The sequence below is a fragment of the Haemaphysalis longicornis genome, unplaced genomic scaffold, assembly GCF_048455015.1.
Source record: "Haemaphysalis longicornis isolate Haplotype H1 unplaced genomic scaffold, Haemaphysalis longicornis Haplotype H1 scaffold_15, whole genome shotgun sequence".
In the NCBI taxonomy this organism is placed as follows: domain Eukaryota; kingdom Metazoa; phylum Arthropoda; class Arachnida; order Ixodida; family Ixodidae; genus Haemaphysalis; species Haemaphysalis longicornis.
Window position 1 is genome coordinate 4,592,764 of NW_027526257.1, and position 144,179 is coordinate 4,736,942.

The following is a 144,179-nucleotide window of genomic DNA, read 5'->3' on the forward strand; positions in this document are numbered from 1 at the left end:
GGAAAATGTCGTTGCTAACGCAAACGCATCTTATTGTTCTAGATTTGCCTGAAGGACTCGTTTTAATGACTCACAAGACAATAAGTTCGACTGTGCTTGATTACAACAAAACTTGGTTAAATAAGACCGTCCCCTAACATACCGTATTCTCGATAAAGAAACCTGTCTCAAAGACACCGGCCAACTTTACCGAACCTCGTAAAAAGCGCAACGCGAAGCGCTGAAGTGCAGTAACAATTTTTATATATACTGTATGACAAGAATAGCTACATCTAGAAACAAAAAATAGTGAAGAACAGGAACGCCGATGACGACACCAATCTCTTCCAAACCCCGGTTCCGGAGTCTATCACGTGTTCCCCGCAGAACTTCCTCGTCTATAGGTAGCACTGCGTCCTGTGACCTCAGAAATTCCGCACATGGGGCAATCTCTGCGGTTCCGCATCCGCTTCCCTCTTCAGAACGTAGCGATAAGCTCTGCGTTCCGGTTCCTCTGTCGCATGCACAGTAGAAGCTGTATCGACCGCTATTTTCTTTTAAGTTTTTCTATACCTATTCTGTATAGGGAAACAAGAGGGTTATTTCACCCTGAATGAGCAATACTCGCGCATTTTAATCCATGGCGAGGTTTATTTTGACGCACTGAATAACACAAGAAGTAAGGGCAGAAGTATTGTGAGTTTAGTATCCATTGTAGTGTTTTAAATTAGGTTCCAGTTGCCACATCGCAGATTTTTTTTTTTCATTTCGGAACGTTGTTTCCTTCCGAAAAGTTTACAGAAAAAAGTGAATACTGGGGCAATGTTCTACTTTGTGTCGCAACAAGGCAGCGATGGCCGCAGTCGAGGTGATCATACCCAACCGGAGCCACCGCTTCCGCTAGCTGAGTAACGAAAGTCACTGTTAATTATTGATAGCGACGCTGGCTAGTCAGTGAACTGAAGCAGTTTGTCCGGTTGGGTAAAATCAAGCCAGACTGATCAGTTGCAGTTTCGAAACGACGCCAGCGAGGACTGGTGTACTGGATAGGAGCAGTCCGTCTTGATTTTCCCCTATTGGCCAGACCACACACGCTCACTAACTAGCCAGAGTCATTGTTAATATTTAATAGTGACTCTGGCTAGTAAGTAAGTGAGCGGAAACGGTTTGGCCGGTTGGGTAAAATCACTACTGACTGCTCCCATCGACGCAATGATGTGACACTATTTGGACCCTTCCTCACTGAATCGGGCATTTACAACAATACACCTATGCGTTTAACACAATAAAATGCTTTCCTGTGTATCTGTTCACTATTAAGCGAAGTTAGATACTACCTAAATATATTGAGAATTGGGTTTATTTTTATTTGTATTCACAAGCAGCATCGTACCATAGCAATATCATCACAGAGCAATAAGATCAGGTCCCCTTGCTGCATTTCCTGCTGTGCCAGACCAATTTGTGTTTTACATTTTCAGGAAATACCAGCCCACATAATTTCACGTGTTTCCATGTCCGGCTGCACACATAGCCCTACCGCCGGTGTTGCAGCTTGTTCAATATGTTTTTAATTATTATGGATTACACCGTCGTGGCTGGTGCAGGGCTACGCGCCCACATCCAGCCACGACGACCAAGTAGTGGAAGGCTTCTATGAAGATGTGGAATCGGCAATGACTAAAGTAAAAACACAGTATACCGTAGTTATGGGGGACTTCAATGCTAAAGTAGGCAAGAATCAGGCTGGAGACAAGGCAGTTGGGAACTATGGTCTGGGCTGTAGAAATAGCAGGGGTGACCTACTAGTTGAGTTTGCAGAAAGGAATAACCTACGGATAATGAATACCTTCTTCTGTAAACGGGAGAGTCGGAAGTGGACCTGGAGGAGCCCGAATGGGGAGCACAAAAATGAAATAGACTTCATATTATGCGATCACCCTGGCGTTGTGCAGGATGTGGAAGTGCTCTGAAGGGTAAGGTGTAGTGACCACCGTATGGTAAGATCTCGAGTTAGGCTAGATTTGAGGAGGGACCGCAACAAGCTAGTACGAAAGAAGCCAATAAATGAGCTAACAGTAAGACATAAAGTAGAAGAATTCAGGATCGCGCTGCAGAACCGATATTCCGCCCTTAACATGAAAGCCGAGCTTACGACACAGGAAGCCAGCGACAACCTTACACGCATTATCACGGAATGTGCAGTAGAAGTCGGGGGCACTATGGCTAGACAGGATACTGGTAAACTTTCACAGGAGACGAAAGATCTAATCAGGAAACGGCAAACCATGAGAATCTCTACCGCAGCTGACAGAATAGAACTAGCCGAGCTCTCGAAGTTAATCAATAAGCGGAAGACAGCTGACATACGGAAGTATAATATGGAGAGGATCGAATACGTTGTAAAAAACGGAGGTAGCCTGAAAGCAGCGAAGAGACGTCTTGGCGTGGGGAAAAATCAGCTGTATGCACTTAAGGATAAGCAAGGCAATGTCATCACAAATAGGGATAAAATAGTCACAGTGGCCGATGAGTTCTATAGAGATCTGTACAGTAGCCGGGACATACATGATTATGCCGAACGAGACAGTAGTTCAGAGGAGATAGACATCCCACCAGTAACGACCGAAGAAGTAAAGAATGCTTTGAAAGAAATGAAAAGGGGCAAAGCACCTGGTGAGGATCAGATAACAGCAGACCTCTTGAAGGATGGCGGAGAAATTGTATTTGAAAAAGTGGCAAACCTGTATACGCAATGCCTAAAGACCGCAATGGTACCGGAATCTTGGAAGAACGCGAACATCATCCTAATCCATAAGAAAGGCGACATGATGGACTTGAAAAATTACAGGCCGATCAGCTTACTGTCAGTCGTCTACAAGGTATTTACCAAGGTAATCGCTAACCGAATCTCTGCAACCTTAGATTTCAGTCAACCTAAAGAACAAGCAGGGTTCCGTAAAGGTTATTCAACAATGGATCATATTCACACGATCAATCAGGTGATAGAGAAGTGCGCTGAGTATAATGAACCCCTATATTTAGCCTTCATAGATTATGAGAAAGCATTTGACTCAGTCGAAACCCTAGCAGTCATTCAGGCATTACGGAACCAGGGGGTAGATGAGCAATACGTAAGAATACTAGAGGATATCTACAATAGGTCTACAGCTACCATCATCCTCCATAGGGAGAGCAGTAAAATACCTATAAGGAAGGGTGTCAGACAAGGAGACACAATCTCTCCAATGTTATTCACAGCATGCTTACAAGAAGTATTCAGAACGTTGTATTGGGAACAGGTGGGAGTAAGGGTTAATGGAGAATACCTCAGTAACCTCAGATTCGCTGATGACGTTGCCTTGCTAAGTAACTCGGGGGATGAATTGCAAAGCATGCTTTCCGCACTGGGCGAACAGAGTAGAACCGTGGGCCTGAAAATTAATATGCCTAAAACTAAAGTAATGATCAATAACCTCGGGACAGCACAGCAGTTTGAGATAGATGGCGAGGCAGTGGAAGTGGTAAGCGAATATATATACTTAGGCCAACTTGTGACCCCAGATCCCAACCATGAGGCAGAGATAATGAGAAGGATCAGAATGGGGTGGGGTGCATATGGCAGACATTCTCAGATAATGAATAGCAGCCTACCATTGTCGTTGAAGAAGAAAGTGTATGACAGCTGCATATTACCGGTACTCACCTACGGGGCAGAAACTTGGAGGCTGACTAAGAGGGTTCAACTTAAATTGAGAACGACTCAGCGGGCAATGGAGCGGAAAATGCTAGGTGTAACATTAAGGGACAAGAAGAGAGCGGAGTGGGTCAGGGAGCAAACTGGTGTTAAAGTCATATTGGTAGAAATTAAGAAGAGGAAATGGACGTGGGCAGGGCATGTAATGCGAAGGCAAGATAACCGCTGGTCGTTAAGGGTAACAGAGTGGATCCCTAGAGAAGGCAGGCGCTGCAGGGGGCGGCAGAAAATTAGATGGGCAGATGAGATCAAGAAGTTTGCGGGGATAAATTGGTCACGGTTGGCACAGGACCGAGGTAATTGGAGAAGACTGGGAGAGGCCTTTGCCCTGCAGTGGGCGTAGACAGGCTGGTGATGATGATGACACCACCAGCTGCACATCAAACACATTCTTTTGACTGTAAACTGCGCTCCCGCATATCTGTTCGACAATATAGAAGCAGTTTCCAATCGCGAAGCCGACGCCGTGGCTCAGTTGCTATGTGGCTGTGCTGCTGATCCCAAGGACGCGGGTTCGAGCACGGCCGCGGTGGCTGCTCGTTATACTAAAGCGAAAAGTGAAAACGCCCGTTTTTGGCAATTTCGGTGAAGTATAAAAATCCTGACGTGAGAGAAATTAAAGAAGAGCCATCTACTACGGTCTGCCTCTTAGCCGACGTTCAGCGTCGGCGCATTAAACGTTACCATCATCATCAGTTGCACGGGTACATAGTTCCTACGCAAGCAAGCGCCATTATGAAACCACGTTCCTGAAATGCAATAAGGTCTCATTGCTAGCGATTCTTTGCTGATGAACAATAGCTACAAAGTACAGACTGCTCTTGTTTGAGATGTGTAACTTCCAAATAGCGCGACTCATTTATACACTACAAAAAGCCGACAGATTTCTAGTTGAGAGATACAGGCATCCAACAACGTACGTTCGCTGCAAGGCATACGCAAGATGTAGGTTTGTGTCTTTTGTATGCATCACCTGCTTCATAACCAAGATAGAATATACGTGCTCGTAATATCTCAGGACGAGAAATGACGCACAAATTTTCTATGACACAGGGGCCTTGTAATGGACCTCGAGGTCCTCCGGCTGCCAAGCCGTCGAGAGAGGGCGGAGAGCGCACGTCAGATGATAATAAGGGCTTTAATCGAACTGGGTCTCCTGGAGCGCGAGTGCGTGCAACCGCTCGGTCCGTGCTGGTGAAGATGATGATGATCAGCGTCGTCCGTTATGGCGCAGAAGAGGAAGAAGTTCCAACACTCTCCCCCGCCGAGAGATGACGCAGGTGCGCTACATTTGAATGGTCTTTGCAGAGCGGGTGTAATCCTTGCTTGAGCGAATATGGCTTGACTGAAAACTTCGGCGTACGAAGCATCGCCAATGTCGTCTCTATTTTAGTCGGCGACTGGTACCCAGCACCTCTTGCGCACTTGTGTCAGAATGTCTCGTACTCCCCCATGGAGGACCTGTGGGTGGGTGTGCTGGATCACGAGAGATGTTCAGTTCTTTCTTGGTTCCTTTTTTCAGGTGATCTCGAGTCGTTGCGTCATACCTTCTCACAAGCTTGACACCTTTTTCTAGCTTTTCCGTTGAGCTGGGGATCCGCATCGTCGCAATAGCAAGGCTATTTCCTAGGTCGAAGCTTGGTTTCCACGGGGAAACAACCTCTTGTCGCTCATTCGTGGCTTCGAATGCTTTTTCAAACTTTGTCATCAGCAGTTCAGTGTCTGAGTTTTGTGAGTCCTTGCCTTTTACGACGATGTTTCCAAAGGCCGAGTAATGGTTCAGAGACGTCAACTCCTTGTCTTCCACGCCCGCTCGGAGCACGATAGCGTTGGCACAGTGTGTAACGCTTTCTCCTAATGGCAAAGGTCCCTGAACAGTCCAGCCTAGCAACGTTTCCACTGCTTTGAGCGTAGTGGTCAGTGGTTTTACATTGCCGGTCACTGGATCCCAGCAGTGGTCCGCACCAATAAGGATCGATATTTTGATTTCACCGAATCGCTGTGCTCTGAGTGCCCTTGTGTCCAAGTGCATTTCTTTCATCTTCGTGATGACTTCGTCGTCCGGAACGGGAATGTGCTCGTTGCATATTGTGTCGATTTCGAGCACTTCAATCTGTACGGGCCTCTCTGTCTTTCCGCTATCTATGGACAGACGTACTTTACGGAAGGTTTTGTCTCCTTTGGACCTCCAAAGACACCAACAGTCAAGGTCTCCTCGTCTAACAACTCGCATCCTAGTCTCTTGGACACATCTGCAGTGATAAAACTGCGTTGGCTTCCGCCGTCGAAAAGAATTCGGTGGCGTCCCGAGGATGCGGAGCCTGCTACTGTTGCGGTCAAAGTTTGGAGGAGGACCATGAGTCCAGTAGAGGCCACGTTGCTGTTGCCCGGGGTGTCTGCCGTGCACATGGTGGTTGCATGCTTTCGAGCACACTTGCGGCAGCGCAGTCGACCTCGGCAGTCCTTGGACAAGTGGCCTTTCTTCAGACATCGGAAGCATCGACCTTCCCTCGTGAGCAGCTGCTTTTTTCGCGTGATGTCCCATTCATCGAGGTCGCAGACCTCTGAACGATGCTTTGTGTACTGGCAGAACAGGCACCGCTGAGTGTTGTCCGCTGAAAGGTGTAGAGCCGACATGCTATGTATGTCACAGTGTTGCTGCTTTCTAGGCAGCTCTTCTGGGGTCACAGCGACGTCTGAGGTCCTTACTCCTGTATGTTGCTCCATGGCTTCTCGACACTCAACTTGATGGTCGATGAACTGGAGAAGCTGTGATGCTCTTGTTCCGGCTGTACCGTCTGGTTCTGTCGGTCCCTTATGGCTTGAGTTGAGGTGAATGTCGTTGTTGACGGCGTCGGTGGGCTGAAGCGCTCGTGAAACTTCAGAACCATGTCGCATGGCAGTACTCTGAAGAGGATCTCCCGTAGCATTAGGCTGTAATTACCAGTACTAATGCCAAGTGCCTTCAAACTTCGTACGTGTACTTGAACCTCGTCGTATAGCCGTCGTAGTTGATGCACGTTCGAAGACGACGAAACTGATTTCAAGTCCAGAAGGCCTCTGAGGTGATCTTGAATGATGAGCCTTTCGTCACCGAAGCGCTTCCTTAAAATATCGATGGCGTCTTTGTAGCACTCCTTGCTCGACTAGAGTCCAGAGATGGCCGATGCGGCAGCTCCAGTGACGAGGGTGTTCAAATAGTTGAATTTGTCTGCAGTGCTCAGATCGTCGTTATTATGCACGGCCGACGCGAACTGCATCCAAAAGCGCTGCCAGTTCTTCCGGTTCCCATTGAACTTTAGAAGGTCAAGCTGAGGCAACTTAGCCTTGCTGGCGGTCGGAGTCTGGGAACTCGGCAGTCGTGTAGGTCTGGATGCGAGAGCGTCTTGCAACCTGAAGCGCAGGGCCGTTGCCGAGTTCATAACCTTGTCCCCATATTTGCCCGCATTCGACGTCTCGCTTTCGAGTAGGCTGTCTGGTGTCTCGTCAAATATGAGGTCGTCCTGTTTCTTAATCTGCTGGTGGAGCGCTTCGATTCGTTCAAGCAGAACGCTCACCTCGGACGCTGAAAGTCCACGTTGCCCTCGCAGTGCCTCTTCTGCTTCGGTTATTATGCCGTCCAGTTGTGAGCGGAGGCTCTGGCGACGTCGGAGTAGCCGTTCCATGGCGGTCAGCTGGCGGCCGGGGATTCTGAGGCCAAGGTCGCAAGGTGTCGCGTCGGTTCACCGGCTTGCGCGGCTCCCTGCGTCGATGAGGTTGGCCTTGTCTTGAGATCCCGGGTTTCCGGCACCATGTAATGGACCTCGAGGTCCTCCGGCTGCCAAGCCGTCGAGAGAGGGCGGAGAGCGCACGTCAGATGATAATAAGGGCTTTAATCGAACTGGGTCTCCTGGAGCGCGAGCGCGTGCAACCGCTCGGTCCGTGCTGGTGAAGATGATGATGATCAGCGTCGTTCGTTATGGCGCAGAAGAGGAAGAACTTCCAACAGGCCTACCTAAACGCCTCCACTGACATTGTATTCCCGAAGAGTGTGAAAAGGTCTAACGTTCAAGTATGGGGCCGGCGCGTGCTCAATGCTTCACAGATACTTTTATTATATTTTTGTTCAGCAACATGTGCGATCAACCATGCAGTTTTTGCATCACAGAAGACTGAAACCCTCTGTTTGAGCAGTATGTCCGAGCGGGGAATTAAAAATAACTTTAGAGAAATTTGCGTTGGTTTTTTTTTTCATGGTTCGTATGGACAAATTGATCACCGTTCGAAAGGTGCCAAGCATAGTGTCCTATATTAAAGGTCAGAAACGGTGTTTTGTGAGCGAAAGTATATAAGATTTACGTGTTTTTTTTTGTTTGTTTTACTTGTGGTAGGGCCACTGCGACCCATCGCAAGCGAAAAATCTGTATTTAATTTATGTCATTGGTGCAGTTTTTATTTGAACGGTGTACATTCTTTCCACAAGCCGCTGAGACTCAAGTGCAATCTCCTGACGATACTCTGACCCTCTGCAATTCCAGAGCCGTACGTATCTATTTCACACGAAGCAAAGACGACGTACTCATATTGCGTGCCTGTTGAGTGAAGTTCACGACATAATATAAAGCAACCTTTTTACTGAGAGAACGTCCACAAAAAGCATCAACAATACATACAACCAAGTTTGCAACATGGTACAAACCAAAAGTTACTGATACAAGGGTACCCCATACCTACGCCAACAGTACCAGCATAAAGGGATACTGAGGTGATATGTAAACATCATCATCATCATCATCATCACCAGCCTATCTACGCCCACTGCAGGGCAAAGGCCTCTCCCATTATTCTCCAATTACCTCGGTCCTGTGCCAACTGTGACCAATTTATCCCCGCAAACTTCTTGATCTCATCTGCCCATCTAAGTTTCTGCCGCCCCCTGCAACGCTTGCCTTCTCTAGGGATCCACTCTGTTACCCTTAATGACCAGCTGTTATCTTGCCTTCGCATTACATGCCCTGCCCACGTCCATTTCTTCTTCTGAATTTCTACTAATATGTCTTTACACCAGTTTGCTCCCTGACCCACTCCGCTCTCTTCTTGTCCCTTAATGTTACACCTATCATTTTCCGCTCCATTGCCCGCTGAGTCGTTCTAAATTTAAGTTGAACCCTCTTAGTGAGCCTCCAAGTTTCTGCCCCGTAGGTGAGTACCGGTAAGATGCAGCTGTCATACACTTTCTTCTTCAGCGACAATGGTAGGCTGCTATTCATTATCTGAGAATGTCTGCCATATGCACCCCACCCCATTCTGATCCTTCTAATTATCTCTGCCTCATGGTTGGGATCTGGGGTCACAACTCGGCCTAGGTATATATTCGTTTACCACTTCCACTGGCTCGCCATCTATCACAAACTGCTGTGCTGTCCCGAGGTTATTGATCATTACTTTAGTGTTCTGTATATTAATTTTCAGGCCCACGGTTCTACTCTGTTCGCCCAGTGCGGAAAGCATGCTTTGCCATTCGTTCCCCGAGTTACTTAGCAAGGCAACGTCATCAGCAAATCTGAGGTTACTGAGGTATTCTCCATTAACCCTTACTCCCACCTGTTCCCAATCCAACGTTCTGAATACATCTTGTAAGCATGCTGTGAATAACATTGGAGAGATTGTGTCTCCTTGTCTGACACCCTTCCTTATAGGTATTTTACTGCTCTCCCTATGGAGGATGATGGTAGCTGTAGACCCATTGTAGATATCCTCTAGTATTCTTACATAATGATCATCTACCACCTGGTTCCGTAATGCCTGAATGACTGCTAGGGTTTCCACCGAGTCAAATGCTTTCTCATAATCTATGAGGGCTATATATAGGGGCTCAGAATACTCAGCGCACTTTTCTATCACCTGATTGATCGTGTGAATATGATCCATTGTTGAATAACCTTTACGGAACCCTGCTTGTTCTTTAGGTTGACTGAAATCTAAGGTTGCAGAGATTCAGTTAGCGATTACCTTGGTATATACCTTGTAGACGACTGACAGTAAGCTGATCGGTCTGTAATTTTTCAAGTTCTTCATGTCGCCTTTCTTATGGATTAGGATGATGTTCGCGTTCTTCCAAGATTCCGGTACCATTGCGGTCATTAGGCATTGCGTATACAGGTTTGCCAGTTTTTCAGGTACAATTTCTCCGCCATCCTTCAAGAGCTCTGCAGTTACCTGATCCTCACCAGGTGCTTTGCCCCCTTTCGTTTCTTTCAAAGCCTTCCTTATTTCTTCGGTGGTTACTGGTGGGATGTCTATCTCCTCTGAACTACTGTCTCGTTCGGCATTATCGTGTATGTCCCGGCTACTGTGCAGATCCCTACAGAACTCCTCATCCACTGTGACTATTTCATTCCTATTTGTGATGACATTGCCTTAATTATGCTTAAGTGCATACATCTGATTTCTCCCCACGCCAAGACGTCTCTTCACTGCTTTCAGGCTACCTCCGTTCTTTACAGCGTATTCGATCATCTCCATATTATACTTCCGTATGTCAGCTGTCTTACGCTTATTGATTAGCTTCGAGGGGTCGGCTAGTTCTACTCTTTCCATGAGTGAAACTTAAGCGCAAAGTTTCACTCATGGAAATTGCGAACCAACTAGCTCATCCCTCCATTTTGCTTTAGTTCTACTCTGTCAGCTGCGGTAGAGATTCTCATGGTTTGCCGTTTCCTGATAAGAGCTTTCGTCTCCTGTGAAAGTTTACCAGTATCCTGTCTAGCCATAGTACCCCCGACTTCTACTGCACAGTCCGTGAGAATGCGTGGAAGGTTGTCGCTGGCTTACCCCGAAATATGCACCCGGTTTTCAACAAACAGCGGCGCACTGCACGAGCTCGCTTGATTCATAAGGACAATCACCATTTACCATGCACTCGGTACACAGATGCATCGCCGTACCCTCATCAGAAAGCACATGCAGCCTGTGTCGTTAGCATGCAAGGCACAGAACTGGCAGCAGCGACCGTTTTCACCACTTCCATCGAGACTGCTGAGGAGTGTGCCATCGCCGTTGCCGCTACAACAGGCGAGGAATTTCTTACAGTTATAACCGATTCACAGACCGCCTGCAGAAACTTTCTCATTGGCCGCATCTCTCAACCAGCACTGCACCTTCTACGCAACTAAAAAGACTACCAGAAATTAACATTATCTGGTCACCCGGCCACCAGTCCCTCGAGGGGAACGAGGCGGCACACGCCGCTGCCCGTGCTCATACACACCGGGCCGTTACCTCAGAGGGAGAAAACAACGACCGAAGCGCCTCAAAGCCAGCACCAATTCATACATACACCTAAATCTTATCCCACTACAAAAACGACCGCCGTCGCTTCCCGCAACCTCATGCACAACGAACACGCGACGAAGAAACCACTTTCCGGCGCCTCCTAACCAATTTGTATCCCCATAACACCCTACTGAACGCTATGTACCCCACCCAATACCCTGCCACCTGTAACTTTTGCCCTATTGCTGGCACCCTATACCACGTGGTATGGGAGTGCCAACGGACGCCTACTCTAACCCCAAATCCCAACCCTACCTATGAGCAGTGGGTGGAGCAGCTGACCAGCTCCGAGCTCTCGGACCAGCGCCGACTGGTGGAACGGGCCCGGACGGCCAGCCAGCTCCAAGGCAACTTGGAATAAGGATGCCTCTCACTGGGTGGAGGCCCTAATAACATCCTCCTGCTCATTACTAAAATAAATGTTTGTCTCTCTCTCTCTCCTGTGTCGTAAGCTCGGCTTCCTCGTTAAGGGCGGAATATCGGTTCTGCAGCGCGATCCTGAATTCTTCTACGTTACGTCTTACTGTCAGCTCATTTATCGGCTTCTTTCGTACTAGCTTGTTGCGGTCCCTCCTCAAAGCTAGCCTAATTCGAGATCTTACCTTACGGTGGTCACTACACCTTACCCTTCCGAGCACTTCCACATGCTGCACGACGCCAGGGTTATCGCATCATAATATGAGGTCTATTTCATCTTTGTGCTCCGCATTCGGGCTTCTCCAGGTCCACTTCCGACTCTCCCGTTTTCAGAAGAAGGTATTCATTATGCGTAGGTTATTTCGTTCTGCAAGCTCAACTAGTAGTTCCCCCCTGCCATTTCTACAGCCCAGACCATAGTTCCCAACTGCCTTGTCTCCTGCCTGATTCTTGCCTACTTTAGCATTGAGGTCCCCAATAACTACGGTATACTGCGTTTTTACTTTAGCCATTGCCGATTCCACATCTTCATAGAAGCGTTCCACTACTTGGTCGTCGTGGCTGGATGTGGGCGCGTAGCCCTGCACCACCTTAAGCTTGTACCTCTTACTGAGCCTAATTACAAGACCTGCTGCCCTTCCGTTAATGCTATAGTGTTCGTCTATGTTGCCAGCTATGCTTTTATTGACTAGAAATCCCACTCCCAGTTCTCTTCTGTCCTCTAGACCGCGGTAACATATGACGTGTCCATTTTTCAGCACCGTTAGGGCTTCGCCTGCCCTCCTAGCCTCGCTTAGCCCTATTACATCCCATTTAATGCCCTCTAATTCCTCAAACACCTCGAGACTTGCAGCGCTAGATAAGGTTCACACGTTAAACGTTGTCAGATTCAGATTACATTGGCGGCCTGTCTGGATCCAGGGATTCTTTGCATCCTCTGCTGCGTCACAGCTCTGACCGCCGCCGTGGTCAGTTGCTTCGCAGCCGCTGGGGACTGAGGGCCGATGGTTAATTGGCGTATTCATGGGAGGATGTGGCCGTTACTACACCAGGGTGGCAAATCCTGCTCTAATGAGGGAGTGCATTACCGGCAATGGTCGCCGGGGTCAGGCCGCAACCCCAAGCCCCTTCGTGCAATTCCATCAATACACGGATTTTTTTAAAAATCCGGTGAGAATTGTCCGGCACCGGGATTCGAGCCAGGGTCCTTCTGCACGCGAGGCGGGTGTCCTACCTCTACGCCATCGCTGCCATTGCGCGATGTAAACATTGCTAGCGCACATTGTAGTCCGGAGTCCCCAGGCCATGTTTCGACCACTCTGGGCACATTTACGCGATTTTATTTAGTAGAAAAATTATTTCAAAAATGCTGTCCTCCTCTCTTTACCCTCGCACATTTTCTGTGGCGTTTTAGTGTGACGTCGGGAGGATCCGAGCTCGCAATTGGCTGCGCTAATGCACGGCTCCCCGGCCTTTAGACAGAGTTAGTCGGCCCAGCGTTTCGCCCGCCAGTCGCCGACGGGTCGTCGCAATTCGTTCGCTCAGTTGAAACGAAGCCAGGACACGTTTGTGAATGGATGAATGTGGCTTTCTTTACTTGGTTAGTTGTACACTGTATCTAGCTCTAAGTCAACGTCGCTACACACAAGCGCTGCACAAGCACACATGCGACGCTTCGCTGTCTGGTACGCCAGTAGGAAAATATAAGGCCTCTTGAAGGCGGGAGAAGAGTCAGCGAAGTCAATATAGGTACTAAGGAAATAAATTCAACTGATACTTTTGCCGTACAGTGTAAAACTAGGATACAGGAAGCACTTTTTTGCGCTGGGCGAACAAGCACAGCGGCCAGCAGCACGACTACACATCTGCGAACGCTTTTCCGTCTAAGAAATGCAATTGCTAGACGTGAGATATTGTGTAAACTTGGAGGATGCTTACTGCACGAGCGCAAAACAACAAATAGTCACCTAAGCTGCTTGGAATGTAAAAACTAAATGAAAGTGTAAACTGGGTATACATTATATACCTTATATTTCCAAGGTTGGCGGCAGTTGCCCGTGGCCGTGTTGTCTGGAGCGCTAGGTATGTCATCGTAAGTGTTTTGCAAGTCACAATTTCGAACCCCCGCGGGTTCGTGCTTTTTTTTTATAAGTTAACTTTTTCGTTTTCCGTCGATGTTTTGTATACTGAGTTCAACTTTTTTGGGGCCTCAACGTTCATTGCTCCCCAACTAGTTCATAGAACGCGCGCAGGCTGGCACTGGCGCGCAAGCGAGTTCTTGTTGGCGTGCTGTTGCCATAAGCACCTTATGCTTGCGGGCAGTGGGCACAGGCCAGAATCAACAGACTCTTGGCCTGGTGCGAACACGCTTTTTACGATACAGGCATGAGTGAGGCAAGCTCCAAATATGGGGGAAAAGCGCATGGCCTTTGAGCGTCTGCGGGGACGCGGAGGGCGTTCGTGCACTGCGTAGGCCTCGGCTTGTAAATGCTACGATTCCAAGCCGTCCTGGGAGGCTTATCCTATGCATTTTGCAGCCGACAACATGGCAGAACCGCGGTACGATGATTACTGAGATATTGAGAATGCCCATCCAACAACGCCATCGGTTGTGTTTTACAGAACCGAAACCGCAACCGAAACTTGTTTTATTGCTAACCTTGGGCATCGTCCAATCACGGTGCCCCCTCCTCCCAACGTCACAGCCTTAGTTGTTGCGGCCGCCGCAAACCGCGCATGGTAGTTTTTCTTCTTTCGCGCTTTGTAAAATAATTACCGATTTGTCAACCGGATAAATGATGAAAAGTGTGCTAATTTGAGCGAGCTACGCAGTGCAAGCAAAAACGGGAGATTGACAAATTCACTTCAGTGTCCCTTTAAAGCACAGCAAAACACCATAGAAATCTATACCACATTAGCGCTACGCACGGCAAAAAAATTTACAAGAATATAGAAAAATTCGAAATCTCAGCTAGATTTTTTAAACAAAAATTATGAGCAGCTTAAATTGGTGTAGTGTGATTCTACTGATGCCAATAATTTTTTTGTCTTGCTTAAAAGCACTTATTAAAAGCGAGAAGTCTATCTAACCATTTTACATATTACAGGCCAACTGCACTAATTTCTACCTCCTGAAAACGCTCCTATTTGCGGAGCAAATGACCATCAAAAACGAGAGATTTTGAATGCGAAATTGAGGAGAGGGCGGCCATTATGCCCAGGCCAGAGGGACGTTCCAACCGTCCCAGCCGATGAGCGAGCGGCGGCATGCGGTCGGATGGACGGAGCAAACCTGAGTGCATTGCTTCGCCGTCGCCATAGTCCTAGCAGAAGTACGCCCAGTGTAGGTTGACCGGTTCATGGCTGTTCGCGTGGTCTGTCGGCACGTGACCGTTGCCCGCGATGGAGCTATTTCGAACGTTTATAAGGACTAACAACGCATTTCACGAGGCTTGTTCCAGTTGCTTTAGTGGTGCACACTCTCCGTTGAAAATAAATTTGGTCAAGATGAAATTTGAGTGCAGCTGGCCTTTAAGTATGAAAAGTGTCTGCTGTGCAGTCGCGTAGTCCCCATAATTGGCACTTCTTTTCACCTAGCTTTTCTTTTGCCGCATTTATTTAGAGTAATCATCAACGCCACCCAGCGTGTACAGCGTACATGAACAGGGAAGCCACTTTATTCGGCGCCATTTCGCTGATATTCCTCGCTGTAGCCGACGACTTTTCTTCGTATTTTAGAAATCTCGTCTCCACCAATTCATCTTTTACAACTTCGGCTATAGGCTTAAAACAGCGTTAGCGGGGTTACCAGCCGTAGCACTACTAACTCGCTACGGGACGGACGCTTTTCATACCATCGGATAAAGGAAGAAGCAATGAGGACCAGCGGCACGCGCAGAGACACGAATGTGCTCAAAAACAACAGGTAGCCGCTGCCAATGAACCTGTATGCCACCGCCTTGGCAACCTCTAGTTCCACCTCGTCCAGTAGCTGGGAACCCCTCCCGGATGAAGAATAAATGCCGTTGTGAAACACCGTCGTGAGGCAATATCCTTTTTCTTAGAGAAAAAGAGCGCTAAATAAACGATAAAGCGAAGACTAGAAACTCGCAGCGCCATGTGTCTAGTCCTCCCTTTGTCCTGTCTTTAGCGCTGTTATTCTCTTTACGCATTACGTACAACGGGCCTGCGCTGCTCCCTTATATAATTCAATATATTATGTTTAGCTCGAAATTCTTCCGGAGCAATATTCGCGTCGGTGTCGCTCGCTTCTAACAAATCACCAGTATCCGGTTTATGATTGCAAGGTAGGGAGGTGAATGGGGTCGTGAGGGCGCAGCTAGGCTTCCTGTAATCATAAATACGTTGTACTTGTGGGAGAATCGAACGTGGGTGTCTTAAACACTTGTGCTGTCCTCCGTGGTCGAGCGGATTAAAAAATTAACTTGGTCGGCTACACACGCAGAAGTTGTGTACACCGGTGGAGGGAAAAGGATAGCCACATATTTTTCCGCTAGAATAAAGTTGAAGCCCTTCCAAGTTTCATTCGTTTATTGGCTAGAAAATCCGCTCAGACGCCAATTACAAACAAATGGCGTTTGCTTCAGGCACTACACGAAATGCGCCTAGCTTAGCTTGTCATCCTCCATACAGAGTGAAAAGGCAAAATATTTTATTCCGCAGATATACCTCCTACTCGTCTTTTTGTACGCAAACTGGGCTACGCGTTGCACTCATCTTGCGGATGCTCGAGAAGTGCGCGCCAGCGCCAACATAGCCAAGAAATTCCTGGTGTTGTAGATGAAATTAACTTAGTTGTGAATAAATGAAGAGCAAAGGGAGCAGCTTCGGCTGAGGTTGGCTTGAAAATTGTAGCTGTGGGACGGCATCCTAACTCCTCCTACATTCTAGAGCGCCATTTATCTGTCTAGGTACTACTTTCAGCTAGTTGGATTGAACCGCAGAGTTTCTTGTACAATTAAGATTAATCTAGCTCTAGCGTCTGTGCGGGTCACATCAAGGTCGTCTGCGTCGTCATGGGCCTTAATTATTGCACACACCGGCGTCATTTCTGTCATTAGCTAGGCATAAATTGATTCATTTATTTTGTTTGTTTGATTATTTATTTATTTATTTATTTATTTATTTATTTATTTATTTATTTATTTATTTGTCTATTTTTCAAGTACCCCTTAAAGACCTCCGTAGGAGGGTATAACATAGGGGGGAGCATGCGCTTACATCGAACATAACATGCATGGCTGCTGCAGTATGACAAATTACAAACGAAGAAAAGAAATAAAAGCAATAAGAACTTTTTAAACACATAACTCCAAAACATATGACTACAAGGCAAGCACATCACAACAAAAAATGAAAAATAATAATAATAGGAAGGTCAATATACCCAAGCAAGAACAGAATTAGGTCACTACATTTTTTTAAAAAGTTTTGAAATTTTCTTATGTTTGCTTCTGTGGCAATGTGCTGTGGTAGGTTATTCCAGCCCATTATTGTGCGTGTAATGAATGAGTGTGCGAACGCACACGAATGGCAAGTGATGCGCTTAACTTTACAAGAATGATCGCGCCGTGGAAATGTAACAGTGGGTGAGTGACAAAAGTCGTCACGAAGGCGCTCACGATAATACAATTCCTAAAAAAGTGTTAGGCGAGCATGTCGGCAGCGCAGTGATAATGAAACCAACTCGGTTCGATTTCTGAGCGCTGTGACGCCTGGGTATGGTGAATATTCAGTAAAAATAGAACGGACAGCACGGTTTTTCAGGGATTCAATATCACGTATAATGTATTCTCGACGTGGATCCCAGATGGCAGAGGAGTATTAAATTTTAGTGCGAATGAGAGTGAAGTATGCAAGTTTTGTAATGTGTGATGGTGCCTGCTTTAGGTTATATTTTATTGCACCTTGTGTACGATTGACAGATGCGAGCGTTTGAATTATATGGTTATGCCATGTTAATTTGATTGAAAATGCACTCCAAGGTATTTGTAAGTAGCTACCAGTTCAAGTGTATTACTTTTTAGGAAACATTTCGTTTAAATTCTAGTTGAGAAACGGGTGAATGACATGCACTTTGTTTTAGAAAGGTTAAGAGTCATTAGCCAATCAAAACATCATGCGTTTATTGTGTCAAGATCAGCCTGAAGAGCGTGGTGGTCAGTGTCATTTGAAATGTTACGATATGTTACACAGTCATCGGCAAAGAATATTATTCTAGATGTTAGGCAGTTAGGCAAGTGAAAAATATAAAAGAGAAAGAGCAAAGGGCCAAGCACACTGCCGTGGAGCACCCCAGACGTTACCAGTACGAAAGAGGAATTTGAGCTGTTAACGGATGTAAATTGAGGTCGGGGGGATAGAAAATCAGAAAATCGTTTTAGATGGCATTAATTTAAACACACTACCACAAGAACGCCAAGAATAGTGTTTTATTCTATATGCAGAAAATAAAGCACGGTCTTTAAATTCAGAAAGGATGAGGTAAAGCGTATTACGTTTAACAAGAATTGGTCATAATGGTTGTCTCAGCGCGATTGGCATATCCGTGGATAACGAAAAAACGACATCAAAACAAACAATTAAGAATCAAAGCTCATGCCAAGCCTGAGCCAGAAGCTGTACTCTTTCCCTGATCTCCCTTTATGGCATGCATTCCCAAGAGCAGTTTCCTCTGCTGTATACATACTCAAAAACTCTAAGCTTTCCAACAAACGCACTGAAAAAGAGCGTGAAAACGGCGACCGTGAAAAGGAGCCATCCAACTTTATTCTGTGGCCCTTCAGTTTCGTGTGTCTTACAGCAAAATTACTGCGTATCTGGATACGGCTACGGTTCCATACAACAACCTGTGTCCAACACTCTTTTATGACTGCGCAAGAGAAATTAGTAGGTAGGTGCTGACACCCGGTAAAAGGCTACATCGCTGAAAGAGCAAGGTGGTAACGCGGCCGAACGCCGTGGAAGTAACCTGAGCGCAGTACAGGGAGTAGCAATTCGACGATTACAAAGGGGCGTATGAAAAATTTCGCCTGGACATTTTGGAGAGAAACCTTCGGACTCTGGAATGGGGTATTGTACCGGGAATGTTTTGAGAACGTTTTCATGCGTATTTCGTAACGTTGAAGATGTTCTGAGGCGTTAGTGTGCAACAGACGTGATGGCGTACCTTTTATAAAATGGCTGAAGTGTAAAAAAAATTGATAAGTGAAAGCATTCCGCACTGAGCGGGGTGTTGTCTCCGCCCGGTACGATAAACGGACACGTTTCATCAGAGGTGCTATAGTGTGTACGCTGGTAAACGCCATTATCAAGCAAGAACGGCCTCAGAGATTTTTCTCTCCTTTGCGTTCCTGCCTGGTTTGTAACATAATACAAATACGCAAAAAGTGCTAGAGTAGTAATTAGCACTACGTGTCAATTTCGTATAAAAAGCAGTACATATACTATATCGGACAGCCTATGAAATCAACCGGTACGGTCGCCCAATTATTAAATATTAACGTGCACCGCAATCCGTGCTTTAACCGCTGATAACTGTTTCACCCCTGGCAACATAAATCTGGGCCACAGCTTTACCATGTTAAAAATATCGTCAGATTGGGATACACTTTACTGCGTTGCGTGTTTTCAGCGCAACGACGAAATCACTTTATTAAAGCAACAATGGGCGCAAATAATGTCACGGTCACCGTGCCATTGGACGGCTGATTCGATGGCGTTCACGATAGAGAAGCGAGGATTATAACCAGTTCTTATCACAGCATTACCAGCTTGCATTTCGGCGAACACCTCGCTAGCTGTTTAGAACCGCAAATGATCACGCATAAATTGTAGTTATAATCACAACTTGCGATAGGCAAGTCATGGGCTCCGCTGTGCTGGCCACGAAGTCGATGCGATTCCCTGAGATATGACTAATTGGGTTGGGCCCGTCATCACTAGAACAAGAGAGATTCGATATTTACTTCCTTCAAGCACACATCTCCCCCATTTATGGCAGCATCTGATTTCGCTACTCGCATTGAATTCCTATCACACCTGTGATTCGTTATAACTTGGTGCACTTCCATCGGCTCTGATTTCAAGCTTTTTAAGAAGGAAATAAAGGGCAGGGAGCGCTGCGTTGCGCTTCGGTAGAGGCAACCACAACGTCTTGCCAGAAGCTAGAGCAGCTCTTGAAATACGTACGGATAGAGCTCGAAGCAAGGGAGCGCAGTGTTCCAGCTACATCCACCTCCAACAGCCGCGGTTGCCGCAAGAAGCACGTGCCCTCGTCATCAGTCCGGCATGCATCGCAAAAAACGAAGAAAAACCGCAGTGCGTGTTTCTTCTGGCGATCTAAGAAACATGCGACTGAGGCATGCAGCAATGCATTTAAAATTCGCAGCGAAGAAGAAACGACTATCTAGTGCAAGGTGGTGCCACCGATGCACTATGACGGGCCATCGTGCAAACGAGTGCCGGCGGGAGTTGTTGTGCGAGACATGTAAAGGCAGGCTTGCTTCGACGATGTGCGATCCCAATTTCCAAGCGAGCTGGAGAGACAAGCTGGACACGAAAGTCTCTGATGCTACAAGGCCAGTTAAAGAAAACTGTGCGCCTTCGACTGCCGTGAAAACCTGCTAACTAGACGAGGACGTGAACTTACAGACTTTCCGTTGCTGGATTGTTGGGATCAACGAGACGTCCTATGCCAGAGGCATTTTCGACGGAGGCAGTCAACGTACGTTCGTCAAAGAAGATCTCGTAGCGAGGTTGGGATTGAAAGTCGTCAGAGAGACACGCCTCGCCATGAACACTTTCGCGTCCGATGCACCTTCTCGTGTTAGGAATTGCAAGGTCGTCCAGCTTTGTCTACGTAGTCAGTTTGATGCAAGCGAGCACACCATCGTGGCAATAGCCATGCCAACAATCTTCCACGACATCCCTGCTACTGACATGGAATGCGTTTTCGAAGATGAGTCGCGGAGGCAAAGGTACGGCCTGATAGACCAACTGACTGTGCCTCGAGGATGCGGAGAGAAAGGCATCAGTGTACTGATAGGATCGGACCAACTATGGAAATTCGCGGATCTACGATGGCGGGTCTACGATCTGTTAGGGTTTCTGGCACCGTATGTAGTACGAGGAAAACTGCTGTTTCAGCAGTTATGGCTTATGAAGGTGGACTGAGACGAAGAGCTTCCTGTTGATATTGCAGATAAGTGGCGTGACTGGAGAAACGAATTGATACATACGCCAAAGATCCAAGTTACCCGAATCATCAAGCCCAGAATTACGGAACCACGTGACATGCAGCTACAACCCGCCGCGGTGGCTCAGTGGCTAAGGCGTGTCGCTGCTGAGCACGAGGTCGCGGGTTTGATTCCCGGCCGCGGCGGCCGCTTTTCTGATGGAGGCGAAAAGCAAAAACGCCCGTGTGTACGAGATTTCGGCGCACGTTAAAAACCCCCAGGTGGTCAAAATTAATGCGGAGCCCTCCACTACGGCGCGCCTCATCGCCTGCGTTGCGTTGGCTCGTTAAACCCTACAATAAATCAACATGCAGCTACATGTTTTCGTCGATGCAAGCCTGAAAGCTTACGCAGCTTGTGCGTATTTGCGGGTAGAATATGCAAGTGGCAAAGTGACTAGCGCTCTAATAGTAGCGAAGTCAAGGACAGCCTCTCTGAAAGCTCTGTCATTGCCACGACTACAGCGAATGGGCGCATTGACAGGAAGCAGGTTGTTAAAGTATGTATCAGAATCCTGGAGCGACCTAATGACAAGAACGCAAAATTTCATATGGACGGACTCAACCATAGTGCTTGGCTGGTTACATCGAGCAACTTCGACCCTAGACGTCTTTGTGAAAAACCGTGTCAAGGAAATCCTGTCCGACACATCAGGCTGTAGTTGGCGACATTGTCCAGGGGAAACCAACCCTGCAGATGTACTGACCCGAGGGGCCTCCTTAGATCCACTGGCTACCGACGTGAACTGGTGGCAGGGACCAGTTTGGCTCAGCAAGACCTCATGAGAATGGCCAGACATCATGCATCTATAGCCCCAAAGCAACAAAACCTCTCGGATGAAAGCCGCAACCCCTCCAACACTTCACTCTGCGGGAAGCACAGTGCATTTAGCCCCACTTATGGACCCCGCCAGGTTTGGCTCGCTGCGAAAACTTCTCCGGGTTACTGCATGGATATTACGCTTTGTCTCCAACGTTAAATGCCAGACGAAGCAAGCTGAAGTCCTCTCTCCAGAAGAAATATTGGCAGCCGAGAGATACTGGATTCACAAAGTTCAAACGGAATCGTTTCCTCAAGAAAGAGGTTGGCTACAAGAAGGTCAAAGTTCACCTTTGCCGAGTAAGTCATGGATAGCCCAACTGCACCCATTTTTTGATGAGCATGGTATTCTCCGCGTCGGGGGAAGGCTGCAAAACCTAACCGACAGCCGGGATTTGAAGCATCCTATACTACTTCCAAGTAGACATCGCTTTACCGAACTAGTGTTTGAGGATGCCCATCGTCGAGTGATGCACGGAGGAGTGACCGCAACGATAAACAGCCTACGAGAGCGATTTTGGGCCCCAAGAGCACGACAGGCGGCGAAGAAAGTAACCAATCTATGCGTGCTATGCGCCTGGTTTCGCATTAAACCCATCGTGTCGCCGTATCCACCACTTCCCACCTGCAGGGTGTAGAAGGCGAAACCATTCGACACTACAGGACTTGATTTCGCCGGACCGTTGTATGCGAGGTCGTCGGAGGGCTCCGACAGAAAGGTGCACATCGTACTTTTCACGTGTGCCGTAACAAGACCCTTGCACTTGGAACGGGTCTCGCATATGTCCTCACCTGCATTCCTGTTGGCTTTTCGACGCTTCATCTTCTTCTAGAACTGGATTCCGCTAAGTCTTCTAGAACTGGATTCCGCCACACTTGAGGTCCCGGAGGATGTTGGAGACTAGTGAGCGACGAAGAAGAGACCGTACGCTCGAGCGGAGCGTGCACTACTATTATTATCATCGTGCTTAAGTGAGTCATCGCCATTAAAGAGACGTTCGAACAGTGCCCTCACGGCTTCGTTTCCTAATGCAATGCAGAGATGCAAGGTGTCCTCCCCGATATGAATTGTGCAGGAACAAAGTACCCCGGAAGAAACACTGGCTAAAAGGGTACAAGCCACCGGCATCTGGTAGTAGCAATGTGGTACAAATTTATGTATTGCAGATGACTCCCTCCCTCCAAGCAGCGACTTCAAGCTACCTAATCAATGCAACAAATAAAGTCGACCCCGAGTACGGTCTCGCAGCTGCCCGTGCGAATACGCATCAAATAGATGATTCTAAAGCGGGGTCCACGTATGCCCTTTACGAATCGACCAGCCAAAGTTGAACGTGTGGTCAGGCGGATGAAAAATCGCACCTCAACATTCTTCATTTCGCTGTCAGCTTGCACAGCAAAGGCCACACCTCTGCGCTATGACTCGGGATCGCCTATTTCATTTGAAGCCGGCCAGACCATGACCGTGCACCCAATTCCGGGCTTGGGACCTTTTCAACTCTTCCGTCCACCTATTCGTTCGTTATGGCTACACAGCCCTTCGAACAAGTATTAAATAAAACATATTCCACTTCTTTATTTTACCATTTGAGTGCTACAAAGACAGCTTCTTAAACCAATGACCCGTACCAACATAAAATAGCGTATTTCTAGCGTCTGTCGCATGTGGTCTGGCTGCACTAATAAAGTTTCCTTCTACAGACGGTGATTTTTATTAATATTGCCGCAGCATTGACCTGCGGGTAGGTCAGCGTCTTTACACGTTGGGAAGCAGTGAAATCTGCAAAAATCAATATTATACGGAGAACGATTACGCAAGTGGAACCTTTGTCTTCTGTGCTGTTCTCGCAAGCTCGGCACAGCCTTTTTCCACTGGCTATCTCTATTTCCATGAAGAAGCCGCACACAAAATCGCGCTCACCGCCTGGCAACGAAGCTACTTGATTGCCTACCGGAGGAACCGGTTGCGTCGTGCTTCTGGAAACAGCCCCGCTGACCAAAGTGGCACTGGCTGTATTGTTCCGCGCATGCAAGATACTTTCTCTCACTTAGCCGTTTCTCACCAAGATTAGACGTTGACCCACCCGCCTGTCAAAACTTCGCCGACTGAACAGCCAACAAAATTTTTTATGATATCGCGGAAACGTATACCAGCGGCCTGGCCGGTACCTGATCACGGCTGGAAAGGCCGAAATGAGGGCGATTGTTCGTATTTCTTGAAGGATCACATCAGTACGGACGTCGTCTGCTAGGCTGTGCAAAAAAATCGGATGAATCCTTTCGTTGTTATTCACTTGGCAGGCTTCAATGTCGTACGACAAAAGAAATTTAATGAGCGCCAAGTTCACTGTTGTCCTTTCTTTCATATATTATAAAAATGGTATGCTTGGCTTCATGGTAAACAAAAATAAACGGCAAACGTTTTTCCTTTTGGTGTGTTCCCACTTGCATGCCGTCACTTTCAAACGCCCCGGATAACGGATTCTTTTATCGCTTGTTTAAAACTTTCTTCAGTTTCACTATTTCTTGCACGATTTCCCCACTACATGGAAACGGTGTTTAAACAAGTCAGCTCTCGAGGTCCTATCTTCTCGTGCGCCTAGGCGCGCGAAAAGCGCGGCGGAGGTTTGACGTGTAGCGTCACAAAGGGGGCACGGCTTTGCGGTGATTTGCAGCCACTGATCTCCTTGAGCGCCCGTTCGTAGGACTAAAGCACTCAGCCCCTACTTCTGCGGAAAATTACATTTTCGCAAATCTAACGCTGGATATCGGTTCACCGATGGTCCTCTTCAATGTTCAGATTACAACAACACGTCTAACTGCAATTATTAGAAGGTAATTAACAAGTACTAATTATTGTTACCGTAACTTGCAAGTGGAACGTGTTTTTATTACGTCTGCCTCCACCCCTGATCACTTCTCGCACGAAAAACAATTTTACCTCGGAGAGCCTATTCGCCGCGAGCTCGACAATAGGGGGCGATAGCGCCGCGCCGCTAGTGTGGATACGCCGCGACCGAGTAGGGTGTTCGTCTATGGAGCGGCAACTCGCTATGATTAATTTCGCGTAATATCATTCAAACCATCCCGCTGACAAGGATGGTTCGGTATTGTTCGGTGCCCCAGTGCTCGACGTACTGCACGGAATCTGGGATAAGCTTCCACTACTACCCCGAAAATGCCGTGAACAGCAAAAAGTGGCTTGCAAGGCTGCGGAACGACAAAGAGCCGTCCAAATATGCGAGGGTGTGCAGCAAGCATTCCGCTGACGATGGTTTCGTAGCCGTGAGGAAAAACGGAGAAGGTGAGTCTCTAAAATTTTATGGTTCGAATTATCTGCGGCCCGCAGTACTTCAGCGGCGAGAATCGTATGCCAGAAGGTAGCGTAAACAATGCCCGTGGGCTCTCCTGCGATCGTCGGCGTTACCAACGCGCTCACCTATTCCTATTTATTTCTCGCTATACGTACCGCATCACTGTGGTAACACTGTAAACGCAAACTAGCCGGAAATGGAGTTTTAATCAAGTATTGTGCCCTGAAAAGTACTTATAACAAAATATGTACTCCCTAGGCATGGTCTAAAATTGTGGACGAACCTCCATGGCAGTGCCGTCGCCCATCCGTGTAGCAAAAGGGAGGATTTAGAACCACTTAACACCATTTGTGAGATGGCGTTCGGTTCCTTGTATAGTACCACGTCCAAAATAAACTCCCCATCTGGGATAATCATCTCAAGCGGGCGGTTGCCACGTTAGTCTTCTGTTGTTACCGTGTATCAGCACTTCAAACCGTGGCCTAAGGCTAATTAGAACGAGTAAGCAGGACGCGACGGTTGCATGCAGCTACAAACCCCATACCGTACGTATACCCGTATAGATGGTTCAGCCAGCGTGATCACCGGCAGACAGCGCGGCCGTGTTGTTTCAATCTGTTTATTTTGCCGATAGGTGTTGTCAAACTCTGCTGATAACAAAGAGACAGTTCTCGCAGTTGCAAACAATTGCAATGCTCATCTGCTTCGCTTGCTTGCGCATATATAGACGATTGAAAATCTCGTGCCAGCGCGCCAACGCACCCGACTGCAGCGACTCAACTTGCCCTGGCGGCACGACTTGCTGCCCGGATGTAAACAACCTCCGTGCTATCAACGCAGCGCGGCCGGTGACTCGGTGCGGCCGGCGTTTCAAGCCTCGCCTTGGGCCATCGTTTTTTCTTATTTGAGAAGGACTAGTAGTGCCATTTGGTGGAAAGATTTGTATGTGCCCCTGTCACACGAGGAACGCCGCTAACAGCATTTGGATACGGCGACAGCTGTGGACAGCTCGTTGGTAAGTGGCCTGTCATCAGTCGATGCGTTTGTCAAACGTTTGGATAGGGTTAACTGCGAAGTACCCGTGCCGCACACAGCACGTACACGCACGGGCAAAGAAAAAAGCGCACACTCGTTTTACTGTATTTGTTTGTGGCTTTTGAGGTATGCATTCGCATTCTTTTGTAGGCCGGTTTGGAACAGGGCATTCGAGATGAAATCGTTGGGCGCGCGCGGAGTCGTTTCAAAGCAACGTGACGGTTACTCAGGTAGCCGAATCGCCTCCGACAGCGGTGCATCGTCGGGCCCGGTCGGTGAATATTGCGGGACTCTCATATGCATCAAACTGCTCGTCTTATTTTTAGTTAACTGCTCTATTTTAGTTAACTGCTCTACTTTGTAATATCTATTTGTTAACGCTCCTGATGGCTTCCCTGTCCAAATATAAGTCTTTGTGTTGTTTTCGTTCAAGGCTCTGACTCATTCTTAGCGCTCTGGTCGGCGAAAGCCGCAGATCAGACGGCCACCCCCTTCGAAAACTGGGCCCTGTAGATTCGGTGGGGTTGTTTGCTCGCTTGAGTCGACTCTTCACATCTAACAGCGTGCCCTATTAAGGAAACGGTGACATGCGTAAAAGATGCTATGAGCCTATCGAACGATTAAATGAATATAGTGTGGACCACGACGGCGACGTGGTTCGAAACCGAAATGTTGTTATTCCCTTTCGGATGATAATGAGGGGTATGTATACAATCGGAGCCCGTCAGTCGCCAGCTAAGGCCACGTAATTAAAAACACAAATTCATGCCCTTATGGAAGAGAACCGAGTTTGCCGTAGCATGACACGACTCTGCCGGGCATAAAAGAGGATATAATTTTTTAGAAGAACAATGCACACACTCTTCTTTTGTTGGTAATAACTTTGTCATAATCAATAGTAAGACCATAATTACTCGATTCATCTGACACTCGATTTTGACACGGAGCTTACAGCTCCAAAAAGTGCACTGTGGTTTGGCGTGACGGAAACTTCTACAATCACGGTAAATTAACTAAGGCAGGTGTGTGTGGCATGCAGCGTTGGTAAGTTTGCGAGAATAGCGTTTCCATTTCAGCTGTTTTTTTTTGGTTACCATGCAATCACAAGTAATTTGGTGCCATGAACGAGGTTTACGTTAGCTAGCAAGGCTGTAGTAATGGTTGCGGCTACAAATGAGCTGATGCACCAATCATGCTTGTCAGCTCGGTGACACAGAATATTAAATTGTCAGAATACGGATGACTGAGTCGCCTAGCTGATCACTACTGTATAAAAAGAAAGTGTTTTCTGACTCAGTGAAGGACTTTCCTGTATGACTAGCTGTGTTATGACAGATGACCATACTTGATGGGACAAGCCGTAACAAATTAGCTTTGGATGTAACACCTGGAGGGAAATAGGTGGAGGTATCTGCAAGTATAACTGAAACAGTGGGTGCCTGTCCGGCATGAATTCATTTTTTCCTGACAAGATTTTCTTCTGCAGATCCTGATTAATGATCGAGTTGAATGACTTCATAGATCTTAAGGCAGGATAGGCTGTGCTGTACAAGGCAAGGCTGCATTGGGAAACCAAGTTGGCCCCTCCAGCAGAAGTGAGTATTACCACGGCTTGCAACAGCCGTCCAGCTTGAAAAAGCTGCACTTTATCTATGAAAGTGAGCAACCATGGTAGGGGAGAGGCAGTGTAAGGGTTTGCATCTTTAACTGTGTGCCCATTCACTTGAATAGATGCAAGCTGGCATCTTAAAGCAATAGACAGCAGTTACCAAAATCATGCAATACCAAAGTGCTTTTCAGTCAAAAACAAAAACTAATCTATCAACCTACAGAGACTTGCATTTTATCTTCGCTGTCATTTAAAGTTGTGCTCGAGTATATTGTGCGGAAGTAATATTTTTTTATTGCTGTCAAAGCCACGACGGTTAATGTACTGGCACTTGGTTACATGAAGCCTTTGCATTCCTAATTTAGGTACTGGAATTCGCAGGGAACCTGGCCTTACAATTTTATTACGGTACCGAATTATTAGGTTCAGTTAACCATAGTGTCTGTTTTGAATTTTACGTGTGGGGCATTTTTTTCTTTTTTTGCTTTTTCAGGCAGATGTTCCTCTGACTCCCTGCCTGCATTCCGTGAACGGGGAAGTTAGCCTCCACATCGATGGCCAGCGTGTCTTGAGTGCATCATCTTTACTGGGAGGACTGTGTAGTCTGTTTGCATCGTTCTGGGTTTTCAAGATTCAATATCCCAAGAAGGCACACAGAGCTCTAACGTTTGTGGAGCATGCCTTTTTGGACCTTGCCAGCACAAAACCACGTGTGAAGGATTTAGAACTAATTAACTTTCATCGCATCAATATCGCTCACTAATATTTGTTTTCAATCCTGTGATCATTGGATAGTAGTCAAAAAGAATTCCGTAATATATTTCTGACTTTTTCTTTTTTATTTTTTACTGAAAAGGGGATATTTGATGGGCCGTTATGTATACTGATAATACAGCTATCTTTCAGTGAAGCAATAATATTAACAAACTAATTTAACTTGAAACAATTATCTAAATAATATTGGCAACTGGTGCGAAATGAATCAACTAAAAAGTATCCGAAAAACACGAATTTTATGGCTTTTTGTTCTCACTCTAAAGAAGCTGTCGCGATACCACTCATTTTGTTCTATATCATTGCAATTAACCCGTCAGACTCGGTCACTTTTCTTGGCGCATTTGTGTCTTTATCAAAACGCACTGGTATTTTCTCATTTATCCATAGCCATCTTACTGCAGTCTGACTCCTACATCATTTATCTCTTGTGCCTTTACCACCTACAAAATGCTTATTACCTTTCAATATCAAATCGTTGCACAGCTCTCGCTCATTTCACCACAAATTGAAAAATTGTTTTGTTTTAAACCACTGTAACCATTTTTTCTTCACTTTGTGTACTTAGTACTAATGCGTACTGATAAGCTCTGATAAATACTGACGCGTTCTGGATCCGCTAGTATTATATAATGATTTCACTTACCGTGCGGTTGTGTTTGTGCCTATCTGTTTTTCAAGTATTTCCAGTTCTTGTATTATTATTGTTTCTACAATTTGTTCAACCAGCACACAGCTCTCGCTCATTTCACCACCTACTGAATTTTTTTGTTGTTGTTGTAAACCACTGCAACCATTTTTTTCACTGTGTACTGAGCGCTGATGCGTACTGATAAGTTCTGATAAGTACTGACGCGTTCTCGATCCGCTAGTATTCTATAATGATTTCACTTACCATGAGGTTGTGTTGGTGCCTATCTTTGTTTTTCGCGTATTTCCAGTTCTTGTAGTAATATTGTTTCGAAGGTTTGTTCAACTAGCATCGTATTGCTGTCTTCAATTCCTAACTGGCGTGTTATTTAGCAATGTACCATTTGTGATTTCCAATATGAGGTCGCCATAAGTATTTATTTCGGAACCTCCTTGTGTACACCATGTACCATGTAAACTTGTCTGCGAAAGTTCGTTTGGAATAAACCTGAAATCGAGAAAAACCGTGTTAAAACAGTACTCCCGCAGGGAACTAGAAATCCTCCCATGTGGCCTTGAAAACCTCCTTTCGGAAGGCCTACAAAACTCCCCAAGCTTTCGTCAAACTCTATTCAAAGAAGTAAATGCTTCCCTTGAACCTCCTAAAAACGCCCCTAAACTAACATAAGTAGTTCCAAAGGGAGCCATAATAGGATCCTATTCTACCGCCTAAAAATTCCATAAACATCACTTAAAAACGCCCTTCAGGAAGTAAAGAATACTCTATTTTGACCTCCTTAAATTCTCCCAAACATTTCTTAACACTCCCTAAATACCTCCTTCCTATAACCTAAAAACGCCCTGTTTTGAGGAGGTAAACAAAACCTCCCTGTTCCATGTAGTTAAAAAACTCCTACAAGGAGGACCACTAGAGGACAGGCGAAAAAGAACCTCTAGGGAGTATATGGGAGGAAAAAAGTTTAGAGTGTAGTTCGTGTGGACGTTGAGATGCTGATTTGTTAAAATGTGGTCCTGTTTACATGGCTTCGACAGAAGGGCATCGCAGCGGGCTGGCGGAGCGGTGAGGTGACGCGTCGATGATTCTGTCTTTGACGCTGTGACTTCGCCGCGACGTACAAGGGCGGCGTGCCCTTTTCTACAGAAACGGTTCACTGAGCTTTTCTCGTAGCCTTGTAAACACGGATGATGTTCAAGTGTTGCATAGATCGAACCTATCTACCTCCCTGTGCGTTGAGCTAGCGTTTGTTTATCACGTACGCTGCATGGTTACTGTTCAACACCCGCAAAATTTAGGGTTTAAATTGAGTTTCGTCCAGTTTCTGGAGGAAACACAATTCCTCATTGACTTCCTGGCTCTGTTTTAGAGACAGTTTCCTGTGCGACATGTTGAGTGGAATCGCGCTAGGTGTAGTCGCTACCACATACTTAGTACCTGATTCCAAGCGATCGTTTCCTTTAAAACCGCAACTAGTTACAGTAAAACTGCGTGCAAATAACGTTGTCGCTGAAAACAGCCTTCTTTGAAATTGTTACCGATGTAGGGTACAAAACAGGCACCTTAATGTGCCCTCCCTCACACGCTTTTTTTTTTCTTCTAGTCTGCAAGCGAAGAAAGTTGAAGACCAATGCTGAACCTACACTGAATCTGCCGCAGCGCAGTTTTGACAAACCAATGTTACCACGAAAGCAACCAGGTGAGAGTTCGTTTATTATTTTTAAGACCTCATCAAATTGACACATTGTTTTTTTTATTATTCTACAGAGCTCAAGTTTTGAATCAGCTGACAAGACTTGTGGACTCCCCCAGCAGCAGTGCGGGAGAGTTGCATGAAATGAACAAATTGTTTTAAGGTACGTCGGAGTGTAAGTCCAAAGATGGGTCGAATATAGCCAGTGAATCAATACCGGTCTGTTGCACGTTTTTATTGGTGTTGAACAACCTAGAAGTCTATTGGTGAGCAACTTATGCTCACCACCTTGTTCATAACTCTCGATAAAGCAGTTTTTTTACTATACACAATGGCCAAACTGCTTCCACTCACTGACTGGCCAGAGGCACTATTAAACTGCAGGAGTGAGGTGAGCTGGGCTTATTAATAAGACATAATGGTCAGCACTGCTGGGCCCCAATTTAAGGCCCGAGCCCACTTTGTGAAGCCCGAGCTCGACCCGGGCCTATAAGACCAAGCCCGGGCCCAGTCATTTATTTTTGAGCCTAGGGAGGTCCCGCTGTGTATGATCAGGCCAGGTCATAGATGCTGAAGAAAATTTGTTTATTATATTTGGTCCATTGTCTTCTTAGCGGGCAATCGAACGGAACATCTAGTCTACAAGCACGTCAGGAATTGAAACGCAAAAAATAAATGTTTTAAAGTGACACTGAAGTGAATTTATCAAGCTCCCGTTTTTGCTTGCACTGCGTAGACTGGCTCAAATTAGCTCACTTTTCATCGTTTATAGGGTTGACAAATCGGTAATAATTTTACAAAGCGCGAAAGAAGAAAAACTACCATGCGCGGTTTGCGGCGGCCGCACCAACTAAGCTGTGACGTTGGGAGGAGGGGGCACCGTGATTGGACGAAGCCCAAAGTTAACAATCAAACAAGTTTCGGTTTCGGTTTCGGATCTGTAAAACAACATGTTCGACATCCGATGGCGTCGTTGGATGGGCATTCTCAATATTTCAGTAATAGTAGTACCGCGCTTCTGCGGCTGTAAAATGCATAAGATAAGCCTCCCAGGACGGCTAGGAATCGTAGCATTCACTAGCCGAGGCCTACGAAGTGCATGAACGCCCTCCGCGTCCCCGCAGACGCTCAAAGGCCATGCGCTTTTCCCCCATATTTGGAGCTTGCCTCACTCATGCCTGTATCGTAAAAAGCGTGTTCGCACCAGGCCAAGGGTCTGTTGATTCTGGCCTGTGCCAACTGCCCGCAAGCAGTCGGTGCTTATGGCAACAGCACGCCAACGAGAACTCGCTAGCGCGCCAGTGCCAGGCTGCGCGAGTTCTGCGGACTAGTTCGTGGAGCGGTGAATGTTGCGGCCCAAAAAAAGGTGAACTCAGTATAGAAAACACTTGCGATGATAAACCTAACGCTCCAAACTACACGGCCACGGGCGAAAGCGTTGCCAGTATTAGAAATATAATGTATATAATGTATAACCAGTTTACACTTTTATTTAGTTTTAGTATTTCACGCAGCTTAGGTGACTATTTCTTGTAGTGCGCTCGTGCAGTAAGCGTCGACCGAGTTTCCACAATAGCTCACGACTAGCAATTGCATTTCTTAGACGGAAAAGCGTTCGCAGATGCGTAGTCGTGCTGCGGACCGCTGTGCTTGTTCGCTCAGCGCAAAAAAGTGCTTCCCGCACCCTAGTTTTCGCTGTACGTTAAAAATATCAGTTGATTTTATTTCCTTAGTACCTATATTGACTTCGCTGACTCTTCTACCCCTTCAAAAGGCCTTATATTTTCCTTCTGGCGTACCAGTCAGCGAAGCGTCGCATGTGCGCTTGTGCAGCGCTTGTGTGAAGCGACCTTGACTTGGAGCTAGATACAGAGTACAAACTAACGAAGAAAAGAAAAGCACATTCTTCTATTCACAAACGTGTTGTGGCTTAGTTTTAACTGATCGAGCGAATTGCCATGACCCGTCGGCGGCCGGCGGACTAAACGTTGGGCCGACTGACTCGGTCGCGGAAGGTCGGCGAGCCGTGCAGTAGCGCAGCCAATTGCCAGCTCCTCTCCTGGTGACGTCGCACGAAAACGCCAAAGAAAATGGGCGATAGTGCAGAGAGGAGGACAGCATTTTCGAATTGATTTTTCTACAAAATAAATTCGCGTAAACGCGCTCAGAGTGGTCAAAACAGGGCCTATACTCCGGACTACAATTTGCGCTCGTAATCCCGCATTGTTTACAAATCACTTCAGTGTCCTTTTAAAGTGCACGTAGTTTAGCTTACACCATCTGCAGTTCACGCCACATTGGTGTAATAATAGCTCGTAATCTTACACCAGAGACACCATCAACTGTGATGACCAGACTCTTGGCAACTTCACGTGGTTGTCTCGGCCACAATTTGGTATTGCTGAAATTTCTTGCTCCCCGTTTGATGTATGTGCGTGCATTGAAATATTTTACCTGCATTGGTTGTGAAGCGGTGGTGTTTCTCTAGAACGCGAGTTTTATTCCCGGCCATGGCAGCCGCTTTTGGATTGGTGGGACATTTTAAACACGGGTACATAGTCATGGGCACACAGCTCCAGGTTGTCTTAATTCCTTCCCCGCTAGGGCATTCCTTGTAACCGCACCTTTGGTATGTTACACACGATAATATAAAATTTTGATGCAGTACGTGAAATGTAATTTAAAAAAACAGTATAGTGACTTTCAGACATAGCAGAACACGTTTTTAGAACAATGCCTACAACTAACATCAGAAGCGCATAAAGATAAACTCAGAATGTTCATTTTTATGTTCTTTTCTACACTTCATGTCGGAACTATTAACGGCCGGCCCTATGAATTCAAGCCCGAGCCCGACCCGGGACCGCGGCACTGAGCCCGGGCCCGCCCGGGCCTTCCGATAACCGAATTCGGGCGGCCAGGGCCGCGGGCTGGGTCGGGCCAGGGCTTTCGGGCCGGCCCGGGCCTATGCAGTGCTCTAATTACTGCACCTTTGCACCCCTTCCTTTGGCAGTTTTATTTGGCTGGCACGTCTTTCTAAACCAACTGTAAAGTTTACCTGGCCATGCCTATCTCGAATACAAATGATGTATCAACGTCATTATTGCGATGGCGCGGATTTGGGGAAGCATTGTTTCATGCTCCCCATAATATGTAAATTAAGGTCCAGCCTGTAGGTTTTATTCATTCGTTCTTGACAGGACCGGCAATTTTAACAATACGGAAATTTTGTTCGACTTGCCAACCTGGGAGCTGTTTCTTTGGTAGGGTTACTTGAGAAGAAACGTGTTGTGTGGTGAGAATCTGTTCTACTGCAGTACAATGTGTTGTTGGGCTAGTTGTTGCCTTATGGCTTATGAAAATTACGCTAACGGGACGTACAGAGGAAGGCAGACAAACAATGCGCATACTACGTTGCAGCAAGATTGGTGTAACACATGGGTAGGTGCTAGCACAGTTTTTCTTAGCGGTTATTCTACCGTCACACTCTTAGGAAAAAAGGACTAAAATAGGGACTAAAATACAGCCGTTAGTCTTAGCGGGCGACCGTTCATCTTCAAGGGGAGTATCTGCGGCAGAGTACGTGCCGTGTGCATTAATGCGGACTAACTGTTCGTCCCCGCCGATCTATAAGGAGTAACGGGAAGACGAAACGCATGCAGTTAGTCTCTTTGCTGCGTCGTTAATCCCCTAATGGCGTCGTCGTTGCCCTCTCGCGCATATGTCTGCGAACAGTTTTATATTTCCAAAACACAATACATTGCAGTCACTTGGTGCTTTAGACGGTGCCACGGGAGAAAATATTGATGTTAGTTATGAGAAAATCGCCTTGGGTCAGTAGAGCGGCGGGCAATGGCAAGAAGCGGCGAAGCGCGATGGCCGCACGCGTCTCGGCGAGGTTATGTTGATACGCTGTGTTACATACGATTAGTGCGAGGTAATAACGGCCACTGAAAGCTTTCAAGCGCCTTAACAGTAACGCAAAAATTAGTGACAATAGCAAAAGTGGATTCCTGAGCGTAATGAATATGTATATGCTTAACAGACGAGAAAAAACGCATGTTGCTGATGACAACTGCAAGACAAAAATGCTAGCTACAGGTAAGCGTCTCGAAGTCATCTTTTACACTCTGTACATAATTGCCTTGGGCACCAAAGCTACAACAATGCTACAACTGCTGTAAAACCCGCTTGCATTTCCCAGTCGCAATCGTCTAGCGACGCGAATTTGAAGAATTCTGGCTAAGCAACACCGAATTCGCTTTCGCCGATGCAGGAAAATATGGCACGTTTCCTTATTCTGACACTCACACAGACGGCACATTTCACCTACGTTACATAGTGCACTTAAGATATGTATCGAACACTAAGAAAGCACTTCGCTTGCGCTAATTTATGCGGAAACAAGTGAGTCGTCTGATCGCCCAGCTACCTATCTCAATGAGGCGACGACAAGTTGATTGTTTTTTACGAGAAAAACTATGGTTGTGAGGCTCTACTTCAAATCCAACTGAGCAATAGTCCCTAAACCTGGGAAAGCGCTAAGTGCAAGGCGCAAAACGCGGTCACGTTCGCTTGCACAGATTGAAATTCAGGCACCAGTTGCAATGAATCTGTTGCATTATGCACAGGACTATACGCTATACACTTGAATATTATCTACCGCAGGTACCACCCGGCGGCGTGGTCAAGCGGATAGCGCGTCGGATTCCTTGTGTGTGTTTCTGGGCGTCAGGTGTTCGATCCCTGACGATGCGGAGTTTTTTTTCTTTTTTCTGCACTCTACGCAGTTCGTCCTTGGGGAGTATCGGAACGGACCATCCGGGTGGGGGACTAACCGTTCGTCCCATCGCAGTTAGTCCCCAAAGGGACTAATGATTGTGGCAGCGGCCGTTAGTCCCCGAAAGGACGAACGTTTAGTCCTTTTTGCCTAAGAGTGCACGCTTATTTTTGTTTAATACAAGAGCACTAATACTTAGACTAATGATATTGCATTCAATGGGTACATCTTTCTTCATTGAACTTCAAGAAATGGTCGCCTTGTGCCTAAGTGCCATAACAGTGTGCCTGAATATTGCTAAAATATATTTTGCGTGTTTTATACTGTGAGACGTATCTGATATTGTATTTTTGCTGTCAGATGTTCACAATTTGCATCACATTGTGTCTGATTTATTCAATTACAGTAGCCCCAAAGAATTCGGGTTGTGACAAGCTACACTGTTATTTCTCGCTTGCATGTAGAAGCCAGCCAAGGGCCATCCAGTCCAAAAGACCCAGGTAGCAGTTTAAAGGATGCTTTCGCCATTGGTAGGTGGAATTTTTCATCGAACACTACTTGGGAAATTAATACGCTACTGTGCAGGTGGTGATGGTACTGGCAACTGCAGTGCCTGCGACACATAGGATAACACTGTTGAAGGTTGGTCCAAAAATTGCACTAACATTACTAGTCAGATTTATAACTCTAGCTGTTGGCAAAAGTACCCTCTGCAAAGCGGCAATTGCAGCCGTAAGCCTCGGAGCCAAGGTTATGCACAGCAACTAAATTAATAGGAAGCATGTGCGCTTGCATTTTCGTTTTTATGCAGTTTCCTCTGTTTCCTGAGAGCAAATCTGGGAGCAAATCACAGCAGGGCTGTGAACCTGCGAATTAAGTTCACAGCCCTGGCTGCTTCGAAGCGGGAATTTTGTTCTTAAACAGGCTATGCACTCCTAAGATGCGAATGAATTAACCTTTCATGAATGTCTAAATATTTGCGTTACTGAATTGCTTGAATAATATGCTTACTACGGGACGACGCTCAAACTAGAGGAGTGTATAGAAACGGTCTCTTGCTAGAGAAGAGTTACTTGTTTGCAAAATGACTGCTTATTCCACAATATGCAGTGCCAGGTATGCCACTGCCTAATTGTAGACTTGCACATTTTTTACAGTGCCACCTGAGGTTGTTCTTCAGATATTCGCTTCTATTGTGTGCCAGCAGGCGGGTACATTACGAGATGCTTGCATCCAAGTGAACCCTCAGCCAAAAAAAGGGCGTTTGAAGCCGTTACTCTCGTACTCACTTGTTGAGGAGGAATGCAAAATTCGGACTTCAACAGGGCTGGGGTGTCTTCAGTTTATGCAGAGCATAATTTCAGAGTTCACTGCTTTACGCACTGTTTGTGTACCAAGAGGCTTTGCCTTAAGCGATGAAGACGTGGTTTTGATGGTCTTTGTTAAGCTGTACCACAACAGTAATTTCAGCTTTCTGGGGCTATTGTTTTCTGTGCACCGAACTACGGCAGCCAGTATTCTAAGGATTAGCATTTGCATTCTTACGCGTGTAGTGGCAGATGCAGTTTTTTTCCCTCAAAGGAGTCTATACTGGAGAACCTGACTATTTATTTTCAGCAGTACAGAAACACACGTGTTGTGCTTGACTAAACAGAGATCGCAATTGAAAGGCCAGGGGACCTAACGTCACGTTTGTTGACGTACAGTCACTACAAGAAAACCTACACCATCAAAGTACTAATAGGCTGTGCACTAAGTGGCATGATTACGTTGGTAGGCACTGGGTATGGCGGAAGAGCATCAGCTTCTCAGCTCACTGCCCGATCAGACATTCTCAACAAGTGCATGCCATACGTTGACCATGGGATGGTAGACAAGGAATTCTTCATTGACAACCTTTGCGAAGAAGCCCGAGTAGGCATGGATTGACCTCCGTTCTTACAAAAAAGGTGGCAGATCGAAAAGCATGAAGCACTTCGTTGCCAAGCTATTGCTAGGGCACGAGTGCACGTTGAGAGAGCAATACAACGTTTGAAAGTTTATAAAACCTTGCAGCAGAAATTTCCTTTGCAACTTCTTCCTGTCTTCGACAAAGTAGTTTTGTTGTTTGCTGGTGTTGTGAACCTTTCAAGGCCCATCTTGGCTGAAAACAAGTTCCTCCCAAATACGCACCAAAGAGTTGTAGTCAAGTAGTGTCACATAATCGTGTGACTGAGCGTGTTTTTTTTAGATGTTCATTGTTTATCTCCTGCGAAACCAAAGTCTGTCGGTCTGCTGTAGTTGAGTTGTGTTAAATATTCCTGTTAACAGACAGTTATTTTAAAACCCATGGCTTTCAAAATGCGACACGATATTCCTTCACGTGTTACGTTTGCTTTGCCGACAACAGGACTGTTTTGATTTTTTAGTACCCCAATGTGTGCCAGAAGCAGCCATCATAGTTCTGAAGCAGCAAATCCCATACGCCTTTTTTAGGGGCGAAGCTCCTTAAGTCATGGGTCTGTCCATCCCTTGTGTCTCGTGGTACGTGACCGCCGCATGCTCTCGGAGATGTCGGAAAGTGGCCACGTGTCACGCGCAAGAACCGGCTGCAAGCGGCAGCGCAAACTCGGCACCGGGAGCGCGAGCTTGTCTGTGTTCGCCAACGGAGGCGCGAGCGCACGTGCACTGCGAGGGGGAGATCACGCAAGAGATCACGCTACGAACGCAGGCAGTCGTTCTCGGAGATCGAACGAGAGGCAAGGACCTTTGCTCGTTTCCTCTCGTCTTGTTCGGGCACAAGTTGGCCCTAAAAAAAGTTCTTTCTTTATTTCTTTACCGTTCTGTCCCATCCTACGTGACAAATTGTGGTTGAGGTGCGGGGTAGTCCTCGATGGCGCGGGGTTTTTCACCAGGTCTGGGCCTGGGAGCATTGACTCCGAAAATAAAAGTTGATTTGTACAACGTACGCACACAGTCTTACGTCTTTCTTAATGATGTAATGGGCGAACTTTCACGGGAGAGTTACGGTTAGCGATGATCTCCCCCTCTCGAGCTTCGCCCCACTTATCATCATTCATTCCGTGGATATGGCGTGATTTTTTTCTGTTTGCAGTCACAAATGCGCTTCGAGAGCTCACTAGTCTTCCGCTTGCAAGTGTACGTGGGTAGTACAAGATAACTGTGATTTTATTTGTCTGTGACTTTTTTGTCTTTTTTCACGCAAAGTTTGCAAGTTTTATTAGTGCCTGTGTAAATGATGCCTTATGTTATGTACACCACTTCCATCCCATTAGATTAACAACGATGATTCCTCAAACCGTTGTTCTCAGGTTATTGCAGTCATAAATGTGCTTCAAGTGCTCACTAGTCTTCCACTTGCAAGTGTACGGATGTAGCACAAAATAACTGTGATTTCATTTGTCTGTGACTTTTTTGTCTTTTTTTCGCGCAAAATTTGCAAGTTTTAATAGTGCCTGTGCAAAAGAAGCCTTATTAACAACAATTATTAACAACAATAATTAGCATCAATGATTAACAACAATGATTAACAGCAATTATTAACAACAATGATTCCTCAAGCCGTTGTTCTCAGGTTGAACATATATTTATTTTTCTGAAGGAAGTTTATGAAAATAAATGAAGATCACGCACAAGCTGGGCCCCCAAAGCTATCTTTTTATTAGTCAATTCATTCAGGGGGTTCACAAACTTCTGCCCCTGTACTAAAACATAGTTCCTGTAGCTGTGTGAACTGATCCAGAACAGGCTTCATATTCTGAGATATTTCACAATAGTTGTAGCCTGAACTTGTTTCATATTCTCAGATATTTCACAATAGTTGTAGCCTGAACTCAGTGCCATAGCATAGTAGGGTGCAGAAAAATAAAAATTACAATGCAGAAAATAGTACAAAAGAATACAATCAAAATTCACAAAAAAAAATGCATTGCAAAAAAAGAAACAATCATAGCAAGTCATTGGTCAATCAATGTACAACGGGTGTCAGTTTCTCCGTGAGTTTTTTTTAAATGAGGGGGATGGTAATTAGGTGGAGGGGGGAGGTTTGGCATCCATAAAAGTGTCAAGAAAATCTTGTTCACAGTGTGTAGAACATGGAGGAAAGAAAAGTTTTGAAGAAAAGACCTTAAGAATTACCGACGCCGCCGCCTACTCTGAGTTGTATACAAGCTTTTTACCAAATAAATAGTTAACCGCATAATTGACAATATACAACCAACACATCCTGCCAGGGATGACATATGGAGTGGAAACGTGGCACCTTACTATGCAACTTCAAAGCAAACTTAAGTTGGCCTAGTGGGCCATGAAGCAAATAATAATCAGAGTAATACTCAGGGACAGGAAACAAGCTTCTTTGATCAGGGAGCAAACTTGAGTAGAGGACATCATAGTCAAAGTAAACAAAAAGAAATTGACTTGGGCTGGTCAAGTAATGAGAAGAACCAACAACCGGTAAACCACCAGGGTACCAGAGTGGCTACCAAGAGATTGGCCTAGCAGAAGGGGATGACAATTATTCTGATGGAGGGACGAAATTAGGAAATTTTGGAGCACCCAATAAAATCGATAAAAGCAGGACCGGAGTGGTTGGAAATCATTAGGGGAGCCCTTCGTCTTGCAGTGGACCTGAATGGACTGCAGTGATACTTTGTATTACGTCATTATGGTGCGCGAAGGGCGTCAAAAAGGTACTCCGCATAAATCGACTTCACCGCATTGTAGCAGTCGTTGAAACGTGCCTCATCAAATGTTACCCTTAAGAGCCGCCACACATCAGGTGACTTGTAGACAAAAAAATCGTATGTTGAAATGCCTACGATCACCATCTGCACCTGCGCTTGAGTCATGTAATGAAGCTTAGGGCTATCTTTGCTAAACGAGTTTGCCACCTTCACTGGACACTTTATTCCCAGGAGTGTCTGCCTCGCTGGGCAGCACTCGCACCGGAACAAAACTACTCCGCCTGGAGAGCACCCCATTAAAGGGAAGTGCTGCCAGATGACGAGTCCAGTCTCACCGATTTCGACATCGTGGCCGTCTGCAGTCATAACTGCCCGGTTAACTTCCCGGGCCTCTGACTCTTTTTGAAGGCCTTTCACCATTGCTGCACTCTGAAAATGGTTCTGCCTTGTCACAGCTTTGTACAGGCCAGTCAGGTTGTGCGGTCGGGGCTCGGTTTGCAGTTTGTGGGCCTTAGTCCTAAATGAATGCACAATGGTGCTTGTCGTCATTCCACGGCGATACTCATGCCACTCCTCACTTGAGGATTGCTCTATGGCACACCTTTGGATGTCAAGAATGGTGTTTTCGTCGTACCACCCATGCGCTTCCTCCAAAAAAGCTTGAATGTCTACCTTGTCAGTTCTTATCAACTGAAGCACTGATGGTGGTCTTTGGCGTTGAGCTGGGGCCGTGCTCAAAGTTTCCTGGATGGAGGCCTCGGGTTGCATGGATGCATCAGGTGCTGCATTGAAGCAAATGAATATTTACATGGTTTTTCAAGTATAAATAAATCACGGGCAAAACTTAGTATGTTGAATTATACGCACACACTGTTGGCATTGCAATGCCATAATATACAGCAAGAAATGATTATGGGATTAAATAATGGCAAAGATGAACCATGAAACAAAAAAAGCAAGTTCCATTTATTTTTCTTATAATGAAAGTTATCTTGCATGCTACTCTTATGCTGTATGCAACTGATTTAAAGTACAATGTCAAAAGATAGTACACATTGGCCACAGTGCATCTACATTTGAAAGGGAGGGCAGGCGTTGTTGTGCACTGTGCTGCAATGTTAAAGGACACTCAGATTGGGATGGAGCACTTTCTACACAATATGTTGCGCTGTATCATAATATACTTCTTGATTCATGATCCCGGAATTTAAAAAGCAAAATCTTACCGAGTCTCACTTTCTTTTTCATGTGCATTTCTGCCGTAGATGTGTACGGCAGGTTGGCTGTCAAGCGTTGTAGCACGCCGTGTGTGGGACGGGGAACAGCAGGTTCCTGGAACTGAATATGCAGTTCGTGTTTAAAAAATGTAAGCTCCTACAACCCTTGATACAATGAAGTCCAGAATTTCTGGTTTGGCACGTATTGCAGCCATGGAAGCAGTAAATTTAAAATTCAATGTAAATTTTAAAATTTGCTAATGTGAACAGAAAAAACAGTAACTAAAAACTTAACATTAGTCTGCTGGCCCTTTTTGCCTTGTGCTTCATGACAGTACATTAAGTGATATTTTCATATCCAACGGGTATACCCTCAGCCCTTGCCTACAAAAAGAAGTACTTTTAATTTCAACAATGCAACTTGCCTTTGGGCAGCAGGGTAGATTGAGGACAGTGGTGGGAGCATATATTTCTGTTTTACAGTGTATTTGGCGTTCTGTCCCCATGACTGCGGCAAATCTGTTGAGGAAAGCAAAGTCAACTGCTTTCTTTGGTTGATGTACAATAGAGCTGCAATGCAGTGCTTGCACTTTTAGGGTGCTCTGAAAGAAAAAAAGATGCCCTAAGTTGCAAACACAAAGTATCAAAAGATCACTACCATAGGGAAGTTAGCCAACATGGTACAGGAAATCTGTATATTCAGAGCAACAAGTTTTTGGGCAATATTTAACATCCTTCTTTGTAAAATTCAGCTTTCTGTCAGTTTTTCTAATTCAGTCGAGAACCGCCGGCGACCTCGAAATTCCGCTCGGAGCCTCACCCACTGCAAACAGTGTTACTTACAAAACTGTCAAGCTAGTCTGAATCTGTGTAGTTACTACGGTATTAAAAATGGCTCCCGCAAAGCTACGTTTTACCTGGCATTTAACTGCACACTTGGATTACTGTTGCATAATTTAGTGCTGTTGACAATCACATGTTCAAGGTGCAAAGCGAACGTGTAGAAAATATGCGTGCACATATCCAGTTGAAATTGCCATAATACATTTTCCCCAACACTCCTAGGCTAACTTTCCCAGCGCAGCGCCGAGAGGACGGGGGAGAGGTAAAATATTTGCGAGAAGCAAGTTTTTTGGGGACGATCTCGAATAGGTCGCGGAAAAGAGTAAGATAAGGATTAGTGGCACAAATAGTACACAGCCGCATAGCGTGGAGATCATGTTTTTTTACGCAACATTTTCACACACGCACGAATTTTTGGCCGGTCGCTCGACGTCCTTCTCACTCACGTGCACATGTTACCGCGTGCGCTGCACGACGTTCAGCTTACCCAGCGGGACCGGTGCAGTTGATTTAAACGATCGTCGCTTCATCCTGCATTCTGAGTTCGACTTTCAGCGGGTCGTTATTCAGTGCCGAGGACTGCAGCACGTAGGCAATGATGTGCACCGGCCCATAGATCGGGACGAAGAGGCGACTGCGCTGCATTCTATCACGTGTCGGGCTTCCAACACCAAGTCCCCTTCAACAAGGCATCTTGAGCCGTCCCCGACGTAGTCGAGAATCGTGCTCAACGGCAAGGAAACTGCGAGGTTTTGACACAATGACATTACCTTTCTCCACCGCTGGGTTATCAGCGACCGCCAGCGATCACCCCCATCAAAACAAATCAAATGCGCACGTTATTGCCCGCGATCACGGAATAAAGGCTTGTCATGCTTGCGAATGAATAGTAACCACAAATTACTCACTGTGAAACAGGTCGTCCTCTTCGCTTTCCATCGTAGCCATGCGGAAGGCGCCCCAAAGCAGTGGGAGCTAGCAGACGACGCCAGCACTTATCCACACTAGGAGCGGTTCGTCCCGCCGCCGCCAGGGGCCGACTCTGTTCGCGCTCGGGCCGAATTTTCTCAAATTACTTGAAGGCTTCCCTGAAACACTCTGTCTATAGGGACCGGGCAGCTGGACGGGTGGCGCCACCACTCGGCGCTCCGCTCGTCAGTGGAATGAGCCGGTGCATTGGACTACACAGCCTCCCGTTGTTTTTGTCGTGTTTGCTTCGGTGCTTTGTATGTTTTGGTGGCGTTGTGAGCAGACATGTGAGATGAAACGAAGTCTAGACAGGTGTGTTGGGTTCCTAGATTCAGGAATGACTACGTAAACTTGTCGGACGCGTCTAAAGTTGGGTATCGGCTGCAATGGCAGGAGCGCTTTTAGCAGCGCTCTGCGCTTGGCTCCACCCGTTCTGAGTACGAATAAAACCACTATTATTAGTATTATTTTCTTCTTAAATGCACTAATATCTACGCAAACTTATTGGATGCTTGTAAAGTAGGGGAAGGGTTACATTGACACGAGCGCTTTCGCAACGCTCTGCGCCTGGCTCCGCGCGATCTGAGTAGGAATAAAACTATTAACAATATTAGAATTCAATGACTACGGTTTCAATGACTACGGTTTCCACGCCAGCTTAGCGCTGGGATACCTCTATACGTGTGCTTTAAATAGAAAGGCACCTGCATACGAGATGGATTACCGTGTAGCCGTAGAAATGTTGCGGTAGTTTACACTTTCTGTAACCGTAACGTTTGTACCTTCGGTTTTGGTGAGCGACAGTGTGACAGCATGGGAGCCTTAATGCGTAAGTGGAAATCCCACGTTTGTGGTGGTCATTTTATCAAGAGCCAAAGTTATTCACCAACTCAAAAGCCCAAGGTACAAACCATCCCTCCTCCACTTCCCGTTTTAGCACCTGCGTAGAATAAAGCTGGTACCGATAGTTAAAAACATGTGGCAGTGTTAACGTCAGCCGGTGTTTTTTAATGCTTAAGTATTATTTAGAGAGTACCTAAAAAAATCGTGTAATGCCTGGTGAAGACACCAAAAATGCGCGATTAGTTGCCTCAAATATTGGTGCATGAGCCCGAGTCCTCCACCAAAGACACATTTCCGACACGCTGGAAAAAGTTTAGATTTGGAGAGGGGGCATGGAAGTTCAAAATTAAACAAAAAAAATCATCTAGCCCTCCGTAAAATGATTATGATGGTTGAACACAGCTTTCTTCGTGCGAAATCGAATGGGAAATGATCAAAGTCAAAGACGCTGCGATCAAAAGAGCAAACTGCGTGCTGGTCAAATTCGACGCTTAACTAGTCAAAGTTTAAATCCAAAAGGCAACCAAGGAAACCGATACGATAGAGTTTTGCGATAAACCATCATCGTCGTTAGACAGAGGTGTGCATGATTTTTCAATCGTAGGTGGCAGCTTGTAAACCGACCGCAGCAATCAGTTGTGAAGCTGAGTACAGGTTTCGGGCACCCTCCTGTCTTGCGTCCTTCCGCCACGCAGTAAAGGGTTTTTGAAAAACCATTTACCAACTAGCCAGCAACCATTGCAATTCTTGTAAAGCAATGCTTCTCCATGACAAGCAATAACGTTCTACTATAATGGGGTATTTATTCTATCAACGATTCCCGATGACTGTAGTAAGAGCATTTCTGTGAACTTAAACACGTTTAAGCCGTAGGTAATGAAGTTACGGAAGCGTCGTCCGTCACAATTTCTGGTTTGAGGTAAATCTTCGAAGACACCCCCCAACTTATTCTGTCGCTTGTGCACGACGTCGACTCCGTTTCGTCATCAACTGCCCAAGGCCAGTGCCGCAGCATTCCTAGATCGGTTGCACACACCGGCTTTGTGGGAGCATTTAGCGGTAATATACTTCTCGATTCGCGAAACTGCATGCAGGCACAAAAAAATTGCATGAAGCAACGAATTTTCACTTCCAGCTTGACTTCCAGCATGGAGCATTGAGCGTCGTCTGCTATTTGTAAATACTGAGTATGGGCGTAAATAACACACATGGCATGCCTCTAAAACGTCACATCCACGCTCAAGATTTACCGCTCTGAAAAATGCCCGTGGGGTTACGTACGCTTTGAAAGCCGCACCACCGAAAAACGACAGAAAACCATGCACAACTACGCTGCGCTGACCGCCACCGGCATTCCACTGACGAGCGGTTCGCCACAGGCGGCGCTGTTCGCTGAAACGACGGTGGTGCCATACAACGGCCGCCCGGTCCCTATAGGAGGCGAACCGGTCTATCGCGATTATCGTAATCGACCAACCAGATAATGCCACCACGAAAACGAAACGGGACTCCAAAGCTTCAAAGCTAGGACTGCGAAGGGGAGGGTACCCGCACGGGATAGATGAAAGGATAGCGGCCACAAGTCTTTTCGGGTCTGTGCAGTGAGCTGCCGATTGCGTTTGCCGCGCAGCCTCTTCTCCTGCGACCGATGCCGCTATCTCAATTTTGGCCAAAGTCTTCGGAAGAATTTGTTACGTTAATTGGACGCCCTAGGAAGCGCCGTTTCCCCTTGTGTATTGTTCTTATTCAGCACGCAGTGGTAGGAGCAGGCTCCAAGCAGTAAAAATATGAGTAGGTTCTCAGAGAAACAAGCGCATCGCAGAAACCGGTTCTTAGAAACATTAATACAGGGCACAGTGGTCTAACAGAGGCGGGTCTCTCACTCCTGCTAGGGGAAGCAGAGAGGAGGGAGCCTCGAGCCGCAGGGAATTAGTGGGACCCTGCCAATTCCTTTGTGCGAGCAAATAAATTAGCGGGGCGAGGAGCGGGGAACCAAATCTCCGGTCTTGCTGCACAATTCCAACTGGGTGGAACTTCAATTTTTTGTTTCAGATTCTGTCTTAGTCGTAGGGAACAACTACAAAATGTTAAAACATTCTTGCTAGGAAATCTCTTTTTTTGTTAAAATAGTACCAGATTTAAAATTTGTTTGGTCAGCTCGAGAAGATCCTAGCGAAGTGTATGCGCTTGGAAGAGTTTCGGGACTTATGTACTGCAGGTAGTACTGTCTAGCTTGGGGGGTTCAGGCAACAGCCTCCATCAAAACATGACCGCACAGAACGTCGAAACTCAAATACGGGATTTTCTCAAGCAGTAGACGTAAAATAGTCACGACAGAGGCAATGGAAACAAAATATACATGGCACAGGAGACACATTCCCCCAGCGCTTCAATGTCTGGAGGCTTACTTCACGGCGGAACGTGTGGCTGACCGCTTGCTGTCGTGCGAGCTCGTTGAATTTGGCTGGCGGCGGCTGATCTCTCTTGGTTGGCGGCACTCCCGGCTGGCTACTCCACCGCTGACAATCACGGCTGCACTTATTAGTGTCCGCAGTACGTGCCTCGCCGCCCTTCTATTGCACAACATTTCCACTGTTATTCCACAGATGGTAGAAGAGGTGCCGCGCTGCAGTTTAAAGGGACACTGAAGTGATTTGTAAATCCTGCGGGATTACTAGAGCAAATTGTATTCCGGAGTCCATCGCACATGTTCCAGCCACTCTGAGTGCGTTTGCGGGATTTTATTAGGACGAAAAATCAATTCGAAAATGCTGTCTTCTTTTCTGCATCCTCGTCCATTTCTGTGGCATTTTCGTGTGACGTCAGGAGCAGATGACCTGGCTTGACTGGCCTGACTGCGCTACTGCACGGCTTGCCGACCTTCCGAGACCTTCCGACAGAGTCAATCGGCTGAGCGTTTAGTCCACCTGCCGTTGACGGGTCGTCGCAATGTGTTCGCTAAATTTAAAATAAGCCACGGCACGTTTGTGAATGGAAGAATGTGCGGTTTTTATTTTGTTAGTTTGTGGGCTGTATCAAGCTCCGAGTCCAGGTCGCTGCGCACAAGCGCTGCACAAGCGCACGTGCGACGCTTCGCTGACTAGTACGCTAGAAAGAAAATCTAGGGCCACTTGAAGGTGGGAGAAGTCATCGAAGTCAATATAGGTACTAAGGAAATAAACTCAACTGACACTTTTACCGTACAGCGTAAAACTAGGGAGCACGAAGCACTATTTTCCGCTGGATGAACAAGCACAACGGTCACCAGCACGACTACGCATCTGCAAACGCTTTTCTGTCTATGAAATGCAATTGCTAAACTCGAGATATTGCAGAAATGTGGGGGACGCTTACAAAACAAGCGCTCTACAACATATAGTCACCTAAGCTGTTCTAAATTCTAAAAATTAATAAAAGTGTAAAATGGTTATACATCATAAACCTGCTACTTGCGGTTCCGGGAGAGCTGGTCCATGGCCGAGTGGTCTGGAGCGCCAGGTATGTTATTTTGAAAGTCGCAAGTTCCAATACCCGAGGGTACGTCCTTTTTTGTAGTTTGACTTTTTCGTTTCCAGCCGTTGTTTTCTATAGAGTTCACTATTTTTGGGCTGTAACGTTCACTGCTCCACGAACCAGTTCACCGAACGCGCGCAGGCTGACACTGACGCGCTTCCGAGTTCTCGCTGGCCTGCTGCTGCCATAAGCACCGACTGCATGCGGGCAGTAGGCACGTCCAGAATCAGCGGACTTTTGGCTTGTGGCGAACACGCTTTTTACGATACAGGCATGGTGAGGCAAGCTCCAAATATGGGGGAAAAGCGCATGGTATTTGAGAGTCTGCGGGGACGCGAGGGGCGTTCATCCACTGCGTAGGCCTCGGATAGTGATTTCTACGATGCCAAGCCGTCCTGGAGGCCTTCTTAGGCATATAACAGCCGACAACATGGCGGAAGCGCGGTACGACGATACCTGAGATATCTAGAATGCCCATCCAACGCTGCCGTTGGATGTAAAGCATGTTGTTTTACATAACCGAACCCGAAACTTGTTTGAATGCTAACCGTGGACATCGTCCAATCACGGTGGCACCTCTTCTCGACGTCACAGCCTTTAGTTGGTGCGCCTGCCACAGACAGAAACGCAGAAACCTCCCGCAGCCGCAAGCTCTTGTGGCCACATCTTGCGCCATACAAGCGCAGATGTCCTCGATCCTTTTTGAGCAGCTGTTATATTTTAAGGTGTAACCCCTGTTCCCGAATCTGATGATGCAACAATTGCCATTCAAATTGTTTTCTTTTTCTTCCTGAACACGAACTAAGACAAAAAACACGCAGTCCATGATGTGATGTGGTCGAATCCATAAACGTCGGGCGCAAGCTCGTGTGCGCCGCTTTTCCAACCCGTACGTAACGCTTGGGTATGTTGTCCTTGATTATAGTAAACGCCCTTGTTTTGAGCTCCCTGCTATCATTTCTCCTGTTCTCTTCCGCTTAAAGGGATTTAGTGCGCACGCTCTGTTAGCTCTCATCAAAAGCTCAGTGCACGCTGTGCCTTTTCTCTAAGAACATTTCAAGGAATTCATCGAGTCTACAGCCGTTGACAGATGTAGGCCATGTTTCTGGAGCGCAATATTTGCCAATTCAACCACTCCAAATCTAAGCCACAGTGTTAATATATATACCGTTTCCAGTTTGGACAGCTCCTTCAAAAAAGAATGTCCTTCCATAAGACTGTCGCAAGTGTGTATGAGCCTCCCTATGGGCCAGTGTGTGCAAACAAGTTTCGATGAATCGGAAATTTGCAACAATTTGTTTGCAAGAATACTCAGCCAAGCTATAGATGTCAGTTTTTTTTTGCAGATAAACCCAATAAATGGTACGTATATCCTAGCATCCCATTAATATAAAATAAAGTATTGCATTCATTAGCGAAGTTGTGTCTGAAGTGCAAGCTATTAGCGTTATTGAAGTTCGCAAAAGAAGCTATTTTCGTGAGATTTTTATTACGATAATCACGCCTCTATAACGTGATAATTTTTTCATAAAATGCCAGCCATTAAAACATGTTACGTTTCAATGTCGTTACAAAAAGAGCGTGGGGCCAAACAAAAACCGCCCGCTTTCATCCACCAAAGCCTATCACCGGGTGTAGTTTCAGCTTTGCCAGCTGCAAAAACTGTTTAAAATGGGAGTGAGACAGCCTTCATAATTTTTGACGATTGCAGTGACAGTAACGAGTGCATAAAAAAAGAAGCCCCAACGGGTTCAGCAAGAAATTAACGTGTAGTCACCAAACCCAACGCCGCCTGTATAAACATTGCCTAACGCGTCGCGGTACGGACGCTTAGCTTAGGCATTCAATCGGTACGTGGCGCGCGCCGGCAGACATCCCGCCTTACATCACTGCTCGCGAGTCGCAAACACTGCACCCTCTTCTACAGCATGTGTCTCCAGCTTGCCTCGAAGGCGTCAGAGCGCCGCCTGTGGAACACTACACAAACTGACAACCATTTTACGTAGTTTCCGAGAAGCGGCGCTGGTTGGTGGACATGAAAGCCCGTAGAAATGCTACGGAGCGGGAAAGGGTAGGAGACAGCAACAGGAGAGTGGCTGTTTGGCCATTTTTCGCTCATGCGTTAAGCAAGAATTATACAGGCGGCGTTGCCAAAACACACTGTAAGCGTAGGAAAGTTTGACATCCACCTGAATGCAGCCATACGGCTACAAAGGAAAGCTATACAGCTTCCACACAAACTTCGCAGTTGAAGAAAAATTCGTCCTGGTCCAGGATTCGAACCCGGGATCACTGCTTAACCGGAGCAGTTGAACCTGGACCAGGACAAATTTTTCTTCAACTGCTAAGTTTCTGAGGAAGCTGTATAGCTTTCCTTTGTAGCCGCATGGCTGCATTCAGGTGGAAGTCAAACTTTCCTACGCAGAAACTTACTCCACCTTGGGGCTTTCCCCTAAATCTGGTCGATGAACACTGTAAGCGGAAATTTTATTTTACTTTTCACGGCTAAGGACGAACTGGCGGATGTGTTGGTTGACAAAGTCGGGATTCTCGCGGTGAACCCAGTGTCCCGCGGTAGCTGCGTACTCGACCCTTCCGCTTCCGGCAAAGTCGAGGCTCAGTGGGGCGAGATCGCTGCTCAGGGCAAAGTCTCGACGACCCCACAAGATTAGGGCTGGGATAGCCAGTTTGCGGAACTTCAGGCCTCGAGCACCAGGTACCTTCCGGAATGCCGCTCTGTAGTAGTTGATGGGACCAGTGAAAGCACCTGCCAGAGACGTAAGGGAAACGAAGATGCGGTTAACTTTCAGGTCGGCAGAATTGCATTTCTACACCCCTGGGACCCGCGACTGCGACCTGGGCCGCGACTATCCATTTTTCGTCGCACCTCTTGACAGTTGTGTCTAAGTAAATTTGATTGAAACAAATTTCATGTGTGCGAGCATCCGTGAATAAACATCACTTTGTGCGTGCAAGGTACGCTCACGCCCGTCTTGCATGTGACCGTAGAGTGTAGTCCAGAAAGTAGTTTCATCAGTCTATGTTTTTAGCTCCTCCTGTACAAATTCACCTCAGAAAAGCCAAAGCAACTTGCCTTATTTTAGACGACGTATGCTAGCAACAAAGAACTCGTGTGGAAACGCATGAAGAGCGGTGCCACATTTTATATAAGCCGTGTTTTTTATTGAGCGAAAGAACAAAATGATCGCTTTGGTAAAATTTAGCATAACAGTCAACCGGTTATATGAGTTCAAGGTACCCATATGCAGAATACCTAACGCATAGCTCTTGCTTATTTCACGTAACATCGGAATGCGAAAACCCAACTTCTTGGTGTGTTTCCTTCGCCGCCATTCTCGCGGGGATGACGCCGTGTCCCATGAAAACTGAAGACGTTAAAAATGAAGGATGAAAAATTATCGCGGAATCGGACATTCTAAAAACGTTTACCATCGAGCATACTGTGTGCATGATTCCGTTCAAAAATTTGTCGTGCATAATAGCACTCTTCTAAAGACCAGCTTGAAATTCCCGCTAGAATCTCTATCGTCAACTTTTCTGTCAATAGGTAATGAGAACGGTTATTACCCTTTCGAGGGCGAGGCTTCTCCAGACCTTTCTACCAGACATCAATCCCGCTGCTTTTTAGTGCACACGTGTTTATGGCAGGCGAACAGATGTGGCCCCATCCTCCTATCGCGCAAACCGAAGCTGATGTGGAAGCTTCCCGCTGTAGAATTCAGGTTAGCAAATCCCCTATTTTTTGGAATTGCGGCTTTCTCCATGTTGGATAACCTGCTTTTGGCGTTTTTATTGATACCTGAAAAGCAGTCGTCGACTAAACTTGTGTACCGCATTTGGGCGCTTGATGACGATTGATGAAGATTGCTCTTTGTTTTTCACTTGTAGCGGGGTGGTGACGTGTTATCCTACCAAAAAGGACCAATATACCTAAGTTGTTTACTCTTGCTTTTATACTAACGCTGCTTAGTGGAGGTGCGAAAGAAACCTGGGCACGAAATACTCTTTTCCTGTTAACAGCAACGTAGGCTGCGCCACATGGTGCTAATTGCAGCAGAGCTACTAATCCGACAAGGGCGAAGGTTCAAAAGATTATACGATCATGCCTTCACGTCGGCCCCACCTCTTACGCTACTAATGCAAACCGTAGGTGCTCGTTGGTTTTTTATTGACAGATGAAGGCTCTTAAGAGAGTACGAAGGTTTGCAATTTACCCTGCAAATGCTTGAACAGGAGTGCACGTCAATATCCCGTCAAAGTTAGCAAGATTTCTCTGCAATTTTAAGAAGGCTTCAATGGTAAAAGAATCTCCATCCATTCACTACGGCTTACCTCATAGCCCACCGAAGCTTTCCGGGGAAATCCGCATGTAATCATTTAATTAGGCGTTTATGGGTAAACTCCGGGCCAGATGACCAGCCGCTATGTTCTGTAAGCTGCATCTATTCCCCCGAATGAGAATGACGTAAGTGTAGAAACTTTCTTATCATCATCGCGGCATCGATGAGAACATCATCATCGGCGCCCGAAATCTCTCGTGAGCAGCTTTTGCTCCAGCTGCTGCGTCTTTCATCATCCGCCATCTTGTAAATACAACCACCATCGCATCACCGGGACGTCTCCGCCCTTGGTCCTCTTATATTTTTATATGGTGCCGAAACCCGGGAAGAAGGCCCTCCTGCGATTCGGAGTCTTCCTAACTTCGGCCTTTTCGAGGAGGAGTACCCCTTGATACCGACGACGGACCGGTGTGATGGACTGAACCAGTGGTGGTACGCGAAAGTGACCGAGGCGATGGGCGGAGTAGACGACGACGGATCCTCACCTCCGACGAATCCCTCGATGGGCGGTGATTCCTTGAACGGTGAGGGGAATGCCGCCGCTGATCGCGCAATGCAACAGGCAGTAACTTTGATGTGTGACCAGAGTAGTCTTGACAATACGATCCGCCTTAACTAACTGAAGACGAAAAGAGAAAAGGTGCGGCTATACGCTCGTGAAGTACGCAGAAACGCAGAATCCGCATTACGGTTGACTGTAATGACGAGTGGTGTTGCCGATAGGTTGAAGGAATTGATGCGACAGCTACGGAAAACAGAAATTGTGTTGAGAACGATGAACGAAGAAATCGAACCGCTTATTCACAGCGACTCCCTGGGTGAGGAATATGCCACCGATGTAGAATATCAAGATGAAATAACTCACGTCATGATCCGTATCTACTATGATTTGAATTACAAAAGGTACGACACCGCAAAACCGAGCCAGATCGACGTGATAATAAATTCCTCTACAAACTTCATTGAGTTTTATACACTGACAGAAGGATTATATGACCCACTTCATGTGAAGAACTTCCAAGAAACCTCTGCGATAGAAACGTTGCATGTGCCACAGTTCCTACCGCAAGAACAACGTGACAATGCGACAACTTCGTTGGCTGCGCGTTATCTTCGAACAGAAGAGGCCTTGATATTGTGTGCCTTCCAAGAGACCACCGACATGAGCATGAGCAAGTCAGGCATCTCCTCGACTCCCTTGGCATCATTGCAAGCCATGTATCAGGAGTGCTTCCAAAGTGAGATAATGGACCTACCCCCTGGAGAACTCAAAGTGCAGAAGGAAAGATACGTTTTGGCAACCGTAAGACAGTCGACCTACGAAGCTGAAGAGCGGGGTACTGACCATCATGATGGACATCTCAATAGGACTGTCGTTGTACGCATCCTACAACAGAGCCAAAGAGTTTGCGGCAAGCCCTCTTTTAAGAAAGAGAATGCACCACACAATGATTCTTTAACTAGGAAAGTTTAAAGATCCAGAAAGAAGCATCAAGGAGCTACGAAGGTGTTTTCAGGCCGAGATGTATATAAATTGGTTGAATACACAACCGAGTTCAGAGTCGTCGAAGATCTGCTTCGAATTTCCGCATGGCTGCGTCGCCTGCACCTACTCTACCGCCATGTGCTCCAAAGACCCCAGCTCCCAGCTGCAGTTTTGCCTACCGATTGCCTCAGAGTATCGAAAATCGAAAAGAACGAACGAACTAAAGGCACCTACTGGATGCGGACTGACCACGCAAACTTTGTGGGTGGGGAAAATGGGGCCGGGGAAGATGTAGAAACTTTCTTATCATCACCGCGGCACCGATGAGAACATCATCATCGGTGCCCGAAATCTCTCGTAAGCAGCTCTCGCTCGAGCTGCTTCGTCTTTCATCATACGCCATCTTGTAAATACAACCACCGTCGCATCACCCTTGGTCCTCTTATATATTTATAGTAAGTAGTTACATCAACTAATATCCTAGATAATGAACATCCCGTAATAAGGGTATCGAGAAGTCTGTCAATTAACAATGGGCTAATTTTTACGAGTGCGAGGTGCACAACATGAAGCGTTCTGCGGTCGTTTCCTTACATTCTGCAAATGGGCTCTACACGGCTCTTACCAAGAGGGAAGATGATAGGCGTGTGCACCCTGGCCAGAAACACCGCTTTGAACGTGGTTACCAACACACAAGACCACTGATAAAGTAACACAACTGCATTTATTCGAGAGCAGTACTGCTAGAGGCTATTACGCAAATCCCAACTATGAAAAAGCTCAGGCACTTTATTTAACGGTCACACGGTCTGTATTACAAGACATATCTCAAGCAAGGTGAGATAACGCAATTTTAATTTAACGCCCCTAACAGCAAATTGCGAGTGTTAGTGACGTTGATTTCTCTTTAGTTGCTTAGAGAGTGGGGCAAAAGTTTAGAGCTCGTAACCGGGGTTATCATAAGTACTCTTTCTGCTGAGAGATTGAGATTTGCGATCTCGCTATCGGCATACACCCCGGTTAAAAACAGGATTCCCGGTTGCCATACGTCCATGCACTCAAACTTGAAATAGAAATATACGCTGTTTTTAATCGATGGTACTCAAACTTCTGCGTGTCCGTGCTACAAAACCGCTTTGTCACACGCTTTATGAAGACCCTCGACTTTGACTGAAATAACGCGAAAATTATCGTAGTACGAACTTCTTTTCAGGGATGCTACGATATTTCAGCGCTGCTTTCGATGCAATTGCTAAGGCACCATGATTTCCTTTAAACTGCGCTCAATCCGTCAGTTGAGAAAATATTGATGCTGAATTCATCACCCGAGTACAACTGCCACTTCTTGATATCGTACGCACAGCCGTACTTTCATTCCATGTAATTGCTGATATGTCTACCGCAAGAGTGGAACTGTTTTAATGGTATGTGAATACCTTAGTAAAATCGTAAAGTGTTAAGTGGCTAGCAAATACTATTAAATTTTTCTTGCCTTTTGGATATTATATCATAATCATCATCATCACCAGCCAATCTACGCCCACTGCAGGGCAAAGGCCTCTCCCATTATTCTCCAATTACCTCGGTCCTGTGCCAACTGTGACCAATTTATCCCCGCAAACTTCTTGATCTCATCTGCCCATCTAACTTTCTGCCGCCCCCTACAGCGCTTGCCTTCTCTAGGGATCCACTCTGTTACCCTTAATGACCAGCGGTTATCTTGCCTTCGCATTACATGCCCTGCCCACGTCCATTTCTTCTTCTTAATTTCTACAGATATGTCTTTAACACCACTTTGCTCCCTGACCCACTCCGCTCTCTTCTTGTCCCTTAATGTTACACCTATCATTTTCCGCTCCATTGCCCGCTGAGTCGTTCTCAATTTAAGTTGAACCCTCTTAGTGATCCTCCAAGTTTCTGCCCCGTAGGTGAGTACCGGTAAGATGCAGCTGTCATACACTTTCTTCTTCAACGACAATGGTAGGCTGCTATTCATTATCTGAGAATGTATGCCATATGCACCCCACCCCATTCTGATCCTTCTAATTATTTCTGCCTCATGGTTGGGATCTGGGGTCACAACTTGGCCTAAGTATATATATTCGCTTACCACTTCCACTGCCTCGCCATCTATCTCAAACTGCTGTGCTGTCCCGAGGTTATTGATCATTACTTTAGTTTTCGGCATATTAATTTTCAGGCCCACGGTTCTACTCTGTTCGCCCAGTGCGGAAAGCATGCTTTGCAATTCATCCCCCGAGTTACTTAGCAAGGCAACGTCATCAGCGAATCTGAGGTTACTGAGGTATTCTCCATTAACCCTTACTCCCACCTGTTCCCAATCCAACGTTCTGAATACTTCTTGTAAGCATGCTGTGAATAACATTAGAGCGATTGTGTCTTCTTGTCTGACACCCTTCCTTATAGGTATTTTACTGCTCTCCCTATGGATGATGATGGTAGCTGTAGACCCATTATAGATATCCTCTAGTATTCTTACATAATGCTCATCTACCCCCTGGGTTCCGTAATGCCTGAATGACTGCTAGGGTTTCGACCGAGTCAAATGCTTTCTCATAATCTATGAAGGCTATATATAGGGGTTAAGTATACTCCTATATATACCCTTCATATCATAATACAAATTTGAATTTATCCGTTGCTTGATGTTAAAACCTATAATTTCTTGATGGTAAAACGTAAAATTAGGCCGTCGTCTCAAAGCCAGTTCTTACTCAAGCAAAAGAAATTACCTCGACGTGTACAGTAGTTGACATGAACGGACGAGAGGGAAATGGAGAAAATGTCATTATTATGTTAAGGGGTTATGAACGTCCTGGAGAGAAAGACGGAGGAGGAAAGAAAGGAATAGTTAATAAAGAGTCGTCACATTTCAACATTGCGCGGTTCCTGCAAGTCTCGCGAAATCACAACAGTTGAAGTGGGCGATTCAAACCACAATACGGAGGCAATTACCTACCTGCTTTGCAAAAAGCATACTTAAAAGCCTCCCGCTCCTCTTGGTCGTATGGTGCATGCACCTTATCCAAGGCTTCCAGGTCTGAAGCTCTAAGGAAGACCTCAGGCAGCCAAGGCGCTTGAAAGGCCACAAAATACCTGCGCAGTCCAATTAAAAAACAAAGGAAAAATTACTGGGGAACACCGTGACTCTATCGTAAACACAAGGTGGCTTTAGACATTTCACCCGCAACAAATTCAGCCTGGGGCGTTTTCATCTGTGGCTGTGTAGTAAAGGTTGGATATTATGTTACTTATAACCCTGTTGCTTTCTACATTCCCTGAAGGCCATTCAACCGCGCTTTCTTCTTCACTTCATCGGCGTACCCATGACATCTGCGATCAAAGTGCCGGTGACAACAGGGAACGCATTTTCTCGAAGAAGGGCCCTGTTTTATGTGTAACCAGTTGTCGCTGCCAAAATTTGCGAAGGTGTAAAAGAAGTTTCAGAAGTCATAATGCTATATGTAACTGGCAGTAAGCTTTCTCTTTGTAATGTTTATTTTGCAATGGCGCACTTTGTGAACTCAAATCCCCTCAATGGTAAGAGTGCTTTCTTTTTTTGAGGGATACGAGTTCCCCTTGAAGCACCCTTTTCCTGGCTGCCCTGTTTTTTTTTTTTAACAAGAAATAAACTCCAGCTAGCATGAAACACAAGGAGAGAGAATGCAGCGTACTATCGTTTCGTTGTATGGTTTTATTTGCGAAGAGTTCCGGCAGTGGAACTGCCTTACTTTGCGCTCTAGCACGCTAGCTACGAAAATTTCACAGCCGCTCACCATGTGGAGAATCCTTTTCTCATACTCCTCGAACACGAGAGCCGTTGTTAAAGTAAACAGAGAAGTAATATAAATAACTTGTAACTATACGACAGCGGGAGTGGAATACGTTCGGGAGAAGATAAATAAAAAGATCGTGGCATTTCGCCCCCAAAGGCTTTGCATATTCCTTGATACCTCACTTTTCCAAGATAAGGCTCCGCGGTTCTTCAGCTTAAAAATCCTCGTTTTTGTCTATACGTGTAGTAAATGCAAAAAAAAGCAAATTTTTGCTCCCCTTTGTGTTTTTGGTCTAATTAAATACCTCAGATTTCGTGGTGCTCGCATATTGTTGCCCAATATTTTTTTTCTTTTTTTTTCTAGGCCTCACCGGTCGCGCTTTTTTCGCATACAATGTTCGGAGAAACGAGGTAAAGTTTTTTTGTGAAATGGCCCCTAATATTGCACTGCCTTCCTGTTGTAAACCTATGGGCCGTGTGAGAGCCCAACTTAAAATTAATTAATTTATTTCTCTCCAACAAGATGCATTTTCGTGACGCAATACCCCCCCCCTCCCCCCGCAATGAGAATGTCTGTCTACTTATGTGGAAATCCTACAAGATCATGGCATCCTGCCGATGTAGAGGCAAAGACCGTTTACAGAACTGTGAGCGTACAATACAAGAGGTGGACCGCCAGCTAATGAGCTCTGCAAGCTCGCTTGCACACAAAAGGTAAGCTGTCTTTACGCAGGCTTTTCTTACAAATCCAAGAACCTGTGCCTCACGGTCGATGTTCCGTTCACCTACGTGCCAATTACGTTATCAACGATGTAGCTACTTCTCACTAATGTTTGTTGACAAGAGACAACATTAGTGCCGGACTGTTTGTGAATAACAATCGCCCTTCCACGCACGAAGCACCACAAGTAACAGTTTGCCAAAAATCTACTTCAACAGGGCACATTCTATTATTTCAAATTGGTTGCCAATTGCTTTCACATTAGGGTAATGCTTGATAAAATTGTAGAAGTTCCTCTTCCTGTTATGTTGAGGTTTTTCCGAACTTCAGCCCGCAGTTTTGTGAACTTTTATGACCTTGGGTTGAAGTACACCGATCTCAGAATCCCAAATTGAGCCAACAAAAACCACATATCTACATTTTATTTCCTTCCATGAACAGCCTACTGCTTTTAAAAACAAGCTATTTAATGAGTACAAGCTCAGGGGGAAAATAACGGGCACTTCACCAGCCTGTGCCAGAAGCCATAGATCATACTCACCAGGACATGAAGATCTGCTCAAGGCTGTGTTCCAACTGGTGCTTTATGGCTAGCGGGTGTGGCCCGTTAAGAATAACAAGCTTCTCTACCATGTCTTCATGCTTGGTGGCGAAGGACCACGCAGTAGAAGCACCCCAGTCGTGCCCGACAATCGTTGCTTTATCCTTGCCTGAAAGAACCACGTAATTCACTGTTACTAACGATACCCGTTTTAAACGTTTTTCATTAAACCTGGTTCTTTTTTTCACATGTAAGCAACACCCGAATGACTTCGCGAGCAGCATAGTTCACACGAAATTGCACAAAAAAGGACGCAAGAGAAATTGCCGTGTTTTATTTGCTCTACTTAATTAAGCCCGCAGCATTGCAAACGCCATGAGCAAAGATTTTATGAAAGGGGCAATTAAGAAAGAGAGCTTTGAATTACGTGCTACGGCATCTTAAAAAAACACTGTGGACACCAGCCTACGCATAGCGAATTGTGATACTGTGTATAGTATTTTAAGGGCATCGCCTTCGATGTGCTCCTTTTCCAAGGTGTACGCCGTTATTGGTGCCATTTTTGGCGGCCGTCGCCCTTCATTTATTTCTTTTGTTGTACATGGCGTCGCTTGCCCACTGTGACGCTTAGTCTTGTTGTTTGTCCTTTGTTTTCTCTAAGCTACTATTTTATATTTTATTATTAATGGCTACAGCGCAAACATAGCATTAGTGTAAGATGTTTGGAAACTGAAACAGTCCCATGCGAACACAAAAAAATGACATCGCAGTGAATCAATGTTACAAAAAGGCACATTGGAGGATGAATGGCTACTATTCTATGATACATAAACTCTTTAATGCCAGCCGGAAAGTAATTTTCAGTACCCTCATAGCATTGGACCGCCTTCTAGTTATCAATTGGGTTTGGAAGAAAGAATATACATAGACATCCCTCCTGCAATGAGACAATGTAATTTTCCTGCAGCAATGATGTAATGAAGCTTGTTGAAATAAATTTTTTTATGATTTTGGTCTTACCATTTAAAACGCTATGTTTAAATTTTATTCTTAATACTTTTCTGTGTACTAATATTCTTCTATGCAAGTTTATCAGCAATACTTCGACATCGTTCGTGATCTCCTAATTTCCTGTAACCTAGCGGGCTGCACGCTTCTGTACACTCTCTCAGTTGTCCACATTTGTTTTATAAATGTATCATTTGCTTAAAAACTGAATTCAAGGAGTGGACCAGTATTAATAATGTAAAGAGTATTCTTAAACTTTATAGGGGCATGTTTGAAGTTTTTTTAAGATAATGCAACTGGCAGGACGCTTTTGGTTTCGCCGCAACTGTGTCTACGTGCACATACCAATGGAAAGTCGAGGAAAAAATGACACCAAGGCATCTATCCTCATCGCAGTATTGTAAACAAAATTTTTTTACGGTGTATAAAGTCGCTAGCTCAATTTACTTATTCGTAAACTGTGCATGAAAGAACTTCCTTGATTTCAAGGGCATCACCCACATTTCACACCCTACAGCGACAGTGCGAAGGCCTCTATGCAACATTAGCGCGTCGTTTACACTGCAAACGGAAGTATATCCCAAGGCTTCCGCGTGTGGCATAACGGTGCACTTAATATCTGTCGATAAGAAATAACGATGGTCCAAATACTGACCCTTGGGGTGCACCTAATAACACTGAAACGCGGAAAGACGACACACCACTGACAATAACGCAATGTTCACGCATTTGTTTTTTGACACAGCCTAGTCAGCTCCCTGAAATTCCTAATTGAGATGCCTTTATTAGAAGTAATCTGTATAGCACAATGTCGATTGCTTTTTTTGAAGGGACACTAAAGTCAAAACCAAAGTTTGTCTAGATGGATAGATTGGCATCCCCGGAAAACCAATATACCACTCTCTTGAGCAGTACCGTGAAAATATACGCGTTTATAATCACAAAACGAAGCTATAAGTCGATAAGAAGAGATAACGTAAACGGCGACTGCGCGGATGTGCGAAGAGTCACGTGACAAACAACATAGCGAGAACCGCGCAGACAAGCAGGGAAATAAACACCTATAATGTTGCTTTGCACGTTAACCTTAATGTCATAAAGAATTATAAATGTATACGTATACTTCAAGCCGTGCCGAAATTCGGAAGCTACCAAGCCGCGGCTCCAGTGGCGGTTGCGATGGTTATTTGAGGTTCGGCATAGTCACATGCCTGTTATCTCCTTGTTTACATCATGACGGCAAGTAGCGCGTCGGCCTTCCCCTGGTCCACTCTTCTACAGACAAGAATTCGCGTCTTATAGAACAAATGTTTTGCTCCTTCACGTAGCACTGCCTTCTCGAACGATGTTTTACACACCGTCCAGGCGACCGAAGCTGTGTGCGTGTGTTGTGGTCGCGTTTGCTTCGCAATCAAAGAAGTCAGCAAGCCCCCGCGGTTGTTCTTTTTGCTATGTTGGTATTATCACTAGCGGCGATTTAACCCGAACCGGGTGTGTAGAGTTTGCGCGATCTTTTTTTATATAACCTTCTCGGCTTGCGCCGGAGTGAAGTGATTTGTTCGCCTCCGTAAAATGCAATAACCGATTGCTACCCTTACGACGAGCAACAAATAATTGATGGCCGCTTGATTTTGCTCTTCAGCTTCATAGCGCATGCCGTGACAATGTGTTCGTTCGAAACCATTTCTTGATTGTCTTGAAGTTGAATAAATTGTGGGCGTCAAACCGGGTATTTAGATTCTGGGCAATAGGGGCTGCTATGTTTAAAATACGGTGCGTAATTAAATGAGCCATGAACACAAAACACAAGTTTGATTCATTCAAAAGACGGCCTTGTTAGAATCATAGTGACACCACTTTTAACGTAAACTTCGCTCAGATAGGTTTTATAATTTGGAAAAAAAGGAATGGCCATGCGACCCACTCGCTCCTTTTCCGCAACAGAACCTATGATGCCATACCATCCTGCTCTGAGACTGGCAGAGGCCGGAAAAAGTGAACGCCAATTAAGCTGAGCTTGTAAGCTTGCAGAACGAGCTATTTGTGCTTAAATTTAGGGCACATACTTTTTGAAGCAATAATAATGGTGGGAGAAACAGTAGAAGTTACGAAATCACATGTAAACGTAGAAGTACTGATGCGTACTGCTGTTGCTACTGCACGCTCTGTGTTTGGTTTAGCTGCGCAGCACTGCGGGGATTTGGGGTTGTTTCAGATGACACTGGCCGATTGACGCAAGCAACGGTGACTTACGTGACTATAGTTGTCGAGCGAGCACTATGTTTCACGAAACGATTATTTTCTCCCAGAACAAAAACAAGCCAGGTTTAAATACGGTCAACAGCAAACCAAAGGCAGAAAACAGCTTGCCACGGTATGGTGGCGCCTTCTAGGTTCACTAACGTAAACAAACGCGCGAACGCCGACGTGGGGTACCTCGGAACCACGGCCGCCATACAGGGTGCAGACACCCTTTTAGCGGTCCCGTGCCGCCACAATTGGGTGAACGTGCTCAACGCGTAGTTCTTTTTGTTTCCCACGAGACCCAGCGACGCGAAACAGATAAGGTGATCCAAACTTCGCCAGTAAACCACGTTGCGGCGATAATTTTAGCGCGGTTTTGACTTGCTTCGGCGCGGAGCGAGTGACCCACAATGGCGCGCCAGAGTATATGTGTCTCCACCCTGTGCGACGGACGCGTGAATCAAGGCACTCAGGCTACATAGCCGTCGGTTCCTGTGATGTCATTGCAGACCCCGAAAACACATGATTTAAAGGTAAAATCAAACTTTTAACTTAAATTGATTAATTTGGGAGTTATTAAATCATTGTTTGTATCGGGACAAGCGCAGGTGGCACTATGAACACGAAATATTTTGAATAAAACAAACTTGTAATTTTCTTCGTGGCCCTTTAAAGGAGCCTTGAAGGCAAAACACAAGTTTGGTTCATTCAAACGATTGCCTGTTTACAATCATACTGACATCACTTTTAACGTAAACTTTGCTCAAATAAGCTATATAATTACGAAAAAAAGAAGTGGCCATGCGACTCACAAGCTCATTTCCGGCCACATAACCTATGTTGTCATACCAGACTGCTCTGCGATAGGCGGAGGCCGGCGAGAGCAAACACAAATTAAGCAGAGCCTATAAGCTTGCCGAACGTGCTGTTTGCGCCTAAATGTAATGCATATTTATTTTACAGCAGTAAGAATAGTGCAGTAAGCAGCAAAAGTTACGAAAATACAGAAGTACCTATGCGCCCTGGTGTTTGTACTGGGCGCACTATGCCTGTTTCAGCTGCTCAGCAGTCCGACGCCTTGGAATTGTCTTATACGACGGTGGCCGATTGGCATAAGCGACGTTGCCTTACGTGACCCTGTTTGTCAGCATACCGCAGGTTTCACGAAGCGATTACTTCCTACCGTAACGAAAACAAGCTAGGTGTAAATGCAGTCAAAAACAAAGAACAGCGGAGTGCTGAGTATTCCAGCGGCATCTCGGAGCTTTGACAGTGCTGAGCCGAATGGCGCAGTGGAAGTTCTTTTGTATACGCGCCGTCATGATTTCACTGTAGACGTCACCAAACCACATCATTCGCGGAGGAATCCAAATTTTAACTTAAACTGAGTAATTTCTTAATGAATACGGCATCATTTGCTGCCGCGCAAGCACTATGGACACTATAATACACAAATTTTTTGAATAAAACAACCTTGTATTTTGTCTTCATGGCTCCTTTAAATAAAATGATATTTGTATCATGTTATGCTCGTTTTTCTTTCCATACTGGCGTAAAGGCTTTTGTTAGTAGCGGTTTGGGCAACCGTAAAAAAATTTAGGCACACTCGGGCAGATAAGCTAATAGGCAATTCACTTCTCAAAACATCCAGCAGATGGCGCGTTAAGCGTTACCATATCGCCTTGGAAAACTGACAAAAAGTTACAACAAAACTCACGCCGTGGTGCCGACGTAGCGGGCTGCACAAATTTAGCGTTGGGCGCTGTTCCAAGTCAAACTAATAGATGACGCCACACTGTTACGCCGAGTTCATCGAAGCCACTAAACCACGACTACCCGTAAAATGAATGCGAATCAAAAAATTACAGCCGCCACTCTATGTAAAAGCTGTCGGAAGTTCAGAGCAATGATTGGCCATAATGGGGGTGTCGTCGTCATGCTCTCCCTGCTACTACCCATCCAGCTCTTCGCCGCACTGTCTCACTCCTCTCCTGATGAATATGAGATTCAAATTTCCCGCCGTCGCAGTGCACGCGCGCCCCCTGCCCGAAACTGCGCCATCGGGAGTTTTTTTCTTTTTGTGCTTGCTTTAATTTCGTATGCTAAAGCTGTTTTGCGTCCTTTAAAACACGTAAATTGTCTTTTTCTTGGCCTTTCTGCGTCATTTCGAATGCGTCATTTATTTCTTGCGTGGCTGGAACCTTTTTGCGGCATTTCAAACGCGCCATTTTTTTCTTGCGTGGACGGAGCCTTTCTGCGTCATTTCGAACCCGACATTTCTTTTTCTTACGCAGTCGGTTTTTTCGCCTACTATCGCAAAAACCAACCCAGCGAGCGCTCGTAACTAAATGAACGCGGGCTTTCGCTGGTAATTACGTATATTTTGCCTGAAATGTACCTGCAGATTTCTTTGCGCTTAACAACAAGGAGATGTATGACAAGCGTCAGCGGTTCACGAGGTTCCAACGGTTAAGAATATATAAATCGCGTGGGTTTCGAAGCCTCCGCGCGACTCCCTGACGAAGGTAAACCAGGCTATACTTGGGTCCGTTATCTCGCTGCGCAGCTTGATTCCGGCAGTCGCTTAACATCGAGCTACGACGACAAGGCGAGCCCATAATGTGCTCTTCACTTAAAAAAGCGCCCTGTCGTCGTAGGTAAAGAAAAAGGCCATGCGGACATTTAGACTGTTTAACCAACATCTTACGTCCCTTGCTGCACCAAGATTTACGCACAGAGATTAAAATGTACGGAAGTGTGGAGCGGGCAAGTTGTTTGGTCGTACGCGCCGAGTGCGCGACTTGTGCCCGCGGCCGCGATGGTTCGCTCCGCAGGTTTTAGTTTTGCTGCTGGACTCCACTGCTGTCTCACCCGCTTCTGGCGACCATGGACGTCACTCCAACGTCATGAAATGGCGCGAGGAATCAAACGCCGTTTTCCCTCCCTACTTTCTCGGCAATGAAAGCATCTTTCACCGATGAATAAATGTTGTGAGGGCATCGGGGCACTTGACGTTAGTTTGCGACCAACTTGCTCTTTGCGTTCAGCGTCCCTTTTAGTCTAGAAATTCTGGGTATGTCTGTGTGTCATTGTCCGTACCCAGTGGGGTATCGTGCACACATTTTCTTGGTTCTATTGTGCGAGATATTCCGGAGCGAAAGCAGTACTGAGTACTAATGTAAAATTAATTATTTTGGAGATGATTCCGGAGGCCTCAATAAATTATATGCTCTAAAGTTTGACAGTGTTCAGATGTTATAGCAGCGGCTGATAATTATGTACAGGACCGTCCACTTCAGGTGCGAGCATGGCGCAGCGTGGCCGGGCTCCGCGGTGTGTCAGCGCACAGGCAGTGGCCGCGCATCGAAGCTAAGCGGAGCAGGAGCATAGGGGCTTGGAGGCGGGGCTTCGTGTTGTCTACTAGCGTGGTGGCGCGCCGTGCTTGCTTTTCTGTGAAGCACGCCTAATTCTCAGCATGCCTCTTAGCACGCCCCGGCCGAGTTGCGGGTAAGCGCACATCTCACCCTGCACAGCGTTGTGTATTTTCTGTGTACGACAACTGAGCGCTTCGTCTACTCAGTTTCACGATCCCAGTTTAATGCATGTAATATTGAAGGCATTTCACCACTGGTTTGGCTGGGGTTAGAGGGATAACGTCGCAAAACGACTCTTGCTACCAGGGCGCTGTAGAGAAAGGCTCCGGATACCCACCTGAGGTTTTTTAACGTGCACTGATACCGCGCAGCAAACGCAAGTTTTCTATTTCGGTGCTTTTGAAAAGCAGCATCTGCTCCTGGGATCGAACAAGGGTCCCCCGGCTCAGTATATCCGAGCACCCTAAGCACTGAGCCACCGTGGTGCCCAGGTCAATTCCTGGCGGGATTCTCAGGACTTCACCGCACACTAGATATAAAGACGGTCAAGGAACAAAGCTTTATTTTCTGCGTGTGCTCTCTAAAGGTGGACGCCGTGTGACCGGATACACCGTCCGGCCCACTTTTTTAACCGCAGAGCTGTTGTTACTGGCAGTAAGATCACCGTTGCAGCAAAAAACAACATGAAAACTTCGAGCGCCAGTGGGCGCGCACCTTGTGGTGACCGCCGAGCGTCCCCGGCACGCGCAGTGGATTTAGCGAAAACAAAAAACTGGCAAAAACCGCAAGGAGCGAGAAAATGCCGAGCGCTCTTGAGCGCGTACCTCACGGAGACCGATGAGCCCTGACAAGGTCTCTTTATACCCCTCTCTCTCTCTCTCTCTCTCTCTCTCTCTCTCTCTCTCTCTCTCTCTCTCTCTCTCTCTCTCTCTCTCTCTCTCTCTCTGTCTGTCTCTCTTTACCTTATCATATCACTCCTCCTCTACTTCCCTTCCCATGCACCGGGTTATATGCAGGTAAGCTCCTGCCGAGCTCAAAATATCCCCGGTGAATTTCCTTTCCTTTTACCGTCGCCTACCACAACCCCCCCTCCCCCCCCCCCCGGGCTCGCGCAGTGGATTTAGCAAAACAAAAAGAAAAAGAACCTCGTCAAACCATACCACGCGTGTGAAAACTCCAGCGGTAATGCTGAAGATCTAATGCGATAGTTGACAAGACACCCTGCCTGGGACATATCACCGCGGCGGCCACATCCTCCGGAAGCCTTTATGGGTAATTGGAGACATGCCTACGAGTGTGTCAATCCTTCCCGATGCGACCTGCAGATCCCGCCACCGCTGCCTCGAGCCGATGACAAAGAGGTGGTGGAAGGACACAATGCTGGTGGCGAAATTTCATCCACCACTCACCGCGAAGAAGACGACGACCTCTTTGGTGCCTATGACGACGATTACTGGCATCGCAACTATGCAACGCAGCAAAGATATTCAAATTAACTGTGTCCGGCAATGCTCACCAACAACAGCTTCGCTATTCAAGTCTTTTGCGTGAGTGCAAAAGCCCGTAATTTTTTTTATGGGAGTGTGAAATGCTAAGTCTAGCTCGAAGATGATCGCGGATTGCTCGATGCGACTTCGAATGTGATCAACCAACTCATGGAAATCGACAACAAATATCGTAAATATGAAAAGAAATGAGAATTTGTTCACCCACAATACAGGTGCTTGTTTAAATGTAAGGCATTGCTGGCATTATTAAGCACATTGCAAACGTATTGAACATTTAAGTTATTTTTCAGTTAATGGCGTTTCGCTACGCAGTGTTTGTGTGATGGTAAAGAAAAGCATGCAGAAGTTGCGGTACTGAAGAACGGAGAAGCTGTTCCACAATTGTGTAGCATGAAACTGGTGACCACAGCTTCATTACTCATGTAGTTCCATTGCCAGGAAGTGGGCGTCGTACCAGAAAGGGGGTTCCTTAGCAGGTCCCAGCAAAGCGAAGGGCCGCTGTCTCTTAATAACTAGCCAGGTAGACAACGAAATCAATGACATATGCATGATAATGAAGCAGACTAGAGTGGGACCAGTCCAGGACTCGGCCGGAGAGTAGGAAGATTGTTCTGGGTGCACGACCCACTGGCTGGGCGACTGCATGAACCATATCGACGATGCGCGATATTCATATATATGAAAAAAAAGCCGACAGACATCGTTACCAAAGTAGCGAGATCGAAACCCGGATGCCGTGAACAAACTTCCTCGTAGGCAAAATGCCCAGACATCCATGTGCCGTGTAATACCAGTGCATTTAAAAAAAATCCTGGTGGCCGAAATTGTACGTAGCCCTCCTCTACAGCATCCATTCTTAACGAAACCAAGCCAGTTCCGAAATGTTTGCAACAATACATGCATTAAACTGGAACAGCGGACCTGAAAAGAGGAACCGCTCAGTTGTCGTACACGCAAAATACACAACGGGGCGCAGGGCGAGAAGTGGGCTTTCCCGCAATGCGGTCGGGGCACGCTAAGAAGCTACAAGCATGACGAAAGTTAGGCATGCTTCCCAGCAAAGCAAGCACGGCGCGCTTCCCCGCTATACTCGGTTACAACTCAAGAACGGCACCACCTCGTGTAGTGTATCACTCCGGCGAAGCGCCGGACCCGTGACGTCAGTGCGCGCGCGTTTTGAAAGGGGTTTGCTATGAATGCGTGATATCGTCTGCTTTGTCTAACGCAGTTGGTTTGACGTCACTGGAGTCGTTTATAAGCATATTAAGTCCAAAAAATCACGGGAGCGGCTCACGCCATGTTCAAAATATTTCCAGTAACGCCCCACTTACGCCGCGCGGAGAAACATCCGGCCACGGTGATAAGGCACAGCGGCAACTTCCGGTGCCATTCTTAAGTTGTCACCGAGTGTAGCAGACGAGACGAAGCAAAGCCTCCAAGCCCCTATGCGCCTGCGCCGTTTAGCTTCGATGCGCGGCCGCTGCCTGTGCGCGGGCGCAGCGCGGAGCGCAGCAACGCTGCGCAGTGTTCGCACCCTAATTAAGTGGATGGCCCTTTACGTTGGCTGTCTCACCTTTCGTATACATCGGACTTATGTTAGCCATTTTCTAATCTTTTGGTAATTTTGAATACTGAACTGGTTGGTTAAGGGGACCCTACTGGCTGAATGAAAATTTTTTTCAACTGAAATATAGGTTTTGTAGCTCTGTAAGCTTTTGTTTAAAGAGCGACGATGCAATATTTGCTAAAAGGAGAAAATAAAACTACCATTTTTATACTACGTTTCCCATTCATTTTTTTTGACGTACCCAGTATGTCACAAAGTAGGAGTGCGGCACCGGTACGGTGTATGTGCTCTCACGCTGGTAATGGTATCATCCTTTACGTCTTCAAGCCATGGCCGACGCGGACAACGTTTCCCTGGCCGAGGAAGCTGGCTTGGGCTTTTGGGATTTGTCCCCGAAGTAGAGAATACTGCTTTTTGATATATTGTTAATGCTTATGGCAACAATACCACCTCCATCGGCGCCAAAGGCCGCACACCTGGGAGGTTATACGTGAAACGGGTATGCCGCGTGAGCACTCTCCGACACCGCTTTAGCGAGCTACAACTGGCACCTTTCTGCCGCGGTCAACAGTGCGTCCGTGAAAGGCGATCGGTCACGGCCGCGCTTTACGCTTCGATGGTGGAGCCGTCGAGCTAGATAAGCTGACAGCGAAGGTGTGTTTTCGTACTGTCCTTGAATGAGCCACCGTTCCCATATTCCGGCCTGCGAAGATTACAATTCAAAAGTACTGTCTGCCTCTTCCGGTCCGGAGGGTAGAGAGGAGCGACGATTCGCACTGTTAATTAACTGCGGCTTGCGGCTAACCGAATAGCACAAGGTAACTTCTCTTTAACTTTCACTGGTTCTAAGGTTCGAGCCATCCGAGGCCACGGTTTACTGCTGGCCGCATTAGCGCGCAAACCTAAGATTAGATACTCAGTAAGGTCGCTTAACGTCTGGTTTTTTCGTTGTTTTCTGCCGGAATCATTACTTGCACAAGCTCAGGCGTTTACCATCGCGAGATTATTGGCTTCGCTAATTTCGCAGCAATGTAAAGCACGTCATTTCGAAAACGAGTATAAAACCATGACGACCGACTCTAAAGCGTGAACTAAGCACCCTATCTCGAATTGCATGAGAGCTGTAGTTTTTGTTTTTAAATAGGATGGGAAAACGTAAAGCCTAACCACCAAAGAACTGTTCACGACAGGAAAGCCTTTATTGATGCTTTTCCAATGAGCAGTCGCCATTTAGAACTCTTGTGACGCTATAAACCGTAGTAACCGAAAGCGTACGCCCATGGGGCACCTTCACCTGTCTTCATGGTTCTGGTATTTTCTGTCTTATAAAAAAACTGCAAGTCGCGAAAATATTGCATTTGAATTTTCGGCACCCGGCCCTACGTATGCGGGCCAACTTGTTGTTATTTTTGTTTTTTTTCTTGTTTGTGTTGTTTTGTTTTGTTGTCTTGTTTGTTTTGCTTTCTTGTTTTGATATTTTATTATATTTTTTTAGTTTTTTTACCCTTTTGTGTATCTTTAAGTATTGGGGCTATGAAAGGCAAAGTATAAGCCGCACAACGTTTCAGTAAATAAATAAACGGGCCATCGGGACGCTTAGCTGTATGTGGTTTCACGTTAGCCAGCAAGGCTAGTACCCCTGGTATTAATAAATCAGTATTTTCCATGTTTGTTAGATGTATGCAATATCGAGCAACTAAATACGATTAATGCAAGGTAAAATTGCAATTAAAAGACGCGCCAAATCATTCACCTTTAGTGTAATCATCCTTCAATATATCACTACAATGCGTAATGGCTGGGACCCCAGTGCTGTTGTTTTTATTACTTTTGATGTATATATAGACAAACATCTTTTCGGTTTGTTTTGAGTTGATCAGCTAGGTCTGACAAGTGCGTATGCTTCGCTGGTAATGCTTCGTTTTTACATTTTTATTCATGGACTTTAGCATAGCGTAGAAAGCAGTGTGGCATGCTTTAAATAGTTTATGGTACCCGATATTTAGCTCCTATTGAAGAACGGAGCTTGAGGAACTTAGCATTCATCCACTGTTTTTCAGTACGCTATTTTGTCGATAGCACTCTAGGCCCTAGACCACTTTTGTCTAAAACACTGTAGTCTAGACCTCTGTTACCGCGTATATACAGCTGAGATGTTTATGGCCAGGTTTCAATTATTATTTATGCGCCTTAACAAAAACTCCCGAGTCTCCTGGCGTCTTTGTAGCGCGACGACATTGCGGAAATGCATGCGAGCGTTTACTTTTGAGTGCTTACTTCACTGTAACCGTGTCCGCACTAACTCCCCGCAGCACCAGATGAAAGTGCGAGAGGGTTTTTATTGTCTTTTCAGCAAGATAATGAACTATTAGCTCGCGATGCATCCATGACAGCACAGTCCTATGTTAGTACCTGAAAACAGGAAGTTAGTGCCTCAGAACCCCATACAATTCTAATGAATCCTTCAAATTTGGCGAAATACGGTTCTGCATAGGCCACAGAGCTATACAATAAGCGTAATAAATCGTACACCCAATCGGCTGCATAATTTTCTTCCTGCTTCGGCAAAAACATTCGTTATTTCCATCTCTCATCTGCAAAAGGAGGTGTTGCCGAGTGGTTGGGATCACCCATACCGGCCACACAGTGCTCGGTGCAAAGCCCAGTACACGCAGAAAACCTTGTTTTTGTTTTCACCGAAAATTGTGTGCTGAGAAGTTACTCTAAAAACATGGCCTATGGGAACCGAAGCAAAAATTTATGGTGAGCAGTCACCGCCCATAGGTCCCTATGGTCCCCAATAAAAGGGCTTTACGAAGGCGATAGGCAGCGTTTAAAGTTTTTATGTATCGGGCCCTAAACACTCTATACCATAAAATTGCCTTCACACGACAAAAAAAAACCATCCTAGTGTGTTTAAGCAATAGTCAGGGCTATTCAGCTTACTTAATCCAGCAGAATAAATAGGTAGGACTTTCATTCTCTATACCATCCGTGAGAAATCTTTATTGCCTGGCTATAGACCGTTGTTTAGCTCTGAGTCTACAGATTTTAAATCATTCTGCCGTCACTTGCCAGCTTTTGGAAATATTTGCCCCTAAAGCTAACGAGAGTCAGCCATGAAAGCTTCTGCAGCTGGCTACAGAGCAAAATATCACTGCCATCCTGTAGAAGTGTGACCATTTAGCAACATTTACCTGCCTTTATAAAAGAGTTTGGCATAGAAGCTACAGACCCGTAGCCATTCAACTTTCCTTGATAGAAACCCAGTGGCATTAGTCTCCGAGCCTCTAGGCGCTTATAGAGTAGTGTTAGGCCATAAATCTGTAAATCGAGCAACCATTAGAGCTCATTCCGTTAATGTGAAGCCAATTTACGACGTGAAAGCACTGTACTCATCACTAACCTACATCTATGGCACAGATTGAATGCGGAAGATGAATTTAATTAGCCTGTAATTTAAAATTATATGTTCAATAATGTTGGTGGCTGATTATACCAACATAATTTGAGAAGTAAAATTGAAGACTTTCCCTAATTAACACTGAAATTCTCTTTGCAACTTTGGACACTGCGTATCGTCCAACCTTGCAAATGAACGTTGAGACAGGGACGCAAGTTTGGAGTAATCTTTTGCATAAATTCGTTGCTGGGGGCAGGTAAGAAAGCTGGCTTCCCTGAAAACTGCTCTGTCGGCATCTACGCAGTTTCGGGGCGCACTTTCGGGGCACACGCTACATCCGGACGTCGCCAGCGACATGGTGGCACAACCACCTGCATTGCTTCTCCAATGCAGTGCCATTAGAGATTAGTCACGGAGGAGGGAAGAGCCACAGGACAAAATCGACCCCCGTTGTACCGAAAGAAGTTCAGGAAGGACATCAATCAGGGAAGGGATGCAAAGGCTGAGAAGACACTTTTGAGTTTGAAATTGAGTTTATTTTATTTATGTTTTATTTGTTTTATGTCTTATGTTTGTGTTTGTTTGACAGGGCGGTTTTGAACCGTTTGAAGGCGCCAAGACAGGTTCCCCGCGTTGCGTAACAATTCATGCGCGCCGCGACGACAGTGAAAGACATTTTTTTCAGGGGCCGTACAAGCAGCCATAATTGCTCGGATGGAGAAAACATGCGTTAAGCGATGATGTATTTGCCAACTAAAAAAATTACTAGTGAACAGGTTAGACGTAGGCCAAAAGATGCGTAGGCATATCTTGAATATTTGCCAGTACGATAGATCTGATTATACCAGCATTTGAATAGTGATCCCCAACTCGGCTCCCTGATCCTCTGGGCGTGCGTGGCAAGTGCTGTTGCCTTGTGCTGGGAATGTCAAATTAGACCGCTATGTGTTCGTGTAAAAGCTGTGATTCCAAGCCTGTGTAGCAACGTTTTGGTGTTTGCAGTGACTGCCCTACAAATTATTCAACACGAGGTCCTGCGACGATGGATAAACGCTATACTACGAAAAAACTTTCGCCGTACGAAAATACAAATTAAGTAATTATACAAACTGAAGAGTCGGTTTAATTCCAGAAATGGCACTTGTTTTTACATAAAGAACACGTTTTCAAGGTTAGCTTCGTCACAGAGACATCGGGAACATAATCAGAACTGAAGACATGGCCTCAATGACGTGACACAGATAACTATTTTTTTTTGCTAACTGAAAAACCGCACAAGGAACCAACTGAGCCGACTGTGTCGTCATTATGTTTTGCGAGTACATTTAAAATTCAGCTTCTATAATTACGGCTTGGCGCGTTAAGAAACCAATGTTGCGAAAAACTTCTGAGTTCTTTTTTTTTCTGCCGCCTACCCCGTGCTCTATCTATCTTTGTCACAGCGGCCATCTCCGGAAAGTGTGCAGCGTAGAGGGGTTGTCGAGCGGGTGACATAAGCGTCACCCAGAGTGTTGGAATGCGTGTTCTGCCTGTTTTCATCGAATCATGCAAGCATACGTAAACTTGCGGCGAAGTGGCGTAGATAATTTCCCTATACGCCTCCCCCGCTGCCTGTAGAGACTACACTAAATTCTCCCTAGCAGCCGGTTTCGAAAGCAGCCGCGGGAATTTCCGTCCCGCTCATCACTGTCGCCGCTGCTATTGCGGCACGTTCACGACTGAGATTTACCGTTTGTTGGCGTTGGAAATCTATGTTCATATGGAGCAGTCACTCTGTTGGCAACTGGGATGTGTTTAAGGCAGTGCAAATGTTTCTGAGGCGATCTTCGTGCGGCACATTCAGCCTGCAAAAGCGCCATGTGTGCTTTACAGGCCAGCGTAGCGCAGCCAGAGTAGACGTGGAGCTGATTGTAGTTACACTGCCCTGAAAATTACATTAAAAGTGTCTCCGTAACCAGCGTATTCTCAGGTGTTCATGCTACTGCTGTAAATTACGATGTAAATCGGTTTTGTACGCATCTAGCGGAGCGCTCATACCTGAGAGTACTCCGTTATGTTTGCCAATATCATACATCATATATTGATAATTACCATTTACAAGCCAGTGCGCAGTAATTTCGCGTGCATTCAACGAAAGTAGGATGGCTAATGCAGAATTATACTCGAAGACCAGCACCCGACAAAGGGTGGAGCGCCTGTAAATGTTCATCTCCAACCATATATTTCACATATCATCCGCGAGCAGCGCGGAGATAAGCTTAGAGTATAATCCGCGTTCGCGACTAAAGGCTTCATTGAAACATCGCTATATTGCACAGGGAGCCTGCAGAATAAATCACAAACTGGAATCAGAGAGCCTTATCAAATACCACACTGTTTCAACAATACCTTTCATCGCTTATGAACTACCTACCCTGCATACTTCCAAAAATGCGTCCGCCAAACGATAAGCTGTTCGTTGAAGTCGAAAAAAAAAAGTGTGTGAACGCGAGATTTGTCTGTGTGATTAGTAAAACGTTCGTCGCTTGATTTCGCGCCGCAATTGTACACAGCGTCCCTCCTCCGCTCCCCCGTGCATTTCTCGCAAAAAAGCAGTGCATTTCGCGTCTAGTTGGTCTGGTGAGACTCCTACCTTGCTCAAGTTTTGACGACTGTCTTAAGAGCACAGGGTGAGGCGGAATGTTTAAAAAATCACTTTTTATTTTTATTCGCAATTAGGGAAGTTCAGTTCTTTGTGCACATTTTCCATATTCACACCTGCCTTAAAAAGTGCTATTTCTCGCTAAAAAACAGTTTTCCCGCAAGCAAGTAGTAAGTGCCCACTTCCTCTTTAGGAATGTTCGTAGTGTTTATTGTCATTTTTTTTCATCAGGAAACCTCCAGTTCCAGATCAAAACGCTTTTACGGAACCAGCTGTAGTCAGAAATTTCATAGCAACCATTGCATAGCTGATTTTTCAGCCAGGGCAATCCAAAGACCTTATTGCACGTGTTTTCCACAATTGCCCTTCGAAGCTGCGCACAAAAAAACATCTTTTTTGGGCTTCACACTCTCATGATTGCCACATTGAATGCTGTTCTTTCATTAAATGATGATAGCGACGCATGAGCCAGAATTTTGAAATCATTCCAACCAAAACCTGGGTGCAACACCACTATTAAGTGGCTTAAATATGTTGACCACAAGCGAAATACTTTGTGAACAGATCTGTACGATGGTTCTCAAAAGTCGTCAAGGAAGGACAGCCGACCAGCTGAAAAGCAAAAAAATGACTTTGACGGTGATTACGAAGCTGGTGCTTTTTAAATAAATGGCTCCAGTGGTGTTTTTGGCAAAAAAGTATTGTTTTTCACCTCTTTTTTTACTTTAAACTCAATTATCTCAAAAAAATGTTTTTTTATTACCTATGTACCATTATTTCCTATATCTTCCAGGACAGCGAGCTGATTTTTTCCCCTGTCATCTACAGAACTTGTCACACCTGCTGTAGAAGAATTGAAAAAATGCACGCGACAGTTTGTTTTGTTACACAACTTTTAATACTAAAATAATGTAGAAATGTAGGTACTGACAGACAACAAATTAAAAAACTGAATTTTTAAAGGATGTTCATAATTGTAGTTCAGTTAAAATATCACAAGATTTGAAATAAAATGATATATACGTTATTTAGATACCTTTATTAGGTGCCGAGAAAAATGTACCTCAAAATGGCCAATAATGCCTGGGAAGTATAGGGCTTACCCTGTGCCCTTAAGCATATACGAAGCTGCCCTGGGTTTTTTTAAAGACGAGAGTCTTTCTTGGACTACTTATACCCAGAAAGTTTGGTCTGTCTGTATTTCTGTCGGTCGGTCTGTCTGTCTGTGACTCGATTCAGCCACCCGGCCAAACTAAAATGCCTGCGCAATATTCTTATATAGTCACAGCTCAGTGTACCCGTCTAAGTCCGGTGAAATGTTCAAACTTGTCAACATTGTTGAAGAAGAACAAGACTTTACGCAAATATAAGACAAGAAATTAATACAGAAGTGATATTTGCAGTGTTCCTTTATAAACAATCATACATGCTTGACTTTTGTGAAATTAAATACTTCATCAACTGCAGAAAAAAAATTTACTCCGCCGTCGCCTGCTGTCGCCCGCGCCACTATAGCTTCTGGCGCCATTTTAAGAAATCAACCGGCAACAGTTACGAAAGGTTCCTCTAGATAGGTTCCACAACCACTGGTCTTTTTGTGGCGATAAACATTGCTTGCTCAGACAACTTATCAAACGGCGATACCTTAGGCCCACTTCCGGCTTCAAACAGTCGGCATCTCACCGAGTGACTTGATGAGTCCCCGGACGTCCTCCATTAGGTAGGAACCATGGTAGTCTTCAACACGGCTTGGCTTCGATGACTGGCCATAACCACGTAAATCGGGGACGACGACCCTGGTAGTTATACCATAAGAAATACATTCGAGAACTTCGCATGACATTGTGGCCGAGTATAATGAATGGCATGAATAAAGCAAGCACATTCTCACAACTCTCCTGCGTTTAACTTTTGGAACCACACTCAACTGTCTGTGCTCTGGCACAAAAAAAAAGCACTGCCGAATAATATACTCCTTAATGAGAAATATGCGCGCATCGCGAAATGTAGTCTTTTTGGCCAGGCGCCACGCCGCATATCCGCTTGGTATCAGGAATCGATCGCATGATCACTGAACGCACAGCGGTGCGTGCTACTCCGTTGTTATGCCGCAGCGCGTCGCCGGCGCCGACTATGTTGTTACAAATTGTGTCTTAACCTCCTGCGCAAATGGCACGTTCTTAGGATGATCCATGAACAGAGGAGCGTCTGGCAAACAGGTGAGGGAGAGGGCACTCCCCGGAGGAGACGCAACGCGAAAGTGAAAGTGGGAGCCAGTGAGAGAAATGACGCCATAGCAGAGAGTGCCGCCTTCCCCTTCAAACTTTCGACAGATGCAACTCCCCGTTTTCTTTCCGCATTCGGTCCCTCGTTCACTAACACCGTTACGCAGATATTGAGGCCTACCCGGGGCCAAACCATGGTACGGGGCGCCAAAGTGCTCCCCCCTAAAACGGGAACCTTGCAGTACCTTGTAGTTGAAAGGTCGCAGCATTACAAGCAAGGAAAGCTTAGTGAAATCGTTGACGGAACCAAAACACTCACGAGGCCGCTCATGAAGGGATTAACGTGAAAAAGTATGCTAAGTTTAGAGTACCTTACGAACAAAATATACAGTTTACTGTCAATGCTCCAAGTCTTCCCGCATGGCGCCCTGCTTCATGAGATGCACCGGACACAATACGACCTCGAATGCAAGATTTCTGGGTACTATATGCTTTGTGCAACATGGTGTGACGCGGACAGGCACTCATGCGCAGCCCGTTGTCCGTCTAATCAAGGGGCAGAGCGAGGTTCAGCTGTCCAGCACCGGCCAGCTGGCGTCCATTCTCTCGCTGAAGACACGGGATGGCTAACGACCAAAGTTCATTTCATTGCGGACAATGAAGGCAACTCGGCCACTTCAGAACACAAGTTGCGTGCTCTACAACAGTTTTTATGACTACTAGTAGTGTCAAAGACTACCATCTTTCCGGTCTGGGTAGTTTGGCTATTTATTCAACACAAAATGCCTTCTAAATTGATGGGGGCTACATTTTATGCGACTTATGCTTCAGTTCAGCGTAGAACGGGATACTGCAAACAAAGCAGTACAATCTGCAAAAAAGGCAGGCTCAGAGGAGTAAAGTCAATTTGGGCTACACGACGAGAATCTCACTATAAATACCGGCTAATGACATTAGCACGTCAGCGGGGTATACAAATGGCTTACCAGAAGTCTCTCTTCAAATCGAGAATCTGGTATTTCCAGGCGTACCAAAAATCGGGGAAACCGTGTAAAAAGACGATCAAGGGCTTGTCACGGCTACCAGCCGACACGTAGTGAAGCGTGACGTCCTGCAGCGTTAAGAAAACATTCATTTTACGTGTGCTTGGGCCGTCACTATGCGGTGCGCAGTGGCAGCGAGTAGCATTTATCCAGTGTGACGGCCAATCGCGGTACAAGAAGAAAACAGCATAAAAGCGTCTTGTCGCCAAGGAATGTGTACATATGCACTCTGCCGTGAGCAAGTTCTACACCATGATACAGCATCATATAAGGGATGCCATAGGTTACGAATAACCAAGGGAAAAGGGCGTATTCACAGAAACATAGTAATCAATTTCATCACATTTGTGCCATTAACCGGGTAATGGAGAAAATCACGGAGTTTGTTAACCCCCTTAAGTTCACATTTGCTGCCTCACGTGGCGCACTTTGCTTCAGAATCCGCCCTGAAGGCTCAGTTATTTATTTATTTATTTATTTATTTATTATTTATTATTTATATTTATTTATTTATTTGTTTATTTATTTATTTAGTTATTTAGTTATGCTACACATTCGCCAGAAGGCGTTGTTGTAGGGCATACATCGAGTTATTTATTCAGTACAAAAGCAAGGCATCAGCCTAACACGGCGGCAAAGATAATGCACGCATAATCATAGGAAGGGTTTTTGTTGGTCCTCTGTTCATCAATCCATATTTTATTTTATTGAATCAAAATTTGCACAATTTACTGAAGTTATTCAGAGGTATTGTTGAAGTACACGACCAGGGTGAAAAAAAATTTCAAGAAGGATCATTAGCCCATGTACTTTGTAGCAGAAGTTGTCACGTTCAATTAAAATATCTGGGCATCCAAACTTGGCCGAGCCATAAGAAAAATTTATCTGCTTGACACTACCAGTCAGGAGTATTGTTGCAATGAACTATACCTATAAACATTTTGACATATTTAGGCGTCATTATCTTCACACGGTATCGCAATACCCAAGAATTGTCGTACAACTCCGATCTCCGATGGCCCATTTTTGCGGTCGCATTCTAGCACTCAGGGTTGTGAGTGTTTCTTTATGCAGAAATCATGCGGACTCTAATTATAAAGTTTTAGACACATATATATATATATATATATATATATATATATATATATATATATATATATATATATATATATATATATGTGTATATATATATATATATATATATATATATATATATATATATATATATATATATATTTTACAGTCTACGTCTCTGGTGTGGATTTTATATGTAACGTAGAGCGCCCACTACGCTGCGTGTAGTAACAAAGGAAGCAGGCCAATATCGCTGCTTTTCATCGAATAAAAAGTGTTACCGAAATTATGTTAATCCTATATTACAAATAGAATCCGCTTGAATGTGTCCAAATTTTTAAAGTTTAGCTTTTATAAACTATCCACGCCGCAGGGTTACATAAACATCCAAAGCAAAGTACACGAACTTTGTGTCGAGCCCGGCTGTCAAAATAAAGGCTTGAACTCGCGCGTTTCCCCTTGTTGGGACAAACAAGCAGGGGTTCTCCCTGGCAGTTTTCTAAAAACTTGGTGCATGCACTAGCTCCTGGAATGCATAAAAAGTTCACATAAACTCACACCAAGCGTCACGAACTCGTGTGTGCCAAGCTCCGGATCCCTAAGGCACTCGGGCTCTTCAGTGCGTTGCTTAGGTTGCAGGAAGCCTTTTCCTTTGAGCAAGACTTGAATAGCGATGCCTGCTAAAAGCATAGTACCGCGAAAAACACCTACAGTCACGAGCAGTGCTGCGGTCACCAATCGCCGCACGGTTCCTGAAGACCCCATCGCTCTGTGCTGCCGTCCTCCGTCGGGCTTGTAGTTGTTTGGACAATCGGAATCACTGGTTAAGCCCCGCTCACTTCACAACACAGGCTTTGCACTTGATGATGGGACGTGGTTGACGTACGCAGATTGCACGCGGAGCTGTGAGTAATGCAAACACTATCCCACCGTCGCTGTGCACGAGTTCAGCGTTTAAGCCTCAGCTCTTCTCTGTCGATCTAGTAGAACGGTCATTTACTCACAACGTCCCGTAAGGCTCGGCACGAAGCCGGGAAAACTGATGCCTTGATGTTCCAAGGAATAGCAAATTTCGCTTGAGCTGCTGAACAGCTTGCTGAGGTATGGTCAGTGAAACTTCCAGTGCATTTGGCCTCCTTCCTTGTGCATCACGTGATCGCTCCCGAGCTGACGCGTCTTAGCGTTCTGCAAGAAAATGTATGCGCGTTACGTAACACGAGCGAAGTGGTTTACTGTGGCGAAATGAAGCAGCTGTGCAATTAGAGCATAAGGACCACCGAGCTCACGCAGTCTAAACCCACCGCCTTCCTACAGCTGCTACACACAGGCACACTGCAGTCGCCGTCGCTAAGGCAACCTCGCATAAATCGGCAGCAGGTGGCTGAGCTATATTTGCGTGCGTTCAAGTGCTGGATGATTCCGGCCTGCGTGTGGCGAAATTTCTCTGTTGTAGCAGAGAGGGCGCGGTAGATAGAGTTTCGCACGAACTGCCCTTCCCGTCGCTCTTGACGATAATCTTTTATCAGGGCGGCAAAGCGGATGTCGATAAGGCACAAAACCGAGGTACTTGTACTTGGGGACACACCACCCGCGATAGACGTAGAAGCTTATCCGACATCAGACAGTTGGCGGACGATCAGGGCAAGTGTGTCGCGATGTCAGCGCACATTGTGTTTGTGGTGAGAAACACTGATATTTTTGGCCAAAGATCCTTTAGGGGGGCGGCACAAATTCTCTTGTTTTTTCTGTTGTGTGACAATTTTAAAAATAATTACCCAACATCTTCCGTTCTTACAATTGTTATTCAGCCTTTTTTATATCCGGTATATTGAACAAGACACCAACAATGAGAAGATGAATTGGGCTTCCCGGGTGACCTACCAAGAGAAACGGCGAGCTTGTCTCCGCGCTCTTCAAAACGACAACCGCAAATGACCATCGTAGTTTTTGCAACTTACTGTCGTCATCTTGATCAAGATGATAGCGGCCACTAGGTTTTCAAGTGTTAGCTTTCTTGCCAATTTCATGCGTTCAAAAAGCAGTGACTAGTTACTCACCATGACTATATCCTTTATACAATATAGGTTCTAAAATGTAAGTTCGCAGGAACAGTTTCAACGTGAAGAGTTCACTGGAAATGTGCAAGCGGAATTCAAATACGCGCATTACTATCAGCCTTACCGCGGAATCTATTGTGTGAACCCAAATTATGTGAATCGGTTGATAGATAAAACGAAGTGCACATAAAGTGCACTAATAAAGAATTGCGAGTTTTTTCTCTGAAATTGTCAAGTTAAAAATCTGAAATTTCAATTACAGCTTCATCCGGTATCCATCACCATCCCTGGATTCTTATGACAGACTTGAGAGTGAATACCTGTCTCATTGGACTTCACCCGCTCATGTACTGAGCTGCCATAGCCACTTTTTTGCCCCGCACTTTCTCACTTCATTCCTCAATCGAGTCACCAGTCTCCCGTACCCGCTGTTCCCATATCTCGGTATCCGCTCTGTTAATCCGCTGGTCCACCGGCTGTCATTTCGTCTGACTGCATGGCCTGAGAAAGACCACTTTCTCTTAATTTGAACTAAGATATCTTCCACCCGAGCTCACTCTGATCCAGGGAAGGCATTTCCTGTCACTAAACGATACTAATTTTATCCTCCTTTACATGGTTCGTTGACCCAACCGCATTTCAACCTAGTTGTTTAGTAGGGCGCCACGTTTCCGCTCCACATGTGCTCGCCGGCATGTGCATAGGCCCTCAAGCATTTGCTGTAAATGTCTTTCAGACAAACCAAAGGCCACTTTCTCGTCCGCAAACTCCAACGGCTCAAGGGTTCACCCTTGATCCGTATTCCAGATTTGGACAATCAAACTTCCTTATTATTACGCATAAATAATTGCTTCGAGGAGTTTTGCGGAAATGGTATCGCCTCTCCTGCTCCCTTTGTGATCGCAAGCTTACTGCTTTTCTGGTGAAAGGTTTATCCTGCCCGTACATATCCATCCTATAGTCGTACGCGAGTCTTTCCAAATGCGCAGCCTTTACATTTTTCAGTAATATTACATTGTCGACTGAATCAAACACGGATTCGTTAGACGTAGGCGGCATCTAAAGAGTTTAATTTTATACAGCGTCATTTCGTACCGCTTGATTGACTTCATTTTTAGTACGTCTTTCCAAGCCCAGATTGCTCCATCAGTTTTTTGAAATCCACGCTGTCCCTTATGTGGTCGGCTATTACCTCTGTAAAGTGTTGCTATAAAACTCAGACAAGGCTTATTGGCCTGTATTTCGAAGGTACTTTAACACCTTGTTCTCTGTTAATCAGAGGTCTCTTTGTGTTTTTCCAGGCTTGGAGCTGAGCACTCTCCAATCCTCATACAATCTTGAAATACGTTGTCAAGGTATTTTTGCCTTGGAAAGGAAAATACGTCGGCAAGGCAAAGATTGTCCGACACAATATCTTCTGCCCGGTTTGAGTTATCCATCCTTATTCATCTTCACCTGCAGCTTTTCTACTTTTCTTGCCTTTGAATGGTCTTCCCACGTATTGTGGTACCTCGCAAGCTAAAGACAAAACCTTGGTAGGGCATTTTGTCCCAGCGTTGCTAGCGCACAATCGTCCGACGCGTTCTTCAGCACAATATGCGTAATTATGACGTTGTTGTGAACCCATATAGTTTCACGTGAAACAGCGGAATAATAAAACGGCTGATCCTAGCCGTCTCCCCTTTGATTGCGCCTCGCGGTTGCGAGCACAGCGTGACTATACGCCACCTTCCGTTTCACTCTTGTCGGTCAACAAACCCTCGACCTCCTCAAAACCATTAACAAGGATGCAGTACGTTTTCATCATTCTGGGAAAAAATAGGGGGACCAGGGTGAAGGAAACTAAATGATCGATCAACAAACAGTTCCACTTCTATTGACTGACGGCTAAGCTAAATGGCGACTACCGGTAGTGGCATACTGCTCAAGCGATTGTGCCGCACCCTATAATGAGACCCCTGCGTCGCCGTGCAAGTCGTACGTGGCCCACGTGACACGTATGACTGCGTCCGCATTATTTTCTGCTGAAGCAATCACGCCGCCACACAAGCTGCGCGACCACTGCACTGCACGCGGCATTTAATGCGACGTCAGTGCGGGGTTTTCGTGTATTCATCTAACGCGCGCCTAGTCCACGTCCAAATGCGATGACCACAGGGGGCGCACCGGGCCCGAAAACGTACCTTGGCGCGAGCAGCAAACCGATGATAACGGCCACAACAATTTCTATAAACACTTTTTATTGTGGAGCGACTATTTAATGTAGCCAATAAATAAAGCACGAAATAGGGCATGATAAGGCGTTCGAAAACAGTCTGCACAAAGCGAAATTTCGTGATATTTTGAAGAAGCATGAATTAGATGCATTTATACTGCGTAATTGTTTTGCAGATTGATTGGGGGATATAAACCTTTATTTGAGAAAAGGGAAGCTCGGAGGCCGTGCATGGGGAATGGGAAGTGAAGTGATGCTGGAGAAGAAAAAGTGTTCATCAAACACTTGAATGTCTCTTCGAGCTCTCATTTTTCCTCCATGAAATTACAGCTCTTCTCGGGGTACGTAGACAGCCCCGGACTGCACAAATCTCGCATATCAACTCATTATACTAAAAGTGCATCGTGCTTCCAGATAATAGATGTAGTAATTTCGAAAGTGTTGGAAGTCTGCGTCTGGAGTGACATGCCGGAACAGGTCCAGTCGTTGCAGCGTGAACTGACTCTATACTTACGTAAGGTACTTGAAGTCAGGCGACAAGTTTTGTTGGCGGTCGCGGGTTCGATTCCCGGCCGCGGCGGCCGCTTTTCTGATGGAGGCGAAAAGCAAAAACGCCCGTGTGTACGAGATTTCGGCGCACGATAAAGATCCCCAGGTGGTCAAAATTAATCCGGAGCCCTCCACTACGGCGCGCCTCATCGCCTGCGTTGCGTCGGCGCGTTAAACCCCACAATCAATCAATCAAGTTTTGTTGGCAATAAATGCCATACGGGTGGGTGGCCGTTCGGGTGGTACCATTCCTCCGTTACAGAGGGCGTGTAGGCACTGTTGGCGACGTTGTTAATAATACCTCGATCACCAGGGGTAATTGAAGGCTCTGCGATAGATTCCTTTTTGTATTTTGACGTAATCGGGTCATTTTGCGTTGAACACGCCGAGCAACCAGTTCGAGGTGTGAGTTCGTACAAAGCACGGTGGCCGAAGAGGAAAGAGGTAATTAGGTGCTCGGTCTGGCAGCATCTTGTGCTGCTTTGTTCCCGTACCGGATATCCGCGTACCTCATGTTTGTTGAAAGGAGATGTTGAAAGGAATCCCATATAATGTTGTCTGTAGTGTGGTCTGAATATGGCTTTCCTATTTCTTGCCTCATTTTATGGGAATCTGTTAATATGCGTACCGTGTGAAGTGTATTCGCAGAGTGTGTTGTATGATCTACAGCGGCCAGTAAGTCTTGTATGTCGGCTTCAAACGCAGAGCAGGCGCATATCGCGAGGATTGCCGCGCCATCCAATTGTCGCACCTCTGGCGATCTTCCTGCTGCACCCATTCGTCCGTCGCGAATACTTGCGTCCAGGCAGATATCAATTTCCCCAAGAGCGTTAAGGCCCAACCACATGCAGCGTACTTTCGGCGTTTTCTCGCGTCGACGTCCCCCCGCGTCGACGCGGGTTAGCGCGCGTCTGCGAATATGCATGGCGACGCGAGCTGACACCCGAGCGACGCCGATGTCTACGCTCGCTAGATATCGGCGTCTACGCAGCGCGAGAGAGCATCGGAAAGCGGGCGGCAGCGTCCGTCTTCGCGTGGTTTAGGGTCATTCTTTTAAGCAGAAAAAAATCAATTTCCTTTAACTTGCGGTAATCGGGTGCCTTGAGACAAATTGCAAGCTATTTATGTTCGCAAGCACTCATCTATTTGTGGCTTGTCCAGGTTTCATTGGGGAGTTCCGGGATCTGCGATAGCTTTGTCTGAGTTAAATAAGGGAGCTCTGGTTACATCGCATCCAGTATTAGCATAATGTGGCTTGTCTGCAAGATCGGTGGGTGACGAGCAAGCGTTATCAATGCCTGAATTCTAGCGGCGCATTCCATTCCATTCGTAGCTCCCGTAGCTTGCGTAGGGGAAACCGGGGATGTGCGACAGCTTTTCTTGACTCAAATAAGGGAGCTGTGGTTACATCGCTTGTAGCACTAGCATTATTGTCCTCGGCTCCAAGATCGGTGCGCAAGGAACAAGCGTTACCACTGCTCAAATCTCCCAAATACGACCAAAAGAGAGCACACCCCACTCTATTCGTGGGCAGCCTCGGTTGGTACACCGAATTTTTTGTGTCTCCTCGTTTTCTCCCGTAGTCAGCTCTTACCTGTTTACCACACGGCGGTCCTACTAGTGTGTATCTGGGGCAGTTTTCTTTGGGGGTGACTTCAACTGTGTGTTGAGGGCTAACGACAGAACAGGGAGAGGTGGTGGCGTCGATGCTTCGTCCCGTGTTTTGAGCACAGTCCTACGGTACAGCGACCTGTCCGACGTAGCCTTAGGGCGCAGCTGGCGAACCAAACGCTACACAGGCTGGCACGGCTTGTCCCAAGCGGGTATGAACCGGATCTACGTGTCGGGGGACGGGGTTACACGAGTGTCCGACTGGACCGTCACCCCCATTTCGTTCTCTGACCACCACCTCGTAGCGTGCACCGTGGCCCTTAACACATACACGGCTAGGTAGAACTCAAGTACCCGATCGGTAATGACCTCCACATTGCTTAAAAACGAGACATTTGTCGAAAACACTCAAAAAGAAATTGAAGCACTTCGGTCGGGAACCATTAGTGTGGAACATTGGGAAACTTTCAAAGCACGCATAAAGAGTTTTGCAGTCACCATAGGGCGTGAGGAGGCCGCACGCAAAAAGGTAAAACGGGCCGTGTCACGGAGACTCTCAGCGCGCTCATTGAGGCTGATGAAGAAAAACCAGGGGAGTTTAAAGACGATATCCGGTTAATTAAAGAGGAGCTCCGGGGAGTGCTTGAGAAATGTTTTTGGCGAGCCCTGGTGCGGAGCAGAGAACAAAGGGTAGAGTTCGAAGCAAAGCCATCGAAGCTTATTGCAGCCTTCGAAAGGGAGAACTCGGCGCGCAAAACTATCACGGAGGTCAAACATCCTGCAGGCATGGCAAGAAGCAATGAGGAAGTCGCCAGAGCTCTCGCGGACTATTATGCAGAACTATTCTCTCAACGGTCAGTCCTAGAGGCATTCCCAGCTGAAGTGCATTCCCAGCTGAATAAAATTCCCAAAATACCTGAAGAAAGCAAACAGTTGATCAACACCCCCATAGAAGAAGCGGAAATAGAGCGTACCCTCAAGAGCCTACCGCGGAACAAACCTCCTGAATCGGATGGTATCATCTTAGAGTTCCATATGGCCTTTAGAAAGGAACTGATCCCCATCCTAGCCATGGTCTTAGAAGAAATAAGAAAACAGAAGCGCCTGCCATCGTTCATGCGGACAAGCCACCTGGCCTTAATCCCCCCTAAAGTACCCACCTATTCTATCCCCTACGTCACTGATTACGGTCCGATCAGCCTCCTCTTAATAGACTACAAAATCCTTGCCCGAGTTCTCGCCGGACGGCTCACACTAAAAATTTTTACGCCCAAAAGGGTGCTTCAGCTTGTCGCCGCAGGAGCACCCTAAAAACTGAATATTTTACACCCTTTAGGGTGCTTGGATTCTGTCGCCGCAGGAGCACCCTTTGTGAAGCACCCCAGAAGACGCGTGCCTTATAACACCCTTTTCGGCCTAAAAGTATCCTAGGGTGCTACTTAGCACCCCAATCTGTAGGAGCATCTTCTGCAAAAGCACCCACCTAAAGGGGTACAAGAAAGGTGCGTCATCCTCGGTTCACAAAAGGTGCAGCAGGTGTGAGACCACATATTGCACAATATCACACACGATTATGGTATGAAACATTCGTGCTTTCCAGGCTCGGTTCTGTGAGACATTTGAAGCTCAACATCAGCTGATAATTTCCGTTAACGTGTGTCACCGATTGTTAAAACACCAATTTAAAGAGTCAGGAGCCACATCTCAGTACAGAGTTATAACTTTAGAGGTAGTTGATTATCCAAAACTTCGTAAAAAAACAATTATATGTTCACTTAAAGCACGTTCGCAGCGTTCTTGGGGATGGTTGCTTGGATTAAGGCGGTTATCTGTGACAGAGCCACGCAAACATAAAGTGCCGCTATTTGAGTGTGTTGAGGTAGCCCAGTCATTTCGATGAAGCCCTGGATGTTTAATGTCGGCATCACGATGACGCGGGCTCCATTTCCGGCTGCGGCGGCCGCTTTCCTGATGGTGGCGAAAAGCAAAAACGCCAGTGTGTGGGAGCTTTCGGCGTCTATTAAGGATTCACAGGTGGTCGGAATAATTCTGGAGACCTCCGTTACGGCGCGCCTCATCGCGTGCGTTTGCGTCGGCGCGTCAAACCCTACAGTCAACTATCAGAATGTCGAGATGTTTCAGGTAGGTGGCCGTGAGGTAGTACACTGGAGCCCTATGATATGTCCGCAACAGTGACACTTCCCTTAACAGCGTACGTGTTGCAATTTGAGTTGCCCGCAATTCTTATTCGCGACACTAATATCTTAGTTACACGGCGAAAGTAAATGCAGTTACGTTTAAGTGAGCTTACTAAACTTTTACCGCGGTTGTCGCTAACTCTGGTTTTGGCAGTTACACGCGAAAGTCTGTAGACAGCGGTAACATGGTTGTGAGCGTAACAAAAATAAATTAACAAACTTTTAACCTCACAATGAAAAAACAAAACAGAAGCTATCTAGGCAAGATGAAATATCCTTAAGACAGTTTCTTCAGACCCGAACACGACGCACTCCCGTGCGGTGAGAGAGGGGCTTTCCTTGGTTTTCTCGGGTGGCTCGGTGTTGGGTGCTTTAGACTTAGCATCGCAGCGGATATTTCACCACCGCTATCTCTACAACTACGATTTAGGATAGATAGCACCATTTTTCACCACACCAACATGCACTTTCTCGAATATGGAAATTCTTTCCCGGGTTCAGATTGATTTCGAAAAGCGGTGCCAAGCTGTTGCTGCAGTGGTCTGGGCCGTTGGAGCCGCTTCAAGTGCCGTGCGGGAAGGCGCGCAGGAATGTTTGCAAGCATGGCAGACTTGCGCGCGGAACGTTTCCGAGAGATGAAAACGCTTCATGATTGCCTGCTTCGTTCATTTGTTTTTTTTTTTTTGCAAACGACCTGCGGTATTAACAAATTTACCACGGCTTTTCACGGCTTCGCCGCTGATCACGGGCAGTCGCGTTGACTGCGAGGGCGATGCAAAGAATAAAAGCTCCTCTTGGGGGCAGCTTTGCAGCGCCCGTTATTTGAGGGCGTCCGTCTCCTCCAAACGTCAGGCGATATTTTTTTCGTCTCCGGTGTTGCGCGGTGGCTGTTGCGTCCGAACTGATTTGTGCGCGATTTTGAACACTGCGGCCGCGGCAACTGCGGTTAGCATGACCGAACTTATGTGGCCACGGTCAGTTGGCGTTAACCATAGTTAGCTGGGTAACCGCAGTTTCGTCTGTCATGTAACGCAGTAAACTGCGGTTCTGTCTAACCGCGGTTTCTTAACCATGTGTAACCGTGCCCGTGTAACTTGGGTAAATTGTAGTATGGATTCTATCTTGACTTCAGCTGCTTGATTCATTGTTTGACGCTGTTGCTGCTGGTTAGCGGAAATCCCCGAAACCTGATCGTGCCAGTTTCGCATGGAATAGGAAAGTCCGGTATGTATATCACCTTATCAAATTGCAGACGTAACCTCTTTCTATCATGAACAAGCCTTTCTTACAACAAGAAATTCTGTTTTGTCTGGCGCTAAGGATAGCCCTGGAGGTCCGTAGGGCTGTGGACAGCTGCTTGTAATATAGTGATCACGTATTCGACGCAGTCTAATTGCTACGCTTCCCAGGGAATAAGTACGGCCATAATTGTTTAGAGTGTACATAACATTTTATTGGCAACAAATATCCCCGAATTACAATAAATATCTTTTGTAATAAATAGGCACCATTTTCGCATCCAACTGCGCTGGAACTACTGTGTATCGTTTTATCAACGAAACACCTGTGAAGAAGCATGGGTTTATGGCCTCGGCTTGAAGCGACTTACACCAACTGTTCTTGCCCATAGTAGAACCCGCACTTTGCCAAACTGCGGGCGCTCATAGTCTGTCTCTCCCTCCGTCTCCCCCTTACTCTCCCTCACAATACCTCTTTCAGCGTCTTCGGTTACTGGCGCCAAGTGGTATATCGTTGTTTTTGCCGTCGGGCGCTCCCTTTGAGAAACGCCGATGCGGACGCCACACACCCATACACCCATACGTCGTGTTTCAGAAGTAGTATATTAAAAAAACCATAGACCCATATTCCATGAAAGTCCAGCTGTTCATGGGACCTGAGATAACCCGTAGGTGAAAACGTATACAGCATTGCGGTTGACAAGGTTATTCCTAAATAGTCCCATTACTGCAGCAATAAAACTGTCTCTCTTAGAGCTGATTGACACTGATTCCAAGGCCGTAATATATAGCTAAAAGCTTTGTAAGAGCAGCTCTTTCCTTCACATAAAAATACTGGGTAGCGTTGTAGAAGCAAGAGAGAAAACGCAAAAGATAAAAAAATTAGAGAAACAAAAATGACTGCGTATCTGCCCCTTTCGTTGCAAATGTCGCCGAAAGACAATAGTCGACTGGCACCCCTGCTAAGTAAAGCCTTCCATTTTTTCCCGCTCACCTCTGATGTTCTTCCTTTCTCGTCTCGTTCCTCCGAAGATAACATTCTCGAGATCTGCTCAAATCAAGTTAAATTACCGCGTTGCACTGCTCCATGTCGGGTGGATCGATACCAGCGCTCCCGAACGTCGGAGAGGCGTGTGAATAGAGGTATCCTAGTAGAACGTTTATAGAACCACGTTGCGCTACTCCATGAGCGTTCCAAGCGGAACGTGGATCACACCTAGTGGAAGCTTTTATTGTTATTACCGTTTTATTTCTCAAATGCCGCCAGGAGGTAGCGCTGGCAACAGCAGGCGATGGTTTTCTGCCGTTGATGTAGTATTTCATTTGCTATAGCAAAAGCAATCATCCATGAATTTTTTAATGAAGGAACCCTGCAAAAACCACTTATCTATTGATTTGCAGCCTTATATTTGCGTAATCTTTTGTTCTTCTTCAACAATGGTGAACACTGACACCAGACTTACACGTTTCGACTTAACTTTAAGTATATAAGACTATTGTATAGCTTAGGTTTCACTTTGGCTGGGTGGCTAAATCGAGTCACACACAGACAGACAGACAGACAGACCAAAATTTCTGAGTTTAAGTAGCCCAAGAAAGACTATCGTCTTCAAAAATTTAAAAATGTTCACCAAAGATAAGTACAGGCATGAAAATGGAAGAAAGAAACAGCCGTGGAACAAAATCCAAAGTCACTCAGCCCCAGTGAAAGGGGTAGTACAGGTATGTTGGGAAAGCGCTTTATACGCATATACCTAATCTACTGGGAGAGAACTTGGTAAAAAATGTGGAAATATTGTTGGATGAAGCCGCAGAGTTGAGACTGCACGTGATCCTCTTGGTCGAGAGCCGTAAAAGTGTGTCGATTGCAAATTGTACGAGGAGGAGAGGGCTCCGCATGCGCCAAATCAAAAAGACAAACCATTAAATTATCCACAGCAAAACCCTAGTGTGCTATCCAGACAGGCTCCTTTGAATTTTACGTGCCCTTCTGTAAATGTATCGTTTCGGCACCATGGTTCTCTCTTGACCAGCCCGTTTTACCGCTTCGCGACAAGCGTCGTCCCGTCTGGCTTGCCGCTTACGCCACCCTCTGCAGCACGTTTTTCGGCGTTGTTGCCGTTCTTTTTCGACGCGTGCCGCCGTTTTTCACAATCCTGCGCTCTTCCCTGAATTCACCTCGTACGGCGAACCTGGATCGGCGAACTCGTTAACCTTCTGATAGATGATATGGACTGTCCATTGCTTTCTCCAACGCAGCCGAACGCACCGTCTGTGCAGCCCTCACAGTTGTGAAATTGAGCTAATGACTCATAAGCAGAGCAAAATGCGCTATTGTATACGTAGCGCGGAGAAAGTTTTGCCCACAGACGTAAGTATTCGGCGATATTCCAGCCATATATAGCTTAGAGAAGAACTAAGGCATAACAAACCTGAATTCGGGAGAAAGGGTTCACCCGCGGATGTGGCTCAGTGGCTATGGCATTGTGCTGCTGAGCATAAGGAGCCGGGTTCGATTCCCGGCCACGGCGCCGATTTTCTTATGGAGATGAAAACAAAAACGCCCGTGTTTTCGACATTTCGGCGCAAGTAAAAGATCCGCAGGTGGTCAAATATAATCTGGAGGCTTCTGCTACGTTACGCCTCATCGCCTGTGAAGCGTCGGCAAGTTAAACCCCGCAATCGATCAATCATCTCTCTCACTTCCTCCCTCGCACTTTTGTGTCACGCGTAGCCGCCCTCCGCAGGCGCTGTTGCGGTCGCCGCTAATCCAAACTACGTGGACTACTTTATCATACATTATGCGTTTTGCGCTTCACACGAGGCCTTTGAATGAGCGCAGGTGGTAGACCCGCCGCTGTGCTCGTGGAGTACGCCGTCTGTCTCCCCGTCTCGTCGCATGGACGTAGCTTAGTTATTCTAAACAATGGAGGACTTGGATCTAAGAGAGAGAGAGAGAGAGAGAGAGCAAGAGAGAGAGAGAGAACAACTTTATTGAGAAGCGACGGTTTCAGCTTAAGACACTACTTGAGCCACAACAAATTGATATCTTATGTGTCCAAGAAACTAAAGTTCAGAGTGAATCGCACACAAACACCATGCATGTGTCAATCTTTTCTTGATTCATATCATGTTACCGTCAGTTCCGCCAAGTGAACGGCGGGGGATGTTATATATTAAAAAAAAAAGCGCTTACCTCTTTGGTAGACCGGGTTCAAAGCTCTCCGGAAGGTCGTTTTTTTTTTAATTACGGAGAACACCCTTTTCGGGCAGTATATGTTTATGCACCAATGAAATCTAGCCATCGCCGTGCCTTTCTTTCAAGACGGGATTAGAGTAGTAGGTTGTGAAAAGCAAGTCTTTTTCTTCGGAGACTTCAATTCGTCTACACGCCTGCGGACCATCCCAATCAGAGTGCGCCATCAGAATCCAGTGCCCTTTGTCAAGAACAGCGTATGAACGACTCATGTTTTGAAGACGTTACAAATTTACTTACCGCAACACGAAGCGCCAGGTACACACACTATCAAGGAGCAAGCCACGCCCGTTTAAATATGATTTACGTGTCGCCAGAACTAGCTTCATCTTGCATGGGTTACGCCGTCTACGCGGTTCCTTTCTCGGTTCATTGTTCGGCTTCCGTCTGCGTTAACGGAGCAAAACAGCGTCAAGCCAATTTTAATGGGGATATTTTGAAAATTTACGGTAAACTGTTAAAACATGATAAGTTCCTAGCCACAGATGTTGCAAGGAAAACAGAACTGGTAAATTCAGGCAACCAAAACTTCGTGGAAGGATGTCAATCCTTTAAGTAACAAAACCAAGGTACTCGCCATTGAACGTTCGGCAAGATAAAATTTGATAGAAAGGAACAAAAAGAACTCCGTAGCCCGTTGCAGCTTATAAAAGTTGAAGAGGCCTAAGCGGCGGGCTTGTTCACTGAAGACTTGCTTACAATAAAGGCAATAATAGAACGCATCGAGGTAGAGAAATATAAGGGAGCTGCGATAAGAGCTTGCACGAAACCGATAAGAGGGGGGGAAATGCCAACGAAACGGTCGTTGGCAGACGAAAAGAGTCATGCGCGAAGGAACGAAATTCATAATATTCAACACGAAAGAATACGTTTGACGAGCAAGCTGAAATAGATGCGGCTTTTACAAAATAGGACGAATACCTTTTGTCGTGCAAAACACCGAAACAAGGACTTGATCGGTCCTTTTTAACGCTGATGTCCCAACTAGACCTAGATATAATGCGTGAACTGCAAATTCCACTAAGTGTAACTGAAATAGAAGATTCCATTGGTTGTTTAAATAACGGTAGGTCGCCTGGCCCTGATGTGTTAAGCGCTGCCTTATAAAGACATTTAAAATTCCACTGGCACCAGTTTTAGGTATTGTTCTTGAAGAGTCCATTAATAGGGGTTCCTCGCCCCATTGGTTCCTCAAGGCCACACAATTTTAATACCGAAAATGAATGGTCCAGAGCAGCTCTAGAAAGTCACTGGATGCAGGCCGATAACCTTAACTTACACAGACCATAAGACCTTCTTGAAGGTGATCACAAAAAGTATGCAACCGGTCATGACAAGGTCAATTGGGCCACACCAAACATGCGCGATCACGGGCGGAAGTATAAGTACTAACATTCATTAGCAAGAAGTATCCTGGAATCTTGTGACATTGATTACAGTAGTCCGGCTATGTTACAGATAGATTTCCAGAAGGCATTTGACAAGGTTTGTGATGAGGTCCTTTTTAAAATACATGAACATGTCTGAATCTGAAAATGAACCTTAAAAGGGGTGAAAATGGCATTTAAGGACTGTACAACCAGAATGTTGAAAAATGGTCAATTAGCTAATCCAATTAAAGTGCAGGCACCAGTGCGTCATGGCTGCGTCCTGTCGTCCCTACTTTTCGCCCTCCACCTTGAACCCCTGTGTGCAATAATTAATGAAGACACTCAGAAACAGGGCTACACTTTACAATTCTGCGAGGTTAAGGTTTTGCATATGGCGATGATGTGGTTTATTTTTTTGTGAATGAAAAGAGTGTCTGTACCGCACTATCACCCATAAGTTTTGTAGTATGACTTGTAGTTCCGTTAACTTAAGCAAATGTACTGGACTGCGGCACGGTGAATGGTTAAATATCCCGGAATGTTTTTGAAAACGTCACCTGGGGCCGAATTCTCTAAAAAATGGGCGTCGCTTTGAAACGACGCTGTAGCGCAATGCAAATGCATGTGTTCAGGGGTTGGGGCCGTCGCTTTGAGTGCGGATAAGGTGCCAGATAAGCCAAGAAAAACATTGTGGCAAGGGCACAAAGCGACGGGCACTGTCCCTCGTCACTCTGCCCATCGCTTTGTGCCCTTGCCACAATGTTTTTCTTGGCTTATCTGGCGACTCATCCGCACTCAATGCGACGGCCCCAACCCCTGAACACATGCATTTGCATGGCGCTACCGCGTCGTTTCAAAGCGACGCCCATTTTTTAGAGAATTCAGCCCCAGGACAACGCAGCCAACTAAGTATCTGGGGATCCGCTTAGAGCAGTACCGAGATACCACGAAATACTGGAGCGTAAGAGCACAGGAAGTGCGCACGCCAGCGGGCAAGTGGGATGGTCGCCGCCTCTGCATCTTTTCCCGCGGAACAGTTAGTAATGTTTTCCTTGTCTCGAAAATCTGGTATGTCATGCAGGCCCTCTCTTGTTCTCTACTGAATGTGCAGAAGTTTCACCGCATTTTTTGCGGTCTTTGTTTGGCAGTCGACATATGAAAGGATGACCAGGCACAACTTGTTTATAAATGTTCGAAGGAGATGCCTGTGACTCTCGCTTCTTTTCGTTACACAACTTGTTTCCCGGTTTTTGTTTTTGCGAGATCAGGTGGACCCGTTTATCCGCACTTTCTTACAGCTCACATTTGCGAGTGCTGTGCACGATCTTGTAATGACGTCAGCGGACGCTACACGTTATTCGGTTGGTCTCTTTTTGAGAGAAGTCGTTTTCCCCTGTCGGTTTCTCATGGCGTGTTTTTCTAGAGAACGTTTGTCTACTGTAAACCGTCAAAAGTTGTCGTGGGACCTCATCGATTGTCTATTCCCAGAACCAATGTACCGTTCCTGGTAAAGTGGCAGATCCGGACATGATGTTCTACAGAGAGTGAAAAGAATGCTAGTACCAGGCCCTGTTAACACGTGCTACTTTAAACAACACACTAATACGCTACTCGTAAAAAACGTGAATGTTAGAAAAAGCTTTATTTTTGTCATGGGGTGCCGACTGTACACTATGAAAAAAACTGGAAAGTGTCGAACATGTTTTTATCGATTGTTGGGACGCCGTATTTTTTGGGGTGTCTTGCAACGTACCCTGAAAAAAGAACTCCCCCGTACCACACGTGGAATTCTCTTCGTAAATTTCAAACTGGAGGTTCTAACCTACGTAAAAAAACGGAAAGTGTCGATCATGTCCTTATCGAATGTTGGGATGCTGTCTTTTTTGGGATGTCTTGCAACGTACTGGGAAAAAAGACCTCCCCCTTACAGCACGTAGAATTCGCTTCCTAGATATAAAACCGGAGGTTCTACCACACGACTTGTTTTTTTGTTCGGGGTTTACATAGCATATGGAAGAGTAGCATGGAGGTACGGAATCCAGATGTCAATGCAAAATCTATGGCAAAACACTTTGTTGAACACGTGTGTAAGCTCCGCGAAGTGTTTTTGAAGTTGGAATACGAAGATGAGGTGGTAGCGCGTATGAATGAGCTTGCTGTTTTAAAGGTTCACAAAAACGTAACTGCCAGCTAAAAGCGCGGCGGTTTTTGCCTATGTTCGGCCCTTCTATGACCCCTTTGGGCTAATTTTGTAGTACTTGTTTTGTTAGGACCAGTCGGCAAAAAAGAAAAAAACGTGGGCGTAGCTTAGTCGGTAAGACAACGGGCGCTCTCTCCGTTGCTGTATTCGGGTCCAGGTTCCATTCCTGGCGGTGCCAGTAATTTCTCCTTTACCCTTGGAGTTTTTCACTGACGCGAACACGCAAAGTTTCTGGGCTGAAGAGGCCTACTGCTTCGTAGTAACATTAACCCGTGTTTCCTCCTCAGTATATCCCTCCTCACACTCCCGAAGCAATACAGCCCCGCCTACAGCCCCGCCAGTAGCGTAGTGGATATCGCACGAGACACGCATTCCGGAGGTCATGGGTTTGGATTCTACGAGGCGGGAATATTTTTCTCCACTTTGTTTCTATCTTTCTAACACGTTCGAAAATTATATATGTTTCATGAAGAATGAGTGCCGTACTACCAAGTTTTAGATGCGACGCATCTCTTTAACTCGCCTTATCCCGCGTTCTCGCGGCGTAGTCCGCATCCCTCCCCCATTCTCCTCGCCGCGGTACCTGCGCGCTCCGCCACTCTCACCGCAGCACCATCTGTGCGTCAGCGCGGTCAGCGCGCAGCTTGCGCTCGGCTGCGCTCGCTCCCGTCGCCGTGCCAGCTGTGCGTGAGCGCGCAGCTTGCGCTCGGTTAAAAATTTACACCATCTTCCCGCGAGGGGAACCATGGGGTAGATGCGACGCATCGGGGGTGAACATGCTGCGTAAATGGGATACACAACAACAGCAATCCACACGCTGATATCGCTAACATAACGGAAACGCAACGGCAACCCCCGATGCGTCGCATCTACCCCATGGTTCTACTAGCGGGAAGATGGTGTAAATTTTTTCCATTTTCTTTCCTTAGCGCGTTCATAACTGCCTGCCATCATTTACCTCCTTCACTATATATATATATATATATATATTTATATATATATATATATATATATATATATATATATATATATATATATATATATATATATATATATATATATATATATATATATATATATATATATGTATATATACACCCTTCTTGAAAAACAAATGCCTCAATTTTTACGGGGTTGGTAGATGGACTGGAAAGGGAGACACACCAACAATTTGGGTTGGGGTGGCCTCAGAGAGATTTTCAGGTATGCAATAATAACAAGGAAAAATTTCCTTTTTGTCAGGAGGGTTTTGCAAGTGCTTTTGTAGATAACTTGTTCCGAAATCATTTTGTGGCCGCAGCCTAATCAATATACCGTGATTTCTCTTATACCAAAACCTCAAGAAATTGGCGAAATTTTGTTCACTCATTATGCAGTCTCGTTTAGGGAAAGAATGCGTTCGGTATTGCGAGATGCGGCAATAATGTACTACGGACAGCGGCGGATGTTAGACAGCAACGTTATTTCGGAGCACTGATCGGTTGAAGGTTTGAACTCAATAAGTAGAATAAAAAAAAATAAATCAATAGTCAGTTTAGTCATTTCACCTATAAAGTACGCCGGAAACGTACTACTAAACTGACATAAGAAGGATTTGTAGGATTAGCGGAAAGGTTACGAAAAGGATTCGAAACCGTTACAAAACGTTACGAAAAAGGGCCTACGAAAAGTTTACGAACCTTCCTGTTTTTGGAAGAAAAAGTGAACTATTTGGACTGCCGATTCTGCCTTATAGAGTCCTGACTCGGACTGACTCGGACTTTATAGAGTCCGAGTCAGGCGTTACTTGACTCTACCAAGTCTCAAAAGCTTTATCGTATCCCATCACACTTGCAAGCACACCATGACAGCAAGCAAGTCAAGCGGGGGCAGTGTGCCTTGTGTAATAAAAGACCGGATTCTGCTAGAGACGGACACCTACTGGTGATGCGCACCGCAATGGCGCTGCACTTAATTATTTGAGGTTACCCGCCGCGGTGGCTCAGTGGCTAAGGCGTTGCGTTGCAGAGCACAAGGTCGCGGGTTCGATTCCCGACCGCGGTGGCCGCTTTTCTGATGGAGGCGAAAAGCAAAAACACCCATGTGTACGAGATTTCGGCGCACGATAAGGATCCCCAGGTGGTCAAAGTTAATCCGGAGCCCTCCACTACGGCGCGCCTCATCGCCTGCGTAGCGTCGGTGCGTTAAACTCCACAATCAATCAATTATTTGGGGTTGGTAGTGGGTTTTATTTTTCGTTTTGGTGGTGGTGTAAATATTTGAGCATCGAAAAACGAGATATTTCTTTTAAACCAACCACCTGCGATGCTTTTGTCTTTTTTCGTTTGTGTTGAATTTCTATTTTACGGTGTCCCGCTATTTTGATGCAAGGGTGTAGAGATTTGCTAGGACGCCCATCTCATGCGAAAGAATTCTCGTAATTCAAAGCTGACAATTCGGTAAGATAATTTTTTGCATATTTATGGGTTCTGTGCCACCCCTTGATTTATTAAAATGGGTGCTGATATTTGGGAGGGGGGCTAATTGAGAAATTTAAATCTTAGGCGGCGACTCCGCATTTCAGCATTGAAGTCTCGATGGCGACAATGTAATTTAACACATGACGTTTAAATATGCACAGCAATAGTGTGTGTCTGGGTTTTCCTGTTTTATGCCACCAAAAGAAGCCGTCCTCGACAGGCGTTGAACCACGGGTCATAAACTGGGCTGTACGCACCATGACCTATTAGTGTAACTTGCGGATGGCCACAGTGTCGAAACAAGTGACCACCTTACCACCGCATTTTCAAGTAGTGAAGTACAACTTGTGGAAATCACGTTTACAATGAACTGGCAAACAACACCGAATATGGTAACAAGGGTTGACTGCATTACCGTTCTATGGGTTGGCTAGTGCACTCTCTAAAATTATCATATGAATCGTTGTCGTACGCTTTTTACCATTTATTTCGACCGTGTTATAATCCGGTATTTAATAAGGGTGTCATGCTCCTGAACACCACCATTCGTAGTAACAGAAGTACGCACACAAAGGGAGTATATGAACATAGTCATGTTCTCACCGTATTAGGTAACCGAAAGCCTCTAAGGTCGCTTACATCGATGCTCCACTATTGCATCCCATTTCCTTGCTCATCTGGGTGATACGACGCGCAGCAGCTACATGTAGGGCATCAGCTTTCGCTCCCGGGCACCGTGCGCGTCACTCGAAGCTTGTTTTGCGCGAGCCTCCCGTAGGGTCCATGCACAGCGACGAATTGCTAATACGATGCCCCCGCTTTCCCAACCTACCCCCGTCGACCACGTTACCATTATAGGCGCCAAAACAATTATCTTGGGCTACTGTAGCATTCATGTAAACGCGCGTTGTTACTGCTCTTTTTAATTACGCACTTGCTATGGCTGTTTCAGCAATAATATAACATGGCTTTGGAAGGTTTATACACACCTTAGGTAACTGCTGGCGGCGATCCGTGCGCTGAGACTCCGCCCCGCTGACTGCACAGACTGCAAGTGAAATCGTTTGACGCGTGCAAGTGTGTTCAGAAAACAAAAGTTTTGTTTGGCTTTTTTTTCCGGCGAACGTCGGGGGTAAGCGAGCTCAGTTGGCGTAATTTGTGATGATGGCACGACGCCAGCCCCGACGACGCGTGCGCTGGACACTAATGCCTACGCGCGGCGCGACGGAGGCGACGCTCTATTCGAGGGGAAAACGGTCTGAGTTCTGAAGCTGCTTTCCTGAATCGTAACTGCTTTTGTTCTGTTTTTCCCGCATCTGCGATGGACTCACGCAAGAGAAAAGAAAATAAAACGGCGAACACTTAGCGGGCAGTGCAGGCGCCGCTCTATAATTTAGAAAGCACGAATTACACGCTCGCCGCTATGCGCTGGGTACTGTCCCCCTTTCTCTTGTATTCCTTGCCGGTGTCTCAAATCCCGAACCACGCAAATCTCTGTATGTGCGAAAATCGGCACCATGGGAAAGGTTGTCACATTTATCATTGTATTCGCGTCAATAGACCATACTTGTGAACTAATTATTATTATTCCGAAATCGATAAAAATAGGAAACACCAGATAAAGTGATAAGATAAATATATCTATCTTCGGCACCCCACTCTGGAGATTCAAATTAATCCCAAAAACAAACGGAAATAATATATACATGACACTTCGTCGGAATGTACCAGCTACGTCACGCATTCTACACCTAAAAATGCATATTTGATAAAGTTAACAAATTTGCACTAATAGATAAATATAGAATATTTGTGGAACTACATATTAAATAAAAGTAAAAATGTCACACCCCAAAGCTTTATAAAAAGTATTTGTCATAGTCGCAACTTCTTAACCACCGCCGTCACGTTAATATTAAAATATTAAAATAAAAAACCGGAACAAAAGAACAAATCCAAAAAATACCCAAAGTATTCACCGGGAAACGTGTAGTAACTGCGCAAACATTTTGGCTGGTGAAGCACTTTCCTTACTAACAAGGAATATTTTCAATACAGTAAAAATTCAAATGAGCAAATAAAATAAGGACTGTCTATCATAATTTGTTTTGCTTTCCTCAAGTGATTAACAGACAAAAATGCGAAAGAAAACCCAAATAGAACGAAATTGCAAAGAGCCCTTACGATAACTTTTTTATTCTGCACAGGAATTCACAAGTGTCCAGTTTGATACATTTTATCCGCATAACAGTGCTATTGCACACCACTTGTCGACAGAAACTCACCCCAAAAAATTGAAAGTAACTACCTTCAGCCAAGTATGCCCACGGAATAATAACAAGCGACGTAAGAAGACGTAATTACGCATTGGCTCCCGATTCTCCAATTTCTAAACGCTTTTATTGTGGTGTATTTCTTCTGTGGACATGCACACTTATGTTTATACATCTGCGTTGGTCCGAACGCTATTGTCTGCATTATTTGATAGTGAGGGTCTTGTGCGTTGTAGCTACACCGGCCTACGAAAGGCCCCGTAGTTGAGGTACCTGGTGTAGTTCTCATTGCCCCGGAAGGTTTAAATGAACCATGAAGACAAAATACAAGTTGGGTTAATTAGAAAGACTGTTTAGTCCCGATAACAATGATACCAATATCATCGCAATCTACGAACAAATAACGAACAAAAAAAACGTGTGAAGCAGTCGCGACCCCCTAGCTAATTTCCCGCAAATTTTCTATGACGTCACCGAACGTTGTTTGTGCGATTGGCAGCCTCCTAACTAACCTGTCGCGACGAAAGATGACTGGACGTCTGTAATGGGGCCTCTAGTACCATTTGACCGCATCACTTGAATGCGAGCGTGCAGTTAACGCACTGGAAATTATATTTTATTGTTGGGCCATATGACGTCATTCTTGCTCACAGCACGTCACTGTGGCGCAAAATTTTAAAGTTTTGAGTGCGAATGCACTTCTTAAGCGAGCCTGAATCGTCCGCCGCCGTCGTCCGCATAGCAACAGCTGCAGGTGCGCGCGCTCCTCGTCTTCCTCCTCGTCTTCCCTAGCAACGGGGGGAGATGGGCGCGCGCTACTCTCCTCCTCCTCTCTCCGCTCAGTGACTGCGGGTGTTGGGCGCCTCCTCTCCACTCCAAGATCACAATATCCACCGTAATCACGCAATCAACAACCGTGCATTCGCACTTACACACTCTCCCTCTCGGGGAAGTGCGAGGGAAATTTTTTTTAAATACTTCTTGCTTTTTTCGTTAAAAAAACATCTTTTGTGGCTCTAATGGAGCTGAGTGAGATACTGAATCCTAGTTCTTTCAAATTAAACAAAGTTGTATTTTTTCTTCATTGCTCCTTTAACGTCCGTCGAAATGTGAAGGTGTAGACGATTTCTCCTTTCCTTTTCAGTTGAAGTGATGGCATCCTGGCTGGTACCAAACCAGCTTCGCAACTGATTACCCTGTTTTCAGCCTCCTTATAAGAAATCAAGAGTGAGGTAACGAAATTGCCTTTATTTCTTCTTCATGTCGGTATTGGGCAAAACCGAGACATTCTCGTTCCTCTTGCGATAAAGCAATTCAAATAAACTTTGTTTAAATACAAAAAAGTGGACACGTGAAGCTTTCTTCCACCACAATCCCAGTGGACTCAAATTCGCATCTCGTGAGAGATTCCTGCATTGTCGTCTAAGTTTTCACCTTGAAGATTATGATGATGACCTTGAAGTGTTTCTGGCGTGCCCAGTCGGGGTGATTGGCCACATGTACGGTGTTGACTGTTCCCTTGCGCTTGATCTGGACTTGTGAAAACACATTGTGTAAGCTGGGATTCATGCAGTGCGTTTTGGGTGTAGCGATTTAGATTTCGGACTTTGGCTTTGGTATTTGAAGACATTGGCTTTCGACCGCAGACAGCGTAGCGTTTCAGCCATCTTTCCGTTCATTAACGATCACCACAACCGTAAGATAACAATTGCTTTCCAGCAGTGTGTTCTCAGGCCACGTCGCCATCAGTGTGGAATAGAAAGGTTTGCTTTAAAACAAAATTACTTTTTTTTACCAGCGTGGAAAGGTGGTTGCTAGAAACGTGTGTTATCTATTATTGAGAGCCGTTGGCTTGGTTGAACTGAAATAACTCGTTTTTTATTTAACTGATTATATTTACACGGTGGCTCGCGCGGCCCATCGGGGAGCGCTCTTCTTGCTCTCTGCGGCGGCGGTGCGCGGGTGCGGCTTCCGCTCGCCTGCTCATCGCACCTGGAGCAGCTCGGTTGGCTCGGTGGCGTCATCCCGCGGAGGCGCCGCGTACATTCGGCCATCCTGCATTAACGACCGTCCCGGTCGGAACTTTTGTCTTCGTCCGATTCTGAGCTTTCCGAGTCGATGTCCTTCGCCCAAAGCTTCAGCTTGTCGACGGGGGCTACGCTTGAATATGCCCTTCGTGTCCTCCGGGTGTGTTGGATGTCTCTGAGGCGGTAGCGGTCATTGGGAAGATTCTCGGCTATGACGTACGGTCTCTTGTATTTGACCTTAAGTTTTCGGGATTCTCCGCTCGCTGTGGGTTCTCGCTCAACTAGAACGATGTCTCCCGGTTGAAACTCAGACGGTTCAGCCCGCTTCTTGTTGTAACGTGTTTGCTGCTTATGTTGGGCCTCACGAATGTTTTCCGTTGCTTCGGCCCTCTTCTCACACTCGGTTGTCCGTCGGCTGGCGTACACGACGGGATGGAGCTGCCCGTTAGCTTGCTCTTGTAAGAGAATAGCTCCCAGCCCATCTCTGCTGGCATCTGTGTGAACTTCCGTTCTTGCGTCGAACGAGAAATGAGCCAAGATAGGCTTTTCGATTAACCTCTTTTTCAGCTCGGCGAACGCTAAGTCTTGTTCTGCAGTCCACTTCCAAGTTTCGTCCTTAGAAGTCAGTTTCGTCAAAGGCTTAGCAATAGTGGCGAACCCCTTGACAAATCGTAGGAAATAGCTTGCGAGTCCCAGGAATCGGCGGACCTCGTGCACATTTGTCGGTTTCGGAAATTCATCTACACACTGAAGTTTTAGAGTTCCTGGTTTCACCCCTTCAGCAGAAATGTCGTATCCAAGGTAGTCGACTCGGTCGCAGAAGAAGTAGCACTTACTCAACCGTAGCGTCAGTCCCGCTCTTAGTAGAGCCTCCAAACTCTTTCGCAGGTGCTCGAGTCCCTCGTCTACAGTTGTCGTTGGGAGCAAGATGTCATCCATGTAGGCGAGTGCCACAGAGTAACGCAGAGGTCCCAGAACCGCGTTGATCATCCGCTGGAATACCGCTGGGGCGTTGGCCAACCCAAACGGCATCCGGACGAACTCGTAGTGCCCGTCAGGGGTGACGAACGCTGTCTTGTGTCTGGACTCCTTTTCCATGGGGATCTGGTAATAACCAGACGCCAAGTCGAGAGTCGTGAAGAAGCACTTTCCGCGGAGGCGGTCCAGCTGATCATCAATTAGTGGCAACGGGTACCTGTCCTTTTTCGTCACACGGTTAAGTGCACGGTAGTCGACACAAATCCTCAGTTCTCCTGTCTTCTTTCGCACGAGGAGAATAGGGCTGGCGTGGTCGGAAGTCGAGTCGACAACGATTCCCGCTTGCTTCAGTTCTTCGATCATCTCTTTCGTGTGAGCCCTCTCTGCGAAGAAAAGTCGGTAGGGACGAAATCTCACTGGCTCATCTGTCGTCAACTCGATCTTCATTTCCGCTGCACTGGTCTGCCCGATCTCCGAAATGTTGCGTGCGAAGCAATCACGATACTCGTCGATAAGGCATTCCAGCATTTTTCGCTGGTGTGGAGTGACGGCAGGTCCAGTTTTTATCTCTTCGCGTGGCATCGGCTGTCGCTGAGCGACGTGGACGTTTATTTCTCGCTCCGGCATGTCGTCTGGATAGCAGATTTCCGCTCGTGCTACCCGCTCGTGTTCCTTGATGTCCAAGTCATGGTTTGACATGTTCATGATGGGTAGTCGTGTCTCGTACGCCTCGTCGACAGTTACGACGCAGCGTGGTATGCAGTGCTCCCGTCCTTCCTGACACCTGAATTGTGCGTCGACAAACACATCTGTGCTGGGCATGCCACCCGTGGCGTAGAGCTTGACGAATTCCACAAACTTCGGCGGAACAACGGTCCACTCCTTGGCCCACAGGCAGACTGAACGTTGGGGCAGATCGGGGATCTCAATGGAACGCAGCGTGTCGTCGGTTTCGTGGACGTTCTCGCGCTCCTCAAAAATCCTGACTGTCTGTCGCCGCCTTACAATCGTTACGTGAGGCTGTTCCGTGAACGGCTGCCCAACAAGTAGTGGTATGGACTGCGAGCTGCTTGGTACCACGTACAGATGAACGTCAGCTGTCGCTTGGTCGACCGTGATGGTAGCACTTGCTTCGCCGCAAGGCGTCACACATCCCGATTCATACCCTCCAATAGAGAGTGGTTCTTTGAGTTTCGTGTAGGAGATTTCCAGCCGTTCTGCATCTTCCTGACGTAGGGTTACGCACTGGCTCCCCAAGTCGACGTAGGCATGTATTTCATGTCCGTTCAGTTTTGCTGGCATGAAATATTTCTCGTTCACTGCTTTGGTAGCGCGGAAGTCGGATTTCACAACGTTTTGAGCGACGCGCGGCTCTCGTTCCTTCTTCGCTCTGTCTCTCGTTTCGTGGCCCACTCGTCCGCAAGCGCCGCATCGCGCTTTTCGTCGGGGAGAGGGGCAATGGAGAGACAAATGGCCGTATTCGTTGCAGTTGAAGCACAGCGGTTCCCCTTTCTCGTTGGAGAGAGGCTTCTTCCTCTGTCTGCGTGAGAGGGAGTCTCGGCGATCGTCGGCCATGCTGGCTCCGGTTGCCTTGGTAAGGTGATCGGCCCCTTCGAAGAGCCCCTTTTGATAGTCAGTGAAATGCTTGGCGTTTTGGCGGGAAGCCGACGAAACTACGTTTCCTAGACGATCTTCTAGACGCTTCAGACAGTGAAGCAATTCTTCGGGAGTATCGTACGTGCGAACGCTCACTGCTCGAATTGTGTCTGGATCATTCAGGCCGGTGATGATGTACTCGACACAGCCTTTGTCACTGATATTACACCGGCGAGCCTTGGCGAGCTTGTCGTAGTAATAAGATTCGATGGGCTCACCTCGCTTGCGACAACGGGCTTCCATTTCACGGTGGAGGCGTTGCATTCCTGATGTCGACGGAAATGCACGCTTTAGTTCGTCTTTCCACTGCACCCACGTTTTGTCCACTGATGACAGGGAATCGTACCAGGTCTTGGCCGGGCCTTCCAATCTGCATAGTGCGTTGCAGGAGGTCAGCCTGTCCGACCAACCGTAAATGTCAGCCAAGTCGTCGAGTCGCCGAATCCACGCGTCGACGGTCGAGCAGCCTGATGAAAGGGGATCGAACGATGGCACCAGACGCGAAGTCTCTGCCGCGGGCGTAACGGGCGTGGCAGGCGTCTGTTGCGTTTGAAGGAGCGCCATACCGTTTATCGCCTCCCTCACGGCTGCCTGTAAAGCTGCTTGGATGACGGCTGCCATGTCCATCGCCGGCTGTGGTGTCGTGGAGTCACTCGGGACTTCGTTTTCGGATCTCGTGTCGCTGCGCGCCCCGTCGTCACCGCTGGCCTGGTTCGCGCCATCTTCGTTCGTTGTCGTGAAGATGCTGCGCTTCGCGTCACAGGCCCCATCATAACTGCTGGGCGGCTTCTCACGTTCGGACGTTGTGATTTGATCTCGCTTCTGAACTGTTATGTATTATTGAGAGCCGTTGGCTTGGTTGAACTGAAATAACTCGTTTTTTATTTAACTGATTATATTTACACGGTGGCTCGCGCGGCCCATCGGGGAGCGCTCTTCTTGCTCTCTGCGGCGGCGGTGCGCGGGTGCGGCTTCCGCTCGCCTGCTCATCGCACCTGGAGCAGCTCGGTTGGCTCGGTGGCGTCATCCCGCGGAGGCGCCGCGTACACGTGCCAATGCAAACTGTGAATTTTATTCTTTCCGAGTCAGCTCGGCGGTTGACAAAATGCTCAAAAAGGGAGAAGAAGCGTAGAAGAGGGTACACTATGATGTTCAATTATGATGTTCAAGAGTCTTAACTGCAGTGCTCTTGCAGACAAAGATCGGGCAAAGAAGTCCTCCTGCCTCGAGCATGTGGCACTAGCTAATCCAATAAAAAAGAAATGCACTCATCAACACACAACAGGAAACAACAAACACTAGTGTGTCACTTTGGCACATTAAAAAAAAAAGTTTATCGCAGACCAAATTATGAATTTACTGGAACGCAAACGTTATGCAGATTAGTTAACTTTCTGGAAACGCGGATTCGAGAATTTAGAACTCACACAGATCTGATGTTTAAAACGAAGCTTTCTATCTCTCCGTCATGGCGTATGTCGTTTAGGAAACGCACTGCATGAAAGCCATTTCTTCTAACTATGATATATGATCGTGGCTGAAGTGCAAGAAAAGAGACTGCCCGTGGGTGGAATCAAATCTGGGTCGCATGCGTGGTCTGATTGTTCTATTTCGGCATTAGTGAAGCTGTTTGGATTTGGAAAGGTGCGCATGGTTGTTAAAACTGCACAGAAAAATTTTGCACCCCTCTATCTAACAACGACGATGGTTGAACGCGAAGCCTACTTCGTGCGAAATGAAACCGCCAAGAGCCAAAGCCAGAGTCGTGCGATCGAAAGTTCGAACTACACGTCGGTCAAATTCTACCGAGTAAACGTCCAATCCATCTGCTGATTAAAGTCTGAAATCAGACGACAACCCTCCAAAGGAAGCTTCGCGTCTAACCATCGAAGTCGTTAGACAGAGGGGTGCAGGATTTGTTTTAGTTCAGTAAACATGTTCAGTTACTCCCATCCACATTAGAAACAAAATTTAACTATCCCGAGGATTGGTTGTCTAGGAACAAGCAATCACATGATTCTTTTTGGAAGTGGAGCCGTTGGACCTAATGAAATCTTTTACCTTCGGGAGTTGTAATTGCAACGGATCACTATAAACGTAAACTAGCCGGAAATGGAGTTTTAATCAAGTAATGTGCCCTGGAAAGTACCTATAGCAAAAAATGTACTCCCTAGGCATGATCTAAAAATGTGGACGAACCTCCATGGTAGTACCGTTGCCCATCCGTGTAGCAAAAGGGAGGATTTAGAACGACTTAACACCATTTGTGAGATGGCGTTCGGTTCCTTGTAAACTACCACGTCCACAATAAACTCCCCATCGGAGGTAATCATCTCAAGCGGGCGGTCGCCATGTTAGTCTTGTGTTGCTTCCGTGTATCAGCACTTCAACCGTGGCCTAATGCCAATTAGAACGAGTAAGCAGGACGCGACGGTTGCATACAGCTACAAAACCGATACCGTACGTATACCCGTATAGATGCTTCAACCAGCGCGATCACAGGCAGACAGCGCGGCCGTGTTGTTTCAATCTGTTTATTTTGGCGATAGGTGTTGTCAAACTCTGCTGCTAACGAAGAGACAGTTCTCGCCGTTGCAAACAATTGCAATGTTCATCTGTTTGGCTTGCTTGCGCATATAAAGACGATTTAAATTCTCGTGCCAGCGCGCCAACGCACCCGACTGCAGCGACTCAACTTGCCCTGGCGGCACGACTTGCAGCCCGGATGTAAACAACCTCCGTGCTATCAATGCAGCGCGGCCGGTGACTTTGTGCGGCTGGAGCTTCAAGCGCCTCGCCTTGGGCCATCATTTTTTCTTATTTGAGAAAGACTAGTAGTGCCATTTGGTGGAAAGATTTTTATGTGCCCCTGTCACATGACGAACGGCCGCTAACAGCATTTGGATACGGCGACAGCTGTGGACAACTCGCTGGTAAGTGGTCTGTCATCAGTCAATGCGTTTGTCAAACGTTGGGATAGGGTTAACTGCGAAATACCCGTGCCGCACACAGCGCGTACACGTACGGACAAAGAAAAAAGCGCTCACTCGTTTTATTTTACTTGTTTGTGGGTTATGGGGTATGCATTCGCATTCTTTTGTAAGCCGGTTTGTAACAGGGCATTCGAGATAAAATCGCTTGTCGCGCGCGGCGTCGTTTCAAATCAACGTGACGGTTACTTCATGCTGGCGAAAATCAGCGCAGTCAGACGGAAGCGGGAAGGAACGTAGAGAGGTCGGGAAAGAGGGCGCTCATATTTAAAAGAAAGCGTAATGCAAGACGAGAAAAGGAACGCAACCCGCCTGCATTTCTCCGAACTTCAGGAGAGAGCCGCACACGGGTACGTTGCCACAAACTCGAGCGTACAACGTCTAAAAGTACCCTATATTTTTTTCATTTTTTATTGTACAGGGCCTAATTCTTGTTAAGTCGTCCGATTCATTCAGTTCAGTTCTATTTGCCCCTAGAAAACGCTGGCATTTGTCGAACGAAGCGGCGGTAACGCGACCACTCGCCGGCAAGAAAATACCAAAATAAAAACTCCGCTGCTCAGCTTTCACCGAAGCTCAGTTCTGTCGAGGGGGCGAGCGTAGCTTTTGCCAGTGCTAAGGCGTGTCGATGATTCTAGAAGGGAGAAAGGCAAGTGGTGCGCTCGTCGGCGGCGGGCGCGTTGCGGGTTGTGCCCTTTATCTCCGCGAAGTGCGCAGTTATAAAAAAGAGACTCGCGCCGAAGCAAGTTAGCTACGTTTGGGCGTCGTTCACAGGTAGCCGAATCGGTGCATCGTCTGGCCTGGTAGGTGAATATTGTGGGACTCTGTCTCTCATATGCATCGAACTGTTCGTGTTCTTTTTAGTTAACTGCTCTACTTTGTAATATCTATTTGTCAACGCTCCTGATTGTACGTTTTGTATTTGAACTGTTGCTGGCATTTGTATTCATTCTAAGTTACCTCTTACGTTCCTGTCCTCGTGCTTGTACCGTGTTTTGCCTGTCCAAATATAAGTCTTTGTGTTGTTTTCGTTCAAGGCTCTGACTCATTCTTACCACTCTGGTCGGTAAGAATGAGTATTGAAATGAGTGAGAATTTTACGTGTGGGGCATTTTTTTGTTCTTTTTTGCTTTTTCAGGCAGATGTTCCTTTGACTCCCTGCCTGCATTCCGTGAACGCGGAAGTTGGCCTCCACATCGATGGCCAGCGTGTCTTGACTGCATCATCTTTACTGGGAGGACTGTGTAGTCTGTTTGCATCGTTCTGGGTTTTGAACATTCAATTCCCAAGAAGGTACACAGAGCTCTAACGTTTGTGGAACATGCCATTTTGGACCTTGCCAGCACCAAACCGCGTGTGAAGGATTTAGAACTAATTAACTTTTATCGCATCAATATCGCTCACTAATATTTTATTTGTTTTCAATCCTGTAATCATTGGATAGTAGTCAAAAAGAATTCCGTATTATGTTTCTGACTTTTTCTTTTTTTCTTTTTTTTTTTTACTGAAAAGAGGATATTTGATGGGCCGTTCTGTATGCTGATAATACAGCTATCTTTTAGTGAAGCAATAATTTTAACAAACTAATTTAAGTTGAAACAATTATCTAAATAATGTTGGCAACAGGTGCGAAATGAATCAACTAAAAATTATCCGAAAAACATGAATTTCATGGCTTTTTGTTCTCACTCTAAAGAAGCTGTCGTGATAGCACCCATTCTGTTCTATATCATTGCAATTAACCCGTCAGACTCGGTCACTTTTCTTGGCGCATTTGTGTCTTTATCAAAACGCACTGGTATTTTGTGCAGCATATTTTTTGTTCTTTATATTACTCATTTATCCATAGCCATTTAACTGCTGTCTGTCTCCTGCATCATTTATCTCTTGTGCCTTTACCACCTACAAAGTGCTCGTTACCTTTCAGTATCAAATCTCTGCACAGCTCTCGCTCATTTCACCACCAATTGAAAAATTGTTTTGTTGTTGTAAACCACTGCAACCATTTTTTTCTTCACTTTGTGCAGTGAGTACTGATGCGTACTGATAAGTTCTGATAAGTACTGACGCGTTCTAGATCCTCTAGTATTATATAATGATTTCACTTACCATGCGGTTGTGTTTGTGGTGATCTGTTTTTCGTGTATTTCCAGTTCTTGCATTAATATTGTCTCTACAATTTGTTCAACTAGCACACTGCTCTCGCTCATTTCACCACCAACTGAAAACTTTTTTTGTTGTTGTAAACCACTGGAACCATTTTTTTCACTTTGTGTACTGAGTACTGATGCGCACTGATAAGTTCTGATAAGTACCGACGCGTTCTCGATCCGCTAGTATTATATAATGATTTCACTTACCATGCGGTTGTGTTTGTGCCTGTCTTTATTTTTCGCGTATTTCCAGTTCTTCTAGTAATATTGTTTTTACGATTTATTCAACTAGCATCGTATTGCTGTCTTCCATTCCTAACTGGCGTGTTATTTAGCAATGTACCATTTGTGCTTTCTTATAGGAGGTCTCCCTAAGTTTTTATTTCGGAACCTCCTTGTGTACATCATGTACCATGTAAACTTGTCTGCGAAAGTTTGTTTGAAATAAACCTGAAATCGAGAAAAACCGTGTGAAATCAGTACTCCCGCAGGGAACTAGAAATTCTCCCTTGTGGCCTCGAAAACCTCATTTCGGAAGGCCTACAAAACTCCCCAAGCTTTGGTAAAACTCCATGCAAAAGAAGTAAATGCTTCCCTTGAGCCTCCTAAAAACGCCCCTAAAATAATATAAGTACTTCCCAAGGAAGCCATAATAGGCTCCTATTCAACCGCCTAAAAATTCAATAAACATCACTTAAAAACGCCCTTTAGAAGTAAAGAATACTCCATTTTGAACTCCTTAAATTCTCCCGGACATTTCTTAACACTCCCTAAATACCTCCTTTCTATAACCTAAAAACTCCCTGTTTTGAGGAGGTAAACAAAACCTCCCTGTCCCATGTAGTAAAAAAACTCCTACAAGGAGGATCACTAGAGAACAGGCGAAAAAGAACCTCTAGGGAGTATATGGGAGGCAAAAAAGTTTAGAGTGATTACACAGGCATTCTTTTCAAGGCCACGCCTACATAAAAGCAGTTGACGTTGTTTTCCTTGTAGGACGTACATATTTCTAAGTACGGCATTTCATAATTGTTTTCTGTCATTAGGTGGCATTAAGCCGTTAAATAAATGGACTACATGGCCCGTGTACCCCTCTGAAATGCATCGTGTGGCCTTTTACGACCTAAAAATGAACGGACATTTTGTCAAGGGGGGAATGCCCGCAAGAAATCCTCGCGCATAAAACCGGTTATTCAGCGCCAAGTGGTTTATCTTAAATTCTCGTAGTTAGACTCAGAAAAAAAACATGGCTCACACCCACGCTGTAAAGGTGGTTGGAAAACAAAGCTGTGAACTACCCCCCCCCCCCCACCACAATTCCACATGCGACGTAACTTGTATTAACAACCGTGGGTCGAAAAAGTGTACAACCTGAGATTCTGCCTGCCGTTACCTGGGATACGTGGGGCAACGTCCCGAGCGCAACAACGTCGGCCACGGCCGGGCTCGAGCGGCGGACGCCGCCGCTGTAGCCCGGCAGTGCATCGGAAGAAAGAAAACAGAGAAGAGCGGGTTTCGAAGGGTGAGACAGCGGAACATAGGCATCCTGATGTCCTAACTCGGGGCTACGCTACCGCGCAACACAAGCGCAGACACCGAAACAATCCGGCATGTGAGCTTAGTGACCCTCATTTATACAGATTTAAAATAAATAAATTCGTAGGTTTGAGAATTGCGAGAAAGCTGACGGAGCTCTCATAATCGCTATTTACCAGAACCACTTGCTCCCTTCGTCTTTTGTAACACCTGTTAAAACACAACCGAATTAGTATTCAGCAATTTATAAAACGCTGTCCCATTCGTGACAAGCAGTGTGCAAAAGGTGGCGTTTGTTTAGCTACCACATGTGTGTAAGGGGTCTCTACATTTTATTTTCCCGCCCTACAAGCAAATCCTTATCGTATCGTGCCCGTGCGACCACTTCATTCCGTCGGGTCCGGACTACCCAAGGGGGTGCTGTCGAGCAATTTAAGATTTGCGAAGTTAGCGCGTAATGGTCGCGAAGCTGCTCAAAAACCGGATACCGTCGCTAAAGCAGACGACTAATCCCTGAAAGGGTCCCGCCGACGCGCCCACCATGGTGAGCATATGTAACGCTTGGTAATAGCGCCCTATTTCCCCGTCATCTACTCTGTGCTCCGTGAGTGAACAGCGCCCTCCACCTCCCCAACCGCGTTGGGAGTTTCTTGTCCCGCACGCCACGATAGAATAGTTGGCTGGTAGAGGTAGCAAGTTTTGCTTTAAAACATCTATGAGGCAACCACAGGCTTACCGTTTAATTTAATCTTAAACCGCGAATTTGTAACGAAGCCTCTCATCGTATTCAACAAAACAAAACTACTATGTCATAATTGTACGGACAATTTTATTCTTACAAAAGTTCACTTCGTACAACTTTGCGATACTCTCTGAAAGCAATAACGTGTCAAGAACACGTTAACCATGCCATAATATATTAAACACTTCTAGTCGAGCTGCTTTGAGTCTGATGTGAACACGAATACAAGCGCTTTGACTTGAAGGAAACTAATGCATTAGTCTAAGTCTCTTTTCTCAAACATACATAGGGAGCACAGCCGCTGCCCTATTCCTTCCTTAGGTGACAAGCTATCGTATGAATAGCATTTGCTATGAAAGACACCAGAGCTATCACTCTTTCTTCAATGGAATTTTTTATGACTGAGCAGTGCAATTTTCGATGTTACCACAAACCGCTATGTATTTGTCTCTATCTTGTTTAATCAGTGCAATAATTTTGTTTCGTTGTTTTTCTAACAGCTAAGCTGTTCTTGCCGCAGCTTTCTTGGGACAAAATGTCGTAACGTGGTCGCCGCGGTGTAGAGAGGGAAATTTCTCGCGACGGGGAGCGCACATTCCGCAAGTTAAAGGAATGCTCGGACGAGACTCTTCCTCAAATTGCCTTATGGAGGTTGCGAATACGTTACAGACATGCATCGCACTCACACCTGCTCGTTGGCGCTTTAATAGCCGTGTGCAGCTGATGTGGAAAACACAAGTATGTAATCAACTTTCTAATTCAAAGCGAGACACTTAACAGAACACGACGCAAACGCTTTCCGCAACCTTGCAGACAAGATGTTCCACTCCCCCATCATTCCTTTATTCAGAGAATACCATGATTCATGTAATTGTTTTCCTTTATGTAGAAAATAGAATTTTTACATGTCACCTTGCTTACCACCTAACCATTACCGGGCCCTGTACGCCTGCAATTTTAGTGGGTATTAAAACTGTTTGTATTCCATCGTAACTTCCGCGTTTTATTTAAAATTTACACCGCTTTTTTTATATTTGCAATTTTCTTGGCTATCCTTGCTTATTTGGCCTTGCCGAACTAAAACCAACCAACCATCATCATGTACAAGACGCCATGCAGCAAGCGTTTTATAAATTACTAGATCGGGTGGACACAGTTATTTAAAGGAGCCATGAAGAGAAAATACAACTTTGTTTAATTTGAAAGAACTAGAATTGAGTATCTCACTCAGCTCCAGTACAGCCACAAAAGATGTTTTTTAACGAAAAAAAAGCAAGAATTATTTAAAAACTTTCAAATTTTGCGCCACAGTGACGTGTTATGAGCACGAATGACGTCATACGGGCCAACAATAAAACATAATTTTCAGTGCGTTAACTGCACGTTAGCATTCAAGTGATGTGGTCAAATGGAACTAGAGGCCCCATTACAGACATCCAGTCATGTCTCGTCCCGACAGGTCAGTTAGGCAGCCACCAATCGCACAAACAAGGTTCAGTGATGTAATTGAAAAGTTGCGGGAGATTGGCTAGGGGGTCGCGACTGCTTCACACGTTTTCTTCAATATATCCGTTATTTGTTCGAAGATTGCGATGATACTGGTATCATTGTTATCGGGACTAAGCAGTCTTTCTAATAAACACAACTTGTATTTCGTGTTCATGGCTTCTTTAAAGCCTAATAAGGTCATTAGGCATATTAGATGCACGACATCAATACATCACAGTTGCTTCCGTCGTTTTAAGAGATCAACATTGAAGCTTTCTTGTTTTTTGCTACAACGAATAAAAGTACCCCGTAAAAACCAAAATGTGCTCGCGGCAGCCATGGTGGCAGTTTTTCAAGTTCAAATGTAACAAAAGGTTTAAGTAATTGGCGCGAGCAGTGGAACAACGAAAAAACAAAATCGCACGAGTGGAAGTCACCCTAGTGGCTTTGAGTTTTATGAAGCAGAAACTTGTGATTACGAAACGCCAGCAGTTTCGCTATTTTTGTTAATATTAAGGTACTGATTCAATACTAGACATGTCAGAAAAAGGTCCACAAGGTCTTTCACCTGTTTTCTGCGCCTAGTTAATTCAATAAAATAAACATTTAGGGCTTTTTTTCGGTGATGCCTTCTCAGAATATTGCCCTCAATACATAGTTGTACCACTGTATCGTTGTGAGAGCCAGTTCCTATCCCACTGAGAAGCTCCAGTGCGGCGTATGTTGATGTTGATTTATTTTACGGTAGGGTTTAACCCGCCGACGCAACGCAGACGATGAGGCGCGCTGTAGTGGAGGGATCCGGATTAATTTTGACCACCAGGGGATCTTTAACGTGCTTTTCGCCTCCATCTGAAAAGCGGCCTCCAAGGCCGGGAATCGAACCCGTGTCCTCGTGCTCAGCAGCACAACGAGCGCGGTGTATGTAGCCCAGCGAGGCGTGCTTCTTCATCTGCTATAGCTCTTTATTGAACGAACATGCTATATCACTACAAATAATCACAAACTACCTCCACTGTGGGGCATACGCAGACTACACGTCGCCTCCTGAGTACCGAGCACAGCACGAGAAATTTCGGCGTAAATCACGCCAGGAGTCTCGGCAGAGGTTTGCACCAAGCTCGAGGATTAGTACAACCAGGGCGAGTGCCAAGGAGCCAAGGAAGGTGAAGAACAGCATCGTCAGGTCCTGGAATCGCAGCGTGTTCGAAGCGTAGGGGCCCTCCTCGCGCTGACTGCTTCCGCTGCTGGCGAAGCAGGCGCCTCCTGGAGGTTCCAACTCGTACGGATGCAACGACGGCACGCCGCTCTGCACCCACCACTTCACTCTGCGCACGGGACAAGTAGAAACCCAAGTACAATTTATAGAATAGGAACTAGCGCACTACAACCCAAGCAACAGGCAGTACAACTCAATAACTCCGCTACTGGTTACAATTCTGCACTAGCCGTGAAGGACGTTGTCTTTGCGGGAGTAGGGTGCGTTAGATTTTGTTTTAGGTAGTTTTTATCCGAAATTTATACAACTGTAGCTCACGCAAACCTTTAACTAAACGCGCATATTTATGTTGTTTTATTTAGGCTTTGATTTATTTCATCACTGTCGTATTTATTTAGTTTTCTTTAGTTTTTTTATTTTTCTCTTTATTTATGTTTCTTTATTTATTTATTTATTTATTTATTTATTTATTTATTTATTTATTTATTTATTTATTTGTTTGTTTGTTTGTTTGTTTGTTTGTTTGTTTGTTTTGATGCCTTTTCTCGGAGCTGGGAAAATTCTTTGGGCGAGTTGTAAATCGCGAAGATCAATTTATTGAAGACTGGTAGGAAACCTGTTTTATACTTGTGCCACACGGCAATTTCCAATTGGCTGTTGAACGGTCGACGTCAAGTGCGCCCTATGTATTTACAGTGGTGTACTCGATGCACAATTGGTTCAAAGGCCTTAGGCCTTTGAAACGGCCGTGTAGCACAGGTATTAAATTCCGAACTGTTAAAACCCAGCAAGCTATACCAATTTTAGAAACTTTCCAAGCCGTATGTAGGGCTAGCCGTATCAATTCCAGCTTAATTTAATTGGACCTTATTATATTCTACGCTGCTGTACAGTACATTTCGAACAAAAACAAGCAATAGGGCACAAAATTTTGCCGCAAATACTGCCATAAAATGTAGTGATCAAACCGGTTTTCCTTCAATCCATTTTTATTTCTATCAACGTTAGAACTTCCTTCTCAGCGGCCAACGCGTCAGCATTACATAACAAATTATATTATAATTGCGATAATCTACCAGCAATGCATTCTTTTCACATCTGAAATTCCGTTTGTGAATATTAGGTTTTCGTTACCTACGCAGACATTACTTCACAACACTGGGAAGCGCACATGTATTATGTGCGTCCTATGTATCATGAAATGCAATTTACAATCTGAGCCGACGCAGTACCGAGTCAAGGATTAGTGAAAGTACTTGGTCTTGTTTATTTTCACTTTTAGACGCTTTAGGCTGGGATATGCTACCCCGTTATTTGCTATTTGCTATTCCTCGGGTTTTATTTTGAAAATCCCTCTTCCTATTTATTACGCTTGTTCGAAAAATATTCCCGGTATTTATTTCTTGGGCCTACCAATGGGCAATAATTGAAATAAAGACAAATAAACGTACCCGAGGGTTAGATGATAATTCAGGGGGGTTCAAAAACACCGATGCTTCAACAAAACGAGATTATTCATTTTTTTGTGTGTGTGCTACCCTGTGAAATTCTTTTTACACATTTGTATTGGTCACCGATGTGAGTACCACGACCGGCCGTAAACATAGCGACGTGCCCATTGAAGCCGTGACAATAGTTCTCATCGTATCGGAAAAAAGCAGGGTAGGGACGCCACGCATGCTTGGTCATGTGGTGCTAAATTTATTCCCCAACTAGTGTGCCTCGGTACTCGCGCAGCCCACGCGCGGCATCAAGGCATCCTGCCCCCAACCTCCCCATACAAAAATATCCTGTGGTCGGCGATAGAATTTTTTTATGGTTGTCTTTAGCCATTTAGCCCAATTAGCTATGTACATTTATATTGCTGCCTTTAGACTGATTATATGAATTTCCCGTCATAATTCATACTGAAACACCAGAATAGGATTTAATTATTGCTAGAAACATCACTTTGTGGACTAACACTATTGTATTAGCGGCTGGAGGCTTGCAGCCTTATGTCCCTATGTTGTTAGCTATAGAAGCTTTTATGAATGCAGGCTTTTATACTATAGAATATGCGCCAAACACTTTCCTAAAGTCGGCTAAATGTTGCCTAATAGTCACACGTCTAAAGGATTACAGTTAAATAATTCTCTATTCCCCCGACAATGTTTCACTCTGGGACCTCCTTCTGTATGTATCCATTACTGTATTTCAGTGTAACGACTATATCTTTTCAATAAACCTTCAAACCTTCAAACCTTGCCAGCCGCAGAAGCTTTCATGGCTGCCTCTGTTTAGCTTTAGAGCCAATTATCTCCAATAGCTAGCAGAAGGCAGCTGAGGGGTTCTACGTAGGTGGACTTAGAGCTAGACAAAGGCCTATAGCCAGCCAAAGGGGCTTTTACGGCTCTGTATCTTTAGCTTCAGGACAGTTTTTCTTCCAAAAGCTGGCAAAGGACAGCTGAATGGCTTCAAGTCTGTAGACGTAAAGCTTAATAATGGTCTACAGCCAGCCAAAATATCTTTGTCGCCGCTGGTCTATAGAACTAATGCCATACATATTTCTGTAGCTCACTAAAGAAACTTGAATAGCTCTGACTCTAAAGACTAAACACACTAAGATGTTCTATAATCGTGTAAAGAAAATTGTACGATTTAGAGTCTTTATTGCCGGATGCATAAATACTTCAATAGCTGGCTATAGCCAAATTTATGCCCGGTTATGGGTGACTATAGGGACGCATAGCCATAGCTCAACATAGTATTTCCATAGACACCCATAAGCCATTTACGGGGCGAGCCAGCTTCGGTTCGCTCGCAGTGCGCGCATAAAATGTAGAGGTCGTACCTATCAATACCGAATGTACCCATCAGTACGTATAATACCGACCAGAACAGAGAATTTATGATTCACTCTATCTACACCCGATTATTAGCTACGGAAACTTCGACGTACCCAACTGAGCCTCGCTGCGACAATATCTCACTGCTCGACAGGGAGTTTTTGTTTTCCAACATTCCCGTTCATTTCAACATTCGGGCGCATTATCGACTCTCGCTTTACGTCGACAAGCTTTCTTTTTACGTGAAGCTCCTCTATACACGTCGAGAAGTTCGTAGTTGAGGCATGAACATCCAGGAGGCATTTCCAACACACCGATTAGGTGCTTCCTGCGCCGTCATTCTTGCGGGAAAGCGGAATGTTTTTGCTGCGAAAGTAGCGCTAATCGACGGTAACCTCTTCAACGACTGCGCCGTTATCACCACAGCTAAAGCTTGGCTTGTAGGAGCTCCCTATACTTTGGTACGGCAGCCGTCTTTGGACAACGCCTGCAGTGAAAACAGCAGTTATCTGTATTCATGGTGCTCCTTCAAATCATTCACTGACCGTCGCGCCCACCACGACTACAGGTGAAATTTGTGATCCCCGCGCGTTTGTTTGTGTGTGCACGTGTGTGTGTGTGTTGCGTATGTGTGCATGTGTGTATGCAGGAAGGGGGGGGGTGCACGCTTTTCGCCGCAAGATTGTCCTAAAGGTGGCGAGAGCGTCGCGCTATTCGTGGGGATGCTCCTATGAGCGGTAATAGGCAAATACACGGTGTGGGTTCGGGTCGTGTCTTTTACGCGTCGTGTGGGCACGTGAAACCCGCAGAGAAGAGGGGTATGCTCTAAGTCGGTTTCTGAACGTTCACTGTACGGCAAGGAGGCGGCAATATGATTTATTTAGACGCTGAAAAAGCGGCTGTTTGTCAGGAATCACTTACGGCTGAAATATTGACACGGAACCTGCATGCTGTGGTGTGTAGCACGATTTATCACGTGTATCACTTTTAATATTGAACAAAAACCAAAACAAACCGAAAACAGGAAGCCATAATCTTGGGAATTCAGTTAACGACAGTATCTCCTTTATTTGGTAACATGGTACATAACTCGATTTGTGGGATGCTCTGAAAAAGTAGCAGCACTTCACTGCTACCACATTCTTTTTTAAGAGCTTCCGTTAATATTTCCTGTTTGCATTCTAAAGGCACGATAGAATTTCTGAATTTTAAACAGCGCAAATATATAAATGCGAAATTTCATACGCGTCTTTTACATGCAGTTTTGGTTCGGTAAATTTTTTTGTGATATTGAAGGCAGGCGTCATCAGTAACCCTGTCGTGACAGTTGTTGAAGTCTCCTATCGCACGAGACAGCGCGAATCAAATTAATAACGCGCGCAGTCTAAATAACATACCACGTTTAGCGAGATTTTGCAACGTTACTAGCCAGGTATGGAGTTGCAAACCCAGTTTCTTTGACGCTTACCTTACTCCAAGCACAATATTTTCCGTTACAGCTGTGCTGTTCAAGATTTGGGTTCCTCTTATAGTGTAAGAAGTGCCTAGGAAAACAAGATCTCTTTTCAATCTTGGAAATTGTCACTTGCGAAGACAAGCAACCGCCAATGTGGAACCATGGCCATATGTGGAAACTGAAAGGAGGTTGCCCAGGTACAGGTGTAGTAAAACATTCCTCTGCACTTTTCTGTTACAAAATAACGCCGCAGGTTCCCGATCACTGCGCTGTGTTTCCGCTGAACCTCATGTTTCTATTCGCTTTCGTTTTTCCAGGTAGCTTAAAAAAGCACGGATAACAGTTATGTGTCTTTTTTTTTTCTTTAAGAATACTGATGACGTCACATTCACAGCGCCAAGAGAACGCATGTAACGCACAAACCTAAACGTTGGTGACAAGTACTACGTGCAATTGAAAGTACCGTCGGCGTCCTGTTCAGTAAGAGAGAAAAAGGCATTATTTCCATGAGCAGTAAGCGATCAGTACTAAGGAAGTCCCCTTTTCGCACGATATTTTCCAGGAATTATGGCTCCTCTTTTCGCAATTTGTATATTAAGCCCGCATTGTGGCAGCAAGAAAAAAAATCAAGCGGTTTGTGGGATACAACTTGCCCACACGCATGCAGCAATGTACTGTCTTCGTCAAAACTTTCTAGGCCATTGCAAAAGCGGATAGCCTAGAGCTCTGCACGAGCCCGGGCTCGCCCGAAAGCCCTGCCCCGACCCACCCGCGGGCTAGACCGGGCGTGCCGAAGCGTTTATCGGCAAGCCTAATCCGGGCTCGGGCTTGAAGCCATGAGACAGTGACAGCTTCGGCCCTGAAGCCATAGTCCTGAGCCATTATATTGCGGCGAGGGTATTGCGGCGTACCAATATTTTTGACTTGAAGTGAAGAAATAGGATTTTAAGTTTACTTCCATGCGCTTCTTTTTGTTAGTAGTATCGCTAAAAAAAGCTTTTTGCTAGGTCCAATAGTCATTTTACTCTTGCTTCACTGGCATTTCACGTGTTGCATCAATATTTTGTATGATTTTGGTACAACATTTCAATGATATTGTTAAAAGGAACGGCGCAGCGGCCAATGGAATAATCCAGCCGACTTGGAGCTGTGCACCTATGTCTACGTATGCCTGTGTATTACATGTTGCAACCAATCGAAATGCGGCTTCTGCGCCTTGAATTGAACTCACGTACTAGGAAAGTACCACCGCTGAACAACCACTGCAAGTAAAACATTTCAATGCACGTACAGTACTCGTGCACTCAAGCGTGGCATTAAAAATTTCTGCATACCGACGTGTACCCGCGAAAACCACGTGATGTCGCCAAGAGTCTGGTCAGCAAACGTGATGGTGGCTCTGACGTAGGAATACGAGCTATTGCTACACCGATGTGACTGTCCTGCCCGGCCTGGGCCTGGGTTGTGCTAGCTTGTGGACGCCCGCCTCGGAGCCGGGCCTGCGCTAGAAGTTACGGACCTGGGTCTGGATTCATAAAGTGGTCCGGATTCATAAGAGGGACCTACCCTAAAGTCAGGCCCCTGCAGTTCCCAAGCACAGGCCACAAAATTCTGAGTATAAGCCTAATTCTCGAGCCTGGTTGAAACGTTTTATGCCATGAAGCTGGAGAAGTCGCTGTCTTTCTACGGTCATACAATATTCTGCTCACTGTTAAACGGCAAGTTTTTATTTCGATTTAATTTTTACATAAAAACGTAAAGCGTGACCTAATAAATCTTGACAAAGACCATATGTGCTGCAGAAAATGTTTGTGTTTTGCCCGGCGGAACGGATAATTTTCAATTACGGGTTCATTACTTTTTCTTTAGACCCATTTCTACGTTAAGGTATTAAGACCTCACTATATTAGGCATACACTTCGTGGAGAAACACCCCTTTTCGGGCGAGGGGATTCGTGTCGTATTTAAAAATGGGATGCATAAAAATAAAACATCGAAAACAACAGGGCACACGCAAACTCACAACTGCCTAATTTTGCGCAATATCCACGCCATATCCACTTTAAATAGTCTTGCAAAACAGCAAAAATATACTTTAAAATACACATAAAATTAGCAAGAATGTCGCACAGTATCAGCAACGGCTTTCCAAAACGTAGTCATCTTTTAAAAAGAGCGCGAAGAATTCCCTGTAATAAACTCTTCAACGTGTGTAAAATCCGTCCTCGTTAATGTGTTAGCTATAGCTCCCGGGTCCTGTACCAAAAAATTGTTTTTAACGCGATAGCGTTATTATCATCATTTTTCTATTCCCCCATGGCTCCAAGCCGTCCGCTATCACCCGTGCTCATCGGGCGTCAACGGAAATACATCCCTGCTGCCACCCGGAAGCTACGACAAAGGCAGCGATATTCCAAGGCTCCCCTGAACCTGTAATGTCGCGATACGGTAACAAAAGTTCGGAAAGTAGGACAATGATACAACGGCGGGTACGAAAGAAAGCCCACGCGTTATCACCAGGTGCCGTGTCTGCGCGGCATTAGGAACACACCGTAAAACAACAAATGAGGCAGTGCAGGGAGACATGGGATGCCCATCCTTCGAAGTGAGAGAAGCACAGAGCAAAATATGTTTTAAAGAACGACTTAGAAATATGTATGATCAGAGGTGGGTGGCCAAAGTGCTACGGTATCTTTACATGAAAAGCATTGACACACAGTGGAGGAAAGTAACCAGAAGGCTCAGGACAAAGTATATGAAACCTGCAAGTGCAGGGGAAACGCCAAGGCAATAAAAAATGAAGTGACAGAAACAGAGATAACGACCTCGAAAAAGAGGACGAATGCGAAGTAGTCCTTAGATATCTACAGGATAGGGAAGCAGGAGAACACAAGGGAAACATTCTTCGACAATACCAAAGGGAGTGCATTGCTTTTTGAAGCCCGAGCGGGTTGCTTGCGGACAAAAACGCTTGTCCGCGAGCCGGTACAGGAAGAACTATGCGCAGACTGCGGAAATGAGGCAGAAACCATGCGACATGTTGTAACGGAGTTCAAAAGTATCCGTCCAGTCCTCAGTGATGGAGCCATCCAGCTTCCGGAAGCCCTTAGCTTTAAGGTTAGCGGAAAAGTGAACTGCACAGAAGTACAGGTTAGTAAAAGAAGGTTAGAATATTGGTGGGAAAGAACAGAGAACAAGCTGGGAAGACATGCGAACAAGGAAGTCAGACTAGCCCAAAATTTTCGTAAGAGTATTTTCTTTTCATTTTGAAAATATTTTTTTATTTATTTGGTTTGTATTTTTTTGGCGAGGTGATTGTACAATGGCGTTGCGACAAAGGCCGCTGTGCAACGCCACCCCGTTACAAAGGGGAAGCCACTAAGCATCATCATCGTTTGTTCTATGCCCAGTCGCTGGTAGCATGTTCGGCAGACACGGTCTCCAGCGGTTCCCGCAATTGACGACATCACAACACAGCGTGCGTCAATCAGAAGATAAAAATAAATTTTCGGTAATTCATGCCCCGGAGCTGCTCGCTCGATACTGGGTGTGTCGTAGTGGAAGTCTACTGAAAACGTTTGACCACTTTATGACCTTTAACGTACGATGAAATATCGACACATTGGTCTTTCTGTTTTCCGCTTCAATAAGAAAAACGGCCGCCGCAGCCAGGAATTAAACCAGCCTCCTTGGGCTCAGCAGAGCCACGCCTTACCACCTAAGCCACCCTGCTGAGCTTTTTACCGGGAGGTATGCCTGCACCAACAGTGGGTGATTTAACTGAAAAATGGGACAAGGGAGCAACGCCTGTATCTCAGAAATCATGGAAGGCATAAATTATACGCCGACAATAGCTACAATAGCGCCCGCTATATAGCGCCTAATCGGGTGTTATCAAAACACTTTTAAACATTCCCACTGTTATGCTGTTACGTCTCCGCTGCATGCTCGGTATGGTAAACAACAGATGGCGCCACATGGCCAAGTTAAAAATCACCCTAAAAATAGGTATGGATATCCTCCCAGGGAACTCCAACGTAAGATGCACGGAGGATGTCTGGACAAGCGGGTAGTTCCAAACTCACAATCGCCAAAAACAGAAAATCTTTAACCAATTTTTGCACACAAGCAAAACGTCCAACCAAGAGAAGAGCAAGCAAAAGAGAAAAGAAACGATAAGATCCATGCAACCACAAATTATGACCAAAATATTGCAGAGCCTGCAGTACCACAAACGTCTGACATAAACGTAAGAGTATGCGAAAATAGGGGAAACATCCATCGTATTGCGCGCAACCGAGCCATTTCCAAGGGTATGGCCTCAAGATCAGCTCGCGCTGATCTTGAGGTAACGAGCGCGAGATGATGTTCACAGCTGTTCTTAATTGAGAGCGGATCTTGACTGAGAGGGCAAGAGAAGGAGCTGCTGCACCTGGGGTCGTACACTCAGGTTCCGCCTTTGAGTTCCGTGCCATTTGTTACTCCATTTTTCTAAACCACAGCTATTTCTTCGCGAACAATATCTTTTTATTATGTGATTTTTTATTTCTTTATATCTCTCTGTTTCTCTCTCTCTCTCTCTCTCTCTCTCTCTCTCTCTCTCTCTCTCTGAAAAAAGCGAAATTTTTCAGCCCGTCCTAGACATCACGGAATAACATTTTGATACACCGACACTGACTCCAACTCGCCCACACTGACCACTACCTTGCGTTTGCGACCGTTTGCACTCACATTTTAAGTCACAGAAGAGAAGAAAGCCTTTGTTTCTCCTGGGACACGGCGGTTAAAAACTCCGGTTGCTAGTCTTTTTCTTTTCGATAACCCTTCACGCTCGTGAAGCATAGATCCGGAATGCAGCAGCTGTGTACGAACACGTTCCGTGGGAGTCGAAGTACAGCTATCGCGCCTTACCTCTCAGGATACAAACGTGGATGTCTCTCCAACTTTTTTCTTTCTTTCTTATTTGTAAATAGACTCAAGGCTATTTTCAAATGGTGTGGCAAATGTAAGGGCGGACACGGGTCTCGTCATCTCTTGTCCGTTTCATGTAGCTAACTGATGTCCTTTAAATAACCACCAGGCCACGTTCAACAAAGCCCAATTGGCCTCCCAAGGTGGCTAATAGGTGACTGCACCCATCTACAAAAAAAAAACTGCAAACTTTCGGAAAAATGTCCTTAACACGCTTTAAGCTGAAACACTGACCACTGCGACGATGTTTGCTGGTTGCTGCGACGAGGCCGCTGGTTGCTGCGTTCCTACATGAAATGCGCCAGCAGAAACGCCTATATCATTGCTACTGCCAGATAAGTACCCAAATGAGCTTTTTCTCTAACATTTTCAGCGAGCGCTTTGCGTTTTGCGCTACGGGAACGAGCAACCGATGTGAGACCGGCATCCACAACATAGGCACCGCACACTGAAGTTTGTGCGCGACTGAAGCGCCATCTCTCGCCGCCGTTTAGCAACTCTGGGTCGGTGGATGTCGCGGCCGGCCGTTCAGCGCACGTAAAATCACGCGCGCTGCGTGCGGTTCGACGTTGTGTGGCGGAAGTTTTTTAAGAAACATAGGTATAATTGCAAGTTGCAGAGTCAAGGATCAAAATGCTGCAGGAAAGAATTAGTGGTCACGCCGCTACTGCTGCGTGACGAACTGCCACAATCGCAAAAGGCAGCCTGCCATTGTTCTGTACAGGTTTCTCGGGCAGCCCTGGAGAATAAGCGTCGCAAGGAATGGATTTCAGCAGTTAGAAAGCGATGGCATTTTTCGTCAATGGAAGGCGTAAAATATGAGTATCATGACTGCTTATGCGCAGCGCAGACACGAAGGGCCCTAAAACTAAAACGGTTGCCTTCAGTGTTCCATACACATGGCGCGCTGCGATGAATAACAAGCCGTCGGGTATTTGCATAACACAAGGTATTACGGCTTTTGCCACTATTGTTTTATCAGCAGTAACCTTTTTTTAGCGACATTCACTGCACCGAATGGATGCCAAAAGGCGGCACAAGAATGTGTTCACAGCACTTCGCGGGTGATGCCAAAAGCGATGTCAAGATGGTCAATACGCACCGCGCTTACTGCCCTACTTTGTTCTCTGAAGTGTACAGAGTTCGGCCCCATATTCCAAGCGAGACGGGGTAAGCTATAAAAGGCAAGGTTGCATTCACTCGCGCTGACGTCTTTAATGCGTTTTGCGTACTCTGAAAGTTGAGGTTACTATATATTGTTTAAGCAGAGGATGCGGAGAAGGAGGAAATACTTTTTCGAAGAATTCTTAACGGCGTGAACAAACTGTATCAACATTAGCCTCCAAGACGACTCTAACATTACTCACAAGATAGAATCCGAAACTAAACGGAATCTTCGTAAAGACAAGCGCAGCTCCGCAGCAGATTTCCAAATATGTGAACTGCGTTTACTTTGTCATCAGCTAATAACGTTCGGAATTCGTTGTTAATTAGCGACAACACCAACCGATCTGAAGAAGGGCAACCAGAAAAGTAACTGCAGTGTGGTTGCGCGAACAGAGAAAACAGCACAAACACGCTTCTGTCGTGAGCGCCGTTGTATACGCTAGGGTCACTTGATTAGGCTGTAAAACAAAAAAAAATTAATAGTCACCTTAATTGCTGCTGTAAATAAACTTCCCTTGGTGAGGATGGGACTTCGCAACAATGTCTGTCCCATCAATTTCTTTCACGGCGCACACGCGCGCGCGAACATGCAATCTCTAACTTCTCGCGCACGTGAGGCCGACAATAGTAGTTCAGCCCCGTAATTGTCCGGAAATCGCACAGAAGCACTTGAGATATGGGGAAACTACTTGCCAGAACTGTTTTTAAGCACGAGACACCTTTCAAAAACAATCGCAGAATGGAAAAAACAAACAACTGAGAGGTGCCGAATATATGAACGCGCGCCCGACGTCTGGCTTTCACCGACCCAAAGTTAGCTCAAGCTTCCGCGGGGCGGCACTCGGTGTACTTCATTCGTCGTGCCTTCTGAGCAGTGACGGGTTCCTATAGGAACGGTCCGTCCGTCCGCCTCCAGTGGCCGACTTTGTTCGGTCTTGGGCAAATACTCGTGCTATGAAACACGTCGTAATTCAAGAGGCATTGACAGCGCGTCTTGTGTTCCTTCGTGTTTCTTTTCTGGTGCTCATCATAAGGTGGTGTCGCCAGATGCTTGTTCGTGTTTATTTTTTTCATCCATAGTAGGGTCGAAAACCCGTAAACGTTTCCTTCGGTTTATTCTTTCTTACTTTCGCGGCCTTCAAACGCGCGGAACGCTATACGCCTCGAGCGCGGCCTGTAGGGGCGCCACTAAAATCCCCCTAGCGGCCCGTTTCGAAAGCAGCCGCGGGAGTTCGCGCCCCGCTCCCCAGTGCCGCCGCTGCTTTTGCGGCACGTTCACGACTGATATTTACCGTTTGCGGGCGTTTGAAATCCATGTTTATGTGGAGCAGTCACTCTGTTCGCAAATGGGGTGTGTTTACGAGAGTGTAAATGCTTCTGACGCGATCTTAGTGTGGTATATTCGGTCTGTATAAGCGCCAGGTGTGTGCCACAGGCCAGCATCGCGGAACCGGCGTATGATGAAGTCGATTGTAGTTACACAGACCTGAATTTACTAGCCGTGTCTCCGTAACCACCGGTTCCTCAGATGTTCATGCTACGGCTATACACTACGATTTAAATCGGTTTTGTGCGCTTACATAATCAGCGGAGCACTCATACCTGGCTGCACGCCAGTTACGTTTGCCAATATTATACCTCAGATATTGATCACCACCATTTACAAGCCAGTCTGTGTTAATTTCGGGAATATTCAACAAAAGTACGATGGACAATGCATAATTATACTCGGGGATCAGTACACGACAAACGGTCGTCTTGGCGTAAGGTGAGCGCCCGTAAACATTCATCTGCTACATATATCTTCTGCGAGCAGCGCGGAGACGGGCTTAAAATATAATCCGTGTCCGCGACTAAATGCTTCTTCGAAATATCGTCATATGGCACAGGGAGCCTGCAGAATAAAACAGAAACTGAAATCAGAGGGCCTTATCACATACTACACTCTTCCAACGACACCTTTCATCACTTAATTGTTGAACAGCCTACCCTGTATACTTCCAAAAATGCGTCCGCCGTACGATCAGCTCTTCGTTGAAGTAGAAAAACAAAAGGAAAGTGAACGTGAGATTTGTGTGTGGGGTTGCTAAACCGCTCATTGCTTGATTCCGCTTCGCATTTGTACACAGCGTCCCCCTTCCCTCCCCCCCACCGATGTCTCGCGAAAAAGCAGTGCATTTCTGGTATAGTTGGTCTTGTGAACCCTACGTGGCTTAAGTTTCGACGAACGTCTTTAGCATGTCAGAAGCTCCACTGTTTTTTTTTTCATTTCTGTTATAAGAACTATTATGTTTCTTAATTCCGCACTTGCACGGCATTTTTTTTTTCCCGTGGATTCATTAACTTGCCTTGGTTCTTGCTATATGGCGTGTGTGAGCACATATTTAACGATGCACAGGCTTGGAATTTGCTTAACATTTTCGCATGGTTTATATTCTTAGAACAGGCATTAGTTATTGTCCGGGATTGGGTAATCACATCCCCGAAACACATTTTTCTGCGACGTATATATTCGAAATAAAGCCGCGTTCGTTGTCCACGCTGCAAAATGAAGCCAACCTCTCATTGTGCCTGTATCTGGTCTAAACTTGGCGACAGTAGAATTCATTTGTGCCTGATGTTTTGGAGGTGACATGGGTGATATGCTGCTGCCGTCGCCGACGCCCGAAAGAGCGGCGACGAAGCGCGCAGAACCGCGTCCCCGGGTATCTCTTGCAGGCGATCGCGTACTCTACGAAGACGCAGCTGCTTTTTAAGTGACCTAAACGTGCTCTTTGACGATAGACGCCACCTTAACAAGTTTGTTTTAGGGCGCGGAAAGGCGAAAAGAAGCGAAACAGAACCAAAACACTGCACGAGCCCCTATCAGCCACGCAGCGCAAATCCCGTCAACGCCGCGGAGAAGCGGCGTCAGGCGGCGCAGCGATCGCGAAGCTCGAGGCGTATAGCAAGGTGTTTGCAGACGGTCGGGTTTCTTAGCGAATGATATTCGGGTAAGTGCGCGTTCGGTGAACGCAGCAGTGTGTGCGCTTTCGCCATCCTAGCGAAGAAACGATTGCGCGTAAAAATAAAATTCTTATTTACGCTCGCCGTCGAGGCGACATAAGAAGTGCAGCTCCAACCAGTGTTAATCAGCAACGACTGAGCACCCTGAACGGAGTAAAAAACGAAATTAAACTATGACAGGCCAATAAAACTCGCCAATAGCGGATAAATAAGGAGCAAAAGCAGCGCAGCCAGGAGCAGGGGCGTCGGAAAGACCTAAAAAGGACCCAAACAGGCATTGACAAATTGGACACACGGAATCGTCGAGCATGGACAGGTCGCTATGTATAAAGCTGGCTACGATGAGCACAAACAGTTCAATACTTTAAGGAGCTGTCATGTTAGGAACGAAGTTCTGGAAAAAATTCCTTGCGCCGAAACGTCCCCTCTACAAGATGACAGACACGTAAAAATTGCTACCACAACTCTAGAACCCTCAATATGGTGGATCAAAGATGTGTAGTGAAATGTGCCTCAGGAACAACAAGGCCCCAATGGCGGTTGTTGGTGTACACGCATACAGAAATCGTTTGGATGGCGGTTCAGCTAAGTTTTTCTGTCGGCAGTTTTGTAGATCAAATGCCCAAATTGTTCTTTTGTTATCGCCAATTCCGGCTGGGATATACCAGCCTTCATTTGTAAAGATTTTGGAAAAAACACCACAACATTTCCGCGAACCATGTATTGGGTTTGTTTATTTATGTTTTGCTTTTACTTCCCGGCTTCGCCTGTCTGGGTTATCTGTGTGCCAAGGGAACCGCGTGCTTCATTCTTACTTTCTAAGCCGCATGTGTTATCTCTTTTGATAAAGAGAGCGTTCCGAACTAACGTGAACAGCCTAGGCTAATCTTCTTTGTTCCGGATGTAAATCGACCGTTCGAGGAAAAGTCGCGCCTAATGATACAAAGCTTGCAGAGCAGACGCCACGGCATTCCATTCCACTCTGATGCTCGCCGACGCACGTCACTCTTTTTGACTGCTGTTTCGCCGCCAGTGTATTCTTTCAGTTGTGAGGGAAGCACAAGTTCGCTCCAATAAACTCGTTTTCTTTGAATGCAACTGCGTCGTCTTTGACTTCGTGACAATATTGAATAGCGTCGGGAAACAGGAAATGAAAAATCTAAGTTTAGTTGCTCTGGATGGCCCTTGTGGTTACTAAACGTGTGGCATAGCCACTATCCGCGGGCATTTACGTCCTCTCGCAGTGGGTTGGAGACAGAAACAACGCCGACAAGGTCTATTCCACCACATTCACAAGCTTCACAGGGAACGTCAAACGGCTGAAGAAGAGCTCCGGTACACGTCGGTGGTCTGACGGAGAGTTGACATAAGCCTAAAGAGTTTAACATGACGACTAAATAATCTTTACGTGTAGGGCAAGGTTCTGGTACTGCGCCTCCGACCTTACGCACGAGATATGTAAAGGCTCTAAGCAGCTCCAATTTTGTGGCTTCAGTCCGGCGTACCTGATCGCATGTGTAATTTCGACCAACCAAGAAAACTGCTGACTCATCAACGCCCAGTCAAAACCGCTGGATATAGGGTGTGGAAAATTCAATCATACATAACTTACATCTAGCTCCCCATCCCGGAATTGGCTCGAAGACATTTACACCAGGGGCTGAAGCGAGAATGCTAGCCCTTGTGCACTTGGACCGGTTGTGCGCAGCTTGTGTTCACATGTTTACGGACGGATCTGCCGACAGAGAAACACCAGCGCAGCGGCATTTGTGATTCCCGGCATAAAAGTTTCCTGCGTGGCTCGCATTGACCATTTGACATCATCTACAACGGCGGAGTGTATAGCGATTGAGGCAGCCTTGAAAAAGATCAAATTGCTTCGGGTGCGGCGTGCGGTAATTCTTACGGATGCTAAGTCGGCCCTACAATATCTGCAGCTTTAATGTCCCGCAGATAAAACTTGCCAACGCTGCATACGTCTCCTTTAGCAGCTAAATGAAAACGGCTATATCGCGCGCTTCCAGTGGGTTCCTTCCAATATAGGACTGCTTGGGAACGAAGCCGCGGACAAGTTGGCCCGCGAAGCGACATCTTGAACTCGTTTTGTAAAAGTGGCTCCAGACGAACTGTGACTTGTAAAAACCATCATTAAAGAACACCTCAGATCTCTTGGGCGACCGCAACTACAACCGTGTGTTACCAAAGGATTGAAGAGCACAGAGGCATCCTTACGGTTCCGCATCCGGACCAAGTCAGCGCGGACACGCGCGTGGCTTCATAAGCTGAACGTTGTCTCCACACCTCTGTGCGCAACGTGCCGTGTAACAGGTGATAGCGGACGTTTTCTCATGGACTGCTGAGAGTACGCGACGGATACGTTAGCTTTGTTTAAGGAACTTCGAATGGGTGCTGCTCCGCATGACTCTTTAGATGATACAATTTTTCCTATAGGACATTGGGTAGCCAGGAGAGATATTTTGCACCTCATCCTCGGGTTTTTAGGTGACACACGTTTCAATCACTCCTAGTGATTTCCCGCGCATAGCGGCAAGAAGGTGTTGATCGGGGGAGCAATTGCCGGCATATTCCCGCAAGGCTACATCCACCTGTTAGTAAACATCCTCATCACCACCACCACCACCGTAGCAAGGGTTCAACAAAACGCGATATTTTCAAGTGCCACTGCTAGGGGTGTTACATAGTTTAAAATCGGGTTTCGCATACTTCCTAATGTGTTGCTTAGCCATATATCGTACTGGGTTCTGGTGATATACCCAATTTACCCACTGAAAGTACAAAAACATCACGCATTTCACAATAAGCAACAATTCATGGGGCAAATCTAAGTTTCTTTATATATCTTGCATGCTTTTGTTTTTGTGGCTTCCTCACAAACCTGTACACAAGGATAACAGATATATGTTTGCGAAAAAGTTAACAAGGATAAGAAGAAGATAGCGCTGGTATTTTTCTTACGAACATTCCTCAGGACTACGATGAAGACATAAATGTTTTTGACCGGAGGTGCGCTGCTTTTGTCTTCTCGTTTGTGCTTCTAGCCACCTGTGCAATCAACGCCTCTCCTCATCAACGCGAGAATTCCAACCCAAGCACCTCTTCCCTATCGCCACCCTTCTGTGCCTTTCGGATCCACAGGTGCACCGAAGGGACCTAACAAAACACTACATAAGCCACCCGGAACCATCACAAACAGGAACATACCGGTCAGAAAAACAAAGAAAGCGCGGACATGTTACAAAGGAAGCTACTTGCGCTGGCTGCCTTCGCTATTATTATTGCGATGGCAATCTTGAGTCACCTGGCGCAAATTTGTCATTAATTTGTGTAGCCTGTTCCTGCCGAGGACCGCGTTTTAAACTTAAAATGTTCTCTACAATACAAGAAATACCTTAAATAAAACGGGACTCGATGAAGACGTGTACAAAACGACGGGCATGTGCGTGCCCGAGCATTACGGGCATCGGCTCAGACAGAAGCGGTGTATTCGGGGGTTTTCTGGAAGACGAACCGGTTAACGAAGCGGGAAACACGTGTGCAGATGCGTTCTTTGTCGCCCATGGATTTTATTTTCCCCTTGAAAACGAGAAACACGACCTCCCGCCGCACGAGGGCAACAAAGTCTAAGACGCTCAATCGCGTGGCGGCGGTTGGCACGGCGATAAGGAATGCGTCGATGGTCTCAACAGACTGCTACCGGACACCCGATTAGTGCGGTGGTTGTTTGGAAAGTATTCATGCTGCCAGGCCACCGGCTTCAAGAAAGGGCGAATAGGCGAAGGCCGGGTTCTTCGCCATGCCAAGGCGAGCATAGGACGACGTTGCAAGTATTTACATGGAACAATTGGATTTCGAAGGTTTGTGTGCGATAAACGTCGTCTCTCGGTACCCTGGGAATGTTCCTTTGTCGCCCGTACACCTCCTGCCCAACAGAGGCGGCGTTGAGTTGGCGCAGCGGCGTTTCAGTCTTGTGAGCGTGCTGAACTATCTGGAACCCGCCGTGGCTCCTCGCACTGTGTGAGAATGAAAAGAGGCAAAGGGCGACCTGGCGCAAGAGACATATAACATTTATCCAGAAAACCTCCCCCTTATGAGGTGGTGGGGCAACATGCAAGTCAGCGCGCGTCGCCTACGCGATGACCCGAGGGCTCGGCAGTCAGGGCAAAGTCCCGGGCTCAGCGCACAGTATCAGAGCGCATCGCCGCGCTGGCGAGGTGGGCTGGCAGCTGCGAAAGGGACAGAGCCCATTTGCTCACAAGTGCGTTCCGCTAGCTGTAGTCACGCGTGAGGGGCACCCTATAGGTTGGCGTCGGGACAAATGGACCAACCTAAAGGGACACTGAATTGATTTGTATACATTGCGGGATTACTAGCGCAAATTGTAGTACGGAGTCCATATGTCACGTTCCGACCACTATGATTGTGCTTAAACGAATTTATTTAGTATAAAATTAAATTAGGAAAGGCTGTTCTCTTCTATGCATCCTAGCCCATTCTCTGCGGAGTTTTAGAGTGACGTCAGGGCGAGACGACTTGGCTTGTTCACTGCTCGCCGACCTTCTGACAGAGTCAGTCGGCCAAGCGTTATTCTAGGCACTACACCTGCATTTACTCCGCCGGCCGCCGACGGGTCGTCGCCATTCGTTTGCTCAGTTGAAACTAAGCCACGGCACGTTTGTTAATGGAAGAAAGTGCCTTTCTTTACTTTCTTAGTTTTTACACTGTATCAAGCTCCAAGTCCAGGTCGCTCCACACAAGCGCTGCAGAAGTGCACATGAGACGCTTCGCTGACTGGTACGCTAGTAGAAAAATCGAAGGCCCCTTAAACAAAGCGGGAGAAGAGCAGTCGAAGTCAAATAGGTACTAAGGAAATAAAGTCAACTGCAATTTTACCGTACTGCGTAAAACTAGGGAGTACGAAGCACTTCTTTGCGCTGGGTGAACACGCACAGCGGTTGGCAGCACGACCACACATTTGTGAACGCTTTTCAGCCTCAGAAATGCGATTGCTATACGTGAGATATTGTGGAAATTTGGGGGACGCTTACTGCACGAGCGTTATACAACAAATATTCACCTAAGCAGCTGGAAATAATAAAACTAAATAAAATTTAAAGTGATTGTTCATTATATACGTTAAATTGCCAAGGTCGGCAGCGCTGGCCCGTGGCCGTGTGGTCTGGAACGCTAGGTCATTTTGCAATACACAAGTTCGAATTCCGGAGGGTAAACTCTTTTTTTCCGTAACTTGATTTTTCTCGTTTTCGGCCGATGTTTTCTTTACGGAGTTAACTATTTTTGAGCCGTAACGTGCACTGCTCCACGAGGGAGTTCGCAGAATACCCGCAGACTGACAATGACGCGCCAGCGTGTTCTCGTAATTGTGCTGTTGCCATAAGCAAAGACTGCTTGCGGGCAGTGGGCATAGGCCAGAATAGGCAAACCCTTGGCCTTGTGCGGACAAGCTTTTTACGATACAGCGATGAGTGAGGCAAGCTCCAAATATGGGGGGAAAGCGCACGGCATTTGAGCGTCTTCGGTGACGCGGAGGGCGTTGATCCAGTGCGTAGGGCTCGGCTAGTGATTGCAACGATTCCAAGCCGTCCTGGGAGTCTTATCTGAGGCATTGTACAGACGACAACATGGCAGAATCGCGGTATGGCGATTATAGAAATATCGAGGATGTCTATCCAAGAGTAACATCGTAGGTGAACCATGTTTTTTTACAGAACCGAAACCGTTGAATGCTATATTCTAATCTTAGACATCGTGCAATCACGGTGCACATCCTCCCGACGTCACAGCGTTTAGTTGGTGCGGCCGCCGCAGTCCGCGCATGGTAGTTCTCTTTGAGACTTTATAAAATAATTACCGAATTATCAGCCAGATAAACACTGCAAAGTGTATTTATTTCGGCCAGCATCAGCAGTGAAAGCAAAAAACGGGAGCTTGAGAAATTCACTTCAGTGTCCCTTTAAGCCACGAGCCGGTGCAACAGATCTACGGCCAAATTGTAGAGCAAGCGTCACATAAGGCAGGCATCAGACTGTTGACGCAACAGTCGTAATAACTTTAGGTATTGACGTCATTTCACGTCTCTGCCAACCGAACTGCATGACACGCCGTTTTTTTTACGTCCATAGATCACGATATGGCTTTTACATTGGTAATCTAAACATACTAACTTAGGCACCCTGTAGAGGGTTTCCGAGATCCCTCTCCCGCGCAAGGCACGCGTGGTGCTTCCGGGCGAGAAAGGGCTCAAATGCAGGTAAAAAAATACCAATGACCAGAGGTTAGCCCCCTAACAGGGTGGAGCAACTATCGTTCTGATAGAGTGTTATCGCGGAACGGTCACTGCCGCATACACTCCGGCAGGAATTCGAAAGCTTGCGCTCGTCCTACGCAGTAGCGCCGGTGCGCGCTCGCCCTTCGGGAAGAGGGGAGAAAATCGCCGCGTGCCGTCACCAAACCGAGTGATCCGCACGGGCAGCGGACACAAGGATTCCGACATTTCCACGATACCAATACGAATACTTTATGCGTTATATTAGGATAGCTTTTGCAGTAACTTGTGATGGGGAACCTGCCACCACACTTCGCCATCCTCTCTTTTTAGAGGTGTGCCAAACGCACTCGGGATATTTTAGGCGGTAGCCCTTCGCCGACGTGTTCTCCACCAGCTAGCACAACGACTAAACTTTGTTTTCTAATAGTCACCCCAAACCCTCAAATAAATATTTCGGATTGCACATATTGGCGACGCCGAATACAGAAAAAGACTGTAAAGTTCCTTGCAGCAAGTTCCCCAGTATTTCATAACACTGTTGGATGATATGATGCATTTTTTGTTAGGAAATATAATTCGGGATATAAATATATTCCAGACGTTCACTCTGGCATCGTTTACATATGTAGGTGCGTCTTTATTTCAACCTTTTATGTAGTGCCTTTTGTTGCTCAGTAACACCTTCTGACGCCAAATAGCCAAGTTTTTTCTGCTAAGAATCACTGTCCATACAAGGGTAGATAGAATTGAGGCTAACTTGAAAATTTGGAGAACGCGTCAAAAAGCCTTACTCTCGCTAGCTTTTACCCTAGTATGCTCCTGAGTAAATTATTATGGTCTCCCGGCCACGGCGGCCACTTTTCTGATGGATCCCGCGAAAAAACGTTTCGAGATAAAGGGGGAAAATACATAGTGCCTATAGGAGGTAAATGCACGGCGAAAAATGTTTCGACTTAACCGATATTTCGAGATATCCGCGTTCGAGTTAACGGAGGGTTTATATGCATGTACTTCTGACTCTTCAACATTGCTTCAATGCATATACGGACTCTTCAAGTAAAAGATAGAATATCTTAGACACTCTAGCGGCGTGCGCATATGCTAACACAGTGAAAAATTGCCCGGCAGCCACTATGACGTAACCGCAGTCGGATATTTCGCTATGATGTGATTCAAAACTGAGTCTTTTTTGCTCATTCTTCTATACGTTTTTCTTACATCATATCAACATTGCATTTACAGAAAGAGAGTAGGTAGTCATTACCTACGCATTACCTTTTCTCCGCCACTGAATGTCGATTTAGCTATTTTGCCCTTTCCCTACCGCCATTCAGAAGCCTTGCTACAAAACAGCGGGTGCGCTTACTGGGGATGTGAACATGGTCTCGATTATAAAAATATGCCGCTGAAGTTAGTTTTGCCCATAATGTACACGCTGATGGTATATATTCAGAGGCCGTCGCGGTGATAATGCACATATTTCATTCTGAACGTCTTCATACAAACTTCATGCCCATCTTCATAAAAAAACACACCGACAATCACAAATAAATGCAGTTTTTCATACCCGTTTTTGAAGCCATGTGCATAAGCACACTTCCGCGTACTTGGAAATTCCAAAAGGAACACCTGCGCACTCGAATGATGTATGATGACATCCAGTTTAAGATATCCTGCAATGTTAGGCGAGCTAGAAATGGTCCTTACCGACGCAGCATAAATAACGCAGAAGTAGGAAGACAAATTAAGTGCGCGAATGCGCGTGTTTTCTGCGAGGTAAAGTATTTTACGTGATCTTAGCTTGAAGTAAGATTGATGTGCTTTGAAAGGTGCTTATTGCATTACAAGCAAAATTAGGAAGACTTGACAAGTGCTTTTTCTTTTAAGATAGCGCAGAGAGTTAACTGAGGAATAGGCTATTTACGTAATATTTCCGGTACATTACCTTCTATGCAAATGGCCCGTTTGAGAATTACGGCCAGAAGGGAATGTATGGTAAACTGCAAGACCCGTATTGAGAACAGGCAGAGTGCTCGGCGTGATAATTAGGTGAATAGGTATACATCGCAAAAGGGAACACCCAAAAATTTGGAAATCTTACAGTCACTCTATCGGCGCGGGCGTTCACCTTTTGTTTAGTTCCTTGAAGAGGTCGGGAGGGAAGTCCTTGTTGGCGACGAAGACGGAATTCCACAAGATGAGGTATCCCCTGCTGACATAGAAGCGTGCTTGCGAGTGCAGGCACACGTCCTTGAGACGATACTTGGCAGACGCCTTGGCGATGATGATGACCGCCTTGTGCTTGAGTATGGCGTCGATGTCCTCAGGCCGGTAAAGGTTCGGGACCTCTCTAGCCGACCGGTGCTTCACTGACATCGCATAAAGGTGTCGGTACTCTTCAAGAGCAGAAGTCTGCGAAAACGAACAGTGTAAACTGCCTTGTATATTAGCCAGAAATTAAGATGGCTTGTTTTTGGAGCAAGGAAGGAGGAATTACTTGTCCTGGCGACATTTCTGAGGGCACAAATGTTCGTGAAAATGCTGCGGCGTTGAAGCATTAGCATCTTGATGCACATATTGAATGTGTTCCCGACAATACGCGATCCTCTCAAAACGTTTCTCTTCCTGGCTGGCATATCACTAAAGAGGGGTACTTGCTTAGTGCGAACTACTGGAAGCTACTACGAAACATACCGGGCGGAAAACCAATCTGGTGACTGCTCGTCTTCGTAGAAACGAAGGTAGAAGCAAAGCGTGTTAAGAAATATAACGTCAGACTGCCTTCATTAGCGGTCATGTAGACCATTTTATCTACGTACGGTTACCCGTCATTTCTAACAGTATTAACAAGAGCTCCCACTAAGAGATGAAATCGAAGCCTACGTATTCAACTCGTTTCTTTTGAGTCATGAAGTCAGGAAAGCTGACGGTACAATATCACATATCATTGCCTCGGGATGCTCAAGAACAATCTGCGCACTAGGCAAACGTTTTTACCTCCAAAAAAATAAAAATCTTAACGCCATCTATATAAAAAGCAGTTATTCTGAACAGCGTCGAACATAATGTTTTAAAGAACGCCGCTCTGATATTCAAAAATTTCAAAACCGGGAAATTTCAGTTGTAGAAAACGCCAATCGCGAACCCCTGAATTGTTTTGGTCGCTGTCCCTATAATCGTCGTCAAGTGACTATTCAAGCAAAAAAGGCTGATTTTCATATGTATTGAAAAAGAAAAAATTAGGTCCTTTTCACAAAGGGGTCTTTGGGGTTATGAACTCATCGGTACCTTACCTAAACTAATGACAATTGCTTGGTCGAAAGCGGCTGATCAGAAATATCATATTGAACAATCTCTCGCTTCCAACAAAACAAAGCCAGCTGCGAGTCTTTTGCTATGTCCTGGCATGGTACGTTTGCGTGAGGATCTATGTCGGGAGCAAGTAGTGTTAAATGCCGGGGACTCAATCAGGCAGGCACTTGGAGACTACTAAAGTGCATTGGGAGTGAATTTCAAGACATTCCACACATTCTTCCTTCACGCGGCTTCTTTCAACCTCTACGACAAAACTGTACTCCAGCCCGCAACATTATGCCGAAAATTGTTTCTATGGGTGTTCGGCGACGCAGCACTACCGGAGATGATAGCAGCTTAATTCATTTCCGCGCTAAGCCAGCGTATGCTTGCAAGGAATGCGACGCGTTAGTATAGTAACTTCTAACCTTTAAGACGTTATTCGTTTATTTGCAGTGAAACATTTGACATCCACTTGAAATGCAGCCGTACGGATACAAAGTAAATCTCTTAAACTGTCTCAAAAACATTGAAGTTGGTGCAAAATTGGCCCTCCTCCACCTTTCAAACGCGGTACCACGACCTACCAAAAGCCGTTGCCGTGCTGCTGCATCTCAGGTGGATGTCAACATTTCTTTCGCCGAAAGGTAGTCGACTTAGGAATTTCCCCTAAATCTGGTCACTATGTCTACTTTAATACCGACAGTAAATCTCAAAATCAAATTGAGATTTCTACGATGATGTTACTGGTCGCTTGCCTTGAGGCCGAGCTGAACCTTGTAGTAGCGGGAGAAGCCCTGCAGGTATTAAAGAGGTCTTCGCTTACACGGGTTGCTGACAGGTGCGTTACGAGTGCACCGAATGCGCTTTGGTAAAAGCCAGCACATTTAGGAAGTAAGCGTTATCGCGCGCACAATTTCGACGAAGTACACTGTAAATTTTGTGGCGTTTCGACGTGATTGATTGATTGATTGATTGATTGATTGATTGATTGATTGATTGATTGATTGATTGATTGATTGATTGATTGATTGATTGATTGATTGATTGATTGATTGATTGATTGATTGATTGATTGATTGTTCGGCTAAACGCGCCGACGGATGAGGCGCTCCGTGGTGGAGGACTCCGGATTAATTTTGACCACCTGGAGATCTTTAACGTGCGCCGAAATCTCAAACACATAAGCGTTTTTGCAGCATGAGCTACACTGGCCGACGTTGAGCAGTTTCGCGCGGCTCCTGGAGAGGCGTGCTGCGCATTCGCGAGGAACAGTGACGTCTCACAGCGCACAGCTTGCGCGCTGGAGCCGCCACCGCCACGATTGGAATAAATTGGATTTCATGGGATTGGATTGGATTGGATTGGAAATCGTTTTAGAAGCAGTAAGCATGATAATCAGCTAATCCTAGACCATAAGGAAACGTAAGAATAACCATCTGAACCTTAGCTCACGTTACGTATATCCTGGGCATAGCCGAGTTAAGCCAATGCTCTTTTTTTTTTTGCATTTCGCGTCCATTAGAAAACCGGCCACCCCAGGCGTGAAACGAACCCGCGTCCATGTGCTCAGAAGCACAACGTGATAGCCACTGAGCCACCTCGGCGGGTTCCACGTGAAACGTCATTTAGCCCCTCGCCAAGCTCATGGCCATATATGGGCAGTTATTTCTAAGGTGGTTGGCTGCCTAAAAATGATTGCTTTTCTTCAGTGGTTTTTGGACAGGAACCTCATATTCCTTCATATGAGGTTCATGTCCATAATATGTTTACGGCTATGGAGTGCAAGCGATTGGATTTCAGTACACGAACATTGTAATGAATATTAAGTGTTGGACGCTGCGGTCTACATCGCTGTTGTGACCTAATTGAATGGGATTTCAATTGGTAGTCAAGCTAATAGCCCATTCGCTGTGTCACGAAGGCGCTGAATTCTCAATTTAGCTGTTATACCTAATGCTTATGGTGAATCTCACCTCTGTGGGTATTCGAAACGTTGTACAAGATAAAAAGCACGTACCAATGGCATTTATGAACTAAAGATGATAGTATACCGCTTGACCGGCAAAGACCCGGCAAAAATATACCACCAAAAACATGCACATGTGATCACTAGGACATACAATCCTGGAATCAACCCGGGTACGTTCGGTCCATCCATCTGCTAGCTAGTTGTTCGCTATTCGGTCCGACCCACTCATTAAACTCGAATGCATGACTGGCTTGGGTTAAATTGTCAAAAATGTTTCAAGTTTGCCCCTTATCTCAAACTGTTCAGCGAAGACGGCATTCTAAGAGATCAATGTCGTTAGTGCTAGAAAATTCACTCGAACTTACGGAACCAGAAGTGAGTGTATCTGAATTGCAATGGATTGGGATGAACTACCACGTAACAACATACAGCACCAACCGACCGGCACTAAATGCGGTCACATCTGATATAACCAATAGTCAGATTATGTACAATGGGATTATTACATGTAAAACACACCAGCTAGAAAATGACCGTAAAAAGAGTCGAAACCCTCTATCTCAATAACTGGTGTGCACTTGGCTTTTTTGCCCCCCCCCCTCGTTATATGAGACTCCTGCGGAACTTTTTCTCGTAGGTGTTAGCGTGATTGACGTCTTCACGCAAATTGCTTTTACGAAATTGCTTTATAATTGTTAGGCGGAAATAAAACAATTCCAATTCCGTAATTAACATTTCCAATCGTTGCTACATAAACTAGCAGAACAGGAGCTCTTGAGCCTTGGTTATAAAAAAAAAAAACACTTAAAAACCTGAAGGACAACACCAAGCTGGGTGCCCGCAGGGTACATCGGAATCATGTGGCGTCGCTTGAAGAGGTCCTCCGCGGTGTCGATCTTGGCGAAGGACGTCCGCGTAGTCAGTGTGGCCACGATGAGGCTGGTGAAGTACGTGCTCACTACAAGACAGGCGAGCACCCAGGCTCCCGAAATGGGACGTGGCACGCGCTTGGTTTGCAACTTCACTGTGCCTGGAATCATGGCGCTAATTTGTCACTGTGTAAAGGAATTATCGGTGTCGTTCGCATTGCTAGAAAACATTCAATGTCAGGATTTACACAGAAGTGCCAAACATGACCTGGCCAAATCACTTGGAAAAACAGCATTTCAACATAACATGGCCAACATTTACATAAATTACTTGTATAAAAATGCAACTGCGTGGTATGGCAGAGGACATCCGCGTTTTTAAATAAAACGCTTAACAAATTATAAACAACGATCTCTAACATAAAGAAGCAGAGCATCAAAATGGGCTATACAAAACACAACAGTACATACATACAAATGCAGCTGAGGCAAATACTGCAAAAGTATAAAAATACTGCACTGTAAATGCCAGTGCACATAAGTGTAACGTAATCGGAACCTAAACCAAATTTAAACACCTAGAAGGTGGTTTCGCAGCGGACCGCGATACTTAGGGAAGCTATATGACACCATATATATGTGAAATTTGTGTGGAGCAGCCTAATATACTTATAAATAACATTTAACGCGTGGCTTAAAAACCTTACCTCTTCAAGCCGCGAACATCGCAAGCCGGAGTAATAGATTCATGTTTCATAGAAATCTACTTTAATAGATTTTTTTGCTCTAAAACAAGCAATGTAACGATCTTGTAATAATAAAATGTAATGATCAATGTAATAAACACAGCATTGTAATGATCTTGCTATAAAACACACATGATCATTAGAAGGTGACTTGATCTACAGCGAGACCTGTTGTCATACGGCTATTCTGTTCTTGTACTTCTGAAGGTTAATTGAGCTGGTTATTATCACAGAGGCGCACACCAAAACAGAAAATGTACACTTTCACAAAAAGACGCCACTGCACGTTCTTTTCCTGCGTACTTTTTGTCCTGTGTCTGTCTCTGTGATCATAACAAAAGCTACTTACTTTCTAAAGCATGTCACACCCACTAACCCGTCGTTAAGCTTTACTCAAAGTTGTATTATTTCGAGGGCAATATCCCGTGCCTGTGACATGGAAAAAAACGCTAGTCCCCTTTCACTCTATGAAGATGGATAATCTACGAAGCTGGAAACAGTACACAGAGTACACGAAACAAAACACGTTTCTTTGTAATTTGCGAGAGATCATTCTTCCAAACCATTTAGCTGAATGAAATTTGGGAGGACCCCAACCTTTTCTAGCGGGAAAACATTGAGCTGTCTTTTACACAGAGGCCAGCGCACACTTGAGATATGCGCGGCATTCTTCATTTATAACAAAAGATTGCCACAAGCACACCGTCCGTGGCCTTGCTCGATAAACAAATAGCTTTTTTGGTGAGATACAAGTTCGTGTCTCACCTGAAGTGCGCGGCCATGTGTGATACGCGCTTTCACAGGCAGTTTGAGCTGTTTTCCGCGTGCGGGAATGCCCACACAGATAACCGTGCTGGCTTTTCCCCCCATAAATATTTTTTTATTTCCTAAAACCCGCAGTTGTGAGTCAGCGACCCTTTTGGTCGCTCTTCACTTTGAGCCGTCTTAGCGCTGCTCTGTTGATGCTGCGCATTTCCCTGCAGCGTCGTAGTCATCGTACGGTTTGTGCAACACACCAACACAATCCTCTCGACTACGGAGGGCACCGAACCTGACGTGCACTTTTAAACCTTCCGTCACCACAATGGACATCCTATCAGTAGGGGCATGAAACCTATAGCTGCAGCCGCACACCCCCTCCGTCCCCTCCCAAACTAAGAACGGTTATATGCGAGTGCTTAAAAGTGAAAGACACCATCGAAAGTGTTGCTGTGAAAGCCCTCTAAGACGAGCAAGTAATGGTCTCACGTAGGTACTCCAAGAGGGAAAGTTGCTGTTCAACCAGGAGGTAATCGCCCATACTCGACGAGCTGTAAGTTGAGGCGGCAACGGTGGCAGCAGCTACTTTCCCTTGTTTTCACTCCCATTCGCCTTTCTGTTCTGGCCTACGTTCCTTCAATTCCTGTTCTTCTTCCTTTCGTCGAACCACATATGCGTCCGTCCCATAGCATGGTAAAACCAGGAAGGCTTCGAGCTTTATTCTAGCGGGAAAACATGTGGCACCTTACTGGCATGTGTAGCACGCCAATCCAGACCCAAACCGCTCGATTACGTATTACAGAGGACAGAGCATATTGAGCCATAAAACGTCTATGTTAAACCACCCACCCAAAGAACGGGTACGTCATCGGTAGGGGCATAAAGCTCCGCTAGGCGTTCACGCCTTCCCCCCCCCCCCCCCCCGCCCCCGCCCATTTCACACCCTACCCTAATCCGGCCAAAAGCGATGGGCGCATATGTACTCGTGAAATATAGCGCCTAAAATGTCACTCGGAAAGTCTTTAAAGCTGAAGAACCATTATAGGCTCACGCCGGCGTTCCAACCGGGCAAGTTGCGATTCAGCAGAGAGAACGCCCAGCCACTGGGCGATGTGGAATTTGGTGCGGCAACGGCTGCAGAGACTTTTGCTTGCTTTTACGCCTATGAGCGCTTGTGTTGCTTATCCGTCGTCAGTTGATAACGGCGCTGTCGCCGTTGTAAGCCCATTGCTCCACTTGTGAAAGGCGAAAAAGTAATGGTGGGTGTAATAAAGTTGTGAAAGGGGGGTCGGCTGTGGCTAGAAGGAGCCCCTGGGCGGGGCCGAATAAATCGGGTTCACCGGAATGAACGCAGGTGGGCAGAGGGCGGGGGTTAGACATACTGCTTCGCTGTGCGCGAACGCGGACCTGCATCGAGGGCACATATGGGCGCCGGACTGCAGCTTTTGACACGCCTTATATAATAAAGACAATAGTCTTTCTTTGGCTACCTGTCTGTCTGTCTGTCCCTCGATTCAGCCAGCCGGCCGAAGCAACGAAGATGCCGTGCAATAGTCTTATATACTCACAGCCAAATTTAAACGTCTCAGTCCGGTGTTAACATTATTCAACAAGAACAAGACATTAAGCAAATATAAGGCAGCAAACCAATACATAAGTGATATTTGCAGTGTTCCTTGATTAAAAAAAAATACCGATGCCTCTTTTTTGCGAGAGCAAATAAGATACTTCATCAACTGCAAAAACCCTCGCCTGCTGGTTCCCGCGCTATCTGACGGTAAAAAATCAAATGGCAACAGCAACGAAATGTTCCACTAGATAGGTTTCGCGTACCGCGTGGAACCCTCGTGGAGTAGGGCGACGTGGTTCTATAAACGTTGTAGTCGGGTAACTCGATTCACGCCAGTTACGGCAGCGCTGACATCGAGGAACCCAACTTGGAGCAGTGGAACGCAGTAATTTAACTTGACTTGATAAAACCTGTAACTTGTTATCTTGGAAAGAACTAGACGGGGGGTGCAGCATAACAGGTGAGCGGGAAAGAGAAGGGATGCATTGACTTGCCGGGAGCGCCAATCTACTATCGGCTTGCGTGGACATTTGCATAGAAAGGAGCAGAACGCGGCAAATTTT

The 144,179-nt window shown here is 46.0% G+C and overlaps 2 protein-coding genes across 4 annotated transcripts; both read right to left on the reverse strand.

The window, feature by feature from the left end:
- Positions 1-49,932: 49,932 nt before the first annotated feature.
- On the reverse strand, positions 49,933-98,737 carry LOC144165785 (epoxide hydrolase 3-like). Of its 3 annotated transcripts, none has more exons than XM_077695556.1 (7): positions 98,599-98,737; positions 79,015-79,641; positions 77,326-77,450; positions 75,798-75,910; positions 58,370-58,538; positions 56,292-56,428; positions 49,933-50,231 (listed from the first exon to the last, which is right to left on the reverse strand). In XM_077695556.1, exons 2-7 carry the CDS (start codon positions 79,219-79,221, stop codon positions 49,957-49,959), a joined length of 1,026 nt encoding a protein of 341 aa, XP_077551682.1. In that variant the 5' UTR covers positions 79,222-79,641; positions 98,599-98,737; the 3' UTR covers positions 49,933-49,956. The 3 variants fall into 3 exon arrangements, with proteins under 3 accessions (XP_077551682.1, XP_077551684.1, XP_077551681.1); XM_077695558.1 differs by lacking the exon at positions 98,599-98,737 and adding an exon at positions 79,758-79,852; XM_077695555.1 differs by lacking the exon at positions 98,599-98,737 and having other exon boundaries at positions 79,015-79,856.
- Positions 98,738-114,485: 15,748 nt separating this feature from the next.
- Positions 114,486-140,712, reverse strand: LOC144165827 (uncharacterized). The gene is made up of 3 exons (XM_077695603.1): positions 140,485-140,712; positions 136,535-136,818; positions 114,486-114,780 (listed from the first exon to the last, which is right to left on the reverse strand). Exons 1-3 carry the CDS (start codon positions 140,710-140,712, stop codon positions 114,486-114,488), a joined length of 807 nt encoding a protein of 268 aa, XP_077551729.1.
- Between the last annotated feature and the right edge of the window lie 3,467 nt (positions 140,713-144,179).

What these genes read in the sequence shown, in the direction of transcription:
- LOC144165785 (XM_077695556.1), bottom strand. Translation starts at nt 79,221, where the DNA reads ATGGGGTCTTCAGGAACCGTGCGGCGATTGGTGACCGCAGCACTGCTC. An exon ending in GGGACTCATCAAGTCACTCG is followed by an intron (nt 58,539 to 75,797) that starts GTGAGATGCCGA and finishes TGGTTCTTTCAG; the next exon opens with GCAAGGATAAAGCAACGATT. An exon ending in GAGCAGATCTTCATGTCCTG is followed by an intron (nt 56,429 to 58,369) that starts GTGAGTATGATC and finishes TGGACTGCGCAG; the next exon opens with GTATTTTGTGGCCTTTCAAG.
- LOC144165827 (XM_077695603.1), bottom strand. Translation starts at nt 140,712, where the DNA reads ATGATTCCAGGCACAGTGAAGTTGCAAACCAAGCGCGTGCCACGTCCC. An exon ending in AGCTTGGTGTTGTCCTTCAG is followed by an intron (nt 136,819 to 140,484) that starts GTTTTTAAGTGT and finishes TCGTTTTCGCAG; the next exon opens with ACTTCTGCTCTTGAAGAGTA. An exon ending in TTCAAGGAACTAAACAAAAG is followed by an intron (nt 114,781 to 136,534) that starts GTGAACGCCCGC and finishes TCCCGTGCGCAG; the next exon opens with AGTGAAGTGGTGGGTGCAGA.